We start from the raw sequence: 113036 nt of genomic DNA on the forward strand, positions 1-113036 counted from the left end.
ATTGTTCTGTACCAGCAGGTAAGGCTACCAGAACTCACTGATGAAGGGGCTGCCAGAATGGCCCCTTTGAACTTAGAGCCATCCCTTCTCTGTTTGTGAACCACTACGATGCCTGAAGCTTGCCTTCCTGGTGCTTAACAAAGGCAATGGATAGTGTTGGCAATCCCACACAAAGAGCCAGAAGAGGAGGCTGGTTTGCCGCTAGCGAGATAATGCATGTTGGGGTGTCCAAAGGCAGAGCTGGACTTTGCTCTGGCACCTTTAACAGGTAAGGGGAAGAGGACATTTCACAGCAAGTGTAGCTGTTTCTGCTTTGTGTTAGAAGTTGCACCAGGCCAGAAGCCCCTCTTTGATACACCAAGAACAGATACAAGATTCCTGCTCTCTTGCCTTCTGACCACAGTGAACTAGTTGTTCTGGCTGGACCAGATTGGCCAGGTATCCTGCTTTACAGATGGCACTCCGCTCCTTCAAGGTCCTGCAGTTGAAGGGCTGTCCAAACTACATCCAATTTAAAGCAAGGAAATCAGGGGGCCCTGAAGTTACCGATTGACAGCACCTGGACTGCAGATGAAGCAGACATACATGCATAGGTCCCTTCCTCAGCATTCCCCACTATAGTGAGATGTGCTTTATTTCTAATTAAATATTAAGCATTATTTCTGATTTCACATCTACAGATCTCGAAATTAGCACATGAAGATTCATGCAAATAGGTGCCCTCTTTGTGCTTAAGTGGCTTCTCTGGGCTGTAGCTGTAACCAGCTGCATCAGAAACGGGAGTCTGTTCTTTACGGCTTAGGAGAAATGAAAACCATCGTTTGCCTGGCATTGCTAAACACAGGTGACCGCAGGAGGAATCCTTATCCGGCATATGTCCAGCAGAGACGTCTGCAGTATTCAGGGGCCTCTTGAGTGAAGGCTGCCCACACGGTGAGTCGCATTAAGGCTAGTTTCTGCCTTCTTATTGCACACAAACTGGATGAGGGAGGGGGAAATGTGTGGTACATGAAAGAGCTCTTTGAAGTGGCTGATGTTAAAAGCATCGTGCATTTGGTAGAGAGCCTTGAATATTAGGATCCTACAGGAACACTTCCCAACTGCTGTGTGTTACCTCTAGAGTTCTTTTTTTCCCCAAGGCTCAGCTGTAAGATATTTGTGGGAAGGGAGGAGATTGTATTCACTTTGTGATTTTTTACTCTCATCACAAAGTGGATCTAGCTATATGGATTTTTGTGTGCAAGTCCTCTGTAAGCCCCCACTGTAATTGAATCCACAGAGCCTGCATTTCTGAGGGGGGCTGCTCCTGTGCCCTGGGATTCAGGGTCTATGACAGGGTCAGCTTGTGGGTTCCTGCCCATGACCCATCTACCACAGGGTGTCCCCTAGAACTACTCTTCCTCTTCACTCTGTTGTCTGCCTTTTGCTGTGGCTCATAGAGAGACAGAAGAGCAAGAGGTGCCTCTGTTCTTTGCCAGCTGGGCAACCAAGCAGCAGAGACAATGAAAAAGAGGATGAGGAGCAAGAACAGTTGGTGACAGTGCTGGTGGGAAGATGGGCTCCCCGAAGGAGGGTCTGTGGGCCTCTTGAGAGCCTTTGAAAATGTAGGATCAGCACTGGCAGGGCATGGTGGCTGGCTTCTCAATGTGGCTGCTCCCTTCTGGGGCACCTTTGCATCATGCTTAGGATTGTGCACAGAGGCTGACCCCTTTATATTCTCACAATTATGTTGTTCAGGCAACTTAGACTGAAAGAGCCACATATCCAGTTGCACCAAAAGTGTAGCCAGAGGTTTTATCATGCGGGGCCTGTGGAGGTATGAAGTTAGTATAGAGCAGCTGAAAAAAGGGAGGAAAGGGGGAGAAGTCCCAAAATTATAGGTAGGCAGATGTGTTTTAAAATATTTAATTATATTCAATAACCAATCTTGATGTAGCGGTTGGAGTGTTGGATGCGCCTTGGAATTCGGATTCTAGTCCCCACTCCACCATGAAGCTCATGGGGTGCCCAGTCATGGAGTCTGAGCCCAAACTTCCTTGCAGGATTGTAGTGTGGTTAGAGTGAAAAAGAGGAGGAGGATCATGTAAACTTTGGGTTCCTTGCAGGAAAAAGGTGTACATATGTTTTTATTTTGTTTTAGCATTTGTAAACTGACCAGAGAAACTTCAGGTTATGGGGTGGCATAGAAATGGAATTAAATCAATTAATAAATATAATAAATATTAATAAAATTTAACTCTATAAAATATAAAAATAAATCAGCCCCAATACATTTACACTCACTGGCCAGAAATAGGTACATTTATCTCTGGTGGCCAAACTGCATACTACACTTGGTTGTTCACTGGTCCACCCACATGGCTACAAGGGGTAGTAAAAATGCTCCTACTGGTGCCAATCAGAGCACCAGTATTGTCATGATCAGTAGTTGCCCCAGGCTACAAAGAAAAGGAGGAAGGAAAAATTAAGGCTGCCTTCCTCCACACAAGCTGATCACTCCTTCACTCTTCATCTGTAATGCATTTAAAGAAAAGAAAAGGACGGGCTACACAGAACTGGTTACATGTAGTTTGGCCTTTAGCAAGCAGTTGGTCAAAACGCTTACTGCACTTTCCCCCTTATACCTCCACAAATAAAAGACCCAGAAGCATAGTTCTTAGAAAAGAAAACAGAGTGTCCAATGAAGGGGCTGGAAGGTCTCTACAAGGCCCGAGTCTCCGCTGCCACAACCTCCATGTCTCCTGCCCTCAGCTGAGCCAGGATGAGGTGATTCCATCCTGGCCAGGTGTAGCACTGGCCCTGCACACACGGACTCACCTGGGCAGATGCTGCTTACCAGGAACAAGTCTGCAGTGCAGGTTTCCAGAGAGGAGATACAAATAAAATCATGCAGTGGGAGGCAAACTGAGTCATGCTTGAATAGTCCCATCAAAAGTTAGATCTATTCTAAACATTAATGAATTTGGATCCAACCCGTTGTGTGTGGATATTGCCATTATATAGTTTAATCACTAGGTGGAGACAGAAATTTCCTGTCACTGTCCTGTCTAGTTTTGGAGAGACAATAGGCTTCTCTACAAGAGAGGTTTAACCCAGTGTTTTACTGAGGCTTCTTCCATTTTCATTTCAAAAGTAAAAATGCATCCCTTACGTGCATCCCCCACAACTCCAGTTTGTATTTCTCCACCAATCTATACATATTCTATTAACCAACCACAAGGTGGCGCTGTGGCACAGCCACACACTAGTGAAATTGTGACTTCCCACAAGGTTGTGGTTTGGTAAGTGCAGTTTAAAATTATATGCCAGACTGTTTGTTCTAACAAGTAACATGCTAAAAAGGCTGGAAAACACAGGTAAGGCTCTAGACAGACAACAGCATTGCAGAAATGACTTGCAAACCCCTTCCCAGCTATGTCCTTAAAGACATTCATATGAATAATATTGGCCCATACTGCCAATAGCCTTACATTACAATCTGATATCTTTTTTCCAGGGATTAAGTCTTGTTGGATTCAATGGAATTTACTTAACATGTCTAGAATTACACTGCCTATGTTTCATATACCACAGAATTCTCACACAATAACTGCTAAGACATCTAAAACTTCGCTATTTGGTGATAAGCTTTGCTTTTACTAGCGCCATGAGATCCACCAGCACCGTGAGATCCACCAAGCGGAACTTCCTACAACCCTGGCCTTACCCCCGACCCCCATATACTTAGAAAATTCCAGTCCCAGGAATTTGTTTTAAGTACCACAGCTGAATGGTGTTCACAGCCTTTCCATACACAAAGCGCACCCTTCCTTGCACCAAAATTCATTTCAGCAGTATAATTTAGTGGATGAGAAGATTCATTTTGCTGCTGCTATTGTTAAACAGCTGGGACTTGGAAATCCTTGTTGACCATCTACTACGCATCCCCCAGAGAACTGTGAGAAGATTTCCATCTGCTTCTGCACAGCACTGCTCTAAAAGACCTGTAGCTTAAGACTGTGAAACAGCAATTGCCTCCCTGCCATTTTCTGTGTTTTGTTTGTTTTTAGTTTTGCATTTCAGTTCTAATTCTCAGCAAGCACTCTCCCCGTCATAGCTTACAGAGAGAAATTAAGGACACAATCCTATATAAAAGGCTCCTAGCTTGCAGCCTTTTTTCTGTCTAAAGGTACATTGGCTTGTGGCTTGAGTTGCTTCTACTGCTGCAGTGATTCTCTCAGGTGGGGGGGGGGGCGCAGCCTATTGCTCTGACTCTCTGAAATGGCACAATTAAAATCTCAAGTGACGCTCCTGCCATGCTAACCATGGATTTTTTTTTTCCCCTCTCCCTCTCTTTAACCCCACGGGCATTTGGCTTCCTTCATCTTTTTCTAGAAACATTTGTAGAAGCATTTGGAGGCTGCCTTTTTGACTTGTTTCTTTCTATTAATTATGTGGGTATTCTAACACCGCGCCCTGTTGCTTGGTGTTTGTTTAGCTTGGCTCCCGTTGTAACTTACCCTGCAGCTGAAGAGTAAAACACTTCCTTACTTACTTGTGTGGGCTTCTACTCAAATGATCAGAGAGAAAATCTCATGCAACTGGACTGTGGGACGTGACAGACTCCTTCATTACAGGCATTCCAGTGGGCCCTGAAGACTTATTTATTTACCTAGCAGCACAATTCAGCCAGTACTTTATTTGGTGCTTTTGTCTACCTGGTAGTATCCAGCTGGGTTGTTGTTGTTGTTTTGTTTGTCCCCTTCCCCTTCCTTCCTTCCTTCCTTCCTTCCTTCCTTCCTTCCTTCCTTCCTTCCTTTCTGGTGCTTTGTGTTTTAAAATCTTGTATTCTGCCTTCAGAGGATTTTTCCCTAAAAGGCGGCTTATAATTTTTTTACAATAAATCAGTATAACAACCACAGTCCAGAAGTAGTAGTTCTCCAGTCCCCATCATCTCAGGCTGGTTCAAGGTAATGGGAGTTCACCCACAACACCATTGATATGACTGACACACACCTGTCTTCCAAGGCACTGATAACCAGGCAGGTGTCCTTCTGTGCTAGAATGGAGTAAATTCAAGACACTTCCATCTGAATGCTATGAGCAACATGAAACAGGAGATTTAAGTGTACTTGCCTGCTCAGCAAATTCTGTGCACTTCGGGCTGCCAGTTCGTGAAACCGCTTGCCTTCACTCCTTGATGTTTGGCTGCTTGAAGGCCTAAATTGCCCTTGTTGTTAACCCCACCCCATGCATTTTTTTTAAACAGCAGCTCATTTCCTCTAGAACAGTGGTGCTCAGTGAGCAGAGTTTATCCTTCCTGTCAAGCTTTTCCCCATTGACACTCCCTTCACACCCATATTGTCTCCTTTAAGGTGTGATTAGCCCTACAGCAAAACAAAGAAACAAAAAATTTGGGCATGGTACAGATAGCTTTGTCTGTGGCAGAACTAACAACAGCTTAAACAGCTTGAATTATTCTAACAAAAATTATAGATGAAGACTTAAACTGAAGATGATTATGATGACAATGACCTTCCATTTATATCTTACCTTTTTTTTTCTTTCAAGGAACCCAAGGTAGCTTACATGGTCCTTCTCATTTTCATTTTAACCTCACAACAACCCTGTGAGGTAGAGTAGGTTGAGAGTCAGTGACTGGCCTCAGATCACCTACTGAGTTTCACAGTCAGTTGGTGGCTACAACCTGGATTGCCCTAGTCCCAGTCTAATACCCTCAGCCAGGGGAGTCCAAACTTTTTGCAAGGAGGGCCAGATTTGGTGAGGTGAAAATGTGTGGGGGCCGACCATTCAGCCTGACATTCTTTGGACCATTAACATTAAATGCAAATGAACTATTTTATGAAAGACTAAACAAATAACTGCACTAATGTGAAGGGTGATATTGAGATCTCGACTGCATTGTATAGGTCAAGTCTGGCTCAAAAACAGTGGTTTTGATGCGCAAGATGTCACGCAGGTGAAAGTCACTTAGTCTCGTCCTCACACGGTTCTTGTTAATGTTCATAATCGAGAATGTCTTCTCGCACAAGTATGTTGAACCAAACAAGCTCAGCATTTTCTTAGTAAATGTTCGAATCTCTTGGAACCTGTCTTTATCCAGCTGGCAGTAAAAGTTGACAAGAGGGAGCTGTTGGTGCCGACTGCGACACTCGGCGTCACACTGCAGCTCAATGAGCTCCAGCTGCAGGTGGTCTGGAGCGTCATCCGGGTCCACAGAGAAAGGAGATGACAAAAGCGTGATCTCCTTTTCAATAGCTGCAAAATCCCGAAAGCGCTGTTGAAACTCCTCAGCCAGAGATGAGATGTCTGCTTCATACCTCCTTCTTTGTGCATTCATATTGTTCTGTGGAAAACTGGTCATTATTTCCTGCAGCGATGGGAAATGTGTGGTATTGGGCTGCATTTGTGACAGGTGCCTTTGGAAAAGTAGCAGCTTGGTCCCAAAGGCTTTGATATGTGAATACAGTTGGCTTACCACTGCATTTTGCCCCTGAAGGCTCATGTTCAGCACGTTGAGATGTCGTGTTATGTCAACTAAAAATCCAAAATCAGCCAGCCAAACAGGATCAGATAGCTCTGGCTTCGGTTGTCCCTTTTTTGCCAAGAATTGTCCGATTTCCTCCCTAAGGGAGTAGAAGCGCTGCAGTGCAGACCCCCGACTGAGCCATCTTACCTCATTGTGATACACAACATCTCCGTATTCAGCCTGGATGTCGAGTAGAAACTGTTGAAACTGGTGGTGGCACAGGGCTTTGGAGCGAATATAATTAATACCCTTCATCACCGGTTTCATAACATGATCATATTTCAGATGTTTGGCACAGAGAACTTGTTGGTGAATAATACAGTGGAGTTTTATAGCTTTGCCTCCTTCTTCGCTGACTTTGTTACAGACTAGGGTTGATAATCCACTTCGCTCGCCAGCCGTGGCAGGTGCGCCATCCGTAATAATCCCAGTGACTTTATTCCATGGTAGTGTCATGTCATCTACAGCGGAACAAACAGAAACAAATAAATCTGTTCCTCTTGTTTGGTCCTTAAGGCTCTGGAGGTCAAGTAGCTCTTCACTCACGTTCATGTCCTTGTCCACTCCTCTCAAAAAATCAATAACTGAGCGGTGTCAGATGCATCCGTGCTTTCGTCGCAGGCTAACGAAAAAAAGTCAAACTCCACTCCTTTTGCCTCTTACTGACTCTTAATATCAGATGAAATGTCTTCAATTCTCCGTACCACAGTGTTACGAGCCAGGCAAACATTGGCAAACTCTTGCTTCTTCTCAGGACAAATTTTCTCCACCATTTTTATCACGCAGTCTTTAATAAATTCACCCTCAGTGAAAGGTTTGCAGTGCTTGGCAATCAGCGTTGCCACCTCATAGCTCGCCTTTGTGGCATTTTCATTTGACTCATGGGCTCTTGTGAAAAAACGTGCTGTGCCGTTAAAGCAGCTTCCAGTTCCTTCAATTTTTTGCCGCGTTCGTTCCCAGTTAGCTTGTTGTAGTTAGCATGTTTCGTCTGGTAGTGCCTCTTGAATTCCTTGAAAACAGCCACAGTCTCTTGGCAAATTAGGCAGACACAGTTGTTTCGTATTTCCGTGAAAAAATTTCCACTTGTCCTGGAAGCGGTGGCCCTCGCTGTCAACTTTCCTTTTTTTAGTTACAGTCGCCATTTTAGAAATGAGCACACAAGCCTTGTGTCACAAGGGCCACGTGGCGAGAGTGCTGACTCAGGCCTACTGCCATCTCCTGGTGAAATATGACCACCAGCCTTGAAGGAGCAGGAGGCAGCAGGGGACAGCTGCGGGAACCGCTGTGCGGTGAAGGGAAAAACGCCGGCCGGCGGGGATGAGTGACAGGCTGAGCCGGCGGGGAGAAGAGGCTGCGGGCTGCTCGAAATTTGAAAACGGGCCGCAACTGGCCCCCGGGCCGGACTTTGGACATGCCTGCCCTAAGCAGTCCAACACTTCTTTACTCAGTGCTAATGCTCCAACGAAGTTCTCTTCTACCCTTTGTGCCCACCTTAAACATTTTAAAAAAGAAACCCTGCAAAAAGAAACACAGACTTTTCCCCACCACCATCTCAGTAGTTTGATCCTCTGTCTAAAGCAAGAGTGCAGAACTGCTTTTAGCCAGAAGGCCCATTTTGGAGAAACTTTTGGCAACCAACTATATATTGTATGAAGAGATACTTTCTCTTGCCTGTCCTAAACCTTCCCCCAAGCACAGAAGATGACCTTGGGTTTGAGTGTCTCCCTCTCCATTTTCTCCACTCCATGCATAATTGTAAATAGTTCTATCGGCTCCCTTAACTCAGACTTTTTCTAAACTGAACAGTCCCAGTTCTTGCAGCCACTCCTCACAGAGGCGGTGTTCCAGCCACCTGATCATTTTCCACTGGGAAAAATTACCATTTATTCTTACCTTCTGTTTTTCGTTCTAGTTAATGATCCATAAGAGGATCCTGCACAGATTTTCTGCAGAAAGAAAGGAGATAGAAGTGAGCAAGGCAGAGACACAATAATACCCTTGTTTGGAATTACCTAAACTTACCACTTTCCTTCCTTCAGCCAGTTATATAAAGCCATTATAGGTGATTTGGCCACTTGAGGGCTTTTAACACATCTACAACTTTGCATAGAAACCAAGGTTGCTAGGATGAAGAACTCTGAACCCAATGTATTTATTTGGTTCATCATTCTAACCTTACATTGCCCCCCCCCCCCTTAAAGCTCTTCACTCATTTTTACCAGCTTTCCTTCAATTTCCATATGCAGTTTAAGGGCACTTTTTCATTTCAGCCCTACAATCCTAGTCAAGTCACACATTTGCAGCGCTAGCTGACGGAGCCAGGTCCGCTGTTTACACTTCAGTCTTCACCACATCAACACGTTAATCTCAGTGGAAGTGGCTTTAATTCTATTATAACCCTTGACACAGGTTCACACCTGCTTACGAGGCTGTTAAAAGTCTGCATTTGGCAGACACTGGGAGGACTGTGGAACAGCATCGGTACAAACAGCTACTTCTTTAAAATCCCTCTAGGCCAGCCTGTGCCAACATAGCACCTTCCAAATGTTTCAGCCCGAGGCTCCCGTTAACACTGACCAGTGGCCATGCAGGTTAGGGCTGATGGGAATTGTAGTCCAATCCTGCTTGGAGGGTCCCATGTTGAGGAATGCAACTGTAGAGCTGTGCCTCAATTTGAGTGAAATGTGTTAAAGAGTTTGCTACATGCTTCTTCCAACACATCTACACACCGGTTCAGACTTGAACTCTGCCTGCACCGTTATCAAGTGTGTTTAAAGACGATCTGTGTCACCTAGTCCTCTATCAAGAACACGGTAAGGGAAGTAGGGTCCTTCCACACTTTCCCTGGGCTAGGCTGAAAGGCAGCCAGTCTGTGCCCTTGCCTGGGCCAGCAGACGTGAGTGGGCTAGGAAACAGTCCCTGCCATGCAAGCACCCTTCCTTAGGATCGACATCTGGCCACACTACTTTGACTAGGGCTGGATGCAACCCCTCGCGTTTCTCACAGCTGGGAGGAAAGTGGACAAATGGCGAAGGCAATGGTGATGCCACACATTCCATAAAACCATTCTGAGATGAATAGGCATCCAACCCACATTAGCCCAGTTCCTTTTTTGAGTTTTGATTGTTTATGACAAAGAGGGTAATGGGAGGTTTGATTGACATGCATTCAGCCAGCTCACCATTAGAGTGCCTCCTTTGCATGCAGGCGGCCCCGAGTTCAACCCCTGCCTTTTCCAGCTGTGCTTGCAAAGTTCCCTGGCCGAATCCCTGGGAACCTGTTGGCTGGCATCTCAGAGCTTACTCAGCTAGATGGACCAGTGGCTTGCCTCAGTGTAAGGCACCATTCCAGGTCCACATGACACATGCGTACAAGGCAGCATCTGTCATCCATGCAAATGGCTACGGATGTAACACTAAAATAAAGTAGTCAAAAGTCAGGAGAGAGCAGTAAACAAACGTAATGCCTTGAGCACGACTTGATTTTGTGCCAGCTGCTTCAGTATGGAGCCCATAGGTACAATATGCCCACAGGCACCTCCCTCCACAGACTTCCTGACACTCCTGATTCGGTCAAAGTTGATCCATCTGTTAATTTCTGTGGTCTGTTCTACAGGATACAGCAAACTATATCCAGTTATCAGAGAGAAATTGGGCAGAACTGTCTTCACAGTTATGTTAAAAACCTGGATGGCCCCTTAGCAGTCTGAAGCAATTGTGCAGCTCCTGGGGCTTGCCAAGGGATTTCTGGTTGGGGGTATTAATTTGCAAACATTTCTGCAAATTAATGAAAGGCAATTGACAATGGCAAAAGTAGAAGATCGCAGATGGTGTGAGCAAGGAGCACAAGGATGGGTGACGTACCCCAGGTGCAAAAACATCTCTCCTGTGTTGTGCTTATGGCTGATTGGAAACAGGGCCCTTTCATTGTGAAGGTGGCTGCCTGGGAGCTGCAGTATACAAAGCAAGAACTAATGCTGTTACTTTTAGGCTGTGATATGCTGGTAGCCAGGACACTTGATAGCTTCCCAGCCCCACCCAAGCTCCCTTGTTAAATGAGGCCACCCACAGTGAATGCACTCACAGGGAGCAGAAAGGGAGAAAAACCCCTTCGCTGCATTCATGTCACTACATTTCCTTGGTTAATTGTAAAACCTGTCTGGTTGTGGAAATTTTCCATCCGGGCCACTCCTCCCTAGAAGCTGGGGAGGCATCATTCTCTGCTCAGAATGTTTTCCTTGGTGCAGCCTTTGAAATTCTGTAAAACAGGATGGAAAGAACGAGCCAGCCAATCAAAGTGAGGACAGCTGTGCTATGCAGACACCAGCGCTTGCAACCTGAACCCGGTAGAGCTACTCAGGCTAAGCCAATGGACAACATCTATTTGTGTTTTCCATGAGATGGAGAAAAATAGAAGTGCTTATTTCAAGATAAATCAGTGAGTGTTTCACACTGTGGCAATGAGTGAGCCAAATGAATGAGCCACTTCCATGAGGACTAGTAGCATGTGAAGGAACCACTTTTGAACTATTTGTTTCAGAATGCTTCCCAACAAACGAGAATGAACTTTTTCAGACGTGGAGGTTATCAAGTGTCACATATAGCCTGGCTTTCGGATTAGAAATGTCATTGGAATGCCAGACTTCAAGATCACCTTCCCAGATAGAACCCTGGGAAATTGCTGAGATGATTGCAGGAGGCTATGCTGCTTGTACCACAAGCTACCCATGCCACCTGGCAGCAACTTGGAAGTAGGCCTACTCTGCAGTGTGGTCCACCTTGCGGAAGGGCTTCCCAAGTATTTCGTAGTATTCACAAGTGCCAGCTGCAGTGTGTTCTGGGTGGTAAAGCCTTTGCCAAACCTTCTCTAGTAGGTTGTGCTGCCCTGTTTGATTTTTTGTGGGGTGTGTCTATGTGTCTCTGTGTGTTTAGCTCATGATTTAAAGATTGCATTTATTACAATGTATTTAATTTTCCATAAACCACTTAGAAATGTTTTTGCATATTGTATTTATATTGTAATGTAGCATATAAATACATTAATTAATTAACAAACTAAAGCCAAATTGTAACAATTTATTCTCAGAAGCAATGGCTGAAATTGGAAAAATCAGATTGATACAAGTGGCAGACAAGGACTGAAAACAGGAACTGAAAATACACAAACCATCTTTATAGGCAGCTAGAAAATAGAGCCAGTACCTATGGGTGCAATGGAGGGTGGCAATGAGCATGTTTCAGAGCCAGGAAGGCATGAGTGCATTTTTATCATTTGTGGATATTATGCAAGGAATTAAACATACTGGTAGGAGTCTAGTAATGATGAAGAGAAATGTCAATATTAGTAAATCATTGGTATTTCTGACATGAGACTGTCAAAATGGTTTACAATAAAATCAGAGTAGGGCAGTATAACACAAATAATCCATAAATCAAATTGAAAATACATACCAACCAATCATTGCATAATGAAATATTATAATAGCAGTAATCACTCTCTGGAATGAGGACAACTGTTGCACAGGCAATGCTAGAAGGTTCCGTTTATTTTGCATAGAGAGCTGGGAAGGTACCATGTTTGCCAAATATAGGCTTTTTATTTACAAATATCTGAAAAGATCAGAAGTTGATGCCAACAGGCATTCCCTAACAAGAAGGAAATCCCCTAAAAAGCAACTTTTAAAACAGCCTTTTCACAGCTTTACCTTTAGTTTCAGCAGATATGCCTAGCTAGAACCTCTCAATTGTAGTTTGAATTTGTTTTTTTCTGGAGGTCTCTGATCATGCCTGTGCACTTGTGGGACCCACTGCTTGCACAAGAGGGCTTTTATGGGTCTAGAGATTACCCCAGGTGAGTAGAAATGATTGTTCCTGGAATGGTTTTGTTCCAATCTAGAAGCAAGCATACCTGCTCTTTTCCAAGGTTATTTTTAAGGATGCATTTCAAAGCAGCTAGAGGGACTGCTTGAATGACAAAGTGTTATGGATGGGATAAATTGCAGGCAGTACCCAATGAACTCGCTGTAAATTAAATTAATGCTACAAAAATATTGGCTTTTAAATTCTACAAGCAGGGATGGGAAAGGCCCTTTGGGTTTTCGCAGTCAGATGCTGCCAAGCACCACCAAGCCAAAGGAACTGGGGTGGGTCTCAATTTATGTTGGATCAACTGCAGTAACAGGAGTCAACATTCCTGCCCATGGCAACCCCTCCAGTCCCCTGAGATCGCTACACAGAGGGCTGTGAAACCTCACAAATGGAGTGAGCTGCAGAGGGTATGTATGTGGTGGGAGTGAGGCTCCCCAAAATTGGGTGGAGGGATTCTCCATGAGAAAAGCCTTCCCCGTGTGGAAGGCAGATTCTGAATCCAACCCATCTTTCTCTCCTTAAGGGATCTGCTGCCATAAGAAAAAAAGATGGCAGGAGTGGAAGGGAACATGTGAGAAATGCAGATGGAAGACGGTGTCTGTATTCCCTTCACTTCCGACGAATGAGGCCAAAGAAAGCCTCATCTGGAATCACCCCTTGCCCTGTGTGTCAGCATGCCACAGCACAGGATCAAGTGGTATGAGAAAGGCTTTGCGGGAGAGGGGGAGCATTCCTCTTTCTAGGAAACTCCAGCAATGCCAGTTCAACAGACCCATGAATTAGGGCTGGGAAAAGCCTTCGGCGAGCCTTGGGGGATGGGCTGTGCTTCAGGCTCTGGGTTTGATGGGCCAGGGCAGGCCGTATAAGGCTGCCACTTATATCTCACTGCAGCAAAGTCTGCCCAATGGGAGGGAAGCCTCCTTTCCTTTTTTCGCAAAGTACTGTGTGCTTGGATCCATTTAAATATCTGCCAGCTAGAATAGAGCTATTCATTGATAAAATAGTTAAAACACTGTTTCAAGTGACTCGGTCCTTTGATTCTCCGGCACAAGCCAGCCATTGCTTAGGAAACATCAAGCCCAGATTCCAGAAGTGTAAAGTAAATACAATGCTGGCATGGTCAGGTAAAAACATGACATTTGGTGATTTATATCCTTGCTCAGAACATTCTACACAAACGTGTACTAGTGTTCATTGTTCCAGGCTGCAAGGTATGCCGGAGGCTGGCCTCTGCAAGGAGAAGTTGATGGAAAGCAGCCCAGCAAACCCCCTTCTGCCATAAAGCTAGTGCTTAGAGTCAGTTTTGATTGTGCAGAGACAGTTTGTCACTTAGCAGGACCTTAACCAGCTACAACGGCACGGAATGAAACCCTGCCATGCTCTGAAAGTGCCAATGCTCAGATTTACCATATTTTTTGCTCTGTAAGATGCACCTGACCATAAGACGCACCTAGCTTTTAGAGGAGGGATCCATGGGAAGCTTCCTGATAATCACAGGCACATTCCCCATCACTTCCCCATGGGCTTCATTAAAAGACGGGTTGCCATTTGAAAACACACACCGACCTGTGATTAACAGCTCTCACCTGTGCCGGAGGAGGGGGGTGGAGCAGGGCGCGCCGAGCACATGCCAGCCAGGTGTGGTGCAGCTGGGCTGGCAACGTGCCGGCCAGGTGTGGTGTAGCTGGGCTGGCAGCGTGCCGGCGGTGGTCTTCTGGGCAGCGCGGCGGCAGCGGCAGGTCTTCCCAGGCGGTGGGCATGAGCAGTCTGTCTCTCCGTGCGGATGGCAGGTTAAAGCCCGTGGATCCTCCTCCTCCGCACTGCTCCCCCTGAGCGGCACAGCTCTCACCTGCACGGGGGGAGGGGGTGGAGCAGGGCGCGCCGAGCACGTGCCGGCCAGGTGGTGCCACGTGGTGCAGCCGGGCCGGCTGCGTGCTGGCGGTGGCCTTCCGGGCGGCACGGCGGTGGCAGGCCTTCCTGGGTGGTGGGGGTGAGCAGTCCGTCTCTCTGTGTGGCCGGCGGGTTAAAGCCCGCGGCTCTTCCTCCTCCGCGGCAGGTCTTCCCAGGCGGTGGGGGTGAGCAGTCCGTCTCTCCGTGTGTAGACCACACGTGTGCGTGGATGCAAAACCATGCCTCCACGTTCACACAGTCACAGCCCGGTCTCTCTTGCCCTCCCCCACTCCACTCTCAGGCACATAAATGTGCATGCACCATTCTCTCGGAGAGATACGGTATTCTCACGTACAGGTTGCTGTGTGGAGGTTTCTGAGGCAGGCAGGGAGCAACCGCTCAGCTGCATGGATCCAATCACTACTTTCCCCATTATTGCTTCAAGTGGGACCCTCCAGCACTTTCCTGGGATCTTTTAGGGTGCATTCCTATTGGCATGCCTGTAAACCCCTGAACTCAGAGTCTGGTCAGCACCCAGAGTTGAGTGGGGATAATGGCAGAGGCGATCCCAACTTTCCACCCAGCAGTTATCATTGGATGGTTTTTTGTGGTTTCTTTTACTGGTCTAGCTGGAGCAGTTGTGAGGGGAGGGAGGCTGGAGCAGTGTCAGGACACCTCATACGCTGGCCTCTCCAGTCTCCCCCACTCCCTGCCTTCTGACATGCCCCCTTTCACCCCTCTTTGAGATTGTTTGTCCAACCTTGGAGAGCAGCCAGCATGGTTCCTTCCACATCAGCTACCGGGAGCGGAGGGCAGAGCTCCAATTTCCAGCTCCAAGACTAGAGTGCTGTCTGCAGCTTCAGAGCTGGGAAACTGAACTATGCTGTGACTCTTTGGATGCTGTCTCTGGCCCATAGGATCATTCCCCTGGCAAGAAAAATGATCTAGAGCAGAGTTGATGCTTCCTGAACATCCAAGAATATTCCAGGAAGCAGACAGGATCCTTTGGGAAGAAGCTCCCTGAAAAGTCCCAGTGGATGCTGGAGTGACCATGGCAGGGGCTGAGGAGGATTGCTCAGAGGCCACACGTTTTGCTGTTATTTGCAGCAAAAGCACATTAAAGCACAAGAGTAGCCAAGGTACTGCCAGTTGCACTGGTTCTGATTTCTGAGCACCTAATTGTGTTTCTTTCTGCCTTTGAAATGTTTATCTAGGGTTACCATTTGTTAAAAAATCCCAAGAGGTTTGCAATAAATTATAGAACAGTCAGAGTAAAACCCAAGGTCTGGTAGACACTGTCTGGGCAGTGATAGCAAAAGGCAGAGCCCCTGCTGCAACCTCAGAAAAGCCTTTCAAGGTTGCAGCGAGGAGTCAGGCTTCAGAGCACTCCTTTCCACTCTCTCAGCCAGCACAGCTGAGGCCCAAAGAGGTTTCAAGGAATCTGAAGAAAAGACGTGACCAAGGCTCATATTGCCTGTCACAAAAATGCACGTCTCCATTTAGTGCTCACCTAAAATATGAAGAACAAACCCAGATCCTCGTTCTCCTGCTGAGCCTGAACACCCACTCTCCTTGATCTCCCCACAGCTTCCTCCCCCTCTTCCCTCCCAGCCTGCTGGGTTCTGTTGTTTTGGTGGAAGGTCTTTCCACGGATACCAGGTGGAACTAGCTCCTTGGGCAGGTCATTTTCCAAGGACTTTTCTTATGGGTGCAGAAGCAACCAGGTGAGAGGCTGGGAACAAAAAGGAAAAGGAATTGCAGGATTATTACTATTTTCTAGCCAATCTCCTATGAGGCTTGGAGAGTTTCACCCCAGAACAAAGCTCATTCCACTCTCACAATCAGTGCCTTTCCAGTATGAGCTACAAACGGGATTGCCATCGACTTTCCAAACTGTCAAAGGACATTTTTTGCCCATATAGTAAACCTGTACCAGTGTCCTTAGCGTTCCTCTTCCATCTTTATTTATTTATTTATTTATTTTCCAATTTATATCCTGCCTTTTTCCTACAAAGGGCTCAAGGCAGCTTACATCTCCTCCTCCATCTTATCCCCACAACAACCACCCTGTGAGGTAGGTTGGGCTGAGAGTCTGTGACTGGCCCAAAGTCACCCAGTTGGCTCCATGGCTGAGCGGGGACTAGAACACAGATCGTCTGAGTCCCAGTCCCATGCTCTTAACCACTACACCACACTGGCTCTCTTTATGAAGGGATCTGGGTTGACAAGAACAGCAGCTAGAGGAACTATACCATGTTGCACTTTATTGCCTAAAAGAAACACACAACTGTTTTTTAGAACTAAAATAACTTTCTAGTGAAATAGTAGTAATAATGAAATAGGATTTAAGTGAAGGAGTGCTATAGTGTTATACCCCTAGGATATATTATGGCTATAATGCTCTCTCTCTCTATCAAATTATGGCAGGGGAACCCTTTTTCCCCTGTCCCTGATATTTTAGCAATGCAGTTAATGGTGGGGACTAGAAAGGGCTTTAAAAGGTTTTTCTTTCATTAGTGATATGTTCACATTACTATGGGTGGTTGAGATTTTAGTCCCTACAATCAGATTTACCGCATACCTGTATTCTATGCTATTATGGTATATTGATTAGTTTAAAATTGTTATTATGATACTATTTGTATTATTATTTATATAAAATATCTAAAGAAATTAATTTTATAAGATGTTTGATGAAACAATAAGCAAAATAATGTGCACAATTCTGCAGACACATTACCCATTTCAGAATGCTGTTCTTTTATCCTTTTTTCTTTTTTAATTAAAAATTTGGAGGATTGCATTTTTCAAAGGATTACTAAATTTCTGTTTCCATTTTGTTTTAAAAATGTGAATTAGATAACTTGACATTAAATGTGAAGTGAACAAAATACTGCTCCACCCAAAGGTTGGAATTCTTCAATCAAGTGGCAAAGAATTCTTTCTGCTTCTCCCTCCAAGTCGTTTCCTGTAGCTTGTCAAGGGTGGGAAACATCTCAGTAATGTGTTTCTACAGCAGCTCCCAGCTGCTGCAGGTACTCATGGAACTCACACTGCACAAGGCTTACTCCATTTAATTGTCTACAAAGAGAATAGTATGAATGGCAACCTTTGAGTAAAAACAACAACAACGCTTCTGCTTGGCTTACAGCAATTGCTGACATTGGCATTTTGCATAGCATGAATGTAGCATGAAATAATGTGTACAGACCCCTCCACCGTGGAATCAAATAACATTAAGGATTAAAATAGTTCTGTACAATAACTACAATCCCAGTTGGGTAACTTTTCCTGCCATACAGCAGAGCCAGCAATTTTATGCCAATAAAAAGTAGACTTGTTTTTTAAAAAGCAATTAAAATAGGCAATTAACAAACTGTTCACGAATCAAACCACCTGCTATAAAGAATCCTATATTAGAATTGCATTCTTAGGGCTTACCCAGAGTAGCTATAGTCACATAGTGTGGCCTGGTCTGTTTTTAAACAAGCATCTCAAGAGCATCACTAAATGAAATACCTCTCTTTTCCTAAGTGCACTTTACACTAAAAAAGAAGAGGAAAGAAGCTAAAAAGCTCAGATTCAGATTGACTAGTAGACCCACTGAAATCAATGGGACTTAAATCACCCTGACTAACTTGAGTGCCATTGATTTCAGTGAGTCTAAGCCTAACTAAATTGGATCCAACTTCATATGTATTAATGTCAGCTTTAGGTCTTTGCACCTTAAAGGGACACATCAAAACAAATAAGCAGTTCTGTGCTGACAAATGCAAATGAATGTTTTTGAAAACATGCAGATCACAAGATACCAGTCTGTTCTCACTCCATAGAGCCCTAGTTGCAAGCACGGGGACTCTGATGCCTTAACACACAAGCTCCGTTGAGCACACGATTTTCCAATTAACATCAATGGTTCAATGCAGGGACACAGCACATCATCCATTTGCGACTGGGACTGCCTGAGTTCTGCAAGGAAATGGTGCATGTGCCTCAGAGCAGCATGGTACAGTTTACAGAGAAAAACAAGCATGTGAACATGAAGACACTTGGATGTTCAGGAGTAGCTCTTTGAAATGTGGAGTGAAACTCACTTTCAAGCCCCAAATATTTCAACATCTTAATTTTGGCATTAAGGCTTGTTTTGACTCTACACATATCCAAATGTTTTGATAAAGATAAGGAAGGCATTGCTTTTCAGCACAGGGATGTTGTTAAAAAGGGCAAGTAAGACAGACATCTGTGGACAAATTCTAAGTGTTATTAACACTGGGATACTTCAATGGGGCGTCCTCAGACTATAGTAAAGGTAATGGATGTGACACGTTGCCCCACCAGGAGCACTGAGCAATGAATTACAGAGATGAAAATCTTAATGAGAAGAGAGTGATCAAATAATTTATCTAGGCCAAGTCAAAACATGGACTTCAGTTGTTGGAGCCCCTTGGACTGGAATCCTTTGCATGGCCCTTTTGACTGAAGCATTAAATCTGAGATGGTTCTTCAGATAGTAAGTCTGGAGTGCTCTGTACAGCTGCAGTTCTTCTCACAGAAGAATTCAGCCCCCACACACCCCCACATGCCTCTTCGATGTTTCCACATTTTGTTGTGTTACAACCTGGAACCGAAATGGATTTCATTGACATTGTAACCTCCTGATGTACACAAGCTATTCAACAGTGCAGAGGTACAAAATATTTGTATTGTGGAACAAAAATTAAGCAAACAGTAGCAAACTAGAACTTGTTAGTTGCATAAGAATTCACTCCTTGCCTATGACATACCTCTGGTGAAACCCACAGCCTCCAGAAGTCATGTAAGCCGTTGATTGTAGTCCACCTCTGTGCAATTTCAGTGCCATTATCCTGTTTTCTCTTAAAGAAGGTTCTTGCCCTGTAATATCCTTTTCAGGATGTGGTGACCAGGAACTCCACAGCAGCACAAGGCTGGTTGCACAATTCTACAACTTTTTAAATCAACCATCCACAAGGTCTTGCTACCTGGGAATGATGGGAGTTGTAGTACAACATCCTGGAGGGCACCAGGTTGGGATGGGCTTGTCTAGGCTCTGCTCTTACCGTGTTCTCTCTTGCCCTCCCCAACACCACTCTCATGCACACTTTGATGGTGGCATTGCTTCATGAAATCATACAGAAGCCAAGCTGGAAGGGCAGGATAACATGTGAAGGACTACATCGTTGCTTCTCTCCATGATCTGGCATCTGTCCATGCTTATGCTAATATAAGAACCACAGGGGAGAAACAGGAGAACCCAGGGTTGGTCATCACGCTTAACAGGGTAAGACTCAAACCAGAGACTTAAGTCACATTTGGTAGAAATAGAGCCTAAATATTAAGAAGCATCAGTGCCAGAGGTTGTGGGTATTGCTGTTGTTTCATAAAATAACAAAAGGCAAAGCCAAACACATGGCACACTATATATATATTTTCATTTCAATTAGCTGAGTCTTACGGAGTTCCTGGCAGTGAAACTAAAGAGCCACTAATATTCATATGGTGGGGAAAGAAGGTTGCAGCATGAAGTTTCCATTAACCTTTCAGCTTCTCAGATCTGGTTTTATGCTCTGCAGGGAATTTCACACTAAAACAAATTAGAAAATAGCAACTTGTTGGAATGAGATAATTAGAGTAGCAACCACTTCCATTTTAAAACCAGCAATGAAAAGGAAGACGACAAGGAGGAGAATAGCCCAAGCCAGATCCACCTGAGAATAGCATTTTTATGTAGCTGACTGGCTGGAATACTGTTCATAGTTTCAATTAAATGTTTGACATATGATAGAAATATGAGTGAATTTAAAGCAGAGGATTCGGATATTAACTTTGACACTCTACAGATGGCATGAGAAAGCCAATGAGATCTGTGTTCGATCCTATAATTATAGCATTGTGTGAACTCTTGCACAAGAATTTGCAGAACTGAGTAAGCCATTTTTCCCTCTACTCACAGGGTAGGATCCAGATCTATATTCTGCTTAGAATAGTCCTATTGAAATCTGTGGCACAATTAATTCCCATTGATTCAATTGGTCTACTTGGTGACTAACTCTGGACCTGAGCCAATATTTGTTGGATTTAACCCAGTAGCTCTGTTTAGATGAGGATTAAATAATTATCCATACAATTATCTAGACAAGATAATTATATGCTTAAAATTATTTCACAATTAAGGCACCCATTAATTTGAATTATAACTTAATTGACATGTACTATTTCAGAAAATAATTGCTAATCAGTATTCTGAAACAGACTGAAACTTAATCCAGACAAGACTGAAGTACCCTTGGTGGGTGGGTGGGTGAATGAGCTGAATGGACTATACCCTGCCCTGGACAAGGTCCTACTCCCTGTAAAGGACAGAGTCCACAGCTTGGGAGTACTCCTGGACCCAAAACTCTCACTTGTGTGCCAGGTGGACTCAGTGACCAGGAATGCCTTCCTTCAGCTGCAGCTAATTTACCTACTACAACCTTATCTTGACAGACAAAGCTCAGCACAGTTACGCATCTTCTGGTAACATCCTAGTTGGACTACTGGAATGCGCTGCATGTGGGCCTGCCTTTGAAGACGGTCTGGACCTGCCAACTGGTTCAAAATAGAGCCACACAAATCCTAACGGGAACTTGTTTGCAAGCCCATATTATGCCAGTTTTATATCTCCTTCACTGGCCACCAGTTGAAGTCCAGGCTCAAGGTGTTTGTACTAGCATAGAAATCCCTAAACAGTTTGGGCCCTGGGAACTTGAAGGACTGCCTTCTCCCATATGTCCCTACCTGTTTGTTAAGATCAAGTCAGGAAGTCCTTCTCAAGGAGCCATGTCCCAGGAGGGTGAGTGGGATGGCAGCTAGAAGGACCTTCTCAGTGGTGGCCTCCCATCTCTGGAATAGGCTCCTAGAGAGGTGTGCCTGTTGCATAACTGTCATCATTCTGGAGCATCATTGTTGTCATTCTGGCACCAGGCAAAGACATATCTTTTCTATCTTTTTAATAGTTGATTTTATTCTTGTTGAATCTTGATGTTAACTTGACCTGTCTTACAGTTTTATCTTAATTTTAATTTTATTCATTTATAATGTAATGATTTTAATTTGTTGTGCTTGTCCGTTTATATTTTTGGATTTTAATGTTAACATTCCATCTTTATAGATTTATAGATTTTTGTTATATTGTTTTAATTGTTTTGTAAGTGGCTCAGAGAGTCCAATTATGGGCTAATGTAGCAGCATGCAAATTGATATAGTAAACAAATAAGACACACTGTAAAGCTTTAAGACAGAATATGCTGGTATTTGAAGTATTTTGGCCCTGGTTCCTTTGCCTCTGGCCCCAGCCAGCCTTGGAATGCAAGCCCCAAGATCTTATCCAAATGGACCTTGGTCCTCAGTCTGAGTGAATTTCAATACTTCTGCTTCACTCATGAATGCATTCCATCTACATAAAACAAAGCTCTATAATTGCATGCACAAAACCAAGTCCTCTTTGATATGTTCAAAGTAGCATTTTTAAGGGCAGGCTATTTTTTCCAGAAATGTTTATGAAAAAAAATCAGAGCTCCTATTTCTTCTTTGGGATTTTAAATCCCAGGTAGAAGTTTCCCTTTAAAACTTAGCAGCAAAGTTCAAAATTCCCCGAAAACCATGACAATATTCAGCATTCATGATTACATGCACAGATATATTTCATGAAAATTGCAGAGGCTTTTAATGCAAGATTATGAATGAGCCCTAATGTTGAAATTATATGAGATTGAATTTCAGAAACTATTTAAACTATTTCCATGCAACCTTGGGAGGTCTTTTCAATAACAGTGGTTATGAAGGGCAGACTATTTTTTATGAAAACATTTGTCCAGGGTGGACAAGGCTTCTTGAGAAATGTTGAACATCTTTATAACTGACATTTTAGTTCTTCTGAATTAGCTTTAAAAAAAACAACAGCCAAAATAAAATATTTCACAGTATGGTTCTTCGTGCTTATCTTTAAACTAACCTGGATGTTTTCCTTATGAAGTAATAATATAATATTCAAAACCTTTTGAAAGTTGAAGGGAATATGAACCTAAATTATCCTTGCCTCACAAAATATATTCTTATTTACATCTAGCCTTTGGAAGCAGCTATTTCTTCAACTGATTTTGGAGATCTCCAAGTATTACCTTATAAACAATCCCAGATTTGGACTTTTACAAGCCCCCTGTAGTTGGCTCCTTACTTTACTAACTCTGATAAGAACAAGCTGTTTGATTCATGAATTGACTGCAGTAATGTTCAGATTTGTCTTTGCATAATGGTAAACACATTGAGTTAGATCCAGACTTAGTCAATCTCTGTGGGTTGGATTAAGACTTAGTAATGCGTACAGTAGATTCACTGATAATAATCAGATGTAGGAAATATGCTGTGGCCCCTAGACATTGACTGGAGGGTTGTAAGATAGTGCAGGTTCCCAGCTCCGAGTGATGAGATATTGCTCCAACCTCAGAAATGGGAATCAGAGCTCCAATTCCTCCCCCCCGCCCCCGCCGCCGCCCACCATCGCCTCACCACCAGTGTAAAGGGCATTTTGCCAGTTGGTCTGCAAGGCTGGTAAAGGAACCTCAGGGAGAGAGAAAAGGGGGTTCTGCAGAGGTGGGAAGGGGGTATGTCCAGAGCAGCCAAGATGCAAGATATCCTGATGGTGCTCCAGTGTCCTTCCCTCTCTCTCTGAAATGCTATAGCTCTAAGTCTAAAAAGAGCCATGTAGTAAACCTGCAAAGATGGAAGAACAAGTGCAGAAGGAAAATCACCTTGGTTGCTCCCCCTCTCTGCATCACGTGGCCATAAGCCTCTGCATTTGGACACTTGTGGGCATTCCTATATTGCATCCTTAATTATTCATTAGTTCCTTTCCTCATTTGTTTCAGTCAGTCTGTTCTAAGGATGACCAAGTCTGGAGAAAACCCACTGATATTACACTGAGAAGCATCTGTATTTGGGAAATAAAGGCAAACAGGCCTTACACTTGTGGTGGTGCTTTGGCTTTAGCAGCATCACAAGGGTTGTGCTTAGATGAAGTTAGATCCAGGGGACTTTTCACACCGATTTCACTAGCCACCTTGTGCAACTTAGTCTGCCTTCAATCCAACATATCCATTATTATCATGATCAGTATTCAAGCTTCTGCATCATTGCTGTCTAGTTTTGTGTTGAAAACTTTGTGTTTAAGGAACTAGCAACCAAAACCAATCCAACCCAATAATATCTATTTGATGCTTATCCACATCTATTTTAGACAATGGCACAGAGTTGTCTTGTCTTAAAAAAAGAAATTTTTTGTTGTTTAGTCACAAAGTCATGCCCGACCCATCACGACTCCATGGACAACATTCCTCGAGGCTCTCCTGTCCTCCACCATCCCTCGAAGTCCACCCAAGCCCACACCCACTGCCCCAAAGGCTCCATCTAAGAAAAAACTTTAGCATCCTTGATTATAAGGTGATGCAGTTTTCTATCATGCTGCTGATTGGATAACTGTATGTTATTCATTTTGGTATCTTCCTGCCCCCCACACGCATGACTTGTGATAAAGGTTGAGGCTTTTATTGAGTGGTAGAGCATCTCTCTATTTCATTATGGTTGGATGGTCATTTATTAGTAATCTGTGACTGGAAAGTGGAAAAAGTTTCCCATGGATCCAAGTTGGAGTCTTCCCAAGTTGGAAAATACACGTGCACCCACATGCCCATGCACACGCGCACACGTGTGTGTGCGCACACACAACACACACCCAGAGTCCAGTGTGTTTTCCATGCATTTTCCTTCAGAGTTTTCAGATTTTTCATCCAGGATTCAGATTTCTATTTCCAGTGCTGCTTATGCATTTTTAAATACTGAAATATCTGCATTTATCATGAGGTCGTGGTTGTTTTTACTTCTCACGTATGTTTTTGGTGTGTCTGAGGTTTTGTTTTTCTGGTTTTTTAGGGGATTTCATGAGAAACCACAGTCATATCTTTGAAGTGACAGTTCTGTGTGTTTTTCCTGATGAGGGTTCTGTATGTGGTTTGTGTATATATGATTCATCTTTATTTTAAAGTGTAAAATTGCACACACACAAGATAGTGACACTGATTTAAAAGCAATGCAATTATTATTTTTGAGTAGCCAGGAAACGTTTCCTAAGAGAAAGTGAGAGGGTGGTGGTGGGGAAATACATTCTACTGAATGTTTTTCATTATCAGTCTGCATATACTTTTTGGACAGTGAAAACAGTCTAACCATTTACTTCTGTAAACAAAGAACCAAGAACTATTGGCTAAACACTGCAGCAACACATGGAGATTAAAGTATGTCTTCTTTCCATAGCAACAAAACTAGTCTATGTCTTATGTGGAGCAAGAGCAACCGCAGAATAGTTCAAAACTAGCCACAGCTATGTACTTTATCACAAGTAGAGATGGAGGAGAAATTCGTTCAGTTAACATATTAACCCAAACTTAACTAATTTCATGTAGGCAAACCACCAGAAGAACCAAACTGAGTTATCCTTCAAAATTTGCTCTTCTCTAATTTTTGCAGTGGATTTTTCCAGCCAAACAATGCATACAAAAACCAGTATATTGAGGGAAACACACACCAAAATGGTGTGCATTAAAATGCATTAGGAAAATTGCTTGCAAAGGGGTGCTTAGGAGGCAAAATTGCATTGAAAACTTCACAAATTTAGAACTATATGCACAAATGTGCATACAAATTTTCATTCAAGACTTTCTAAATGAACAAAGCAGGAGAAACCAAACTTAAGCCTCGAAAAATTCTGAATGTTTGGAAAGAAGTGGATTTAAGATTAGAAAATTGACAACCTGAGAGGAAATGAAAATTATGAGAGGAAGTGAAAATTATCAGAGGAAGTGAAAATTATCAGATTTGTTCATCCTAATCCCATAGAAATGGATGTTCAGAAACATGGCAAGCTGGTCATCTATATTCCCCCAGACTGCTCTATTTTTCCTAGAAACAAATGTCATGATTTGGGAGAGGAAAAAGAAATATAAAACTCAAGCACAAACTTCTCAAAAACCAGTGCAGCATCCCTGTAGACGAACCCTTACTGAAAAGTTGGGTGGAAGCATAGAAACAGAGCGAGTCAGAAGGGCTCATGGGCCATCTAGTCTGACCCCCAGCTCCAGCCGGCTCCGCTCACAACATGCCCACCATGAAAGCATAAGCATGAAAGCCTATGTGTCTCAAATGACAGAAGGCAATACATAACTTTGCTTTTTTCTGAACTAAGAATCTCTCACATTTATCTAAATACTCAGGACTATAAAGGTCCATCATACTGGATTGCTCAACTGACAACAAACCTCCTACTGAATTCAGTAGAACTCACTTCCAAGTAGAGATGGATAGGATTCGGCTGTAGGTCGTTCAGTTTGTAATGCCATACAGCAAAGGTATTTGTGGCCCTCTAGAGAGAACTCTGGTCACTCTACTGTAGCCAGCGTAGCCAGAGGTGAGGGATGATGGATACTGTAGTCAAAGAGCATCCAAAGGAACACTATTTGCCTACCCAGGGACAGTGTGCAATGTATTATCTTTCCACATGAGCTAAAATGTAGGAAAAGTTCCAACGTTTCAGTGATTTGCCAAATTGTACAGTCAAAATGTTTCCAATTTAAGTAAATGACAATATACTACAGCATGGTTACAGGTAAAAAATACCAAGTATTCTTCACATTCCATGTACATCATTCAGCTGCTGGAACCACTCCCTGTTTGGTCACAATGCCCCACAAAATGAATAAAATTGCCCTTTGGCCAGGTGGCTGTTTGGGTTAGAACATCATGCTTGGGTGCAGTGATTCAGCAACACCCACTGCCTCTGTCCTTCTATCGAAAGATAAACAGGTTGTGGAACTTTGTGACCTTGATGGTCACAAGAGCCACAATTCTGTAATTTTAATTCTGTAATTGCTGAACTGTGCTTCTGGCTTCAGTATTTTCCTTTTAGGGACACAAGAGGCCTAATGGACCTGCTGGAACAGAATAATGGATAGAAATCCATTATATCAACATAAAGAGTCCATTGAAGTATCAGGAGAGGGCAAAATAAGTTTCTTTTGCCATACCTGCTGCAGGATATATCTCAGGAATGGCCAGGATTGTATTTTATGAAATAAAGTTGTTCTGAAAATTAGTCTGTTAACAGCCAAGATTATTGTAACTGTTGTTGTTGTTGCCCCCAAAGCTCAAGTATTTAGAAGTGGAGATAAGGTGAATGAGTCTTATTTTATATTTCATCTTTAAATTATTTTATTGTAAATTTTAACAAAAGAAATTAAAAATAGAAATATGTGGCAACACAGGTTTGCATATATCTATTTTAATGCATTGATATGAAATGTGTGTGTCAAAATATAGAGATCAACAAAGAAGTCCAAATATCCTAGGAAATCTCCATTCCCAGGTGGCCTTATATACTATGCAATCAATGTCTTCAGTCCATCACATTATAGGAGGTAGAGTTTATCCTTCCAGTGCTGTTATATCAACCCTTTAGCTGTTAGAAATTTAAAGAATCCAATTCTGCTTACTGTGCAGTAACTTCCAGGAAGGAGGAGGTTATGTGACTAAAAATGAAGGAATATTCCAGTGCAAAAGGCATCCATACAAAGACCTGTTCCATGAAATGGGCAACTGTAGGTCATTGCCAAAGCATTTACACGCTTTAAAAAACATGTGGGAGTTACATTGGAACTCCTACAATTGGCAGGTTTAGCAAACCCTGGCTGAAGAGATACTGTGGTTTCCCATAGACACAGAGAGACATTTTTGCAGAATAAGGTTCACCTGATACCCATAGATAGATCTGGTGCAGGTCCCATTCATTATGCAAAGCCGGATGATTTGGTTCATATTCTTTTCCTGCTTAAAACTCTGTATACCATGCATGTTCACCAACAATAAATAGTGATCAGTATAGATTGCAGGTCTGCCTTAGCCCAGGCTTCCCATAGTGAAGGAGGTGCTGAAGTTGTAAAAGAATATGGCCAAACCTAGATCTGAACAAAAGTTGCAGCTGCCATTCAGTCATAGCTAGAAAGTCACATATAACCTACAAAACAGAACAACAAAAATTCATTAACAACAGCAACCATCTGATCTAATTAGATATTGCCTTATCTGTCCACATTTGCCACAAAATTATTTACTAAATGGAATGCTCTATTTAGCATGTGTAAAAGGATGAAAATATAAGTAATGTGAGATTATGCACCACACATTTCTGACAGCCATAACTGAGGGATAAATTCTTTCTGTTCTAGCTAAACTGCTTGAAAGCATGATTAAATATAGAATCGGTAAGCACATAGAGGGTCAAATCCTGATGAGAACAGGTCAGCACAACTTCCGCAAGTGAAAGTCTTGTCTCACTAACCCACTAGAGTTCTTTGGGAGTGTCAATAAGCGTGTAGGCAGGCAGGATTCCAGTAGACCCAGTTTACTTGGACTTCCAGAAGCCTTTTGACAAAGTTCCTTGCAAAGGTTCCTGAGCAAACTAAGCAGTCATAGGATAGAAGGGGGTCCTCCTATGGATCACTATCTGGTTGAAGAATAGAAAACAGGAGGTGGGAATAAATGGCAGTTTCTCCCAAGGGAGAAATGTCAGCAGCAGAGTCCCACAAGGTCCTGTATCAGGATCACTGCTTTCCAACCTGTTAACAAATTATACTGAATTAGAAGTGGTGAGGTGGCACAGTTTGATGATGACACTAAACTTTTTAGGGTGGTTAAAACCAAAGGGATTGTGAGGAACTCAAAAGGCATCTCTCCAAGCTGGGAGAACGGGCATCAAAATGGCAAATGCAAGTGTAGAGTAATGCAAAGATCCCAACGTCAAGTATTCATGAATGGATCTGAACTAGTGGTGACTGGGTAAAAAGGGATCTTGGGGTAGTGGTGGACAGCTCAGTGAAATGTCAACCCAGCGCTCAGCTGCTGTGAAGAAAGCAAACTCCATGCTAAGCATACTTACGAATGGAATTAAAAATAGAATTGCCATAATCTTACTTCCCATATACAAATCTTTGGTGCAACTTCACTTACAATACTGTGCCCAGTTCTGGTCACCTAAGGAAAAAAGGGCATTTTACGGAATTATACAATATACAAAGAAGAGCAATGAAAATGATCAGGTGGCTGGAACAGTTCTGCTATGAGGAGCAGCCATGACAATGGGGACTGTTCAGCTTAGGAAAAACAGTGAGGAAGAGGAAACACGATAGAGGTGTTTTAAATAATGCATGGTGTGGAGAGAGTAGAGAAGGAGACATTTTTTTCCCTCTCCCATAAAACTTGAACTTGTGGTCATTTCTTCACAAAGTGTATAAATTATGGAATCTGCTGCCATGGGAAGCCATTATGGCCACCATGATGGTTTTAAAAAGGGATTGGATAGATTCATGAGGGAGGCTATCAGTGGCTTCTAGCCTTGCTGGCTATGTGCTACCTCCTTTACCAGAGGAGGTACCAGTTGCTGAGGAGTTTGTACCCGAGGGAGTCTTGCACCCATCCTGATTGAGCAGTCCTGTGGGTGGCTGCTTTGTCACTGTGTGTACAGAGTGCTGGTCGAAATGGATCTTTGGTCTAATCTGGCATGGCTTTTCTTTTGCTCTTAAATTCTTATTTATACATCCAGTGGCTTACATGGTTATTGGCTCTTTTGAAGAAAATACCCCTGCACATGTTTGTGATGTGTGTAGCTGCAGTGTTTCAAGGACAGCCCTAAGTTCACCTGTAGAGAGATGGTCACCTCCGACATCAGATGTTAAGGGATGGTGAGCAGTGGTGAGATTTGGTGGGAGCTAGAGTTGCACATGCTGCCATTGGACATGGTGGAAGACACTGTATTGTCACCAGGACTTCTGTTTCAGTTCTGTGCTTAACAGAAGTGAGCCTCCATTTTGCCTCACTCAACCATGACTATACTACATAATGCCATACAAAATACTTTTGCAGCAGTAGGTGCACATCACAAAGGGGATCATGAGTGGGTAACTTGGCCTAGAACTCTCATTGTGTCTCAGGATTGGCTATGCTGGGCAGGGGCTAATGGGAATGTAGGCTAAAAGAGCTTTCCCACCCCTGTGAAAGATCAAGATATATAGTCTCCTGTATCTCCTGTGGATATACATAGTAGCCTTGCCATGGCAAATGAATATAAAATTGCATAGCAATATAAATCTGCTTTTAGTGACCTAGTGGATTCCAAAGCTGACAAGTAAGTCAGATCATGACCACCTGGCATTCTCAGCATTGGCTACACCCACTGCACTTTGATGCCCTAGATAGCCCTTCTAATATTTGACCATGAAAACTGAATGTTTGCAACAGCAGTTCTCAAGGAATGTCAACATGCCAGATGGGTGGAGGACAACATAAGCGTTCCCTTTTCGCCCAATTTTTTGTGTAGCTGATTTATCAGACCAAGCTTATCGACAAACAATAGGGCATTCCAAACCTGTTTCCCTAGACACCAATCCTCAAGAAAATGTTTCCAGCCAAGCCATTCAACTGCAGTTTGGGACTTCTTTGCAGAGTTCTTACAATAAGCACTGTGTTATCACTGTGGAACAATCCTGAGCTTTCTACAAGCCAAGAATGTACACAAAGAGCTCAAATCTTTCTGCTAAAGTGAAGGTTGAGCACTTTTGTAAATGTTTCTTCCCCTCAGCTTTATCTGGATCCCTGAAATATTTTCACAGAGGCACAGCAGAGCAGGGAATTGCAATATGCTTTATCTATTTACTTTTTCTCCTCCTCTTTTTATGAAGGAAGCTACAAGATCTCAGATTGTAGATCTCAAGAGCTGCTATGCAGTATCCAAAACAGGCTATCATTGACTACGGTGTACAAAACTGTGTTCACTGATCCCACTGTGGCACCATGGTCAGAGTGCTCCCTTGGAACTCTGGAGGTCCAGCTTCTAGTCCCCACCTGGCCAGAAATCTCACTGGGTGGCTTTGGGACAGTCCCTGACTCTCAGCCTAACCTGCCTCATGGTACCATTGTGTGGATAAAATGAAGAGGAGAAAGAGGAAGAGGAAAAAAAGATGGGGTATAAATGCAATGTGAGTTATGATTGTTCAATTCTTGTCACTGCAGCTAAAAGGGGTAATGTATAAAGGGGCAACCAAAACAATCAAGTGGCTGGAACAAGTCCCTTCTAGGGAAAAGATAAAATGTCTGGGATTGCTTAGCTTAGAAAAAAGGTAAATAGGGGAAGACATGATAGGGGTGTATAAGCCACACATGGTGTGGAGAGGGAGTTATTCTCTTTCTCATAACAATGAAACTGAATAGTAGGAAATTCGGGACAGATTAAAGGATGGACTTCACACAGCACACACTTAAAGAATGGAAGTTGCTAGCAAAAGATGAAGTGTTGGCCACCAACTCAGATGACTTTAAAGGGACTAGACAAAAAGGGATTAGGATAAAACTAGTGATTCCTACTAGTCATGAAGGTTATATATTGCTTCCAGTGCTGGAGGTTCTATTCCTCACAGAGCCAGTGCCTGAAAACTTAGTGTTCGTATGCTTAGGTCCTCATGTGGGCTTCCCACAGACGGTTGGTTGATCACAGTGTGAAACAAATGCTGATGAGACAATTCCTTGGTATGATCCAGCACAACTCTTACATTCTTGTGCGGAGGAAGCAATCGAAAGCTGGAAACAATACAGCTGCAATAAAAGTGGAGGTGCATAACACTCAGTACTAAGACATGTTTCTTTATAAATTTAATTTATTGCTTATCTGAGTACAACAAATATATTAAAAGATATCTTCATTGAAAAATCCAACACTGATACCTTGAAAGCAAAGAGCAATTCCAAGGAAAAGTTCAAATATTTAAAATGCTATTTGCTAAAATAATCATTATTTTTTTTCTCTTTCTTTAAAATATCTTTATATACTCTGCAATATATGATTCTCAAACTTCTATATAATATAGATATATTATAAAGTAGAGTGCTCTATTTTGATATAATTTGCATTCAGTAGTTATTCACATTCACACAATACAATGTAGACATATAGCAATAGACTTCCAAGCAATATATTGTGCTCAACTTCCAACAATCTTTCTTGAGTCCATAAACAAAGAGACCAGTATTTGGGCTTTGCAATATCAGTCATGCTTGTATCCACTGCTGGCATTCATAGCAAAAAACATTTCTCAGTGTTGTGGTACAGAGAAAGAACAATGCCTTTTCTATGTTAATGGTGTTAGACTCCAACCGATCGCATACACCTCACCATACTGACTTTGTTCATTGCATTCCATATCCTCCAAATATAAATTGACCAATGGACAGCTGACATTATTGCTCACTGAAGTTTTAGTGATACATTTCTTTAATGCAAGACAGAAATATACAGAAACTTGATAACCATTAACTACAACTGTGATCTGAAAAGTAAACTCTACATGTCCCAAATATTTATTGATATAGCTTATTAAAGATTTATGTCAACAAATGTAATAGGAGAAAACTCAATTTTCTTCCAACAAAGAAATAAGAACAGGCCTTCTGAAAACAGAAACAAAAATGAAATTCCAACAATGGGACAGACAGAAATCATGCTGCCACTATATTTGGAAGTCTGCTGAAATGAGAGAACTGCTGAAATGAGAGTGATGCTAACAAAAGTAAAGGTTTTGTTATGAATATGGATGCATTCTGACATTCTACATCTGTCTAGTGTTCAGTTCTATATGATATTTATTAGCCTATGGTGTGCCTCCTTTGAGCTGTAAGGCTGTAAAGGCTCCTTTTAGCTGTAAGGCTAAAAAGGTAGTAAGTACATCTAATCTATTGTATAGGACTTCAGTGTTAAGAAACTTCAGGTAGTAAGTTATATATCGAGTACTGCATGACAAAATTATCTTGATCAGTGCTGTGGTGCCTATAGGTCAGAAAAAGCAGCTATCCTGAATTACTGCTAAATATACTACTTAAAGGCAATGCATAGAGCCGTTGCGCCAGACCTCTTGCAATGTAAAAAGGAGCATTTCAGCACAAAGTAGCAATTTCCTTCCAAGACTTAAAAAACTATTCTCATCTCAATAAGGACACTGGGACAAATTTAAATTGAAAACACGTTCTCTCCTCATTATGCCACTCGCTCTTTCTATGGATATGACTGCTCCTTGCTGCATTTCTTATTGATTGGTTTGCCCCTCTTTGTTCTGGAAGCACTCTTTGTGCATCTGCTGTACATGTGCGAGAAGACAAGGGCTGCACCCATGCAGAAGCTGAAGAACAGCAAGATAGCAAAGGCCAGATGATTTTCTCTGAGTAACACGTTTGCTGTAAATTCGTCCATGTGTAGGTACAATGGCCTACTCCCACTTATTCGCAAGGAGAAAAGGCACGGCATCCTTTGTCATGCTTGCCCAAACACTGTAAGAGGGCTTTTAGTAAAGTCTGTACATCTTTAATGAGGCTTTAACTTTCCCAGGACAAAAGTGGAACGCTAATTAGCAACATGGCCAAGGATGCTGTATAAAGCTGCACCAGTTGTTTGCTGCATGCTCTGAAACATGACCCACAAAAACAGCTAGTTCAGACCACCCTGTGCATCCTCTTTGGCTCTCCAGTGAAGATGATGCTTTGCTGTTTTGCAGGACCTCATTAGGGGAATGGTAAAACAAGTGACCTACAACAAATAGTGTTCCTCCACTTCTGTCAGCTGGAGCTGGCCCCTAAGGCTCTGGCCACTGCTGCCTAAAGTAAACCAATCTCTATCCACATTCATTTAAATCCTGATTGTAACTTGAACTGTTGAAATGGGAAACCATAGATACACAGAAGGACAAATGTCTGCTATCTGCTTTGGCCAGTCCTAACAAAAGGAAGCTCATTGTTTTGATTAAAATGTAGTACCTCAGCTGCAGGAGTGGAGGGTAGGTTATGTACTCTTTGCTTAAACATAAATACAATTTTGAGATTTTGGCAGAAGTCTGAGCCTTTCGTTATGGAAGGGTGGGTGCTTATAGAGCAAGGGTGGGTTACACATAACATATAAATCAGAACAGAACAATTTCAGTAGTAAGATATACTACAATTCTTCATAGACTAATGTGAATTGTAACCTTCTACCCCACAAAGGAAGAGAGATAATATTCAAATCTATTTTAACAAAAGAGTACAAGGCAATTAACAACCCGTAGTGCCAAGACTCCTTTGTAATGGGATTCCCCATTGCAGAGAAGTCAACAATTATTTAGGTGTGGTTATTTAACAAAAATACATTGACACACAAGGCCTTATTTTGATACAGAAAAAATTGATAGTGCAGATTATCTTTGCAAGTTTGTTTAAAAACATATAAGATAGAAGGCAATTTAGAAGCACATTCTTTATAGTCGTCTAGGAACCCAAGTTTTCTTCCTGCTACAGCTCTGTCTTCCCTGGTTGGGCAGAAGTAGAACTGGAGCTTCCTTCTCCAGCATTTTTCTTGTCTGCAGGCTCAAACAACAGCGATGCTGAATTTATGCAGTATCGTTTACCAGTTGGACGAGGTCCATCATCGAAAATATGACCAAGGTGAGCACCACACTGAAATAAAAGAGAAAAAGTTGCATTCATGTATGTTTTACACAAAACAAACATACTACCTATAAGAATGAGGCTGTTCTTTGAGAGTATCTGATTTATATTGGCAGTTCTTTAAAACGCCTGTCTGTTGGTGGACTGGACACTTGGATTCAGTTCTAGTTACACATTCTGATCAAAAATTCATTCATTGCACACTAAGATTAGTTAGTGCTTTTCCCCTTGTGTGTTATTTAAAAACTGAAGCTGCTGGATTTCCAATCAATCAGTAGATCCCTGTGCTGCTCTAAATGCTAAAAGTACCAGGATATCTTACAGTTGTAAAACCACTCCTGCAGCAGAAGAATTTCCATATTGAGAGAACACAGAGATATATTGACTGCACTGGGATGCAGTTCCCGGAAATGCAAAATGATACCATGTACCAGACATGTCTCAAGTCTTCTGCAAGTGACGTTATGGATTCATATGAATAGGTAATCAAAGTAGAGGCTCATAGGGCTGAAGGCATGCATGCAACTGAAGTGTTAAACTAACAAAAGCACATGGAGTGGAATTCGATTGGCTTACGATGCAGTATCTGCACCGGATTCTGAATCAGAACATACACTGGGGCCTGAATTATAAATATTCTTGCATACGAACACCCATAGGCCTGCCATTTACTATGAAGGTTGCAAGAAACCTGAAGCAGAAATATCAAATGTGGAAAGTTCGTGATGGAATGATGCTCAAGCTTGAACAAAATGAATGATTTGTTAAACTAAATTAAAATTATACTGGATTCTCACAATATTGAAAAGAGAGAGTTCTTATGATTTCTACTCTTTGGATTAAAATCATTTATTAGTTTAAATGAACATTTAAACGTTTGGCCTTTGAAAATATCTATAGGACAAAGCCGAAGCCTGCCAAGCTGGAAAAGGGCATGATGTGGGGGATTTATGTAGACCATGCTCGCAATCATCATGAGTGTGAAAGTTCCTTTAACTTTTTCTTCTGCAGCAAAAACCAGATCCATTTTTAAGGCAGCTCAGATTGCAGCTGAAGAATCCAGAGTTATGAGCACAATTTATGTCAAAAAAAGAATTCTGTTAAACAAATACTTGGCTACAAATACTTGCTAATTCTTTTCTGACAAATCTTTGAAAAAACACCTCATGTATCTATAGCAATTTCACAGGAAAGGTTCTCAGGTGTCGTTATCTCATTCATTTTTCCTCCGGGGCATTTGAACACTGGTAGGATATGGCACTGTGAGGTGCACATAAAATACTAAAAATACCACAGAGTGATTGATCACTTGTTTGCATTTCAGCCTGGGGAATTTCTGGAACGACATACAAACACACATGTATTAAGTGCTGTTTGGGCCCTGTCACTGCAGGATTTCCTTGATGAAAGGCAATTGCCAAAAACTGCTTCTGGCATTCTAAATTTTAAAAAAGTCAAAGCATCATTTGTTGTAGGTCACTACTGACCAATTCCTCCTTTTTGTATTCCTCTTTTTAAAAAGACAGACGGATGAATAGACTTGCAAAAAACATCCTTCTTGTTCATTCCAGAAATATGTTTTTCATCTTAAAAGCATTTGCATATGAAAAATACATGAGTATCACTGAAGTCCCAGTCCATATACATTAAAAGAGCATCTCTAAGAATGCTGTACTGACTGCTTCCGTAGGGCCAGACAAAGGACCTCAGAGGAAGAGGAAAGAAGATGTTGCAATGGGCAGGGAGGAGGAGATCAGAAAGGCCAGGGTCTGAGTTATCCTGCGTCTCCTCCAGCCTACTGCTCTGAAGCACATTCCCAGCTAGGCTAGAATGGGTTGGGCAGCCCATCTAGTGAAAGCAGGGGGCTGGAGGATGGAGAGGCAGACTTCACCTCTGCTTCTGCTCCTGCATTGCTAGCTCCAACTTGTCATGACACAGCAATCTTGAGAGCTCAGAGATCAGGGTCTTCCATGCAACAAGGGCTCAGTCCATAGGCATGTGGTTTAAAATCTCCTTTGCAACCTTAGCTTTCGTCACCATTGCTGTAGAGTAATATGGGTTAATGGAACCATATTGCTTCCTGATAGTGAGCCTTGGAAGCATAGGAGGTTAAGAAAATGCTATTGTGCTCAACTAGGGATGTGTGTAGAATCTGATAGGGAGGTGAACATCTGTTGGATTCTCACCATTCTGGTTCACCAGCCCTGCACTGGTGCTGCCCTGCTATGGTGTGAGTTCAGCCAACTCACACACATACATTTCTAAGTAGGGTTTTGAATTGCACTTTTAAAACAATCAACCAATCTGCTAAGGAAACTTGCAAAAATGGGCCAATTTGTGCAATCTGGCATCCAAAAGGCACGTACTCATCACATGATTTGTGCAAATGGCATAATGACAACATGCTTTTTGGGTGTCAATTTGCAGAAAATGCATGAAATACCATTCTTACACATATTTGCGCAAACTGCGTGATTGGTTTTCTTCATGTTTAAAAAATGCACAAAGTACAGCCAGCCTTAGAGACAGCAGTCTGCTCTTCAGGAAAAAAAAAAAACCCAACTTGGTCTACTTCCATCAAGCACATGCAAGCCAGATTTTCCAGTGTCAGCACATTCCTATGCTCAACAGTACTCCATCTGGCACTTGCATGGGTGATGCACTACAGTCATCCATTTTTTCCTCCAGGCAGCTGCAGCCCCAGGGTTGTACCTCATATAAAATAGGTTCCAGAGTTTATGAAATCTGCACATTCAGCCACAGTCAGAAGAATGGAAGACATAAAATGAGTGGTTCTCTGGAGGGTTTGGCACACAGGAAAGATTTGTTTGACTATTACACCATTGTGCAGTTTGTAGTTTGGCTTAATCTGACTGGGCCAGGTCTAACTGCCAGAAGTTGGTTGAACATTGACCTGGTAAAAGAATCACAGGAATACTCCCCCCCCCCCCCCCCCACCCCCGCCAACCCCAGGTTCTGAGTTGGATTCTCAATCTGCCAATTTTGTAATATGGATTAGCCCTAACTAGCTGTGCACATATTTCACCTCTCTGAGGACCAAGCTATGCAATCCTTTAATCTTATAGAGTTGAACTCTGCGAGTTTGTCTCCTCTCCTCTCTTGAATTAGAGCAGGAGTGTGGTGCTTCAAGAGAAGAAAGTTTCTGGTTCTTCTCCACTTTTCATTAAACATCAGGAAAGGGAACTTGAATCCCCTCTCATGGAATGTCCCAGTCCCAGTCCAACCATGGGACCATGTACTGAGGTAAATAACCAAACTCAACTAGGTTTACTATGTGTGATTTACACAACATGTAGTTTGGCCCTGATCTGTGGCTATAAATAAAATAAGTCCATTGCTATGGTGTGCAGATAGCTCTCAATAATGTAGTCACTGTAAATCAATGTAACCCATCCATTTCATGATTAAACTATGTTGTTGACTTTTACAGGTATAATCAAAAACTAGAGGGATTCTCAAGAGAACTGCATGGATTCTGTTGCAAATATCTAACATTTTACATACTTGCACAGTGATGTATTTCTAAGAAAACTGTGAATGTTGTTTCACTGAGAATATCTAGGGTGCTTTAGTTTTCTAGCAAGGCAATTTTCTTCTCAAGCATTTATTAGTCACTCAAACCAATGATATTTTAAAGAGAGACAATTACACTTGAGCAAAGCAGGTGGTAGGATATTTCTGGAAAGACTATTTAATTTGTCATTTGCTGCATTCTTACTCTTAAAAAAGATTTTGCTCTCCATTTAACAGAATGGATCCAGATGCAGTTCCTGTTTGTAATAAAACCATTGTATTTTGCAGCTGGATGCATGATTCTTGTTGCTAGGTCCATGAAAGAGCAAGGAAATTATTGCATGTTCTACATGATGTGTTAATGCCTTAGAAGAATAGGACATGTACTTCATATACTAATACAGGTCATCCAAATCAATGAGGCTGCACCTTTCAAACCCATTTCTGAATCACAGCCTTTCAAAGACTATAAAATGTGTAATGACACAGAAAAATCTGAAAGGCTAAAGCTAAGCCCACTGACTGGGAGCCAAATGTAAACTGCTCTGGAATATATGCAATAAATCGATAGTGACTCAAGCAAGAGCTGCACTGAGTTCACCCCATGAAGTCACCAGGTGGCCTCAGGCAAGCCACATTCCGTCAGTCTTCCAGTACCGACATGAGGCCAGGAATAGTGACTGAACCTACAGGGTTCTGTAAAGATGCATGCAAGGTGCTTTGGCAACCCGCGCAAGGGCCCTTCAGAACGGATGGGAGAGCCCCATGTGACTGGCTTACTCATTCCCATGCCGCAGCTGCACAGGAGTGCTGCAAACTGAACGGACTTGGTTAGGTGCAGGCCACGTCCACGCCTTTTGCTATTCAGTCTGCATTCTGCAAATCAAGGCATGTGTCCCAGGAGCCCTTGCAGTACTGCAGAAAATGGTAGAATGAAGGTTTTAGATTCCCTTAGAAACACTTGGAGAAAAAGACCCAGTCTCTTCTATCCAAAACAGATCAAGAGGTTCACCGTTCCTTCTATGCAAAGTCACATTGGCATGTCGATAAATATTGCCACCTAAAACTACTACTTGGGTTACTTGTGTACTAGAAGCACCTTGAGAACTGATCTTAGTTTAAGTTAGAAGCATGTATTGTTCATTTCATTTATTTAAAAATATGTATACACCAGATTTCATTTTCAAATAACAGGTGTACAAAATATAAATACAGGTCATTTATCACTATCGACATGTCTCTAAGAATAAGGGCATTTGAGGCATATTTTGATGGAAAGCACCTCCAGACTGAGCTGAATGTGTCAGTGAGATTCCTAGGGCTTACAATTATATTACTGTAGCAATATGATACATTGCTATGATACAGAACGTAAGCTGAAGAACCAGGCTGGTGCATTACTACTATAAAGAGAGCCTTCCTGATCTTTCTCGTTCCAGAAGATCAAACTTATGTTCTGATCAAAGTTGGGGCATCTTCAACAGAAGAAGCTGGCTGTGACTGTGTCTGGTCTTTCCACTAACTGCCGGGTCAGCAGCCCTTATTCTTTGATATGTCAGGGACTGAGCCGTTGATGCCACAGAAGGCTAGTGATGACAATAGATGAAAGGAGTAAGAATGAGACAGATAATGGCAAAGTGAGAGTGTCTGCTATTATTAGTCACTCGGTTCTTTTAGCTGATGGGACTCAGAGATGAGCGGAAAGTACCCTGGGAACAGCTACTGGACTCTTGTCAAGACCACTCTTCAGCAACGCACAACGCTGGAATCAGCAGCACACATACAGTCCCAACATCCAGCTAAACTAGTTGTATTTAGACTTAAAGATCAGAGGTGAGCCTTGAAGGGATGCCTTCCCAGAAGACCATTTCAGAGTCCTCTGATTTGAGCCATTTATGTATGCTCCGTTAAATGCTTAACCCAGATAACAAAACAGATTCTCATTAGCACATTGACTATGGCTTATACCCACCAGATGTCATGCCTGTGACCCATCACACAACCTTAATTAGTACTTTGGGTAACGAAGAGATTTACAAACCTTTAGATGTGAGCAGGAAAACTACAAGGATTTCTGCAACCTTTAACATCAGAATGGCCTTTTTGTCTCTAAACTGACCTGACTGCAGCTTGTCTCAACTCTGTGCATCCCAAAGGAGTAGTCATCAGTGAATGTAATGGTGTCAGAAGCAATCACATCAAAGAATGAAGGCCAACCTGAAAAATAAAAAGAATGAACAAGAAATTAACCTGCAAGGATTTCTGTGTCACATAGGATTCTGAAAGTTTCTAATCACAAATGTGGTCATCAGAGATGTGGTCATGCTCCAGATGGTAACTTTTTACTGGACTGGGAAGACAGACGAGCAAGTTTTCAAGTTTGAAACTACTGTTCCTTCCTGCCTACAAAAAGGCCTGTGTGACCTGAAGTGCACAAACCTACACCAACATGTTCACATACTTCATCCAATAAAATTCAGATTCCATACCTCCTGAAAAAAATAAATGTGAACTGGAGATTAACAGGTCGGAACAGAACTGGCCTTACCATGGAGAAAAGTAAGAACTTGAAACACTAAGCAGTTTTCAGAAGGGCACCATTTTCCTGCCTCCAAATTCTATTTCGCTGAGCTTCTTGTCTTTTCCTTTTAAAAATGACCTCCAATTTAAAATGGCCCTGTGTGTGTATGGATGGGGTGTGGGCAGAAGGAGTGTCATTCTGATACTTTGTGCCTGGTGTGAAAAGGTCTTAAAAGCAGCTAATTGGAAACCGTTGCCCTTCTTTTGTATCAGAGAAGCTTAACCTACCATATCCACTAAGTATAATGACACAGTACAATGATTTGAATAACTTAAGAAAAACAAGTTAGTGACAACACCTTTTCAAGCAAGTAAACATCCTTGATGTTGACTTGTGACAACAAATACAACTTGAGCACATCACAGATGCACTGAATAGGGTTTTACAATTTTCAAATAAATCCAGAGCATAAAGTCCATAAGACATAATAACGCAGGAGGGCCCCTGATTAATTTGATCAAGGGTCCATCTACCATACTTTTCAACTGTAGCCGTTTAGAACCCTCTTAGAAGGGGTTGTCACTGCAAACGTTCCCCTGCTTTCTAAAGTAGTCAAATAATGTCAAGGCAAAGGAATAGATATACATAGCCCTAGATATATATATATATATATATTCCCAATCACCAAAAAAAATGTTTAGAAAAATTTATGTGACTCTCTTAATAACATCATGAAATTACAGAGAATTATGCTTTCAGATGCAACTGTAGTACAGGATATGCTTGACTTTGTATAACATTTTAAAACAAAATGTGGTACAAAAGTCATCAGATGGTTTCAATAAAATAAAATAAACACACAGGATGGGTTGCATATTATGCTAATCCACCCTGCAAATAACTCAGGGGACTTGGCAACCCTCTTATCACCGCTCCCCACCACAATCATGAACCCTTTTCCACATGCTGTTTTTTTCCCTTCTCCTTTTTCCTTCTTCTTTTCAGAGATCACCTTCCATGATCTCCAAGTAGCTTCTCCAAAGTGCCAAAGAGGCGCACTGGAGGGACTGTCGCTGGTTCACCCTGCTGGGTAAGTAGTGAAGAAAAAACAAATAGGAAAGAGTCTGCTAATCAAAACAAGATAGCATACGGAGAAAGCCTATCAATTGAAAGGTGGCGCTTTCTGTTAAGGAAAGAGTCTGAGCATATACAATCATTTTCACCAAAATATAACAAGCTTTAAACCACTCTGGTAGAAGCTTTTAAGAAATTAGGCCCAGGCCTAGGTAGAAACCCAGCAGACACAAATTTCAAACAGTTTATTAAAATTAACATTCATCTTTTAAAATGTATGTTTTACATTTTTACTATTCTTTCATTTTTTGCTTTCCTGTACTCTCATTCTTTTAGATATCTAACCATTTTCATAATTGGCTCATTTGTTAAACCCTAACAGCCCTGAACAGAAATCCGAACAGATTATGAAGAAGGAATGTAAGAATAAGGAAAATAAATATTTTATATTTTGAAACCTCAGTCTGAAAACAATGCTGGTCTTCTAACATTTCCCCATTCATTTATACCAGCCCAGGCTCATGCTTTTTGATTTGCGGGACCCATGGTCACATGTGCTGTCAGGAATAGCAGCACGACATAAGAAGGTTAGAAATAGTGAAAATTGGAATTTGGTATTGAACCCTCAGTAATTAGTGCTGTCCCAACTACCTTAAACCAAGGAGACTTCTACCACTGAATGAATGTAAAATCCATCTACTACTAACTCTCAAGACTTGTCTTATCTGATCTTGGAGCATCCACAATTGACTTTTTCATAGTGCTGTATGATTTATTAAATTTCGTGTCCAATTGTAAGGTGGGCAAGTGTATCGAGATTGACCATCTATCTCTGATGTTATCTTTAAATATTGGCAATTGTATTGACCATGTCGTCCATAAACCAATGTTAAACTTAGAGACAGAAGCATCACGTGTTAGGTGATCAGTCAAGTTGGAAAATGCCTTAACTAAATTACTGTATTCAGAACAAAGTCTTTGCAATCACAATGCACTGTTAGCATCTCATTATTTTGAAATAGTTCTGGGTCTATTTGAAAAACTGATCTGCTCCATACAAAATTGTCTGAATGATAAGGCCCCTGTAAAATAATGTCTTCCCCTCCAAGTCCAAAAACTGGTTTGATAGAGAATGCACGGCTATGAAAAAGGACTGAAAAATAAATGGTCTATTTAGCAGGCTGAATCTAAGAGCACTCCCTGCTGATTGGATTGAGCTGAAGAGGAGATATAAAACCCTAATCAAAGAAAAAAAGAAACAGGCCCAAAGAAAGACATAGCAATGCTTAGGAGAAGCATTAAGGGCAAAATGACTTAGCTACTTTCTGAAGACTGGTCTCCAGAGGTTGGCACAATACGACAAATAGTCTATAGCACTATATCCCTGCCGATTCCTAGGAATTGTACTTTAGCCAGATATATGCAAGAGGGCAAAGTTGTCAGCTGGCTGATATAAAGTCTTTCCAAGTGGTCCACTGTTTCCCCCTCCAAGATCTCTTCTCCAAATTCAAACCTGGTAATATTCTACCTGAGCTTCTTAAGGCTAATATAGAGTAGGGGTCTCCAGTCTTATTAATTTGTATTGATCATTCAGCATGCATTCCAGAGGCTGGGGGGCTTGCCATTCTTGTCCCAATTTATAAAAAGGGGAACAGACCTGACCCTGCTGGTTATAAAGCTATCAGTCTGCTGAATGTCATTAGCAAGTTATATGCTAGCTATCTCCAGGAAAATTAGTTGGAGCATGACAACATACTGAGAGATGAGCAGGCTGGCTTTAGGACAGGGCATTCCACAGTTGATTATGGACTTGTATATTATTTTTAAGCACAACAAATTTGAACCAATGTTTTCATTATTATGATTTAAAAAATAGTTCAACTTGTGCATATCTGAAGGTGTGGCCCTGTGGGTTTACAGCAGGAGAGCCCTTACCTGGCATTGTCTTTAGAGCTTTCTATTACCAAAATGCAGTAGGCACTAACCATGAACATTGACCCAGAGAATAGGTCAGTTTTTGACTTCAGGCTCTCCTGACAGCTGTCGAAAAATGAGCTGATAAGGGAAAGCAAAGCTTTGCTCATGTGGGGGGACAGTAGATCACCCGCTTCATTGTGAAATCCTGCAGTTGTTTCGATTGAACTTGTTTCTTCTCAGTGACCTTGCACTTTTTCACCCTTTCTTGAGAATGTAGGTACTCAAGGAGGCAGAAATATGCTAGCCACCAGAAAATTCACTGAGGAATCAATACAGCTCAGGTCCAAAAGTAACAGAAGAACTTCATCTTATCTCTGCCCAATTACATAGAATAAAGGGCTTAGGATTGCAGCCTAAAAGCATTCATCAGATTGACCAGAACAAGAACACATGAGATCACTAAAAAAGATGCAGGCTAAAATATCTGGACAGCACGAAAGCATCTTGCAATATAAACATGAGAAATTCCTCTATTTCTGCCAAGTTAACAAAAAGAAGTCAGAGAAAGTAACCCTCCACAAGCATTCTCTCTTCCAAGAGGAAAAAGCGTCCTTAATAAATGCTTCTGGATTGGACCAGTTTTTTATTGCTATAAACAGAAAGCAGTACCTTGGAAGAAGAATGCCTTTATCATGCAAATATTTTGGGAGGAAGACCTGTTCATCAGTACTGACAAAATCCTCAAAGAGAACATTCCTACCCTGCATAATAAGAGGCAAACTTCAAAGGCCGATAGGAAAAGATTGAAGCAATCTCCATCTTATGGAAAAAGTTATATTGAGCAAAAGGATTCGATAGATGGATTTTCTTCCCAGTTTTGATATTAATGGCCAATTACTCATCCACTACTGCAGCTTTTCCTTTGTGTGCCCCCCCACCACTTCCCTAAGCATAAGGAAAATATATCATGTTATTTTCTTGCCCACTTTCTGGCTATGAAGTCAGCTGAAAACCTGTACAGATGTATGAGAAATACTGCTCCCTATCTACCTCCAAAGCAAAACAAATCCCTGCATGCTCTATTAATTATTCTATGCCTTCTTTCAATATGGCATGGAATTCTTCATTGGTATTATTCATTTCGTGAGAAAAGCCCTTTGCAATCTCACAGCATCAAAGTTTTGTATTTTATCATAAACATCATGGTACAAGACAGAACCTGTTGAGCTATGACTCAAATATTAATTCTGTCCCCAAGAGCAACCCAACAAAATACAAAGCCAGTAATTTTCCAGAATCAAGTGTCATCTTTTAGCCATTCTAATGTGCTATGGCTTTTATTCATATATTATAATTTTGATTCTAATCTTCACAGCACCCATAATGCCAAGCATAAACCCTGTCTCCAATAACAAAAGGAACCTTTATTTGAAAGTGATAAGCATCTGATGTCCTTTTTCATATTATTTAATGTTTCAGACCCGACCCTAAAAAAATAACACAATCACACCAACATCGTGAGTGCCATGTTGTCCAGTTGCACCTTCGTGCCTCCTCTTTAGCTTTTTTACTTTTCTATTTAAGAAGCTATTAAGTGTAGCCTGCTTTAGATCATACTCCCCCTTCTGAAATTGTTATAATATTTCTTCAAGAAGACTATTTAGAGGTAGGAAAAGAGGACATTATGTAAAAATGCTGAGTACTACAAAATGGCACCAACTAGTATAAGCCTTTCTGAAACTGAAAAGGTCTGAGAATTTAACATGAATATTCCTAAGCACTCCGTAACCCAAAGCTCCACCTGTCCCAGCATCCTACTTTCCACAGTGGCCAATCAGATCCCTGTGGGCAGCCCACAATCGGACTAACGTCTTTCTCCTACTGTTGCTCCCAGTCACTGGTATTCTGTATGCAGTGTCCCTGGAAACTAAGGCCCCTATACCAGAACTGGTGATGCCACCCCCGTATTCCACTGCAATCTAATGTCTCTAATACAATCCTTTCAAAGTAAGAAAGAAGCAGTGAGGCTGAAACCCAGACTATATAGCTACATCTTTCTTACTACAGCAAAGAAGGGGCAGGGCCCTACACTAGGGTGTTTTTATTCTTTGCCTCCCACTGTGGTCCCAGTTCTGATCAGGGTCCTTGTGTCTGTAATTTTCATTACCAAAGAGTTTTTATTACTATTAAAACAGATTGATCATATTTTGGCAATGAAAATTGCAGGCATGGGAGGTTCGCTCCTAGACTGAAAGATGCTACATTGACTTTGGGGCAAGAAAACACTGCTAACTACATCTTTAAAATGTAGCTTGGGTCTGAGCTGCTAATTCTCAACTGAAAATTAAGGACTATAAAACTCACCATTACATTCCTGTACTTCATAACGCTGACAAGCATAAGGAAAACCACCAGGAAACAAATAGGAGGAAGATGGCAGCTTCTGCCTGGGGCTCTGAACCAATTCGAAATCAGCTATTTTTACATACTTAATTTAAGTTGAACAAAGCATAAAAGCAACAAGGACATTGACCGACTGGGACTGGGTGGAATAGGTGGTGGAAAGGACAACCAAAGATGAAATGACCAAGACAGTCTCGTACAGTGGATATGGAGAAAGTTTCAAAGGATGAAGCAAAAGGTAAGAAACAAATGTTATAAGGTCATCAAACACTAGTTCTCTGTAACCTAAATGTCTTATGGACAACTGGAAACCTCTATACATTCCCAAACAATAGGACAAACAGAATTTATCATGGAGGTAAACAGGAATCCCTTCCTTCTCCAGATCACATTAATTAGCAAATGCCATAAATATCCATTGTTCAGCTTAAATTTAGTATTGGAAAAAAGATCTGATTTAGAATCAGTTCAGAATCTCAGACAGAAAGCCTGTTTTAAGGCTAATGAGCTAGTCACAATTTTTCCAGGGTAGTAAATCATGTCTTTATACTGAAAATTCCCCTTCCTCAGTAGAACATTATTTGTTTGCCTTTAAATCTTTTCATCTTAAATGACTGGCAACATTTTGGGAATTGCTATTATTCAGTATCCTACTGCTATATCTTCCTATGATTTAACTAGTGCAGAAACAGACACAGGTTCTTAAAAACACTTAATTTCATTTACTCATTGCAGTTGAGAGATCTGCGAAGCATAGGCCACCCATGGATCAGGTCTAGAATGATGATAGCACCCAACCAGGCGGAGAAAGCTCATGAGTTTCCTCATGTCAAATATTGCAGCCATGGCAGTCCAGGCTGAGCAGCCCCAGCTTGTGCAGGCTCAAGACTACACAGGCACTCCCGCCTCATGCTAGGGCACACATCCCGGAGCACCTGGCACCAGCGTGAAGTGCCAAGACATGGAGGGATATCATCTCCCGAAAGGTATTAGGGCAGGAGAGTATTTTAGAGTACAAGGAGTTGTGTTTGACAGCAATATAAGCAAGAAACACATCTTGTTCATTTGAAACCCACACAGTATTAACTTTATCACTGCTGGCAGGAATGGCTCTGTCCGGAAACCAAAACTTCTGTTTTTTCCGTGTGACTGAAACCAAGCCCTTCCAAGCCAGAGAACACAGAAGCAATGCCATTGCTGCACTTCTGCTCCCAGCTCTGTGGCAACTATCCATGTCCTTTAAGATCAGGTGAGAAAGAACGTTCACTCAGGAGAGTGCCTTGTATGGGGTCAGATGCTGGTCCTGCTGATCACTGCTGATGCGGAGTGGTGGCAGCAGCTCTGCAGGGTTTCTGCCAGGAGTCGCAGCAAGCACCAGCATCGCTCTTACTTGCAGATACCTGGGACTGAACCCGATAGCTCACGCATGCAGAGATGGTGCCCTGCCTTTGAGCCATGGCCCTTCCATAGCTTCGTCCTGGGAAAATATACTTGGAGAGAACCCATTGTAGTTTTATTTCTGTAATTCACATTTTATCACGAAATCCCCTCCCTCTCCTTCTCTTTCCCTCATTTCAATAGTAAGCAAACCAAAAAGATTAAGTGTCTTTCTTTCCTTCCCTTCCTAATGAATACACAAAAAGATCTTACAAAAATAGTTTGTCAGGTTTCATTTCTTTTACCTCAGTTCTCAGTAGGCCAGCACTTGTTTTAAAAGTGACTTTAAAGTGAGGTTTTACATGTGGTTTGCTCAGAAAAATGAGATTGACAAGAGAAACTCGAACACCCTTGAAGAAAGAAAATATACTGTTGGGCTTTTTCCCCCCAAGAGATTCAGCACAAATACTTATAAAACAATCACTGTTACAGTAACTCTAATAAACTTGAGCGACATATTTTATTCAGTAAAATGCTTTAAAATGTATTAGAACAGGTATTTGAAATACTCAATAGGATTAGGCTTATCCCTGCATATTAATGACTATTCAATGTACAATCAATTTGAAGGTATGCATATCTCACTAGTTACGGTTCTTCTATTAATTATATAGCTTTATAGATGAAGCTAAACAAAGCCATTGAACCTGCTTCATTCCGACTTGTGTTTTTCCCTTGTCCACCTCTGCTTGATCTCTTACATTACTTTAAATCACAGAGAAAAAATTTAAAGAAAGATCTTTTAGAACATAAGTCAGTTGTAGATCTTCTCATCAAAGGATCCAAATAGCATTGTGTAAATTATAACCTCACACTATAATTTTAGAGTGCCATCCCAAAAAAAAAATCCTTCAAATAGTTGTTAAAATTTACTGGTGACCTAGTAACCTCACTTTAACAGCTTTCAATGTTGAATAATATTTTTGTTGCAATCTCAAAAAGTAGTTCAATAAAACATCTCACATACTCCCTCTATTTATTTCTTTATAAATTACTCATGAGCTTCAGGATGCTATAAAATTGTAGTTTGCATAGTTAAGATTTGTTCATGGTAAAATACTGTCTGCAGGCCCTTTTGCCATTATTTAAGCCTTGGTCTACACGACTCTGTCAATGAGGTACTACATCAACCCAACACATCAGACAAATCAATGTACATCATATAAATCAAGTCACTTAAAAAAACTATATTCTGGGAGACATAGCAATCTCGGGAGGGAAAACATCCCAGGGGTCATAGTTTTGTTTGGAATCCCTTTCCCAACATAAGTGCCATAGATAGTGCTGTGATCTGTGGGATTCCCAAATTCTTATCCCTTGCCTCAATTTTTCAGCTGGCTGGAAAGAACAGCACCAGCTGTTTCCTGAGGTCACAAATGGGGCTTGGAGGGAGAGAAATAGTGTGTCCTAGTGCGCAGTTCCAGCCCTGGCTCAGCTCCTACTCGCCTGTCATCTAGGCTCAAAGCCCCACCCAGAGAAATAACTGTGAAAGGATGGAGGACAGGCCAAAAAAAAAAAGTCTCTGAGGCACCTTCTGCCCAGACATTGATATACAGAAACCTTCCAGATCAGTTCCCTTCTCAGGAAAAGCCTGTATTCTAAGTAAAATTCTCATTAATACAGATGCAATGGTTTGTTCTTTCAGTGGTTACAATTAGTCTACATGGTCACCAGGGGTATGTTCTAGAAAATTAAGTATTTACCCCAGTGGATCAATGGCTAAGAATTTAGCAAATATGCTAATTACCAGCTGAAAACAAATGGACTCAAAAGACTAATTTTGGCAGAAACATGCACTATTTGTACAATGTAGGCTCCGAAGTGCTGTTCTTCCTCCTCCAACTCTTTCTCAACAGTGATTTTCATCCCCAGGCTTTTTAGAACTGCTGGCTGCTACAATCAGGAAGATTTTATCTCTTTATCTTAAGAAGACATCAAGCATAAGTTCCACTGAGTTTAAGTGGGCTTGCTCCAAAGCAAGCATACATAGGACTACAACTTTAGAATGAATTCTAGGAATCCATGACAAATAGAACATGCCCACTGTCTGCAGAAAGTCTGGGCATCTGGATGTTTTTATTGTAGTTTGAACTGTTTTTTATGGAATATTGTGTATTTAAAGTTTAACTAGGGAGAGAAACATATGAACTGGATCACAAAAGTTATTTCAAAGCATTTCCCAACAAATTTTAGGTGGGGTGATAAAGGCAATGAGTGTGTAGCTGTTGCCTTGTGCAACAATATCTGCTAATCATGGCATCTTTGAGACTCTGAAAAACAGTGAACCAACTCCATTGTCAGAGTCAGCTAAAAATGCAGCAAGACCTGTTCTTTTTATTAAGCATTTTGGCAGTGATTCCCAAAAATTCACAAGTGAGATTGGTAAATGGTGACATCTGCAGTCAGGATTAGTTGTGGAAGCCAACCGCATTTGTTAATTTGATCCAAGGCCGGCTACTTATAATATAAAGCAGTAGTCCTCAACTCAAACTTGAAATACTTGAGAAACTCTTCTCGATGTGAAAAATCAGTGCAGAACCCATTCATAAATACTTTTATGTGATACATTTTACTTGAATGAAATGTTATAATTAATGGTGCAACAATAAATTTCATATAATATAAAAAGAAACTATGCATGCATTAAAGAATTCATTGATTACATAGTAACTAATCCTAAATTTACTGAATACATACTAACTTTTCTTCAGCTATGGGGCAGTACAGAAATGAAACAACAACTACAACAGTTTGAATACCACAGATACAGAAGATGGTTAACATGATTGGGGCAAGGAACAGCTATGTCTCATCCTAACAAGTAGATCATTTCTATGGAAACTTTCATACAATGTATTCAAGATGATCTGATAATATGGTCTGAGACAGATTAATTACTACCAGGGACCAAAACGAGAAGGAACATCTTTTTCTCCAGTTTCTTAGACTCTTTAAAAGCTTAGCTCTTATTATATTCTTAAGGAGTAAAGGAAAAACAAGATGCAAAGATTAGATTTTCCGAGTTATGTCATGGTGGTCTCCAGTAAGATCATTACATGAGAAGCAGGGCATGAGAATTGATTTGTAGTGCTAGCTTGTAGTTCGACTTACGGAGTTCCACTTCCAGTGCTAGCTTGCAGTTCAAGTTATGGATCAACTCAAGCAAGAACATGCATTTATATGGAGACCTTAGCAGAATTTCACAAAAGTGGAACAAGATATGTCACATAACCTGGAAGCTTAATACAATTCAGAAAATCTAAGTAGCTAGAATGGAGCTGCTTCCATCTGGTGGCAACAAGCTACAATTCTAAATGAAAGCTGGCTAACCAGGCTGATGTTTAATGTCTGTGTTCTTGTCTCCACCTGCTGATAGAGAAAGAAAATCCATTTGCCCAGGCACATGTAGGATTTTTAAGATAACTCACTACTAAATTCTAGGGTTGCCAGTTCAAGAGATGGATGACCATCAGTTTCCTCTGAAGTCATTTAAAGTCATCTGTTCATTTAAAAATAACCATGAAAAAATAACAAGAGGAAGAAAAGTTGTATTTGCATACAGTGACTTTCTGGGTTCTGATATCTTAGCCTAGAGCTGGTTCAAACATTAGTTTGAATGGAAGATACTCACAGAAGAATCCATGTTAAAATGCTATTTTCTAAAAAATAATTCCATTTTATGCTGCATTAGAAAAGTGAGAAAATTTCCTCAATACATTCTGATTATCTGCTGAATGCATTGTTTGTGACAGAGCTCAGATAAGTCAACTAATTAGCTTGGCTTTGAGCATCAGATATGTACTTTGCTTTAAAGCATCAAGTATCAGAAGCAAACTTTTATGTGGATCTGAGAGGTGTCTATTTTTAAAAGGCATCTGGGTATATTAGAACATGTAGGCTGAGCATCTCAAACTAAAAGATGTTGAAATGCATTGCACCACTGATGCATAATAACGAACCATAATATACACATAATAACGAACCATACACATTTCTTGGACATACACATGAGTAAGCAAGACTTATTCATACTCTATAGGTTTTGCCTGAATTCACGCATCGAAAGTATCATCCTCAAGTCACACATACCTGAAAATACGCACACACTAGGGCTCCAGAATTCTATTCTATCCTGAATTTTACCCCCTTCAAAAATGTTTTGCTTTCTTTAATGAGATAAAAGAGAATGTGTAAAGGACATAAGGACATTCTTCATCACTTCTAAATGGGTCAGTATATTTGTAAGTTTATCTTTTTTCCTTTACAACGAGCAAGTGATGAAAACCTGATAAAGTAAGGATAGGATACAGCTATATACTAACAGGAGAGTTTCCATCACACTCACTGGAGTAGACTAACGGATACATATGTAGATACTGAGAAACACCTGGGAATCCAAGTGAAGAAAGAAAAGAGGTTAAAAGAATAGGAGAATAGCCAAATAAAATTACAACAGGAGATCTTGTGGGGCTCAAATATCACACTCACATCCCAGAGTCATCTGGAAACTAACTGCTTCAGGGATCCTAAAGGAAATTCTTTAGGACATTAAAAAAGAGAGTAGTTCACCTCAGAAGTTGAAAAGCTTCATGAATTCATTACTTAATTTAATGAGCAACTATCACTAGGAAAGGGGCTTGATAAACTTAGCATGGGAAGCAGGAATAGAATTGTAACAGGAAATCAGACCAACTGGAACCTATTTTTGTGCTTTCCCCTCTCTGAAAGGAAAACACCACTCTAGACAGTTGTTTGATTTGGAGCAAGGGGTGCAGCATAAAGGGCTTCTTTGGGGTGGCAGTGTGTTTAACAAGACAACTGAATGTCTTGGTGGATGCTGTGGATTCTAATCAAAAGCAAGTATCCACCATTGTTATGGGACTGTGAAGGAACCTGCTGCAATTAAGTACTCACTGGGATCTGCAGCAACCCACCCCAGCCCTCTCCTCACTAAGCTTGGACGCACATGCAGTAGCTGCTTTTTCACATCAGTTCTGTGCAGAGGCTGCTACAGATGCTTGCACTAGCCAAGAGACTGACATTGTCTCAGAAATTCTGAAATTGAGGGCAGTCAAAAACCAGCAATATGATGCTGTTTTGGTGCAAAGATAGAAAGCCATGTTCTCCTGTCTAGCTTATGTAGCCAACATAAGGATTAAGTCCAGCTGCTTGTAAAAGGAAGGCAAAGCATAACAGCAGACAATGGACATTGCAATATTTGTGAGAACTTGAAAAGTTTGGGGTTCTAGTCCCACTTTAGTCAATGGCTTTGTGGAAAACTTGTGTTTCTCCAGTTCCCCATGATCCCCCAGTTCTTCCCCTGATCCACAGCATTGCATACATAAAAACTGACAGTATTACCAAATAAAGGGAAGGAGCTTTATTTCTTTTTTTTAGCAGACACACTCATTTAGCATCACCAGAATCTGCAAGTGACATACTCAATATTGTGCTAATCTCTATGGCAATCCCATAGAGATGGGATTCAGCAGGGGTAGTGCCATTTTCCAAAGAAGAAATTACTGTGAAAAATATCTGAAGTAGGTAACTCTTTTTTATCTAGATAAGACAAAGCAGATGGCTACAGGAACAGGCACAAGGCATCCTAAAAGTTTTGGGGGACCGCAAAAAAGTAGGGGACAGCTTATTTGACCTGTAGCACCTATAAAGATAATATTGTTTTTGTTTAACCTTTATTTTCGCAGCTGTGCTAGAATTTATGTATGTTCAGAAGTTCTCATTAAGAAATTTCAACAATCATTTCTTTTCTTGCCAGCAGTTCATAAACAACATAAAAATCTACCCACTTGTAGAAAATTAAGAATAAGTTACCATTAAGGGGGGTGCTAATAGTTTATAACAAAAGTTTTCTTGTTTTTGACACTGCAAAATGTAATACAAGGTCATCCAGACTAAATGTTCTAGTAATTTCCATATTATAACTTAAGAGAGCAAGTTCAGCTTTACATTCATATAAAACTGACAATCCTTGTGGGTGTAAAACTGACATTAAATAAGAAAAACAGCTTTTGACAGTTACAGTGCTACCTGGAATTCTTAACACAACCTCAGCCTAAAGATGAACTTGGGAAATGCAGATCCATTTTTTGTGATTTCATCTGCGAACTGCAGCAATAGTTTAATGGTTTTCTTTAATAAAGGATATTGTCAACTCGAATCCCAATTTTAAATTTTCCAGCTTTTTACAGTTGTCTGAATTGTGTTGCATTTATTTCCTAACAGATCCAAATTGTCTTCATTTCTATGCTGGAGCAATGCTCAAAAGCTGCTAGCTACTGTAATATACCCGTTCATGGAGCACTGCCTTGCTGTGGCGAAGGGGCTTGTGTAGTGCAATGAAGCTATGAGTTATGCCATGCAGGGGCACCCAAGATGGTCAGGTCATAGCAGAGAGCTCTGACAAAAGGTGATCCACTGGACAAGGAAATGGCAACCCACTCCAGTACCCTTGCCATGAAAACCCCATGGACAGTACCAAAAGGCAAAGAGATATGACGCCGGAAGATGTGCCCCTCAGGTCAAAAGGTGTCCAGTGTGCTACTAGGGAAGAGCAGAGGGCTAGTACTAGTAGCACCAGAAAGAATGAAGTGACTGGGTCAAAGCCGAAAGGACACTCGGTAGCGGATGTATCTGATGGTGAAAGGAAAGTCCGATGCTGTAAAGATCTATACTCCATAGGAACCTGGAATGTAAGATCTATGAAACAAGGTAAGCTGGACATGGTCAAACATGAGATGACAAGACTAAACATCGATATCTTGGGAATCAGCAAACTAAAATGGACAGAAATGGGTGAATTTAATTCAGATGACCATCAGGTATACTACTGCTACTTCCAGTACTGCTAGCATAATTTCAGTTAAAAAAAGAAAAAGAATAGTGATCTTATTGAGCAATTCAATAGCTTCAGTTTTTAGAAGTGAAAAATGAAAAGATACACAGATTAAATTGACTTTGGAAAGAATGACTCTTTTGTCTGAATGTAAGATTGTAACTGAATCCAAGTGTTCAATCCATTGTCAAACCAACAGGCAGATGTACTAAAGAACTGCCCTTATAAATCTGAGCAACACACCCCCTTAAAAATGCATACATCTGTTCACATAAGTCAAAATATTCCTTCATTTCAGGTATAGCCTCAATTGCATGTACTATTACCAAATGGAGCTGGCCATTAAAGCAATGAAGAAACAAAATGTTTCAGTCAAGTTCTTTTGAGATCACAGCTTGACCACCACCAGATGTGCTTTTCATGACAGATGCTACATCATGTGATCAAGCAATTATTCTGTCAAGATTTAACTGTAAACCAGTCAGCGTTGACAAAATTTCAGATGTTCTCCTTTTAAGAATGTTGTGAATGAAGTTCTAAAATAGGAACACATATTTCTTCTGGCTTCATGCTTAAAAAATACATGATTATTTGTATCCTCGAAGCCTTGTTTGTTCCTAGCTTCATCAGCAAACAATGCACCACAACTGCATTTATTTAACTGCTCCATAATAATTTCTACAACTGTATCTGCCACGGTGTAAATTATTTCCTCTGGAATTTCACAGATGGTTTAGTTAGGATTTTCAGGAATCTTGTTCATAATTTGATATTTTCTCAAAGAAAATGCAAATATATACTTCTAACTATTCACCCCGTAAATCACCCCAAAAGACAATGAATTGACAACTACAAGTTGAATTGATTTTCATGAATGAATAAATTAGTTGAAAATTAATTCTACTTTACATAGCATTATTTTCTTTCATTTGATTACATCATCTTTTCTGAATAGCTTTGCCTATTAATTCTTATTTCTGTTGCTCCAAAAATTATCCATTGCTATTGACTTTGCATGCTTGGAAAATCCTTGCCTATTTCTGCTGTATATTTCCAATCAGTGCATCCTATATGTAGAAATGGTGATTCAGAATTTGCAACAGCAAGTTTTCTACAAGCAAAAAGTATTTCAGAAACTTCAGTAAGAGCAGTCCAGCCACTCCTATGATTTAATCAAGAGTATTGGAACCTCTGTATGGCCACACATTGCAGCCCCTGGAAATGTTGAAAGACCCAGACATGTTGGATTGGGGACACATAAGTCTGTTGGTAGGCTACAGGACAGCCAATTGGATTTCCTTCCAAGTACCAACAGGCCTAGTGATTGTAGATTAAGAGTTAGTTTCAGTCATTTCGTCATCTGGTAAAAATGCCACAGCACAGCATCTGACAGGAATTCCTGTTCCAGATTTATTTCCAACAAAGGAACATATGATGGATGTCTACTCTGAGAACAATATGATAATAATGGCAGTGGTGAACTGGAGATATATTAGATACAGCGCAGGCATGTATCTACTAGTCATTGGACTAGTAGTCATGAGGGAAAATTCTGCCCACCTTCTGACTTCTTCAGTGGTGGATTTGGACAAATGAGAACAAATGGACCAAACCTGTCAAACTTCCTACTCTACATACTGTCCCATTGCAGGCAGTGCAGAAAGAACCACAGACCATAATCTTGGAGCAGAAGAAATTGGGACAGGGACTGAAGGAACCTGGAGAGACCAGGGTGCAAACTATCCTGATGTCTCTGTCCCCCTTTGCTTCCCCTCTGAGATGCTCCAGCTAGATAGTCAGAAAAGCCCATCCAGTGGAAAATTCAGGGTGGGAGAAGAGGGAGGTAAAGATCACCTCCGCCAGTCCTCCTGCTCTGCATTTTGATGGTCTACGGCAATTGGCATAGGACTGCACACTTAATGGGAGCCAGCCCTTCCCTGTACTACAAGAGAGAACACTGCTTGAATGTTGGCATCCTATCTGTCTTCCAAAGAGGCTCACCCAGTACTTATAGTATGGTCTTCTTGGCACAACTGTTAGATCGTTGCTGTTGAAGCTTCACATTGCTTATTTTGCTGCTCAATTTGCTTTGGTTTTATATGCTTCACTGTAATCCTTTGTGGCTGATTTTATCTTAGCTTTATTATGTGCTGTTTTTATAACTGCTTATTATTTTGTGTTTTAATTTATCTGTACGAATATACATGGAAGTTGCCCAGAAAACTGTGGTAATTGGGTGATCTAAAAGAAATAAACACATTGACAAAAGAATCCTGCCTTTTCAACAAATTCGGATCCACAAGATGGCTCACAACTATCATGTTTCAAACTAAATCACCATTAAACCAACAGATTTCACAAAAAACTAACCGTACCTGTTAAACCAACATCCCAGCATGCAAACAAAGCAGTGGAAACTGAAGCATGATCTCCAGCAAAAACATGTAGGCTGTCTTTCTAAAGCCAGTACTCCTGCACAGACACATGTCTTATGTAACACTGAGGGAAAGGTCCTGGAATGCAACATTCTGAAAAAAAACATGTCCATGTCATATTCTCCCCTTCTTGTAATAAGGAATTTCATTTATTTCATGTTCTGTCACATAAAGCAGAGCACTGGGAGAATGCTGACTATGACAACTTTACTACCCAATGTAAGTGAAATTGCACATTCTGAAAAACAAAGGAAATCCTGCAACTCAGGGTATAATATAATATTATGTAATATCAGAATAATCTCACTTACTCATAATTGGGTATAAAAATTAGTAAGGTACTTTACAACAAATAGGAAACTGAAACTTTACACATGCATGCCATCCAACAGCCAGATACCTAAAATATCGCCAAACAGAACTTTTACAAAATAGAAATAATGGAAATTTGGGAAGCAGAAGTTCTAGACTTCTGGCTTAAGAATGTAAGAAAAGCTATTCAAGAGCAGACCAAAGCCCTAAAAAACCCAGCATTCTGTTTCCACTGTGGCCAGTCAGAAGTTTATGGGAAGCCCAAAAGCAGGACATGATTGTAATACTATCCCTCTACACTGGTTCTTCAGTATATCAGATGTAGCAGCCATTGTAACTAGTAGCCACCAATAAGTTATCCTCCATGAAAGGGGAACCACAGTGAATGTTTATACAAAAACAAGACAAGCAAAATATACATGAAACTTCTTACATCATATACTTTAATAATCCTCAAATTGCAAGAGGAAAGTTTTCCAGTGGGAGTGAGGAATGCACTGACGATTGTATTCTACTAATGTGTTCACTAGTATAGATAATGCAAATATTCACAAGTCAGGCTTAAAAATAACACAGCAGTTCTTTTTTAAAAATTTCTTTTAGGCATTAACTGAGGTTTTTACTTCCTTTCCTTAAAGATTCATTAAAATTGCCCATTAACTACTTTTATTAATTCCAAGAAATGGTTTTCAGTCCAGTCCTCTCTCTCAGTACAGTGACTGATTACCACCCCCAGGTGATCCTCCCCATTCTTGGGGAATAAAGAGTATGAAAGGCGCCTACATAGCCCGTCTATCAATTCCTGACCAGCGCACTGAATCCTCCCATACGATTTTGCAGTTCCCATTGCTCCATCACCACCCTGACAAATCCACTGTGGGCCCAGGGAGCATGCATCTTACCTAAAAGAAAAGCTCGGCTCCTGAAAGAGTCTGATGATGAGTGCAGTTCTGTTTTAAAATGAGGTGTGCAAGGATTTACTGGTGCAAAAGGAAAAATGGTGTGTGTGTGTGGGGGGGGGGGGTTCCCAACACTGCAATGGCTACAGTTCCAGAGAGGATCTGATCTGTGCTGGGTCCTGGAAGGTGGGGAATGGTCCCCAGAGCAGTACTATTTACCTGTGCCCTCACTAGGGAATGTGAAGTCTGTCGCATTGAGTGAGCCGTTCTCTCAGGGGAATCTGGCCTAAGACATGCGGTCTCTGTCCATTCTAGTTCAGAGGTCTCCAGCTTAAAGGAATCCATTCTGTCCATGTTGGGCCTGGGTCCTGTATTTCTGCAACTTGAGCCACTGCAAGGTTGGCTGGTCCCTGTTGATTGAAAAGTCCTGGATACTGCTTGAGGGAAACTCCCACTTACAGCCTGAAGTGGAACAGGACAAGCAAAGATGTGCCACCTTGTGAAAAAAGCAATTGTGAGCATAGTCCTGCAGTCTACGCAAGAATCCAAGCACATTTCCTTGAAGACAGATTCCACTGAAGAGAAGGTGACTCACTTGCAGACGAATGTATTCAAGGATGGAGGTGTTCAACTGTTACTTGACTTTCTTTTCAACTGCCTACATCATGGTCCAGTTCCGGACTCCTCTTAAAATAGCGATGTTTAGATTAAATAGACATGAGAAATGTGTTATGTATAGTAACTGTCAAAAATGTTGTGAATAGCACCAGCTGGAAGACGACTGTTTAATTCACACCACAGTTACTTTCAGGTCTTAATTTCTCCTAACAGCAGTTACATCTTCATTTCCTTTTTTCATGAAAGAATTCTTTCAGTTACAAAGAAACAGCATCTAAGATGTGTTGTCAGTAAATGTGTGTGCAGAAGGCAGAGGTCCAGCTGCAGACCATAGATTTGTAAAATTTCTATACAATTATAGAAACAGATTATTTGTGAAGGCAAATCAAGAACTCCCAAAAACCAAAGACACACACACATACTTTATATCTTCTTCACCCCTTCTCATCTCACCCATCTGTGCATACTTGTCCAATCTCCAGTGGGTACATGGTTCAAACACAGATTCCCCCACTACCAGGAAACCATATCCTAATCTTTTGGAAATGTGGTTCTTTCTTCAAATGTGGTTGTCTTATTCTAGTTGTGGACTGTACGTGTGCAATGATTTCCTATGGGAGAACTTACAAATAATTGAGAACTGAAACTGCCAACCTAAATCCCATACTGGCAGACATAGTAAAGTGTCATATGAAACTTGTATCTCATAAATGCACAGGTAGTGCTTAATTAAGTGTGTAAAAGTCAGTCTTAAGCATTGTCCATCCACTTAGAATGTGGTAAAGGACGGAACTGACAACTAACTCAGCATTTGGTGAGTTGTTTGCATCCATCTCAGTGAATAAATTTGTGATATTAGTGTAATGTAACACTACATTATACGGGTGTAATGAACCCGATTCATACAGACAATGAAATCCACTGCAAAATATCCAGTACTCTAGAGACATCAAGCTTATTTTTGAAATCATTAAATAGAATGGTTTAATTTTCATATACAGAATGCCAAGAGTTAAAGTCAATGATACAGATGTGTAAATTCTTTTTCAAATATCTCCTGTAAATGTACACAAAACCCAAGAATCTTTAATCTACCAGAAAGCACCTGTGAGAGTATTTGATGCAGCTGAAATCTCCCCTTTAAAACTCTATTTTAGGTAAAAAAAATATTATTATAATATTTATGTCAACCTTGACAATGGAAGAAATGTATAAAAGATCATGGCTATGCCTTGGTCTCTAAGAAGATGCATAATGGAAGGATAATGCAACAACCATTTGAAACTTTAGACAGACAAGCTTCAGTGTTCGAGACTCCAAAGGCCATGTGCCAAGAAAGCCTGGCCATTATTCTAATTGTGATGATGGGAGACAATATACTGATCACAAAATGTGTTAAAAATTTGCCTGTTGATATATATTTTATTCTACTATATTAGTAAGTAAAGTAGTAGATAAAAGAAATGGTGGGGTTAAGGATAATATTTATCAATATTAAAAGCATGATTAATGTTGCTAACTGCAAGCTATTTCTTCCAGAAATTTCAGGGAAAAACTAGGGCACTATACTTCTTCAAGAAGTACACCTTAATACCAGCATTTACTAGAACATAAATCCAGGCTTGCCTTATCAGGTCCCTCAGAGGTGAAGGGATAGAATCACAGAATGTGGGTGGCCAACCATTTTAACCTGCTGCTTATAGAGGAAATGGGGAGCCACAGAATGTCCAGCAAATGGTTATCCAAGTTCTTTAGACAGAGGCACTCCCCACTCTGGTTTTATTGTTAAGCTACTCTCATTATTACAACATTTCTCCTAATAATTCACTGAAATTTACATTCCTGTAATTTAAGGCCTTTGTGTCTAGTTCTATGCTGTGGAGGAGACATTATCTGCATAGTTCTATCATATTCCCTTTTGGTCTTCTATTCTCCAAATGAAACATACCCACTTCCTTCAACCATGTATCACAGGTCTTGCTTTCCATGTCCTTGCACCTAGACCTGGCACACAGAACTGGATGCAGTATTCTAAATGAGGACATAACTAGTGTGAAATGAAAAGAATTTAGAGATTTTTAAAACTTTGAAACCATGGTTCTGTTAAGGCACCCTAAAAATTTCATTCAGCTTTTTTTGCAATAACATCTTACTGCCAACTCATTTTTAGCCTCTGGTTAATCCCAAGATCTCTATTCACTCAATTGCCAAGCTAGGCTTCCCCCATGACTAATACTTCATCACAGGAAAATGCAAAATGCTGCATTTTCCTCTGCTTATTTCCATTTATTTCAGGACCTCTTTTGGTCCAGGTCTGGATTCAATTTGGAGAAATTCTTGGGAGCCACATTCCAATAGTGAGTTGTGGCAAAGGCAAAATAGGTAAAGCCAAACATCCTAGCCAAGAACCAAAATCACAAGCATATTTTAAGAGCTTTTACTGCCAGTAATTACGCCTGAAGAGGCACAGATAAGACAAACTAATCAACTGCTTTATAAATTTCCATAATATTAAAGTCAAGCTCAACTGGTCTGTAGTTTACCAGATTCCTACACACATTAAATTTCCAAGAGTGGAATGTTTATCTTCTGACTACAACCTATGGGCACCTCACCTGTTTTATTCAACAGTGATATGCAAAGGTTCTAAGAGTATTTCAGAAGCTTCTTTCAGTACCCAGGAAAGTAATTCAGCTTCAAAGATCAGAACCCAGGAGAGGGGAGAAGCTAGATACTGTATTCCCTGACCAACTCCTTATTATTCTTGGAAAGCTATTCTTGTATTCTTGGATCTCATCACTCATATTCACTTTAAGATGTTGCACCCAGTTTTCTTTTTGGGAACAGCCAAAGCCAGAATAGGAGTTGAGCAGTTGCACCTTCTCTTATTCACACACTAACATTTTCACTATCCTTACTAAGCAATATCCTCCTATTTCCTTCTTTTGCTCAAAACGTACCCACAAGACATATGTGGCTTAGTGACCTTCAGCAGCCTCAGCTCAAGGCTGTAGCTTTCCTGAACTAAGCTACCCTACCTTCTCATCTGTTCTCATCCTTAGCGAACTGCCTTTCCTTTTATTACCTATACATGTCCTCTTCTCAGTGTTAGACTCATCACTAAACTTTTTCTACAGACACATGGACTAATCCCCTTTTCTGCTACATCTATTGTTTTTGAACAATCATGGCCTTCCCATGCTACATGCCGATCATGGGAGCCATCCCAGTAAGACCTAGTTAAGCCTGACTCATTTCCCATCTTGAACTAGGAGTTCAAGCATGTTTTGCATGTTCCCCATACTCTGTGCTTCGAGTGTAGACCCTGAAATATTATGCTCTAGTGCCTCTCCTGTTAATTTGCAGGCTTTGTAGGTATTTCTGAAACTTCCCATATCTCTTGGAGCACCCAACTCCCAAGCTTTAGTGCTTGCTTTTGGCCTAATTTTCACATTCACTTTCAAGAATACGTGTGTGATGCCCAGGAAAAGAATACATTAGCATCAAAATAATATCCATGTGGCGAATAATCCAATATCAAGCAACCAGTAACATAGCAAGTTTAGAAGAATTATCAAAAGATACGGGTATGGAAGCCAAAAGCACCAACATGAAGGGCTATCATATTTGCAACTGCTTTGTAAATAATATTTTAGGGACAGACTCTTCTGAGAACGAAATGGTAAGGTAATAAATAAGTTGTTCTAACAGTCTCAAAAGAAAGGGGAATTACTGAAACTCTTCAAACTTCAAGGCATAAATAGAGATCTCTGAAAGCACAGGTATTTGAGGAAATTCAGACATATTTTTGGCAAGTGCAGGTTAAAACAGTCAGCAGCTTACGTCATCTGGATCTTTGTTTTTTCTAATTTCCAGTTAATGACATCTTAAATATAAAATCATGTACTGCATTGCAAGACACTGCTGTTATTGGGTTTAGTGCGTGCTTTACAAGTGAGCCCTACATGAGTAGCACTTAAAGTACCCATACATTTTTCTGAGATCTTAAAATAAATTTGCTTCATTTCTTCCCATACCAGAGAATGTCTCTTTAACAAATGAGGAAAGTTAAGGGAGCACTATAAACTGAGCAAACTGGGAATGACCTCCTGAGCACATTCATACCAGCCATCTGTATCCACTGTTCTCCTTTCCTCTTTGCTCAAGACTTTGACAGCTACTTTGAAACGTCTCTTCTCAAGCTTTGATTTTGGTGCATGCTTCTGCCCACAGTGGGATTGCATTTCCTAAACACAAATGTCTGTATAGACTTAAAACAGTGTTTTCACCCCTTGAGTAGCTCCAGCGTACCGAAAGTTTTACACGTGCTCTTGATGCAACAGTCTTGAACAGCAGGTGTGCTCAGTAGATTCCTTCCATAAAAACCACCTAAGGGGTAACACACAGTCCACATCTCTGCAGGGGAAGGGGAGAAGGAGCCACCGGGACAATCTGTTTCAGACCAATGCCTAATTCCCACACCAGGAAGTTAAAAATCTCACAGGAGGCCTTCAGAACACCCTGCAATCCTATCCAAATACAAAGAGCAAACAGGCCTCGAAGATTCAAATTTCTCCCCACCTTATGCAACACATCTTCTATCTTCCTCCTCTAAAAATACATGAAAGTACAGGGGACCTGAAGAAACCCATCAAACCAGACCACATTTTATTTAAAGACAGATCCTCATCTGCATCCCAGAACTGACATTATTAGTTCTGAACAATAAAAGAGAGAGTAGGATTATTATATTCTTGGCTTTCACCATGTGTTCCACAATGGGCTCTCATGTCTGTGGAAAAGACCCTGCTGTATGCACCAGCATGTAAAGTGATCAACTCTAAGTAACCCTATGGGTGCAAGCCAGTTGAGATGCCTGCAGCCCTCTAACCTCAGAGCATTATGGGCATCCTATACATGGCAGAAGGGATTCAGAGGCAAAGCATGATTTGACCAACTAAGTGGAGTGCTTCAGAGGGGGAGGGAGGTCTGCCGAAGCTCCATCAGCAGACCTCATTTCAGTGCCTCCCTGCTTCCTTCCCACCACTGGAATATCCACAGAACCCATTTTCTGGGGTTGCATTTCAGAAGCAACCAACACGGTTCTTTCCAAACCTGCTATGAAACGATGAAGGGGGTGCCCCAAGCTTGGAAACTTAGCTATGAGACCGACACGAGTATGTGTAATTTTGCATGGTCGTTTTCCTTGTATGTGACTAGGACTCTATGATGAGTAACGAGCCAGGTCAACTTTGTTCGTCTCCTGAAGCCATCTGGTATTTTCCTCCTGGCTTTTCTCACACCAGGGAAAAACCTGTTAATGAATGTCCAGTGTATCATAATCCACACAGGCGCACCAATGCAAACAGTGCTGTGGCTAGCTGCCTTCTTTCAGGAGTTTTTGTAGAGTGGGACTGAGTGGCATGTCCAGTGAAGTTTCCCTCACTTGGCATGTAGTTCTGAGTAAACATGCATATCGTGCTACATATGTTAGCCTTCAATCTGTCACAAGAATCCATTATCTGTAATAGAAGTTCTGCTGGAGGATAAAGTCAATATGGTTTTTAAAAGTATTTCCAGATTAAAATCATGATTTTAAAATCAAATCTGGTTTTAACTATGTTGCTTTTACAGTTACTGATTGATGGTTTTCTTCCGTTTTTGAGTTATCGGACTTTGATATATTTTAATCATATGGTGTCTCTGAGCTTGTTTTTATAACAGGGAAAGCTCTATGTACAAAATAATAACAGCTGTTGAGTGCCATCCTGCAGTAGAAAAGTAGGATATAAGTCAAATTAAAGAAAAAGCAAACATATTCTACCTCCATCACTCTCCCAGTGAGTGACTTTTTCTCTTCCTTCAGTTTGTACTAAACATTATATTTATTCCTTTTTATTGTGCTTTTATTAACCAGAAGATCAATATCTTTCAGCAATGTTGCCTTAGAAAGATATTCTGTATTACATATTGGGCCCGTATTATGAATGAGAAAGTATTACAATGATTTGGTACCCACAGACTATCTGAGCTGGTAACAGCACAAATAATGCATTTTGCTAGACACGTGCTCTGCATAAGTAAACAATGCCCTGCTAAGATTGCAATGAACTGGATACCACTATGTGGTTGGAGGAGCAGAGGAAGACCAAAAAAGACTTGGTATCAAATATGCCAGAATGACCTAAGAAGTATCAACCTTGAATTGAAGGATAAAGAAGCTATTGCTGTGGATCAAACACTATGGAAGGCACTTGTAGACCGATGTGCCTCACACAAGTAAAGAAAAAGAAGATTGTACTTTAAAACAATCATGGTGCTATTTTTAAAACTTGGGTAGATCCTTTGTTATGGATGGTTTTGTTGAATATGTATTTGATGCACTGTGACATCAAACACTGCAGTAACATTAATCCTAAATCTCCTGATCTGAGTTTTTTGTGATTCTGTCTCCTATCACTAAGCATTCATATTTAAAACCATGCAACATCATCAGGACTCTAAATCACCACCAGCTTTCCCTGCACTCTAGCCCATTCATGTCCTTGGCTCTCTCTACTTCTCATGCTCCTCTTCCATTCCATGACTTCATGACCACAATTTTCAGTTCAGTTCCTATTCTCTGTTCTTTCGCTCCCTGGACCTTTTTGTTCAACTTGTTTCATTTTGGTCTACCAGGGGATATCTGCTGAGCTTCTCTCCTGTTACTAATCTTCTTGTACCACCATCATGCCTTGCAAATATCAGACTAGAGGTAGAGAGTAACATCACCTGCAGGGCCAGGCATCTGCTGGTTTCCCACTTTTAGACAATATGACCCCACTAACCTTTTCAAGTTTTGTGAACCAGAATATTTTTATATTCTCCACTGAAAACCCCCAAGCAAGCATCTTCCATGAGACACTCCCATGAGCAATTTCCAGGCCTAACCACATTAATGTAGTCTGCTCAGTAGCCATGACAACCCATCAGAGGCTCAATACACTTCCTGATTTTGCTACCAACCTGGGACTACAAAAACAGCAAGGCTGTGAAGCACCTGGCAGGTGACAATAAACTGTAACTGTACAAACTAAAAAACTGTAACTCAGTGAGTTAAGTGGCAAAAGCCCTGCTTGTTCCACAATTTCCTTTGCCATTTTAGTTTGCTCCAGACTTTCCCATCTAACACCTTCTCCACCTTTCACTTCTGGATGTCTTTGTCAAGTAAACAAGCGCAATCTGCCTCTCTTCAAGTTATCTCCTTTCCTACTTCCCCCTGCTTTATACTCTCTTCTCCTTCATCAAATCATTCTCACCCTGAAAATCTTGCCTTCTCTCCAGCTCCAATCCCACATGTTCCCAATACCACATCCTTTCCCCATCTGTTTCCCTCCTATGCTTGATGTTTAAGCATTTGGAAAATGTTATTTATTTAAAAAAACCCAAAAAACAGTACTAAACCCCATATTTTTCCCTCTCATTATTACCTTGTCTCCTCTCCGTTCAACCCGTTCAGCTCTCAAACTAGGCATGCAGACTGGAGTTTCAGCTCTGGCTCTCTTTTCCTTTGTCACTACTTCAACTACCACTGCTAAATTTGACCGTTTTTCCTGCTTAACATTCTTTACTATTTGACTTTCCTGTGTGGACCTACTGCTATGATCCATATCAATGTTCTTGTCATATTTTTTCTATATTATGTGACTCTTATTCATGCTGCTACCACTGCCCTAAGATTAAATCAGCCCCTACAGAAATTTAAGATAATGTTTGATTTAATCCTGTTTCTATTGACATTACCTCTCATTGTACAGGTTTGTATGACATGGCCAGCTCATCTCAATTTAGTTAACTCCTGATGAGTACAGTGCATGCCAGGTATTTGACCCCAAGGAGAGGTTGTTGTATTATGCAAACCCACTCACTAAGGGTTATTTGACAACTAAACAATCCTTGCATAATCTGTACAACAAACCTGCTTAACTCTCAGACAACCCTTGATCAGATTCACATGATTTGAGAGATTCCCAAATCGGGGCTGGATATTTCAGAAGTTACCCATATATATCCAACATGTGCCATGGCTCATTGTGGGTTAAATAATTCCTGAAGAGGCTGCTGTGTTATGTGAACCAGGTCATTGCCTTTAGTAAGATTATGTTTCTCATCAGCCTTAGATCTCTGCACTTTCCACCTCAATTGCAAGCTCCCAGTCCTCACCTGTAAAGCTCTTTACCTATGACTATGGAGTTAAAGTTGGGACCTTTTTCAAAATCTTGAGCAGTTGTCCAATCTTACATGATCTGATTGTTGCATTCTTAAAATGGCATTGGTTTTTCCCCTGCCAAACTGGTTCAATTGCAGAATGTGGTAATGTGTCAGCTACTAAATGCATTCAGCACTGCTAACTTCTAAACCACATAGCACTAAATAAACTGTGTTGTGCCATCAATGCAGTAAGGTATTGAGGTAAACTGTACATCTGTACAGCTGTATAATAGAAATAATTCTTTGCGTTACACTGACATTGACAGTGAATACCTTGTGGACTTTAAAACAATTTTAAACTGCATCTTTAACACACTGAACATTTTTTTAAAAGTTAATTCTACAAAATGTCTAATATAGGTAATGGTAGGTTTTAAAAAGCCAATTCCATTTATTTGTAATATATTTTAATGCAAGATTCTGATGAGGCATAACATATACAGAATGTGCAGAATGTGGTCCTTTAACTAAGAAAGTATTAGTATACTTCCTGCTAGCCAACAGCCAGTCTTTGTTCAGTTACAGCAATTCGAATTTTTCTGCATAAGACAGTGAACTTCCATAGAAGTATCTCTTTTCCTTATTTCAGCTGTTAGTGAAATGCCTATTGAACTAATTCTTACTGTACTCTTGTTAAAGTGAAAAGTATAAATAAAGTTCTATTACATGAACATTTTATTCCATGACATTAAGGTTAAAAAACATAAAGCATAATTGTTTTCTCACACAGGAGTATCTACAGCAAGAGAATTTCTTTCAGCAAAAGATGCCACTGTTACTAAAGCAAGTCAGCATCGAGTCAACAGGATGAAGAACGTGCATTTCTTTACATATGTTATAGCTATTTGCATGATGAATATTGATCATTAACTCAATACTTTGTTTCACTTTGAAGTGAAATGATCTGGTTCAAATTTAAGTTGCATGGACAATGTTTTCCTCAGTATTTCAGCCTTGTACGATATTTCCAGATTTTGTAGTTAAAATTAATAAATTAGACCTTTCATAACTAACGGCATGCCAGACTCCACTTTTATTGCAAAGAAATAACACTACGTTGTTCGTAATGTTATGCTTAAAAGGAGGGGAAATGCACTGAAATTATCAAACTTTCCTAAAAGGATGGTTTTTGGGGTTTACAAATGGCTTTCAAAGACATTTTCCCTGTGCACACGGGCAGTTTGTTCAAGAGAGAAGAAAATGTTCTGGATTGGAGTGTAGAAAGAGCAGAAAAAAACACTTTTCAAAAATTAACCTCTTTAATTAGACAAGTTACAAAATGGTGATCTTAGAACAAAGAGGCAGTAAAACAACTACTCTTTCATGGTTCTGTCATATTCCATCCACAAGTTGATGACATTCTCACCATATAGTCAAAGATAATAAGCTTATAAAATATTTGATCCTGCTAGCTCCATAATGATTCATAAAAGAATTTAATTTGTGGCCCTGTTCTCTCATTATATGGAGGTCCACTACTGGGATATATAAAGGATGCAGAGGTGCTTTGCTATGCTTCACATATAAATCCCAGCCAAGAGTGAACATATACACTAAAGTCTGATATTCATCTGTATGACAAGCTTCTCCATGTTGAGGGAGGCATGAAACTCAGTGTTTCTCTCAGCTGGAGAAAGGCAAAATGGGGGCGAGGGGGAGAATGACATCAGTGAATATGATCATACCCAGACATCAGCAGCCCATTCTGGGCCCACTGGGAACCAGTTCAGCCTCCTACTGTAGGATGTATCTTCCACTCTTGATCTATAGCCATATTCCAGAGCGTTTCTTCTTTAACCCATTAGATCTCATAGGCATTTTCTAACATTACATTTTACAGAACAAAGCAGCCCATATACAACTGAAGGCATGCTTCTTTTAAGGGTAAACGTGAGTAAAAGTCAAACATTTTCCCAGTTTCTGAGTAAATAATAGCTACTGTACCTTCGTGCAGTTCCAGTTCTCACTTTTGGTACCAAGAAGTTTGCATTTAAAACATTACAAGAAAGTTTTACTTTAGTTGGGGAAGGTCTGTACTACGTACTCCATGCAATGGACAAAAGCACACCAGGCATTTATTGTGCACTTGTGTCCCCCACTCTCAGAAATCTGCAGGCCCTTTTCATGATCTTTCAGGGTCTCTCATGGGTATTCTGGAAATTTATGGAACTTTTTTGAGAGCTAGGAAAGTCAGCTACTTTCTAGATGTTACTGTTCATTGCTACAGAAACGTAGTACACTTTTGCAGTTCCACTATATGCCATAGCACAACCATCTCGTGCTGTCTAATTGAACTGATAAGAAACTATAAAAAGGCAGAGAGAAGGAAAACCACCAGAAAAAATGGATACTATAATCCTCAACTAAGAAAGCAGAAATAGTAGTCTTGGTTAAGCACTCCTGTAGTCAGGTCCTAGGTCTTCAGAGATTTTGGACTTCAACCCCTAGCTTTCCTGAGAAATGCTCATGCTTGATCTGGACCTGTCTTTGAAGACCCCATGGAGTCATCAGCTGATACAGATTGAAGGCACCCAGTCAAATAACTGATTCTACAGCAACTTTATTGGTTGCCTCTGCATTTCAGGGCCTAACAAAGTGATGCTGATATCTCGAAAATGCTTATTGGTTTGGACTTGGATATTTAAGGGATCTCCTACACCTATATGAACTGCCTTGGCTCAAAGAATAGCTCCAGTGGTCCGGCTTATGGTCCCATGGATAGGGTCTACCAGATTGATGGCCCTTTCAGTGAGAGGCTCATCACTGTGGAACTTCCTTCCACAGGAGGTATGTTTGGCTTCCTCATTTGCTTTTAAATGAGTTTTAAAGATGTGGCTGTTCACATCTGTTCTTAATTGGACAAAGCTGCTGATTTTGAAGCCACACTTTTAATATTGACAGTTGTTTATTGTTGAAGTGCAATGTGTTTAGGGGTCAGTATTTATTTATTTCTATTTATTCAAAATGATTTAAAGACCACCTTTATTTATATATTGATTTACATTTCTGTACCACTCAATAGCCAAAATTCCCTGGGCAATTCAAGTTTTTAAAGGTGGATCCTTCCCAACATATCATTAATTGTATTTTATGTTTTAACTTGTTCTAAGAGCTTATCTTTAAAACACACTGAAAGGGCTTTTAGGCTAGAAAGGCACTATAACAATATCTAATTTCATACAAATATTATGTTTGATATTCCATTCCATTTTTTAGTAAAACTATGAATTTACTATGTAAAAGCATATTGTGCCATAAAACTAATGGTACTGAAGAAGTCTATGCTGCTAAAACAAATGGCAAATCAGAGACTTTCACCACCACCCCAGTTTAAGAGAGCTAGCCTGTTGAGTTTAAATTGACTTTTGGAGAGTTCCGCTGTTTAGAGCTCATGACATCAATATTTCTTATAAATATAAAAGAAATTGACACATAAGTTACCCACCTAGAGAGAAATCTGCAGGCTTGTCTGACATGCATGTATACATGGGCATAGTATAAGCACTTGATGACAAATAACCTGTTTCCTGATGTATGGGTTGCACAGACTTCATGCCCGTGAAACAGGTTTGTCCTCCAGGAAGAAAAATACCCTTTAAAATCAGCCAATATTCCCAAAGTCCACTTTCCTTAGTCCCATATCATTCAAAGCCTAATGCAGAACTGACATGGTTTCCTTCCAATCATCTGAACATGAAAGAGGAAAATTAAGGAGAGGCTTGAACCTATGGAAGGAATAAAAGCACTGCCATTCACAATAATAGCCCTGTTTAAGGCATTCTGAAACCTGAGACTGTTTTAAAGACTGGCCTGTTCCAGACTGTTTAAAGTTAAGATTGTACATGAACTGATAAATGACTCTTTTGAGAGTAACATGAAAACAGCATAGTCAGCAAAAGACTGTAAACCTAAACATACCTGAATTGGAGTCAAACTTTGTTTCTGATCTAAAACAAAGAAGAGGAGAGAGAAAATCCTTTAATTGTAAAGAATTGTTTATGTCACAGGACCAAACTATAAGCATATGTCTCTATGTTAATGTACCTTGTCTGAAAACACATATGATCCTAAATGTACTTTCAGTATACTTCTACATTGGCTACTGTTATCAATAATCATTTTAATTTAGAAGACTGAAAACAAATCAGAATATTCCAAAATAGTCAGAAAAGGAGACAGTGTCAGAATAACAAAAACACATTCCTATGATGCATCATTTTTCTTTAATTTGCAAACATGTATTATAAATAACTTTTCTATTTTATATTTATGAGGAGCATTTCTTTGCACATCATCATCAGTTTGTCCTATCTTCCTCTCCCCACCTCCCTACCCTCCAAAAGAAATGATAGTTTGTTTTAAGGAGGTTTGAAATCCAACCTTCTTGTGAATTCTCATTGAACAAAGGAACACTACATGTGAAACCTACTGCCTAGTGTTGCCTGTTTAATGTGGTGTTTTAAGTGTTTAGCATATTACCAGTGAAACTCAATAGGCTGTACATTTAATAATGAGGATGAGGGAGAAAGAGGGGCAAAATTCGCCTTTGTGGGAACATCATGTTTCAGATATAAGTTAATAATAGTTCTAAACTCAGAAGCCTTTGAAGCTCTCAATTCAGCTGTGGGAAAACGTAAGTTGGGTAATTACTTTCGAGATGTAGCTGAAGTGCTGTCAAGCAGAATTAACACTATGACTAGGCCTATCTGAACAAAACAGCTATAAGAAGCATTGTCTAGGTTTAACTCTCAAACCAATTAGTGGGCATGCTCCAGCCAGATTTATATCACAAATTAACCATCAGTGGTGTGTGTGTGAGTGTGTACGCATATATTATATATATTCACAGCTGCCTCCGCAGGATACAAGAAAGGATCAGCAGGCGTCTTAATAAAAGAGGTTACTCTTTAATGATATTTTTCTAGTGATTTTTCTAATGATGTACCAAACCTACATAGGCAGTAGCCTAATCTTTGAATCCCAGAGAAGATACTTGTATACTGTAGGAAGTAATACACACTTGCATATTAACTCATATTACAAACTGCTGCGTGAAGCAGAAAAATAATATTTGTATAAAGTAAGACTTTTACAGAATTTCAATTAATTTCATGTTCATAGGAATGTGTCATTAGATGGCCAAGAAAATGGGGGCAGGGAACAGGCAGAAGAGAATAAATAGAAAATGGCCTCTTTGTTTTGAAACCAGGGTGTGTGTGTGCTCATGCGCATGCATGCCAGTATGTGTGTGTGCATTCAAGAGGAGCTGTCAATACAATCAAAAAGTAGAATTGGTGGGTGGCAAAGCAAACATTATTCAACCAGAAGTATACTCCACTAGTGCTGGACAGTGTATCAGCAGTACTAATTGAAGAATTCAATCCATATTACAAATGAGCTGCCATCCAAAGCTGCAGATGGATGGGTAAGTTTTACAGAGCCAGTGGGGCTGTCACATGGCCAGAAATTTCACACATACCCGGGGCGGAGTGGCGGGGGCAGCTGAATACAACTAGTGTGCTAGGTTTTGAAGACTGTGTCAGCCATTCTGCTGTTAAGTCTCTTTCCTCTGGGCACATTCCACCAGGAAGTTCTCCTGTAAAGCCCCAGTGAAAACCAATGTTCTAGCCTATTTCTTAAGCAAGGTAGTCAAGTTAATTTATATCATTTCCCAATTGTACATCAGATACTTCCTACAGAAAATAAGCGTACCAATTACTCCAATGGTTAATGCATGCTGACCGACAACTTAATAGCAGAATATACTTTTAACCATACTTAAGGTCTATCAGACTGCTATGTGGGCCATTAAGCATATCCCACAAAACAGCCCACAAATGCAATTAATGGAATGACTGCCCATAAGGGGAGGCAGTTGGTGGCAAGAAAATTTCTTGTAAAAGGAGCAGTGCAAGGGGAACGAAGGTTAAAGAAGATGCAAAAGGCAACTGGATGGTGCCTATCATCTCGCAGATAAATCTGTGACAACATTGCATGGGTGTTACAGAACTATAGACAGATCCTATTATTTATTTAATACAGCTATGTTAACTTACATTAGTACATTTACTTGGAATTACAGACAAGCAGTTTGCTTCTATTCAGAGACAAGGGAATAAAAATTAATGTGAGTGTTGCTGTAGATGGAATAAAGAAGCTGAAACAGGACTGGATAGCATGCCTGAAGCCAAAGCTAGATTCTTACCATGTTTCCCCTAAGAATAAGAAATAAGACCTAACTGGAAACTAAGCCCTAGCAGGATTTTTCAGGATGCTCGTAATATAAGCCCTACCCCAAAAATAAGCCCCAGTTAAGATCGTCAGCCAGACAGATGGGGAAACACAGTAGTACATCTGTTGCAACACACAATAGACATATTGAATTATAAAATAATAATGTTAATATATAATTAAATAAAAATAATATTATTGACATTAATACTTAAAATAAATGATAATATACATTATAATTAAGTATTTGTAAATACTGCAGCGGGTGCCTTTGGATGAGAGGTAAATGCCTATGTAAACAGATCAACGCCAGACTTATTGTTGAATGACCAATCAGAGTAGACACAACACACGAATAATGTCAATATGTCATGTGTTGCAATGGACATACTTAATGCATGGTGCAAAATGCAAGATGGGTACAAAAAGAAAGAGCTATCCAGTCGAGCACAAGAAGGGAATCGTGGAGGACTCTTGGGACAAGAATCGTACGGCTTTCGTAAGAAAAAATAAGACATCACCTGAAACTAAGCCCTAATGCATCTTGTGGAGCAAAAATTAATATACGTAAGATCCAGTCTTATTTTCAGGGAAACATGGTAATAACTTGGATGATTTACTAGTCACTGGCAGCTGCTCTCATAGCAAGCTGCTTATAATAGCTTGAAACACATTGTACCATATTTACATTGGCCATGCAAACAATATGGTGGCTGTCATCCTAGACTCACATGCCTGGGATTAAGTCCAATTAAGCTCAGTGGGGTTACTTTTGGACAGACATGCACAGCATTGCATCGCCAGTATCGGTATGTGATGCACAGCGCCATCAAAGCTAGTTAAAGCTGTCTGAACAACCACAATGGTCTGCTCATTCTGGCAGAAGGATGCACAAAACATACGTTTTTCAGCCAGAAATACAGTCCACTAGTGCTGAACAATGTATCATCAGTACTAACTGAAGAATTAAGTCCATATTACAAATCACCGACTTGATCCTCTTGATCTTTCCAGAATATATTAATCTGCTTGAAGGAACAATCTACTCCAATCATTTCTTCTTCAGTAATCACCTTTTTAATATGTGTTTTTCAGACTTCATAGAGCAATGAGGTATTTTACAGTTACTTAAAGATGCCTCAAGCCTCCAACAATTTTCTAAGTTGCAAACATACCTAGGTTGCCATTATCTAGAGGGAATCGTACTTCCTTATACATTTTAAAACATGTTGTCCTACCTTACCACTGATATGCCTTTGGGGAAGTTTAATATAATTCAACATAAAATACAAGCAATCTAGTTTATTGTCATTAAAACCCCATTATAATACATTTTTCATCATATGCTTAAAGGGAATAAATTTTCTCTTGGAGCCTGAAATAATCAAGCTGATGCCACTAGGAAGGCCAGAGAAGGCCACAAAAAGGAGCCCTACCCTTAGATACCATCTGTTTTATTCAGTGCTTTTTTTTGTAAAAAAAAAAGGTGCCAGAACTCATGTCGCCGCCGGCAGTAAGCACTCAGCACGCGACCACACACACCAATCCCAAGCCGAGCAGCGGAGCAGCGTCCCAAGCCGAGCAGGCCCTCACTATCTCACTATCAGATAGCAGACACAAAAGCAGCCGGCAGGCACTATGTTAATGATGTTTGCTGCTGATCTGCTACACCATTCAAAATCACTTCGTAAAATCCACTGGAAAAAAAGGTGCCGGAACACTGTTCCGGTGTGTTCTATGACAAAAAAAAGCCCTTGTTTTATCTCTGCAAGCAGAAGAACCCAGTGCTAAGGGGCTGATTCTAAGGAGCAAGCTATAGTTTAAAAAGAATTTTTCCCATTTGTAAGTCCAGGAATCATAAAAGAAGGAGATACATATTTATTGCAGACAAGTTGCTACAGAACACAAAGGATGCAGTGTAGGAAGCAAATTATTAAGGAACCAGAATGGACTTTAGAAGGGATGTTACTAACATACAGTAGCCATGTCTACCAAACAGGAAAAGCCAGTGAGATGAGCTCATGCATCTCAGTCTTGTGGATAACATTTCTTTTTTAGATGTTTGTGCAAATTCCATTAGTGATAACTTCCATGCATTTTAGGAACATAAAAGCTGGATTTCTCTAAGCAAGAATTCTAACACTGAGCCATATTTCCCTGTGGGAAAAAGAGGGAAAAACAATTAAGACCTGTTGCTTTTCAAGTTGCAGATACGAACAAATTTAATGAAGGGGAATATTGGGTTTCAATGTTTTCTTTTATCTGTTTTGCTGATAAAGAAAGAATTCTTTCTTAAACATATACCAAAATGCTCAGGTCTTTCATCTGCAGAACAAAATTCATGAGTTCCTTGACCGTGCATGTCACATGGTAATGAAACAGCATAAATCAGTCCTATTAAAAGATGAAGTTTGTTCATCTTAGTGCTGAGGAGCCATTCTCCCCTTCCTAACAAAACTAAGTGGTTCATGAGTCATGATTATATATTAGGTACAGAACAGATTGCAGTGATGCAAAAAACAAAAAATTAACAGATGTCAATCTGACACCCAAAAGGAACGAATACACATATGGATTTCAGGTGAGGGCAAAAAATAGAAAGGGTTACCACAGGTTTACATTGAAATGGTTCTCTAATATTTCAGGGGCTGCACTGGTCATTCAGAGCTGGCATGGAGAAATGTGTCAAATGTCAGACTTCTAATTTGTATCCTTCATTTTACTTTGCATGTATAATGGTAAGGAGAAGGAAGCCTCTAAACTGACCATGTGTCTATACGCTTTTTGTTCCTAAAAGGATCACCTTTGTGTCATGCTGCTCCCATGATGGCATGTCTTCCATCTTCGTTTTCACTTGAGGAGGAAACGTACCTCCTTTACACAGTTTTCTTTTCTGGGGTTTGCATTTCTCTGCCTTTCTATATATTCTATTAACAGAGCTCCTGTCAAGTTGTCTCTAACTTATTGGGAGCCTTTGAACCTGAAGTCATGATTTTTGTTTTCTTAATATGTGGCTGCAGTTCTGCTTTTGTATTTAATTCTTTCACTTCCATCAGGAATCATTTCAAGTTATTGCTGCTTTCTATCAGTATATAGTATCTACCCATAGTATGGTATCACTTTCCTGAGACTTTTTGTAATAGGACAGGATAGAAAAACTTTAAATAAATAAATCTGCATATGTTAAATTAGTAGTATGTGTTCTCCCAATGTTCATTCTTTCCTCATCTTTCCTTATGTTCTGTGAACACATTGAGCAGACAAGAGAGATAAAATACACAATTTTCTGATGCCTTTGTCTATGGGAAACCATTCTGTTTCTCCATGTCCTGTTCTGACAGTAGCTTTTTGTCCATGATGCAGGTTAAGCATCAGGAGAGTTAAGTGTTGTGGACCCCCATGTCTTTCAGAACCACCCACAGCTTTTCATGACTCACACCATTAAAGGCTTTGCTATAGTCTCTAAAGACTGGTCTTCTTTTGACATTCTTTGGTGCGCTCCAGAAACCAATGTATATTTACAATATGATCTCATGTGCCTCTTCCTTTTCAGAATCCAGCTTGAACATTTCTCGTTCCATACAGGGTGATATTTTTTTGATGATGCACCTTGGGCATCACTTTGCTTAGGTGAGGAATTTGCACAATGGTCCTATGGTTGCTGCACTCTTTTGCATCTCCTTTTTAGGAGATTGGAATGTATATTAAATGCTTCCAACCTGTAGGACATTGTTTTGTTTTCCATATTTGCTGCCATATTATTGTTGGCATTTGGGGCAATTCAGTCTCTGCAGCTTCTATTGGTATCCTATCTCTTCTGGGTGCTTTGCCCTCAGAGAAGTGTTTTCTAATAATGCAGGCTGTTCATAGAATTCCTCTTTGAAGGAGCTATAATCCTTTCATCTCTTCTGCATAATTCTTCCATATATTTTTCCATCTTCTCTTTGTATCCTCCTGGTCATATAGTGTATCTTCTCTGTTTGTCTTTGCATTCAGGATGCATTTTGGATTCCAACCCTATTTCTACCACCTTTTGCTTTACTTCTTGCCTGTCCTTAGCAAAGAAAGAAATCTTGGGTAAGTTGGAAAAATAAGACCCCGACCAGCTTTTTCTAAGAACTTTGAAAGGTGCAGCATCATAAGGAATTCTTCAGAGGGTCTAAGAAGCTGCTTTTCTTTGTGCTTAACTGGGACATTTTAAGAGATTGTTGCCCCCCACCCAAAGAGATTGCAAAATCTCTTTATTTCAAAAAAAATATTTATTATTTTCCCAGTGTCTCGGGATGGCATAAAACTATATACAGACTATTGGAGTGGACAGAATTTTTTTTTAAGTACCAGCACTTGAAGCAACCCACTGGTTAAACCAGGCCTCTGGGGTTAAAACATCCACTTTTAGTCCTCTTAACCTCACTGCTACATTTGTAATTGGGAGTTCTGGGCTCTAGATGCTATGGAGATACAGTTCATAAAAATGTTTGCAATCACCACAGCAACTCAAATAGTTTCTCCCAAATTGTAGGAGGAGGAGGAGGAAGAGAGGATTAAAAAGAAACAGAAAGGAATACTGCTTTGACTTAGCAGGGCAACTATGCAGGAAAGAAGAGGGAAAGAAAGTATTATGGGGCACAGGAAGGGAGGCAAGCAGTATATTAGATTATTAGAGTATCTTCACTGCCATCTTTTTGGAACAGCACATGACCTAGTTTGGAAGAGTCTACACAGAAACATGCCCAATTTGGATGCCATAGCAGAATTCATGAGTTAAACAAACAATACAAAAATTGTAGGAGTAAGTGCAGCACACAGTCCATGTGCTCAGGATTTCCACTTTTTATTAATAGCTCTGGAACCTGGATGCCTGGGTTGTTTCATGACGTGCAAATCCAGAAACTTAGGTTATTTATGCATTGATCCGCCCAGAGTTAAACTAGCAACAAAACATGGGCAATTGTTTAACCTATAAACAATCCAGATTTCTGGGTGTCTGTGTCACGATGCAGGAGTGTTCCTTGGGTATAATGAACAGTGGAACAAATGAGTGGAAAACTTTCATCTCTGTTTGTCTCTGTAATTCCTGGGTTAAATAATCTAGGAATTGCTCCTGAGAAGAACCTTTAAAATTTGCAGAGTGGCAAAGAAGCCTGGATTTGCAAACAGACTTCTGGTAGAAGTGAAAAAACAACTGAAATAATCTATAGAAGTATATACAGGTGAGTTTTAAGAATTTCTGTGAAATGCCTGTTTGCAATACATGGACTTCTTGGGAAGAAAGCAACTGAGAGCATGTGGTTATCATCAAGAGAACGGCCCATGAATGAAGAGCTTAAGTTTGCCTTTCTCCCCTTTTGTTTACCCTGAATGGAGCCTCTTGTGGCAAATTAAAAATATTTTCTAGACACTCCATTTGACTTCTGTCTGTGTCTACTTTAGTCCTGAAAGGCTTCATGTGCATGGGCCTAGTCCTAGGAAGAACAAAGCACTGGGGTAGGCCTGTCTTCTCCCTCTTACTGTATCACAATGCCTAGTAGGCTGCACTGGTTTCTAGATTATACACTCGTGATAAAAAGAGCATAGGAGCTTTTCTATATGAGGCTGCTAATCTGCCATATTGAAGTTCATTTTCATTGCAGAACACAAGAATTCCTTTGCTACTTTTCCACAACATAACCACTAGGTGGGACTATGGCATAATAGAATAGTAAATAAAGAGTAAAACTTGTTTGACATTTACAATTAATTTAATTCACCTTTACAGTTAAATACTGCATAGTCATTGCTCTAAGAACACCTTCATTAGAAGTACTCTTTGGACACAGAACTGAAATGGAAAGTTCATGACACTAAAGAACCAAAACCAAACCAAACCAAACCAAACCCATGAATCAGGAATGACAAGCACATGATAAACGCCTTGGGCAGAAAATTCTGATGTCAGTAATTCATATCCATATCTGTGTCTTTTAAATATCTGCAAGGGATTCTAAGTTTACATCTTGAAATAAGTTCATTTATGTTCATATTCAGGTCTCTTTTAAACATGTATCTGTCATATCGGAGTCTATTTTATCCCTGCAGGTATGAGACCAAATAAGAGAATTAGTTTCAACTTCACATTCCCATATATTGTGCATATATAGCACTCAAGAAAACAAAGGTACTCTTGTCTTGTAACTGTTTTAGTCTACTCACTTGAACAAAGGAGTTCCACAAACAACACATTTGTATATTCCATGAGCTTTGTGGTAGGTGTATTCTCCTTCAAAGGCACTAGAGAGACAAAACAACCACAAAACAATGTTTTTACAATTAAGGTACTTGACTGTGTTTATCTTGGAATGGTTTAATAAATTCAAGCAGTTTTGGCTGCAATAATTAGCACTCCAAATTTATACACTTTTGCTCTTTATTTAACAGATAAAATAAGAATAGGCACATTAAAACCTGCAGTCTCGTGAATCAGAAAAAAGCAACTGTTCAAATGTCAAAGCACAGTTTCAATTATAAGACTACAACTACAAGTCCCCAATCTGGCACTGTCCAGATGTGGTGGCCTGCCTCCCCTACTGGGAATGGTGGGAGCTGTGGCCCAACATGTCTGGAGGGCTGGGAAAGGCTGAATTAGGCACTTTCCCTTCAGTCCTTTTAATGTGTACCTATCATTTTAAAATACATTTTTATCCTAAGAATCTTTCTAACAACTTTTCCACACCTTCTTTTGTAGTGTTTATTAAACATAAAGCACTAATATTAAACATAAAGCATGAATGCAAGATCCTTTGGAAGACAAGACATACAAGTATGTTCAAGAACCAAAAGAATCAAACTGAAACTGGAGGGAAAAGCCCACATTTCAAGCTGTGTGAGCTCTATACTTTTATTTGAAAAGGAATATTACTGCTTTAAGGGAATATTTTTCTAAGTTAACAATCTTAAAGGCTAGGAGGTCATTCATCTAATACAAATCAGCTGTGCTACTCTAACAAAAAGTCTATGTGCTCTGCAGCTTGTTTTTATTATCCTCTCACCCTTTTTATGGGGTCCAATATTTTTTTATAAGCAGGGTTTTTAAAAAATGACCTAATCTCTGGTTGTTTGTGTGCACTAAATCATTTCACTAATCTTGTACACAACAGTAAATGACTTTGCTGGATGGCCTCCTGAGCTGGATGGAGCACCAGCCAACTGTTGTGGGAACACAGACCTTGCAGAGTCAGTTATACCAACTCAGAAAGTCTAGTAAATAGGAGACTCCAACAGGAAGAGGGCTGGCAATCAACTAGGACCCCACATGTGGCCAAAGGACCTTTTGGAGTGTGAAATGGAAACAAGGTTGCATCATTAATGCTATTGGATCAGAAGCAGGCTAACGCCTGGTTCCACCCTCCATGGTTGGAACAAGGAGCCAAAGTGGTCAGACCTTGGCAAAAATGCTTACTCTTCATGCTAGAATCAGCTGAGAGAAGTTATATTCACTGTGCAAGCTTTCTCCACACCCTCCTCCAGGGTTTGGGGCTTGCTTCCAAGGACTAAAGCCATGCGAGGGCAGTTATTGAAAATATTTGACATTCCAGCCACAAATGAGCCAATAAATACTTTCTCCACATGTGCTTCAAAAAAGAAACGAGGGTGGACTGGAAATGAACGAAATTGAACTACCGTCTCTTTCTTTTCCCCCAGCCGAAATGTCTATGTGTACAATGACCACCTTGAAAATTCCAGCCTTAATGGCACAAGGCTATTTCCCTTAGGGCTTTGCTTACCCAGGTATCTTCCCCAAAAACAATGAAAGACTTTCTCTTAACTACCAATACTTCCACAGTTTTTGTAGCAAACTGAAAACAGCCCTTAAACATAAGCCAAGAGACAGAATAGCGTTCATTTTATATTTATGAAAATTCCTGTCTGCTTTGTGGTGTTAATTTGCGTAGGTCAGTAAACAAGAAACCAGGATAGAATTCCTCAAAATCACCAAGCTGAAGACATAAAATAGCAGCACAGCAAAAGAAAAATGGCAACTATTTCCAATTAAGGGTATCTCTCTCATCACATCTTACCTTTCAGTCCCTTTCTCCTGAGTAACATGGTATTGCAAGGGTGTCAGCCGCTTCCTCAGTTCTTGCTGGGAAAAGACCACCTTACAATTCTTTTTATCCCTACATGACCCTGCAAAGGGAGAGGATACAGGAGAAGGAATCCTTTTACTTCAAATCCTGGACAACTGCTTTGGCTGCCAGCCAAAACACAGCTTCTGCATTCACTTTTCCAATGACCAGATTGGATCCTAATGTATTAGTGAGACTCAGGCGATTGCTTCTTCAAACTCAGCTTTAAAACGTCTGCTATACACAAGGCAGGAGACTCTAGCAAGGAGTGATAATGTGATACAGCCAAAGCCTGCTCTATGCAGAAAAGTTGCAACCACTGGCAGGACTGTACATTTACAAGAAGGTGCCATCCTGACCCTAAACATGTTTGATGACTTCCCACTAAAGATGCATTTGAGCAAAGCCTTGATATTGACAAGACATCTATATTGCAGATTAAAGGTAATGGGCATATTATGGTTAACCCCAAGTTGGAGCAACTTGAAAATCTTGCAGTTAGTTTCTATGAATTGACAAGAAAACTTCCTTAAAACAACAACAAAACAGAACAAAATTACAACACCTTTATTTAAAATACTAACTGCCATGAATGTCCTCAACCCTGTGGCAGACCACAGTTCAGTACAGGCAATTGCAAAGCAAAGCTTTCTGCCTCACAGTGCAACAAGGAGATGGTTGGGACTTCTGAAGGCATTACAGAATATTTCATGTGTATGAGGTCACAAGCTTCCTGGTACTGGAGCCCATGGGTGGGCGGCATGAAAGGGTGTTCTTCTGTAAAGCCTCAAGAGATACTTGTGAGTATTTGGCTATGGAGGCATATTCAAGCAGCTCCCTTTTGTGGTGCCTTGCTATAGAAAGTATTTTGACCAGCTGTTCTATTCTCCAAACTAGCTTTTGGACTTCCTTTTTGAAAAATTAGGTGCAATAGGAGTACTCAGTCTGGTGACTTCAATAAGATAATGCATGCATGTGAAAACTACTAGTAAAAGTCCTTAAAGCTGGGAACTACTGTAACTTGCTTAGTCTGAAACACTTTTAAGAGCTCTAAACAGAGCACTTTGAAGGATTAATGGCTGCTGTAAAGATAAATGCATTGCATTGGTAACTTTGTCAACCTATCTCTGTTAAAATCTGCTACAAAACAGACACACTTTAATCTGACTTTGTCTGTGATCTAAATGAATTCCTAATCATTCTACTTTGGGACCATTTGAAACACTTTTTAATATACAACTCCTGGAAAATACATACAGTTAAAGAACTGAACTCTGAAACCTAAATTTTGAAATTAAAATATGTGGCATTTTAAGGAATGATGTGCTGCTGATAAGAAACTGATAAGCCTTCCCTCATGATCAGATTACATATTTGTAAATCTCCAAGTGCAAAGCAAGTTATGTGGAGTCTGCCAATTGACCATTGTTTCTTCTGTCTTGGGTAGATCCAAAATCATGACATATAGAATTGGAAAGTGCTACCAAGTATTAAGAAAAAAAAATCTAATCCAATGGACACAATTAAGCCACAATCCAATGGACACTTTCCTAGGAGGAAGCCCCATTAAACAAAGTTGGGTTTACTTTTCATACATCCAAATGCACTGAAAGTGGTCTTGATCTTATAATTAATGTATTGACCTATGAATTATTACAGCATGAACTAGCATGGTTAATTGACTGTTTTTCTATAGTGCTAAAAGCTATCCTCTGCTGCTTGAAGGGCTGAGGTTGTGACCCTGTGTCTATTTACCTGGGAGTAAATCCAGTTGAATTCAGTAAACCTTACTTTGGAGTACATATGCATAGAATTCTGCTGAAATAGACTCTACGTATCATTGTTTTGGCTGAGAAATGTTTACTGTTGCAATTTGTTAGAAATTCTCATTTGTGATTTATGATATTTTATGGGGCAGGGTGTACCTAGCAATATAAAAGCAGCAACTGTTAGTATAGAGAAATGAAAAAAATATTTTAAGTAGTATTAATATTGAAAAATGAAAAACCACTATTACTGTTGACATTTTAATTGGACTTTGCTTTTCGTTGGAGATTATTACACCACTTTCAATGTTGTTAATAAAATGGCTCTAAGAGATCTATAACAGGACCCAAGCTACACATTACTTTGAAGATGTAATTGCTTGCTATACATTTCTTACTCTACGAGAAGTGCAAAGCGGCTGATCAAGCTTGTAACCTTAGTATGAGTACGACCTTTGCCTCCAGCTGTGGTCCCATTCTCAATCAGGCACTTAGCATATATTGCCAAAAAGTGGTTTATTAAAACAAATGGATAATAATGAAAACTGGAGTCCTCCATTTTACCTCTTGCTGGCAGGAGCACGGCAAGACAACAGGAATATCAGAAGCCTTTTACACTTTGATGAAGACTGCGTCTTATGTTACTTGGGCCTCTTGAGTCCATCCAACTCCCCTTGCTAAGGATAGGGACAGGAACTGTGAGGGCTTTGGATCAAGCAGATCTATGGCTTCTCCCCACACTGTCCACTGGTCCACCAAAACATACTCATTTCTTCCGCTTCTGAAGTTGCAGCATCAGCCTTGTGAGCTGGCGCCACCACTGACCTTTCTATGGCAGCTGGAAGTGTTTAGGGCACAAAGAGCCACATTTGAATCTTCTTCTCCAAGGCTGGTTCGCAGCAGCATCATATGGCTGACTAGACATGTCTAGGAGCAACAAGAATGCCTTCTCAGGGTGTTTTAAAATCTGCTAGCTAAGAGAAGGGGGGCATGTGTTATATTCTTTAAAGGAGCATAACTTCTATTTTCTATTTCTAAGCACAATGAAAGGCTTAAAAGAATGGAAACCTGCAATAAGGAACATCTTTCATTATGCTCCATTAACTTGAGGCTAAAAAAGGAAAAAAGATTATAAAACTTGGAGAATGAACCAATTGCTAGCTGATATTGCTAAAAATGAATCGTGACATCAAGCATTTCTTTCAAATTAATGTAATCCTTGAGTAGCATATTTATACAGTACAGGAAGCTTTTAAAAGTAAGCACAAGAGAAAGTTTGATATAAATCTAAACTTCTAAAAATCTTAAAAAATTAAATGAGGAGCAGCATTATAGCTAAGATCAAAGGACTGGAATGCAGACATTTAAAGTCCCTAAAGAAAAGAGTTTGATAGCTTTAAAGCTATATTATGAAGAAATGAATTTATCAGGGATAGGCAAAATTAATAAATCTTTAGTGTACTCAAAAGAAAAATACTTTGATCTTGTAAACATGTCTGGAAAATTTCTTCCTTTAAAAGTTAAGCAGTTGAAAGAAATTCTTTCTATTCAAACTCAAAGTGGGATTAAAGTAGAAGAGGTGGCATCAGTAAAGATAATTAATCCAAACTGTATGCCTCAAGAAACCTAACAAAGAAGCAAACAGAATATTCTTAAGTAAAAATACCCCAATAGTAAAATTATTTGGCATTGATAAGCACCTTTTGATGCTACATAGGTAAAGATATAATGAATAAAAATGGATTATCTGCAGCATTCTATTTAAATTTAAAGTTGAATTTGTTATTTTACTAATGTATTTGATCAGTTAAATACTCAACAGTAAAAGCATTGCAGAAGGTTGAATGTAAACATGGATTACATGGATTCCAAAGAAGGGAAAGTGCCCTGCAAAGTAAGATCTAATTATCCTAACACTTTGCTAAATCAAGACAATTAATGGTGCAGTTCTATAGCTTCCTGACATTGCCTTGGTGCAGAGAGAAGGTGCCACAGGATTCTTCAGTGTCTAATCTCTGAGGTCCTTCCATTTCAGGGCTGGGTCTCTATGCTCCCTATCCCTCACAGAAAAGAATGTCAGCTGCATTGCTGAGGTCAGAAACTGTATAAACCTCAGGAAGCTTGAGGGTCATGTTGGGGGCTTGGATATGGCTGGTACCTGTGGCTTATCCCCAATTTAAATGATGTCCTTCCTTCCTTCTCCCTTTGAGGTTCTTCATCTAGATGGCCTAAGACAGTTGACTAGATGAACGACAGAGAGTGAGGTGTGGGGTGGCAGAAATCACATTGGATACAAATAAGCCTCCACCTTCATCTGTATGAATTTGCTCTAAAACATTCAGCTAAAAGACTGAACACATATATTATCAGAGAAATACACTGAATGATAATATTTGAAAATTACTCACGTTAATATACAAAGGGAGTGATGGGCAACAAACAGGGTTTTTTTTAATCCTTTCTTACCATTGAGAAGGCATTTGATAGAGTTGAGAAGAAATACTGGATGGAGTTAACTAACCAAAATATTTGCAATAAAACAAAACCTAAATGTATCTTTATCAGTGTGGGTGAATTATATTATCAGTGTGTGCATTATTATATTATCAGTGTGTGCATTGGCAATTTCCCAGCAAGAAAGTTTCATGCAATGTGATTCCAACTATATTGGTTCTTTTAAAAGAAAGCAGACATACAAGTCTTGTCATAGTAGTCAATTTTAGTGCAAACAAAAGTGTGTTGTATACAATTAAGATATAGTCATGGAAATGTGCTGGTGAAACAGAAGGCTGAATCCTTCCTGGGGCTGTGCAAAACAAGAAAATCTGTCTTGTTCTTGGCCTGTTGATTCTTTCTCTACAGAGCAACAGTTTGCTCTACTAAAAACTGATAGCCAAGCTTTCCATCAGATGATTTTAATCCTGTTTCTTGGAAGTTTTAGCTAAGAATCTTAGCTTTAAAAAGAGATCAAGATGATCTGTACTGCATGTTATTTGGTGGATATAAAGTTCCCCATCCAACTATTCTTTTTCTAGGGTGCTTTTGTGGCCTGGACATGTTTTGGTTTATAGGGGAAAAAACTGTAAAAGATGATGAAATTTTAAGAAGTTTTACATTAGGGACTTTGTGACAATATCCTATAAGACCAGCTTGCTAGGGCTACTTATGTGTAAATTACAGTACAGAATATGAGCTGGGGGGGTACCAATTAGTTCACAATGTGGGATGACCAGTACTTGTCTAACAGTGCAAGCCTATACATAGCTAGAAACCAAGTCCCTTTAAGTTCAGAGAGTAACACAGCAATGGCTTCTCCCTCTCAAAGCTTCAGACACTCCTGTGACTTCAGGAGGGTGACTATACAATCCAGTTCCTCCACCTTAAAACGAGTACAGAATAAACTATCACATAAAGGCAGCAGACTTCATAAAGGTCAAATGGGAGGTATTCTGGTGGATAAAAAATGGACTTTCCACCTCTGCCACTACAAGTGGATCTCCTCTAGATGGACTCAAGGTGGGGGGCAGGATTAAAAAGGAGGGCAGAAAGCCATGCCATTCCTCCCACCCTAGCAGCAGCAGTATAGTAGGATACTAAATACTCAGACGTTTCTAGGCTTAGAGGTTTCTGCCTGGTGCAGAACTCAAGAAAGCTCATGTCGGAGCAGCATTTGTTTGTATAAGGTTGAGGTTAGGGCATTTTTCCCATCTTTGACCAATCTTAAGAAACTGAAATTCAGACTAGTACATAGGCAAGTGAACAAACAAATTATCAGCTTAATTTCACTGTTCTATGAGTCTAGAAATAGATATATTAAAAATTATATGCAGAAATCACATGGGTGTTTTAGGAGAATAAAATCAGTTTTTCCAATTACTGAAGGACTTATGCTTGATTAGAAATACACAGCCTTTACAAACGTTTGTTAGTAATAGATATATACTCATAAAGAAAGCAATTGTATTCTCAAAGTAGAGTGACCAAAGCTATCCATCTGTATGTCATTTAGTACAAGAGAAGAAACAGCAGGTTTAAATTACATGGTATTGGATTGCAATTTCCTAACATTGGATGCTTTTCTGCTTTTTTACCTTTAGTCATTACTAAGCAGTGTTCATAAAAAGTAGCTTAAAGAACAGATGCTTTCAAATAATTTAAGCAAAGATGTTTCCTTTTTCTCCCTTTTATTCCATTTCCCTTTTTATTTAAAATAAGAAAGAAATACATGCTGCTGCTGCTACTCACTACCAACTACGTTAAGTATTTGCAGATAGAAAGAATAAAATCAAAAACATGTGATTGAGGTAAATAATGCCAACATTAAAAGCTTAGCTGTTGAATTTAAGGTACTAAAAATAAACTTTTTATTTCACAGATTAGATACTACTTTTGATCTAAGCATTCTTGAAAAACACACAGGTTTCTGCTGTGAGCTCTCATTAACTGCTGCACTGCAGCGCCCTTGTTTTAATGGGAGGCTTTGAAAAACCAGTGTTTGCAGCCCCATTGTTAGCTTAAATCTTATGTGGGTGAGGGGGAGGGATAAAGATTTCATTTCAGATTTCTTTGTCTGTCTTAAAATAATCATTGAAGAAGTATTCATCAAAATTTTACAGGAATGTGCCCTGTGTCAAAACCAACAAATTATTTGGTTTTGGTGCACTTAAAGGTCACCTTGCAAATTAGCAAGATTTTCCTACATCCGGGCTTCTCAAACTTAAATATAAATATTGTTTCTGAACTGTGAGGTATGTCCTTTATAAAATTCTGTTGCTTATTTAAAAAGACAAGTATTGGAGGTTTATATTCTCAGGGTGTGCTGTTTTCTTGTATGACTGTGTCTTTCAAATGTTTGCATAAAAGCAAAAGGAAGACTTTGCATTATCCATACATGCAACACTTAGACTATCTGTTTGAGGACTAATCTTAAAAACTGAGAGACATAGAAATGTTGCCTTATTGTATAAACTCTTTAATATTAGAATGTAAATCATCATAGCCTCTGGTCTAAATTCACAGCTACAAAAATATTTATTTTCCATATGACCTTCTCTATCTTAGGGCCTCAGAACAGTTAGCAATGTGTTAAGAACAATCCCTAAAACCTAATGGGGAAAAGTCACCAGTTGTATTTCAATTTATTGTTGGCCAACAAATGGCAATTTCCACAAAAGAAGTATTTTAAAGGGGTAAAGGGGAGCAATTAACCATGAAAGAAAATTTTAAAAGCGAGCTTATTTAAAATATTTTGTATCACCACTCCTGGACCTAAAACCAGTTACTTTAAAAACAAACAAACAAACAGATATAAACCCAATCTGAAAACAAAATAAAAGAACTACCAAATTATTAAAGCTTCTAGTCTAAAATGGTACAGCAAGGGAACACAGTTATTCTAAAATGAAATTATGATTTTTTTTCTTTTATGAATATTATTTGATTCTACTGCTGCATATTGTTTTGTTAAATATATTGTTATATTCTCTGCTGTTTTCTTATTTGCAAACTGCTTTGGGAGTCCTTCAGAATCTTCAGCTACTTGGATAAGCATGGGCTTATTCAAATTTCCTGAGAAAGGAAATTCTGTAGCTGAGACCATTTTTCTGCATGCACTTGTGATCTTGACTTGCACATAAATGATGGGTTTAACTGAACTTTGGGAGTGGTCTCAGAAATGTTGGGACCAGTCTTTTTGCAATGTTAATCAGCACTTTAAATTCAGCTTGAAAGGCAATGGAGAAATGGTGTGCTTCCAGTATCCAAACTCTACCCATTTTGCACAACTTACAGTTTCTGATCACTATTAATGTGATGACAATTACTACTTTGCCCAAGGTCATGGAGTCATAATGAATTATTGTGGTTAGATCTTTATCATTAAGAGAATGCCAGTTTTCTCACTAAGTGCAAGGCAACTCATTGCAACCTGGATATATAGGCCCAGTGAAGAAACCAAGTGCGCCTTAAGGCTGATATTCCAAGTGACCAAACCGACCAACCAAGGGAGTGCCAAATCATATTGCAAAACATGTCAATCAGCACTTATGTCTTGACAGTTGGTTCAGCCATATCCAGTCCCTGACCAAGGGCAGATGCCAGGTGATTGTCAATCAGGATCAGAAGCCCAGTTAAAAGTCAAACTGTTATACATATACTAGCTTCTAGAATGTTATACAGCATTCTAGAAGCTAGACCACCTTCTGCAAGGTAGAAAAACTGGAGTAAGTGTAGGATCAATTGGCCATGAAATTCATGTCTCTATTATTATTATTACATTTTTATACTGCCCATAGCCAAAGCTCTCTAGGCAGTTGACAGCAATAATCATACACTCAGGTCACCCATCCCACTTCTGCCCAGCCCTGACCCTGCTTAGCTTCTAAGATTAGGCAGGATCAGGCACTTCAGGCTACATGGAAGCTATGGTAGGTTTTTTATTATTATTTGATCACTATTATAAAAATTGCATATTTGAGACAGAATAATGCTGTTATCTTAACCCATTAAGCCCTGCCTGGCTTGAAACTGCAATACCTGTTGAAGCGCCTCTCCAAACTCCAATCTACTTGGACCCTACACTCAACCTCTGGGACCTTCCTCCAGGTGCCAACCCTTTGGGTGGCAACTGGGGCAGGGCCTTTTCTGTGGTGGCCCCCTATCTTTGGAACAACCTCCCTGCTGCAGCCCATCTGTGTCAAATTGCCATCTTTTTGACACAAGGTTAAGACACTCCTCTTTACAGACACCTTTAAAGAAATCTCTGGCCATTCAGGAGCCTGACACAACTAATCTGATGCCTTTCTTTTATTCTTGGCCAGGTCATTTTAATTGCGTTGTTAATTTTCTTTCATGCTATTTTAATTTTTTATTCTTGTCAAAGTTTTTTATCTATTGTATTTTATTGTTTTTATATGCTGTTGTAAATTGCCCTGGGAGCTTCAGCTACAGGCTGTATCGAAATGAAATAAATTATCATTTTTTCTGAATGAGGTACATTGATAACCTCAGACAGTAAACATTCAGTCTCTTCCAACCTGCTTACTTTCCTGCTTACTGTTCTGTTTATACTTTTACTCTTAAGCCAATTTGAATATTACTTTAATAATAAAGTTTGTTAAAATTACAAACAACTTTCACTGACTGGGCACACACAAGTTCATCTCACAAGTTTTTGCCTTCATACCCCAAAACTCACTCTCTGACTCTGCAAGAAAAAGTCTGAAATTGATCCAAGACTCTCCAATATTTAAAAACCCCAGTGGAATTAAAATGGTGACTCCCAAATGGAACCAAATCTTCATACATCTGAGATAAAGTTTCATCATTTTGGAAAATATGTGTCTAAATAGCTAAGCAATAAACTCCTATGTCAGAATTGTCTATTAGAAACACTCTGTTAAAACTATAGGAATCTTATTGACCAAGAACAGATACCTTGAACCTTGAAAAAAAGGTTCAAGCAGTCTTCACAGCTTTCTCACATTTTCAATTGTTATGTGTAGCTCATATCACGTCTATTTGTACCTTCCTTTGGGACTGACAGGACTCTCCCATTTGGGGGAAGTTATATTTAAACCTTTCTGTTGTCTCCTCATTTAGAAATGTTTATACCCATAATACATTTAGTACTCTTGCAATTAAGATGGATTTTCTATTTCCTGCCATTGTAAAAACAGGCTCCCTATGGAAATTAAGGAGACTAAAATTAAATCCAAACAATTCCACTGAGATTGATTTTGGACTAGCCTGTCATTTAATGCAGAAATAGGCAGAAGGTGGATTAGTATCTACTGGTACTTCTGAGTGATTTGCAATAGATGAGAAAGTTTCCAACTTCCATAAAAATAGTAATTTTAGGAATAAAACTGTAGTAATTTTAGGAATAAAACTGTAGTAACTCAGATATAAGCTTGTAATTAGTTATATGAGTTATCTCAATGAATTGTTTCAGAGGATAGATCTCAGGGCTACTTGAAAAAGCAAAGACACCAAAAGCCTGAAGTCCGCCCTCTCATGATTTAATATAGGTCTTACCTCTACCAACAGCTGTAGCAGTAAGAAATGCATGCTAATACTAGTGCTACATTAAGCAAAACATAATTATGCTTTCAAAGAGGATGAGCAATTGCACCTTGCACCTAGTTTAGATATGGTTAGATTCTGACAAATTTAACTTTATTTTATATCCTGCCTTTTTTCCTGAAAAGATCCCAAGTATTTACATAGCCTCCGTCCTGTCCATTTTCTCCTCACAAGAACCCCATGAGGTGAGTTAGGCTGAGCATTGTTGACTGGCCCAAAGTCACCTAGTGAACTAACCCTAACCACTACCTCAAACTGGCTTCCCCAGAATCTATATGAAATAGCATTTGAATTAGTTCATGTACAGGAAAATCAATAGTCCACATTCTGCTATAGCTACAGATAATGAAGCAGTGCTGTAATTGTAATGTTTGAAGTGTCAGCACTCCTAGTCACGTCTGCAGGAAGGGCCCACAAATGCAGGAAGTTTTGTTGCTCCATATCTGTGTGCAAGAGAAGCACACGCACACACTCAAGAATTTTCTGGAGGTTCTCTTCCTAGCACCAGAAAGCAACATTTAACTTCCAAGTCAACAAACAGCTTCTAGCAAGTTTCATCATCACTAGGTGCAAGTCTTTCATAAAGCAAATGCATCTTAACTTTTTCTTCAAGATCAAGCCATTCCAAATTATAGTTATTTGCATTACCTGTAGGGCTAGCTCACAACAATAGATTGTTCCCAGGAAAATCCATGCCTCCACGCACCCTCCAGCTACTGCAGGTACTGCAGCTATGTTCAGAGGGAGCAAGGTTAGAGAAGGACCTTCCATGTCTCTACAACACACAACCCAGCTGAACACAACAAATCCTGCGCAAGCCTGCCCTTGGGATGCATGTCCCATCCTGCCAACGCAGCAAGGCCACAGTGAGCATCAAAGTGTGTACTGTAATGTACACTGTAAATTAACATAATATTCAAAATATCCTCTAAGTATTATATTTAACTACAGTTAATATTAAAATACCACCATTGCAGAGATTTGTGGAATCAACTTCATACAACAAGAACTTTATATATATTAGATGTAGAACACACAATGGACTCTCACAACAACTGCTTGGGTATTATTCATTAAATTCAGTTAATAAAATTCAGTTTAAAATACATATAAAAATAACATGATATGCCCAATACCTTCATATAGACGTATTGTCATTTTCACTGTGAACACAGAAATATATATTTTGAATGGCATTTAAATATTCTAGCAATTAAACACTACACAATAGTTTATCTAACATTTTATTTGAAAAATGAACACTTCGGTGTTAAGGTGCAACCACGTTTTTCAGAACCCTGTCCCCGCAATTTAATTACAATTATATGTAATTCTATATTTCTAGACTTGTCAGAACAGGAAGAGAAAGCTTTCTACTACATGCAGAAGTGATGCAAGCAACAACAGTGTTAAAAAGGGACAAGGTACATTTTTGTCAGAGAGGAGTGGGCTCATACAATGCAAACTCACAGCAAAGCAAAGCGTTTACCCTACATAAATATGGTACTCTGCTACAGAAAATATGTCGAAGGTTCTGCATAAATCAAATTCGTACAAGGTACTTCCTGGTAAGGAGAAAGCTGCAAGAAGGAATATTTGAAATTTTCCCTTCCAAATTTATCTAGCCATTTGATAAAATTATTTAACTTTATCCAAATATTTAAAGAAAAACTTTGGACACAAAGCTATAGCATACTTACCAATGTTGTTGGAAATTGTTCTAAAAGCACTTATGCAAGTACCTTGTAGAAAGACTATTAATACTATTTATAGAATAAATGTTTTTCATTCAACTTTTTTAACAATTTAGCTAAATCATCACTTTCTCTACACCTGAAAGATTTCTAGTTTAAAGGTGTAACAGATCCATTTAGTATATGTAAAGAATACATAATTAGTGCCATCTACTGGAAATTGGGGGTCATGATCATTTAGGCTGAATTCCTGCATATCATGCATTAATTTAAAAGAAATTCATCTCTAAATGGATTTTTATTTGTAATTAAAAAGGAAGTTAAGCTAGCAGAGAATTCTTAAAATGCTCTTATAATTTTGTTGTTGCTGTTATATGTCATAAAATCCTCTCCAACTTATGGCAACCCTATGAACAAAAGCCCTCCAAAATATCCTATCCATGAGAGCCCTGCTCAGCTATTTTAAATTTAAAACTGTGCTTTCCTTTACAAGTCAGTCCATCCCATATTTGGTCTTCCTTTTCTTCTCCCTTTGATTTTCCCTAGCATGATTGTCTTCTCCAGGGGGTTTTGCCTCCTTATTATGTACCCAACGTATGACTGCCTGAGTTTTGTCATTTTTGCTTCCAGGGAAAGCTCTGGCTTGATTTGATCCAGGACACACTTGTTTGACTTTCTGTCAGTCAAGGGTATTCACAAAACTCTCCTCCAGCACCAGGTTTCAAGTGCATCCATTTTCTTCCTGTAAGCTTTCTTCACTGTCCAGCTTTCATACCCATACAGAGTGTTGGAAAATACAATAGTGTGGATAACCTTGGTCTCAGTCTCCAGTGAAACATCATTACACTTGATGTCTTATTCTGCTTCCTTCATTGCTGTCCTCCAAGTCTCAGTCTTCTTTGAACGTCTCCATCCAAATTGATGACAAAGCCAATGTATGTAAAATTTCAATTTCTTCACTGATCTAAGAGAGGTAAGTTTTTCTGTAGGTGTGGTTTTTCTTTTCTTACATTCAGCTACAGACCTGCCTTTGCACTTATAGATAACTGCAAGTATTTGCTACAAAAAAGATAATATACTCCAGAAGACTGAAAATGTTTAGAAGGGAACAAAGAAGGAGCAGACTTGGAACAAGAGAAAATATTTTAGACAAAAGCATATGAATACTTTTGGAACTATCTAAATATGTGTTACTTCTAGGGAATTGGGTAATCTTACTCTCCCAGCTCAGGTTTATATATATGTAAATCACACTGCCCCACCATCATCCTATGGGCAAATCATATTATTAATTTCATTTTATTTCATTAATGCAAACTTATATCTATTTCAGTTATGAAAAAGTATATTTAAACAAGAGAAAATAGATGTAAAAATGTTAAATGGGAAACGACAACATTCAGCAAGTCTACTATCTTCCCACCTTTGTGGAGTTATGCCCTCAATTTTGCTTAGCTCTTCTGACTTTGGGGCCCAAGCTCCCTCTACTAGGGAAGAGCCATGGGAAAGGCCACTGCCTTCATGTCTTGCCTGTGGACCTCCACCTGACTAGCTGGCCACTGTGAGAACAGGATTTGGACTAGACCGAACCCTGCTCTGACCTCTCAGGGCTTTTTCTTACATGGGTTCTACCTTTTGCAATAAAGTCTCAGAGGCATAAAGTAGTGAAGGTAATGCAATGCTTAGTCTTATGAATTCCTAGGACAGCACCTCAGTCAAGTGTTGCTTGGGATATTGATTAAATATGGGCATGCAATACTGATTGGTTCATATTTGTACCATTTCTTCCTATGAACCTCTTTAGAAGGGCATGTATAGTTAATTATAAAGAATTTATGCCCCAATTAATGCCACCCTTCCCATTACCAACCCTCATAAATTATGCCATGTTATTCTAGTACGACCACTGTCCCAAATATTCCTCCTATCAATTGCATGAGCTTTTTTTTCCAGTGAATGGGTTTAAAACGTTTTTTAAAAAGGAAAAGAAAACGCTCTCACATCATTGCTTTACTGTGCCTTCCAATATAAAATCCTGCTCCAAGTGGCTAGTTTCTATTGATAATCTTGGTACATCCCTTAGAACTCCAAGAGAAAACTCCAGTAAGAGGTCTTTCTTCATCCCCAGATCCCACTTTGGCTTTCCCCAACTATCTTTACATTTTGCACGCAAAAGATGCTTCTACAGCATTTCTCCAATTTGTACAACTAAAACAAAATCCATTACTTCACATGATACAGGAGTCATTTATTAAATATTACTTGGGACTTCTGCTAAGAAGTGAAAAGAGCAGGAATGATGAGGGCTTAAAAAATGGGATTTTTTTGTTCCTTTAAAAACAGTATGCAATTTTTTCCCATTTTGTAAGAGCAACCATGCCCAAAGGACTCTGTCTCACCATTCTCACATCTCAGTGCTTTTCCTAATCTGCAGTGTGATTTGATAAAAATACAGTGCAGGTCAAGTCAAGGAAACTTTTATTTATAGAAGTACTACATTGTTTTTCCTTTGTTTGTACAGAACTAAAGGTTGTGTCAAATTGAAGGAATCTCATCAGCTATGGGAGCATAAAAACATTTTAAATAAACCTATGAAGTATGATATACTTTAAACAAACTCTTCCAGCTTCAATGTTTAGAAAGCTAAACATTTAGCAAACCTTGGCATATTATTTTCTGTAGCAGAGATGCCCACTCTACTAAGAGGGACCTCCGTATGCATGACCACAACAAGTAGCACCCATTCAACCTGAGGGAAGCCCACAGGCTCGCAGGGCCACTGGCTGGCTCTTGGTCACCAAATGCAGTAGGTTGAATGCAGACATCACTGTAATATCCTCACCAACACAACCAGAGGCAAAGAACAGGGACAAGAGCTGAGTAAGGAAAAAAAAGATGAAAATAAAATTAAAACATCAAAAATGTTAGACACATTCACAGCAAAACTGATGGTTATGATTTTTAAATGAAAAGAAAAATACAGTACTAATATGCATATATTAACTGAGTTTTTCTTGTTCCTTACTTTTGGCCTAGTGCTTGTTTTACCTTTACAATGTAACTTTTTACAGTGATTGTTCTATACCACACAATGAAGCATCTTACTGAAAAGCAAGACCAAAAAAAAGCAAATTGAAAATGACTGAAAAGTGATCACATGAAAAATTCAGAAAGTAAAGATGGGATTTGTCCTTACTATATAAATAGGTTTCACGCATGTTCCAGCTCCCTTAAAAATGCAGGCTACTTTCCACTGCATAAGCAATTGGAATCTTAAAACTGTTTAATACTTGCACCTTCCAAATAAGGATGTGTCAAGAAATGTCTCCAGACATAAATAGAGGAACCATGTCTTGGCTGCATGGAGCACAGTTACACATACTGCAAGGAGTCAGCTGAAATGCAGCTCTTTTTAAGAACATAATCTGATCTAAGTTTAGTCAGAGAAAAGTACTACAGCTCCCAGCATGCTGAGAACTGTTTATATTTTTTCAATCTAAACACACATAGGATTGTACCCTAAAGCAAGCAACCTAAATAGAGTATACCCCATCAGATACTTCTAGTGGTCAAGGTAAGATAAATACATTGTCCAAAGATGCACACATTGTGATATTGTGATAATGATATTCCTAGTCATTTTATAGGCTCACACAGACATTTCCAGTAATTTGTGCACTGGATATAATACAAAATGCTGTACTGGGCTCACTGATTCTTGATCCTAGCATCAGTTTCCTGCCCTGCTAGTTATACAAGTTAAACAAGAGCCACAGGAAGCAATACAAATATACAGCACTGCAAAGTATCACATATGTTTATAAAAACGCAATCAGGGTGACTCTTTATGTGGAACATGCCATCCACTTGCTCCTGCCAATTCTCTGTCATATCATATGGCCAAACAGTATCAGTCTGGGAACCGAGACCAGTACCTGTATGATTCTGAGCATGACCCAACCTTCCCTGCAACCTGTTGACTACAGACATTCAAAGAGCTTCTAGAGGGCCCCAGAAGATAACTGTGAAATTGTCCTTTCCCCTTCATAACTTCTGAAAAATATGGTTCAGCAAGCAAAGACGGATGGCATGAATGGATTTCCATTCCCACTTAATTCCTCTTCCAGGTTTTAGAGACTCTCCCTGTTCCCAGCACAGCTACTTCAAGCTGTTCAGAAGGTCCCTCCAAAAGGCTTTTGATGGAAAGGGAAGGAAGGGGCCAGGAAAGATCTCTTGCACAAAATCTGCTGCCTTTCTGTGCATGCAACCTTTGAATCCAGCTGCTTGCATCTGAAGTATGTGCACATGTGTGTGTTAATTATACAATGCAAATGTATACTTCTATCCGCTCCACTGCTCAAGCAGAGTGAAAGTTGTGTGTTGCCACTTCTACACTACAAAATGGCCATCGGTACATGCATTACTAAATCACTTTGGAATACAACCAACCAAAAAACTGCTTGCATTAACAAGCCTGAACTCTGACTTCAAAACTACAGAACCCAAACATGTGTATGTTATTAAATGGAGACAAAAGTCAGGTTGGGGGTGGTGGTGAGAGGGAGAAGTACCACAATGAACAGCCTGAGAGAACCATTAAACCTAAATAAACATGTCATTTTCACGAGTAACTGCAGAACTGCTTTTGTGTTTCCTTTTTTTAGAAACACACATGCACACAGAACATTCCTCTGGAGCAGACTACTGGCTAATAAAAGATCAAAGGTCTATGCATACCAAGCACACAAATAAAAATGTAATTCCCCACCCCCCCTACAACCTTCACCACGAGGAATAAAAGTGTGCAGTGAAAACGTAATTACCTAGTAAAGCTGCAGTCTTATTGTGTTCCCACAGCTGATCATAAAACGTCTTCCTATTCTGTCTCATAAAGTGTAGTACCAGGCAGCCTGTGCGCCTGCCAATCACAGCCATCTGGCTTGTGTCAAAGCCTGTGAGTCAAGCAGCTACAGTGCAACAGGAAGAAAGGCAGTAATGTCACTCTTCAGGTCAGGCAAAGAACAAAGATGTATTCTACCATTAAAAAGCTGGGTGCCCCAGGAGCAGAGGCCTCTAGCATGCTTTGACTTACTGATTTATGACTTGTGCCATTTCCTCACTAACTAAGTAGCAGAGCGCCATCTAGTGGTTAGTGGAGCAAACACAAGAGTTGCTAAAGCTGGTGCTAAAAGTTCTGAAAATTATGTTTTGATACTAATGAAGAATACAAACATTGGTTAGTTTACTCTTAGAAAACAATTACATGCTCCAGATTAAATAAACCCATATGTTATTCGCAGTGTTACTTGAATGAAAGCTTTTCTAAATTTGCCTGGAAATTCTGGAGTATGGGTGTACCATTGGTTTACCATCATCCAGATAATACAGGTAAAAGAGAAATCCCAAAGGTGCTTAGAAAAGAGGCTGCATCAGATTTTTGTAGCATACCCATGCCTGTTTTATTTATGCTATCCTTTGTATCTCAGCCTTCAATTAAACATTTACAGCTAGTTTATCATAAATGTATGCTTATAATTCTGGCCTTCAGGTAACTGGCATCTTGTGTAACAAAGGAAGGAACAATTATGGCATTTATTCAAGGGGATTACTTCATAGTCAGACTGTGGTTATGAATTTCTTTCTGTTGCAGTTACCTTTTCCAGGTTAATGTTCTTCTAGGCACAGTCACTGAGGTGGGAGAGACGTCAAATATTATCTAGTCCAACCATTGCTTGATTCAGGAAATTCACTACTACACCATCCCCAAGAGGTGGCTATGATGTCAGAAGCATCATGAAGGCACCCTGATCAGATTGGTCTCCACTCCATAAGGAGGTACAGCAGAGAATGCTGGTGGATCGGGCACATTCCAGGAAAGACCACACATGAAGCTGAATGCAGGGACACCACTTCAGACTGGAGGTGGGAAATGCCTTTTTGAATGCTCCTCCATCCAAAAACAAAACAAACCCTCTCCATCTGTTTAAAAAAAACCCTAACGCACAGCGTGTCAGGGAGAAAAGTTCCAGCCCAGTCTATTCCCAGCTGTGCTATTTGCAAGGCACTTTTCTTTCATGGAGAAACATTAAAATATGGCTTGTAATGGTACAATCTATCATACTACCTCAGAAATCCCCCACCATACAGCACAAGTTTCCCCATTCACTATACAGGATTGATCAGGTTCCACATATGACTAATACATGAAGCTTTTCTTTAAGCTAACTAGTGGGGCCCCCCCAAAGCATTTCTAAAAGATACAAGAGACATTTGTGAGACATCTGTGAATGATTCCTCTTCTGAAAATTCTACTCATGCCACATTACAAGATATGCCAGTGATGGTGGGCAAAGGATTTTATTAAATTGTTAATATTTTGTTATAGGGGGCTTTAATGGTTTTAGGGTAATAGTCTTTAAGAATAATGTTTTTAAATATTATTTCTACCAAACATATATAGGAGCGGAATGCCTTTCCGCTAAACAAGGGAAAAAAACGTTTAAATGACTTTTGCCAGAAATGAACATGTACTGGACCATCAAAGTGTGAATGATGTATAAAACTAAGAATTATAAACCGATTTCTAGGATTTTGGAGTGGGAAGACATATAGATGGCATGCCACAAGTGTATCACAGCTGCATATGGAAACGGAGTTTACAGGTTTGAAAACACAGATTATTATCACAATTTCCTTTGAGCAAAAATACAGAATTTGGCAGCATATGTGAAAAAAAAAACATTTATATACATATAAATACAAATATTCATATTTGTACCTGTCCTAAGGGGAAAACATAATAGAATCAAAGCATCACTGTATGAAACAGAGAGCTAAAAAACAGGGAAGTGCCAAAACATAACTCTCAGAAGCAGCAATAGATTTATATTGGCCAAAAGCTTGGCAAGAAGCAAAGGTGTCAACAAAACACCAAAAAGAGAACAAAGAGATGTTCCTCCCAAGGCAGGGACCCAAAAAGACCCTGTCCCATGTCTGACACAGGCTTCGGATGGCAACAGAAGCCAAATGTGAGAGGGCAGACCCTCACATATGGAAGCAAACTTCTACCACCAATGATTGGTGCTGCAGCACTGGCTGCTATTGCAAAACCTTCGGGTGAAATATTGACATGGAGATTCTGAGAAAGAAGGAATCTTAAGAAATAAGTAAAATGCAAGTGAGAGAGAAACTGTCTGTTGTATTTGAGGATTAAAAGAAAAACAGGGAAAGGTGGAGGCTGACAGCTAGAGTGTCACAGCTAGAGTGCCACACTAACAACCTAAGAAAAGCCATGCTGGATCGGACCAGTGGTCCACACCCAGTCCAGCACTCCATTCACATGCTGCCCACAGGATCCCTCAAGCAGGATGGGTGCAAGTCTTCTGCTTGTTCATGATCTTCGGCAACAGGTGCATGCAGGCATGCAACCTCTGGTAACAGAGATAGCATGGAGCCAGCAAGGTTAGTTGCCATTGATAGCCTTCTCCATGAAGTTATCCAATCTCCTTTTAAAGCCATCCAAAGCAGTGGGCATCACGTCTTCTGGTGGCAGTTCATATTCCCACTCAGTCATGGAAATTAATATGTGATCTTGGGCCAATCTCACTTGCAGCCTTACCTATGTCACAGGGTTCTTAAGAGAATAAATGTGGGGGAACCTATTTATGCAACTTTGAGCCACTCTAGAGAAACATGGAATAAAATGAAATAGTCCTTCCTTCCTTTTTCTTTTAATTGTTCCAGAATAACTGTTGTCTGCTTTCTGTAACTGGCTGAAGTAGCAAGGCTGCTGTTGATTATTGTTCTTATAACATTTATGCCGTAAAAATACTCGGCCACTATTTGACCAAACATTTTTGATCAACTGATAAATCTTTCATGACCTATCAACCAAGCAACCCACCCTAGAAGAGGGCTAATTGTCTGAACCACTTTGGAGAGACACACCCAAAGCAAAGCTCTGTGACTTCTGGACCTTCAGGAATATAGACAGAAAATGTAAGAAGAATTGTACAGAATAAGACCAAAGGCTATCTAGTAAAGTCTTCTGTCTCCCACTGTGGCCAGCCAGGTGTCCCTGGGGAGCCCTCAAGCAGGAGCTGAGTAGGAAAATCCTCTCCCACTGGATTTTTCCTAACACCAATATGCAGAGGCAATCTGCCAATGATCCTGGAGGTATCACTTGGCCCTCATAACTAGTAACAAATGAAAGCCTTATCCTCTGCAAGTTGGTTCCACCATGACATCTTCCAGCAGCAAATTACATAGTTTAACAGTTTACAGCTCTTCTCCTGGAAATGTATACTTCTACTTGCCAGGAACATTAATATGGGGGAACCACCCGGGCTTAAAGTCCTATCTTTTTAAGACCACGTCTAACACACATGCACGCCGCCATTTGTCAGGCTGGATAAGCTCTGATACACACACTTTCTCTCTGTCTCACACATATTCACCCATAAGCCTCCATCCACACGCACACACCCTTTTCTCCTCCTCCCCCCTACCAGGACCCACTATCTGCACTGCAAGTGTCACCAGCAATTCATAGTTCACTGCTCTGGTGTACCAAGCCACAGAACCGGCTCCATGATATCTTTTTAAAAAATCCTTTTTTTTGCCCTGCTCGGCCCAGGTACACTCCAATGTAAGCACTCAGCCTCCACAATACCTTCATTTTCTAAGAACAGCTTAGGCCCAGATGGGGGTGTTCTGAGAAACTAAATATTGGGGTCCAGGACTGGTGCCTCACTCTCCACTGTGCCCCATACTACAAGAATATAAAAGGGGGGAAGGTGTCTTGATGGGCAAAAGGAGATGCTTCCAGGACTGTTCTTGAATATACATGGATGCTCAACCTCCAGCACACCACCCCATTTCCTTTAAGAGTTTAGAAATCAACCTGACAAAGAGAGAGCAATGAAAGAGCAACAGCAAATGGAGGAAGGTTTAAGCAGGTAAAAAGAAAAAAGAAAGCAAAAGCCCTGAGGACTTTTAAAGCTTGTGGTTGATAGAAATATAATGAATTAGTGAAACTAAACATACTAGTGAAGCTGTAATAAAGCTTTGGAGAGTTTGTACTTGAACAGAACAATATGTAGGTTTTCCATTTGTTCACAAGTTTCCTAGGTGATATTTATATTTTATCTATATTTATTTACAATATTTCTATGAGGCCCCATAAAAGAAAGTTCTCCCAAAGATCTTTCTTCTTCTTGCAGTCCTAGAGCTATCTTCAGGAAGGGGCAGAGAAATAATTTTGCCCATGTGTAGCAATTCACTTTTCACCTTGGAAATGAAGGGTGGCCCCTGAGCTTTCCTAGAGGAGGATTTTAAGCCTGCTGTTTCTACTTCCAGTTTCACTGTAGAATTACAACTGGAGTTCTGCATGAAGGTCTTTTCCTTTCTTGCCTTTCCATACTTTCAGTAACATAATCCCCAGGTAGCACTAGGTGCAGCAAAATTATACAACTACACAGGTGGGTATTCGCATTTTGTTTCACAATGCCAAAATATACTGGTTTTCCCTGTTTCCAAAAACAAAAAACAAAAGTGAAATTTGAGGATCATTACATTGCCTAATGCTCCAGTAGACAGTTGTGAGTGAAGAAATCTAGAAATGCTCTTTCATTCTGGGTCCTGATTTTTCTTTTGCTAGAATGTCACAGAACATTAGAAATGAAAGGCTGTGAGAGAAGGTGGCTGGAAAGAGGGAGAGGGAAAGGGAGGAGGGAAGAGGAGGAAATAAGACAGCATAGGAGTGGGAATTTACTCTAAGCCTGACCACTTTAGTACTTTCCCCACATAAGGCTGGCATATGGTCCCTAGAAGGTTTCTGTTGGGCCAAAAATATCCCCACTACCCTTTACAGAAGCCCCAGCACAAGCATGATTACGCCCATCATCCCTGCATGCGCCCATCATCCCGGCGCGCTGGGGGGGGGGGAGACAGGCGCGATCGTGGGCGCACTGGGGAAGGGAGAGACGGGCACGATCATGCTGGGGGGGAGATGGCCAAGATCACAGTTGTGCTCGTGCAGGAAAGATGGGCGCAATTTGGCCATCCCCCCTCCTGCTTCCAGCATGATCGTGGCCATCTCCCCATGCAGGGGGGTGGGGAGATGGCTGCGATCGTGGTTGCCAATGCAGAGTTCGCAACCCAAGTCAAAATTTTAAAGAAATTTTTGTTCACAACCCAATTTGGTCATGAACTGAAGTGTTCGTAAGCCAAGGTACCACTGTATTTCATTTCATAACAACCCACCATTCAAGAATAACCCACACTCAAGGATTGAGTTGATGGGGGTTGTCTGAACCCAACCAGTAATATCACCTTCATACTGTAGATAAGACTAAGAAATAATAACATGCCTCAAACTGCAGAGTCCATGGTCTCACATGCATCCCATTAGGCCTTTTTGGATAGCTCTGGCTGCCATTCTCCTATCTCATTTTCTTCAGTAATGCATAAAGTACAATTTTCAATAGACATTGCAAGTGAAAAAGGCTGCCACGGTGAGACTTAAACTGCATTCTGAATTCAAATATAAGAACCATTGCTTCATTTGCCTTCTCTTGGCTTTCACTTTGCATCACTGTGACAAATGCTTGACTTCTGATCTGAGGTGCTTCCAGATGGAGGATTTCTTGAGCTAACAACCAAGACATTGTGCAGCTATTCTATCATTTTCTCTTCTTAGCTTTTCCCCTTTCTCTGCAGTCACAGAGATGCCTTCAAGAAGAGTAGTATGCACCTAGGTTTTTAATAGGATTTTAACAGAATGAAAAAAGAGGTGGGAAAACCCAGTAGAGTTTTATGTGAAATATGACAATGTCTAGACACCCCTTAATATTTCATGAATGAAGCAGATCAGTTGCACAAGACAGAAGCATGTAGAGGGAAATTCTTCATGTATTTTTATTATAGATGTTTCTGTGGGCCAATTTAAGCTGAATTATAGATATCATATCCTCCCTTACCTTGGGTAAACTGAACTCCAGCCAGATCTGAAAGCGGTTTTTTTTCTTTTCTTTTGTAAATAGAAACTAACCTTTGTAACTTAAATTGTAAGTTAAATCATATGGACGGGACATGTTTTAAAACTGAAAACCCAGTAAATATCTTTTCTGCTCCTTTTCAACCTCTATTTCTTCTGGAGCCAAAAAAACCTCTTTCTCCTTAAGGGTGCTGGATCCTAGAACACCAAGGATTGCACAATACAGAGAACACACTGCACAAGGAGCCCACCTCCTTTCTTCACTTGATCCCAGATGGAAAAACAACTAGATAAGCAAACATTTGGTACCCCTTGAAGTAGCCATGCAAACTTCAAACACTAGTCTTCTAATGACATTTATACTACAGCCATGATTTTGGGGGGTGGGTGGGGGGAGGGCAGGTGTATTATCTTCAAGTCTAAGTGAAGGTGGTCTTGGCTGGACCAGGCCCCTGGGATACCATGGGAACCTTAGAGGTCTTTTCCTTTTTATTTCGGATTGGTAGGATTTTAAAAGGGCTACACCAATTACAAGCAAATAATAAATTCTGCCTTGCTCACTGCAGTCAGTGAAAAGTCCAGCTGATGTCAGTGCAGCAACCTTAATGACAGCAGCCATCCTACAGAGACCAAAGAATTTAACATGGATTGTTCAGAAAAGATTTCTCTAATGGATAAAACACTACAACACTTCCAGAAGGCAGGTTTAAAAGTATCCAGGGGAAGTGCTTCTCCTCGAGTACCCATGCTGCTAACAAGAACAGAAGTATAACATTGTCTTGGGCACTCTACTAGCTTCTATCACCCACCTGGTCTATTACCCAGGATGGAAGTAGACATACCTGCTTATATCCCCTGTTGCTTGGAGAAAGGAAGCATTCCATAACCTAATACAGAAAGCCCTCGACTCATTAAGAAACCAACATGGGAGACTGCCAGAGTCGCAGTATGCCAAGTACAAGAAATACTGGAAGTTTAGTCAGAGCTGAGTCATCAGATTAAATTGGGAAGGACACAAAATCTAAAGTTCATAGGCAGCTGGTTGGTAAAGATTCTTGGTCCATGGCATGATTAACATTTGGTGTAGGCAAAGCAGGAAGATGTATATAAATCCAAGCTGGTATCAAGAAACTGCAGGGAGCATATATTCATGGCATAACATAGGGATTTATCATAACTAGAAGGGAATAAAGGCAGATCCAATTTATGAATAAACATGGAATATGTGGAAGAACCATACTATTTTATATATACCCAGTTTTAAGCAATATTGGCTTTAAAATCAGCTTAAAATGACAGTCCCTTAATATTATACTAAGGGGTTGATAAGTTTATGGGCCCTAGCTGTTGATGTTATAGGCCAGTGATGGCAAACCTTTTAGAGACCTAGTGCCTAAAACCCACTTATTTATCACAAAGTGCCAACACTACAATAAAACCTGAAAACTGCAGTTTTAGTTTAGAAAAAAACAACTCACAGCCAGTTCAAGCATCTCTCTCTCTCTCTTTCTCTTTCTCTCTCTCTCTCTGCGCAGCTCATCATTTCTGCCCTTTCCCAAACACATTCCAACCATCAAACTCATGCCAGGACACCTCGTTTTTCTAACCCTATACTGGTGCACACCCCTAACCCTAACATAGGGCTAAAATGCCATTGAAAATAGGGCGATTTTGAAAAGGCCTTCCTTCAGTAGCTGTTTCTGCACAGCTCATCATTTCTGCCCATTCTGAACATCATAAAACCTGACAACTGAGGTTTTAGTTTAGAAAAAACACCTCACAGCCAGCCCAAGGAAATATATATATTTGGCAGCGCGCACTGACCAGCCATGCGACAGCTTGGACGAGTCGCGGCTAATGAGTTGCTGTTTGTGACATCATCACCTGGCGCCACTACTCCTTTCCGAGCATGCGCATGGCCCGTGTGTGTGCTGCTATCCTATGCTCGGCTGCTGGGGCAATGCTGAGGCGACCTGGCCCGCGTGCCGACAGTGAAGGTTCTGCATGTCCTCTGTGACATGCATGCCATAGGTTCGCCACCACTGTTACAGGCAAAGTTCAAGGCTCTTTTCTCCAGAAGGAGGGGGGAGAAGGAACTACAGATTGATTCAGGCACTGATAAAGAGGCCAGCCTATTAAAAAAGCCCTTTTGCTGTTCTGAATGGAGTGCCACCCATGATAAGAACCTACCCAGTACTATGTTCCTCCTCTGAAGCACCCTCTGGATGTCTCCTCTGAGGAAAGGTTGGAAGGTTGCAACAAAGGAGAGTGCCTTTTGGGTGTAAGCCCCTGAGTTATGGAATTATCACCTTGATGAGTCCTGCCTGCCATAAACACGGTTAACTATTCAGCACTAGGTTAAAACTGCAGTCTTCTTTTAGACATTTGGTGGCATGATTAGGATTTAATCAGGTATTTCTATTGCTTTCTATTGCTGATGGTTTAAAATTGTTTTTAGATATAGGTGTGTCTCCTTGTGTACTGTACTTTATATATTTGTATGTACATGGTTTTTAGAATGCATTTTAAGGTTTTAATCTTTGTAAACTGCTCAGTGTGCTTCAGCTATTAGGTGGTACAGCAATTAATACAAACAGATGAGACAGATGGACTAGGCCGCATATGCCCAAATGAGTATTTTTGACTGGAGCAAACCAGTGGCTTGGAAAAGTTGCTACTTGTCTAATAATATGCCATGACAGGAAACTGCCACATTGCCAAGTAAGATCTATTCTCACTGCCCTGTAAATCTGCTTCTGACACTCAATGCATGAACCAATGCTTTGTCTAAAGGAATTATTATTACCTAGCTTTAACTAAAATCTTTTTGAAATCTCATTTAATTAAATAGGTGAAAAACCAGTTAGTAGAGACACTTTTCCCTTTAAAATTACCTTAATTAGTTTAGCTTAATCTAATTCTTTGCCATCTTAGGCAAGATTAGAATAAGACTGATTTAAAAGCATTTTCCCTAATTCAACTAATTCTGCCCTTTACATTTAACCGGTACAATTTGCACAGCTTATGTAACTGTGTGTATAAATAGCTATGATAGAGAGACAGAAAGGAAAGAGAAAAGGAAAGGAAAAATAGGTAAAGCATTACAACCTTTAAAATATGTGTATTATGTAACAGAATCCACGTGAAACTTTATGCCAATAGGAAAAGAGTTGATTCTCACTGGTTTTGATCATTAGGGTCTTCCAAGTCATCTGCTTAATTTTTCCTATATAAGTAAATGGTTTTAGGGCACTGTAACTGAGGAACAGAGTTGGCTGGGGAGCTTTGCATTTTGCTAGTTAGATAGCAATATGATTCAGCAGATATTAAAAGTGCTTGTTACAATTCATCATCTTTAATCTTCAACTGAAGGGCTTCTAACAATGGGCTTGTGGCTCTTTGTCAGAGTGCAAAGCCCAACCCAAGCCTCTTAGGTAACCAGATGCAATGATATCTTTGGAAAACTAAAAAGGAGTAAAAGAGAATGATGAAAGCAAGACCTACAGCACCTGAACTACTAACAAATTATGGCATCCTTCTCCAAGCTAGAATCTTCCAGATATGCTGAAGGGTAATTCCCACCATCCCAAGTGAGCACATCTGGAAGACACCAGGTTGAGAAGGCTGCTCTGCTGCATAAGACTCTTTCTGCTGTGTTTATTATCACAATTATATCCACTGATATGTTTACGTCTACTGTAAAAACAGTACTAAATTAATTATAATTATTACATTTATTTATAAAATAGATTGTTGGGAACAGTTATTTTTTGTACTGTACAAATGTTTCATTAGGATTAATAGCCACATTGACACTTTGTTTGAAATAAATCTTTAAAAGCTTTGCTACCAACAGTTCTTGGGGAAAAACAAAAAACAAAACACAGAAGTCATCATGAAAGAACTAAAAAAGATTCAGCATTCAAATACAAGCTGTGTTCCATAAGCAGCAATAGCAAGTCAGCAATACAAACATACACACACTGAAACTCTAGGGTTGAGTGAAGTCAAAGTCATGGGCACTATCTCATATGGATTATGTGCTAAATAATTTCATCCATTATTTCTAATAATGGAGATATCAATATTAAGAAAATCAAAAGGGCAGATTTCTTTATAACAGAATACCATCACCCAGGAATATTTTTAAGAGCACTGGTTGTATGAAACTTCCTTTACGAAGTGTATGAATATGTTTCACACACAATTGATAAATAAAAACGTTTATAGCTACACAAACACTACTTTGCAGAAAATAACAGAGGCCTCTCTGTCTTTCTCCAGGTGCTAGGTTTTCCTATGCACAAATACACACCTCTGCAAACTCTGCCTCCTGAACTTGAGTGGAAGGGAGTTGAATTGTATGAGGTAACTTACACATGCAGGAGCTTTACATAGACACTGTCAGAAAGTTCCCGATCAGTACAGTAGTTCCTTAAAATTCCTGGTTTACATACAGGTAGTCCCTGAGTTACAAACAACCTGTACTTAGAAATGAACTGCCACAAATTAATTTTCAAAAATTACTGCAGGATATCATCATCACCAGAGATAGAGGAAGAAAAGGGGGAGAGAGGGAGGCCCTCCAAAGAGTGTCTTCCTGCCACACTGATCTGGAGAGGGAAATCTCTCCAGCATTTTCTTGCTGCAAAAAGGAGGCATTCATGAGTCAGGGGCAAGGGGACTAGAGATATTTGCCATGTTTCCACTTTCATGAATGCCCTGCTCCCCTAAGCCCTGCAAATGTGGAGGGCCGACTATGTGATTCGACTTCCGTACAAATTCAACTTAAAGAAGAATTTCCGTTTTCTCAGGAATGGAACTCATTCGTAACCCAAAGACTGCTTTATTTATGTTTCCCTTCCTCCGAGGGCCAGTATTTAAGCCTTACAGCAATTCTGTGAAGACAGTCTGAGAAAGAGATAGAGACTGACCATCCAAGGTCAGCCTCTGATTAAGTGAGGAAGAATGTTAACTTCCATTTCTCACATAACTCCCTAACAGAAGTCTCATTGAAAGCAGTGGGACTTAACATGAATAGGATCACATTGCACAGCACTTTACCTTATTCTCTCAGTTTAATGAATATGCAATTTAGATTCAGGCCCAACTAAATGGTCTAAGGCAAGTCTTTCTCTGAGGCTATAGTTGTCAGCTTATACTTGTGTATGACTTCTCAACGTCTAACACAAGGATGTTTGTTGCACACAAGCTGAAATGTGTTGAGGTCTGATAGTAATGTACAACATACCATTTCATTACTATATTACTAACTTCGTTTTGCATTGGAGGAGCACTGAAATAGATCTGATGACAGCACAGCAAATTTTGAACTGCAGGCTCATTATGACAGTACCTATAGCCACACCCTCCAATTTAAGCCCCTTTGTTGATTCATAGCAATTATGATTTATAATATGAATCATACGCTTTACAGAAATGCTATTCATAGCTTAGTCCAGGAATGAGGAACATCTAGACATTACTGAACACCAGCCTCCATCAGTCCCAGCCAGTATGGCCAAAGATCAGGGATGATAAGGGTTCTTCAACAACACCTGAAGATCCATCACAGGTTCTTCAGCCCTGCTGTAATCCAAAAACTGCTGATGAACTATGGCAGTGATGGTAAATTGTGTGCACTGATAGGAGTTTTTAAAATCAGTCCAACATTCTGGAAGCATCTCTTGCTCTTTGACTTCATGGGATATTTATTCCTTCCTGTTTGCAAAAATATACCCAGTAACTTCCCAGAAAGCAGTGTCCTCTCCCCAAATTCCAACACTCCGGGCAAGAAGCAAAGCAGGCCTCATCTGAAGATCGGTAAAAGCAGGGAAGAGGCGTCATATTTATCCATTCGGAAATTTCTGCTTGTGAGTAACATACGGAGCCTATTTAGGAGCTTGCTCTTAGCATACAGGTGTCTTGAGATACAATCCTATGCATGCCATATGGGTAGTAACTGAAAAACTCTCAGCATTCTCCATGCAGCACTGGGATCTAGGACCTCAGGAACAGCCTCTTGTGTTACCAAGCCATTGCAAACCCATTGATCAGCAGGAGATGCTCTGCTTGCTGTCCCCTCCCTAAATGAGACAAGGAGGGTAGAAATAAAAGCTAAGGAATTCTCAGTGATATCCCTATTGTGGAAGTCCTTCCCAAGAGAGATGTGTTAGTCTTCATTATAAATACTTTTAAATGTTAGGTAAATAACTTTTTATTTACAAAAAAGATTTGCATTCCGACTTTCTTGGTTTTTGGTTTAGATTATTATTATTATATTTTAATTTTTGTTGCAATAAAAGGGATTTTATTGTTTTAGTAATGGTTCATCTATCTCATCTTTTGGAGCAAGGTTGTGATACGAATTTTTAAATAAATAACTATTTTGAGAGTTGATTAAGAAAGCACCTATATATCTTAATATAGAATGAAGTTTCCTTCCACTATTTCTAAAGTTAGGAAAACATTGATCTACAGAATAATTTCTTGCCAGAACCACATGCCGCTCAACTTATACCCTTGTTTCTAACTCAAGTAGACATGAAAAAATCTATTTCTTATACTCCTCTTTATCCTGTGTCATTCTAGCATTTCTTATGAGAAGAGGATACAGTATCAGCGCAAATCTGACTGTGAACTAGAGGGGAAGAGAACAAGCCCATGAACATCATGTGCTCTCAAGTTCTACAACCATCAACACCACTCGCTTATAGAAAATGCTGCTTGCCCATCAGCCATTGCAAGCATTTGTTTCTCTGTTCTGTGTATGGGTAGTAACTGAAAAACTCCAGTAGAAAATACATGCTTTTCTGAAATCTAAGAAGAGCTACACTTGCTACCTTATAGGTGCTTTCATCTTAGAAGAAAAAGTTGCAGAGGGAAAGCAAACCTGTTCCTTTCTGCATCACTGTTCTGGTGCACCAATGCAGTAGCAAACTATTCTGCAAATCCAGTCGGTTGATTTATATTATCTTGCATTCCAGCATTCCATGGCCAGTTAGAGCATGCCCTCAGTATTCACCAAAATCTGGCATGTTGTCAGCTGCTTTATTTCTTGCACACTTGCCAAAGGCTTACCCTTTTGGGAGACTATTTGCTCTGGGAATTGTTGCCTCATCATAGCTCTGGCAATCCAAATGGAGTAAACAAAAATGAATTCCTCCACTGCAGGATCAAGAGAATTCCGTGACGAAAGAATTCCACCTCAGTGAGGGGTTTTATTTTAATTTTCCCTCACCTTTCCTCAGGATGCCAAATGCAACCCTGTACTTTGGATATTGTTACCACACGTGCAAAATAATATACATACATCATGCATCACTCATCAGTTTCCAAAGGAATGGCCTTGCTAGCTGCCATTCTGATTTCTTAATGGAATACACTTCTGTATGGTTCTCTAGAAAGGCCTTATTTCATAGTTCTGACAACATATTTAACCCAGAATAACTACCAGTCCCTATGTCTACAACCACAACTATTTTTAGTTCTGTCCACCGTGGCATACCACAGGATTGCCAGTGCAATATGGCCTATGTCTACTCCGCAGCAACTCCCACTGAGTTCAACGGGACTCACTCCAAGGCAGTCTGCAGAGTCAGCTGCAGCCAAGGGCTCCCATGCCAGCAAAGTGGGGGTCAGAGGCAAAGTGGTGGATCAGTGGTGATCCTATTCACCACTGTAAGCAGTGCGTTCATCTTTCTTCCTCTCATTCTGGCCCAGACAACAGTGGTGATTACGGGGACCCTGCCTGGTTCTCTGCCTGGCAAGCAAACGGGTGATGGCAATGAAGGAGGGTGAGGAAAAGCAGCAGCAGCTGCTGGTAGCGGTGGAAATGGAGATGGAAGAGTAGCCTCGGGAAGGGATAGAGCCCCCTAATGCCAGGAGAGAGGGAGCCCAAAACCTGGGCCAGCACTGCCCCCAACCAAATGAATCCATGCTTTCAACGTTAGCCTTCGACCTTACACACACTTACCTGGGAGTCAGTCCCATTGAAGTGAGTGGAGCTGACTTCTGAGTAGGCATCGACAGCACTGCGAGACCTACTTCTCAATAGACATGTATCAGATCGCGCTGGTGAACACTCTAAGAGATTAGATGCTCCGTACTGGGATGCTAGAACTCGCTGAGCTGGAGTTTACACCCGGCTCCTCCAACACTGCCCTCCCGTCCTTCCCCACCAGGCGTCCCCTCCTACCCACCGCCCCTTCATGCTCCCCGAAGGGAGGGGGAAAGAGAAGAGGGCAGAAGGAAAGGCGGCGCCGAGCGCACGGGCCGGACGGAAGCCTCTAGAAGCACGACCGGAGAGGGGCAGGCGAATTGCCTCGTTTGCGTGCCGGCTTCTCTTACCTGCCGTGAGCGCAGCGGCCGCCACCACGCAAGAGAGCAGCAATGAGGGCAGCGCGGCGCGCATAGAGAGCAGCGGCGGGGCGGGGCGGAAAGGCGAGCAGCAGAGAAGACAGAAGCCCAAGTCGCAGCCTGCGCCGCCGCCGCCGCGTCCGGCCAAAAGCTCTGTCCGCCCCAGCGCGGTCCAGCGAAATGACAGGCCCCGCAGTCTCTCCAAGAGGCATGACGGGAAATTCCTGGGCACCAGCTGTCCAGGCAGCTCCAAATATGAGCATAGAGTGAATGCAAGCGGGTTCCGCCGGCTTCGCTCTTGCCCTTCTCCCAGCCAGCCAAAGACTCCCCAAACCGTTACTCGTCCTTACTGGGTTTTAAGGCAGACCACCGCATCCAGTCTTCTTGATCCCGAATTGTGAAGGGATTAGTCTGGCTGCAGATTGAATCATACTGGATGCAAACCTAGTGGAATCAGTGGGACGGTAGCAAGTCCTGTTAAGGTCATCCAAAACTAGTCAAGCCTCATTCATTCCAAAAGGTCTAGTCGATCAGGGATAAAACGCCTTGATTTCAGTAGGACTATTTTTAGATGTGACTTGAGTTGTTTCCAGATGTTTTTATTCTGCAATCCTAATGAAAGAGAAGCTATACAATGCTTTTTGATTCATAGTGTTAAGACCCCTCCATCTGAAAGAACCCAAGATTAGAACTAAACCACAAAATCCTAGTACCTAACATGATCAGGCCAAGGTTTCTGTGGTCTATTGTTCTTTTTCCAGGATGGTAACTAGGCTGATGTTTCTAAGAGTTCACAGGCAGGGCCTTATGACCACTACATACATCCTATTGTCTGCCCCCACACTCCAGTTCAAGCCTTCCCCAACCTAGTACCCCCCAGCTGTGTTGGATAGCATCTCCTGTAAACTGGAGCTTTCCATGGTGGGGAAGGCTAATTTTATATGTGCCTATACGTTGCCTCCACAATGTTCTGTGTAATCCTTGCCTTAAACACCCTTTTGAAGGTGCATGTGTTGAGGGGTGGGAAAAGTGTTCATTAGTATCTGAAAACTGTTACCAAGTAACAGTTGGAGGCAGAGAAGAGATTCCAACAGGTTCAGATTGCTACTCAATAAAAAGATTTTAAAGGTCAAACTGTTACTTGATTGCTCTTTATTGAAAGAAAAAATATTTGGTCCTTGCAACATTTTAAAGACCAGCTTCTAATATGTTCTTCTGTAGACCAGATGCTGAAATAAATTAAATACCCAGATACCAAAAGACTATACAAGCCAATGGTCTACACATTCATTATAAAGCCTAATAGGCAAAATAAAATATACCACTAGATTTCACCAAGCCAGATCAAATTCCTGTTTACTGTTTTCTGGTGCCCGAGTCTGTACACTACCAGATATAGTGAATTGTAGCTTATGAAAGGCTACATTGGTTTTTTTTAAACACTACATGGTAACAACCACTAAAGCATGATCAAGTTTTGAACATTAATAACAATATGATGAGCTTGATCCAGAGTTACGAACACTGGGATTAGTCAGGGTGGTCCAACATTTCATACCTCAAGGGCTGCATAAGAACTTCAACATGGACTCCAAGGACTGCACAATGAATGACATTTCCATTACAGTGTTTGCAATATATTAAT

The 113036-nt window shown here is 40.2% G+C and overlaps 1 protein-coding gene across 2 annotated transcripts; it reads right to left on the reverse strand.

Annotated features, from left to right (window-relative positions):
- Nucleotides 1–31076: 31076 nt before the first annotated feature.
- On the reverse strand, nucleotides 31077–111571 carry MSRB3 (methionine sulfoxide reductase B3). Of its 2 annotated transcripts, none has more exons than XM_044422969.1 (7): nucleotides 111383–111571; nucleotides 94787–94913; nucleotides 80448–80556; nucleotides 78583–78660; nucleotides 70078–70106; nucleotides 39560–39657; nucleotides 31077–33915 (listed from the first exon to the last, which is right to left on the reverse strand). In XM_044422969.1, the coding sequence occupies exons 2-7, from the start codon at nucleotides 94860–94862 to the stop codon at nucleotides 33751–33753; spliced, it is 555 nt and encodes a 184-aa protein (XP_044278904.1). In that variant the 5' UTR covers nucleotides 94863–94913; nucleotides 111383–111571; the 3' UTR covers nucleotides 31077–33750. The 2 variants fall into 2 exon arrangements, with proteins under 2 accessions (XP_044278904.1, XP_044278905.1); XM_044422970.1 differs by lacking the exon at nucleotides 111383–111571 and adding an exon at nucleotides 111009–111149.
- Between the last annotated feature and the right edge of the window lie 1465 nt (nucleotides 111572–113036).

This window comes from Varanus komodoensis, unplaced genomic scaffold (assembly GCF_004798865.1).
Source record: "Varanus komodoensis strain SLA01 unplaced genomic scaffold, ASM479886v1 scaffold13_1, whole genome shotgun sequence".
Taxonomy (NCBI): Eukaryota; Metazoa; Chordata; class Lepidosauria; order Squamata; family Varanidae; genus Varanus; species Varanus komodoensis.

Excerpts from the sequence above, each read along its gene's own strand:
- MSRB3 (XM_044422969.1), bottom strand. The coding sequence starts at position 94,862 with ATGTCTGCATTCAACCTACTGCATTTGGTGACCAAGAGCCAGCCAGTG. Across the intron at positions 70,107-78,582 it reads TGTGGAACTCCTTTGTTCAA|ATCAGAAACAAAGTTTGACT; the intron begins GTGAGTAGACTA and ends TCTTTGTTTTAG. Across the intron at positions 39,658-70,077 it reads AAAGTTTGACTCCAATTCAG|GTTGGCCTTCATTCTTTGAT; the intron begins GTATGTTTAGGT and ends TTTATTTTTCAG.